The sequence below is a fragment of the Ambystoma mexicanum genome, chromosome 7q, assembly GCF_040938575.1.
Source record: "Ambystoma mexicanum isolate Mex_15411 chromosome 7q, UKY_AmexF1_1, whole genome shotgun sequence".
In the NCBI taxonomy this organism is placed as follows: Eukaryota; Metazoa; Chordata; class Amphibia; order Caudata; family Ambystomatidae; genus Ambystoma; species Ambystoma mexicanum.
The window spans coordinates 1149519584-1149660338 of NC_090941.1; the positions used below are offsets into that span (position 1 = coordinate 1149519584).

General features: G+C 49.7%; 1 protein-coding gene and 1 long non-coding RNA gene across 3 annotated transcripts in view; one reads left to right on the forward strand and one right to left on the reverse strand.

Moving 5' to 3' along the window:
- LOC138528234 (extracellular calcium-sensing receptor-like) overlaps positions 1 to 27431 on the forward strand; it is a 357838-nt gene extending 330407 nt beyond the window's left edge. Inside the window, exon 6 of the mRNA XM_069639690.1 lies at positions 26509 to 27431. Within this exon, the coding sequence (XP_069495791.1) occupies positions 26509 to 27431 (923 nt within the window). The remainder of the gene's footprint in view (positions 1 to 26508) is intronic.
- Positions 27432 to 45065: 17634 nt separating this feature from the next.
- LOC138528704 (uncharacterized) lies at positions 45066 to 98295 on the reverse strand. 2 transcript variants are annotated; one of them, XR_011284209.1, is made up of 6 exons: positions 96099 to 98295; positions 95026 to 95283; positions 94752 to 94829; positions 84627 to 84717; positions 46022 to 46251; positions 45066 to 45898 (listed from the first exon to the last, which is right to left on the reverse strand). It is a non-coding gene; the product is annotated as an uncharacterized lncRNA (long non-coding RNA). The 2 variants fall into 2 exon arrangements; XR_011284210.1 differs by lacking the exon at positions 46022 to 46251.
- Between the last annotated feature and the right edge of the window lie 42460 nt (positions 98296 to 140755).

Genomic DNA, 140755 nt, shown 5'->3' on the forward strand with positions numbered 1-140755 from the left:
TATAGAGGAAGACTGTCGATCTTTTGAGCAGTGTGTCCAACAATGTAATGTTGTGGGCAGTTGCAGAGTTGAAAACCACATAATGCTGAACAACTTTCCCGACACTTGTAGCATTAACAGCAGCCTGTAATTATCAGGAGGTTTCCTGTCCCCTTTCTTATAAACAGGAACCAGCACAGACTGCTGCCAAGAGGCTGGTATCTGGTGTGTAACACAGATTTTCTTAAACACAACCAAGAGAGTCGCGGCCGAGGTGTCAGGGGAATTCCTCAGAACCAAGAGAATCGCGGCCCATGTGTCAGGGGAATGAATTCCTCAGAACCAAGAGAATCGCGGCCCAAGTGTCAGGGGAATGAATTCCTCAGAACCAAGAGAATCGCGGCCCAAGTGTCAGGGGAATGAATTCCTCAGAACCAAGAGAGTCGCAGCCCAAGTGTCAGGGGAATTCCTCAGAACCAAGAGAATCGCGGCCCAAGTGTCAGGGGAATTAATTCCTCAGAACCAAGAGAGTCGCGGCCCAAGTGTCAGGAGAATGAATTCCTCATAACCAAGAGAATCACAGCCCAAGTGTCAGGGGAATGAATTCCTCAGAACCAAGAGAATCGTGGCCCAGGTGTCAGGGGAATTCCTCAGAACCAAGAGAATCGCAGCCCAAGCGTCAGGGGAATGAATTCCTCAGAAACAAGAGAATCACGGCCCAAGGGTCAGGGGAATGAATTCCTCAGAACCAAGAGAATCGCGGCCCAGGTATCAGGGGAAGTCCTCAGAACCAAGTTGGACAGTTTATTTGGACCAGGTGCTCTTGAGATTTTTAATTGTGTGATGGCTTCAACTAGTAATTCATAAATGGGTTTTACTGGCCTCTCGCACCTGGGATCGGGATCCACCAGGGCAGATAAATTAACAATGGCTTCACTTGTTTTTAGGTACTCCTCCCATACCTCTCCTCCTAAGGGGTTTATAATGTGTTTGGACCCTGCACCCGTTACTTATGAAAGTATTTGCCAAATACTATGCAAATTCCTAGACTTCAGGGCATCTAGCATTCGCTGCCATTGAGTATTCTAAATAGACAGACCCCAGTACTTAAGCCAACTCCTGTATCTATTTTTTTCCTGTCTTAGAGTGTTTAATGGCTCTGATGGACCTTCTTAACATACGCTTGGCATCACAAATTGCAATGTCAAAGGTCTTCACGTTTCTACTCTCTGGAATGGCCAGACGATTACCCCTGACCGCTCCCGTGCCCTCTGCCATCTCCTTTAGCCAATTTTCAAATTCATCAGGGGTCAAGTCTGCCAGAATATTCATATTATAATTGATGACATTAAGTGCAGCTTGTAACAGTCTGTGGAGATTCTACACAGACCAAAATACACGGTTTCCTGGTTGATTCCGAACCAATCCCCCTTTTGTTTTCGGACAACTTTCGAGCAATTGGATGTCTATGAGCAATGACAGGACTACATGGTCACTGTTTCCGCCTGGGATCACCCTTAGCTCCCAGATTAAATCCAGGGCCACATTATTTCCAAAATAATCATCGAGAGTGGCTCCAGGTGAATTGCCCTGGGACATTGCCCTTCGCTTTGCCGTTAATCAAAACCATCTCCCAAGCTTTCAAGAACCCGAGCCAACACCTTCCGTTTGCATTTCCCTGCATCTAGAACATGACACTTCGACTTAGTATGTTCTTATAAGCAGGGCCCCCAGAGTCATCAGAGCATCTGGCCTTTAGATCTCCCCCAAGTAGGATTGTACCCTGTTCCGTCCCACTATCCCAATCAGAAAGGATTTCTCATATAGCTTCATGGATGGACTCCACTGAGCCGGGCCCGGGGTGGGGGGCAGGGGGTACATAGGCATTGATGATGAGTGGTGTATCCTTAGGCTTCCCATTCCCTGTTCAAATTCCCACTGCCAACACATTACAAGATGGAGTGGAGGGAGGTATGATTTTGGATTTAAAGGCATTGGAAACAACAATAATGAGGCCTCCAAATGGTCTCCCCCCCCTCCACTCGGGCCTTTATTAGCTAACACTTTGTATACACGACACCCATCTCAGCCATGTCTCCTGGAGCAGAATGACGTTGTGTTGAGTTAACAGTTCGATAGACCCAGTTTGCCTCAACAGATGCGAATTCCCCCGGCTGTTCCGACAAGCAATACGATTATTTCCCTTAGGCTTGACACCCTGGGTACAAAGAAGGCCCTTCAGCCAGGCCGAGCCCTTTTCATTTTCAGGGTTAACGGCCAGACTCACGTGAAAGTTCACGCAAAATCCAGCTGAAGCCTATCGCTTGGTCTAGGGTGTAGCCCAAACCTTTAAACATAGTTTTCTGCGCTCGTATTAATTGGGTACTTTAAGGCAGTGAGCAGTGAACACATGATACCTTACCACAAGTGTTTTTTAGCTGTTCAACAATTCAAAATTAGACAAATTCAGCACTCTTAAGTGAGGTACTCAGCACTCTTACGTGAGGGATTCAGCACTCTTACTTGAGGGATTCAGCACTCTTACATGAGGGATTCAGCACTCTTAAGTGAGGGATTCAGCATTCTTAAGCGAGGGATTCAGCATTCTTAAGCGAGGGATTCAGCACTCTTACGTGAGGGATTCAGCACTCTTACGTGAGGGATTCAGCACTATTAAGTGAGGGATTCAGCACTCTTAAGTGAGGGATTCAGCACTCTCAATTGAGGGATTCAGCACTATTAAGTGAGGGATTCAGCACTCTCAAGTGAGGGATTCAGCACTATTAAGTGAGGGATTCAGCACTATTAAGTGAGGGATTCAGCACTGTTATGTGAGGGATTCAGCACTCTTAAGTGAGGGATTCAGCACTCTCAAGTGAGGGATTCAGCACTCTTACGTGAGGGATTCAGCACTTTTACGTGAGGGATTCAGCATTCTCAAGTGAGAGATTCAGCACTCTCAAGTGAGGGATTCAGCACTCTTACGTGAGGGATTCCGCACTCTTAAGTGAGGTACTCAGCACTCTTACGTGAGGGATTCAGCACTCTTAAGTGAGGGATTCTATGAAGAATGTGGATGATCTCACTGTGGTGTATCCACTTTTGGGATTTATTAGGCCGAGCCATCGCTATTATAATCTTTTGGGGATCAACAGAAGGTTGTACCCCAGGAACAGCAGTCAAAATGTCCTCAGGATTACTAGTAGTTTGAACCAAATATGGATTCTCACGTACCGTTGCCCGGCTACTACAGCACCAGTTGGCTTGCTCGTAGGGGCTGGCAAGGGTTCTCATGAAATTCCAGTGTCATTAAAGGAAATGTCATCAATATAAGTTGACTTTTTATCTTTTAATAACCACCTTGTCAATGTCTCAAAGCCCCTTTGCAACCTTCTCAAACGTCTTCATTCCTTCCTGCAAAATTTCCGTGTCTTGGGGCGGGTTTCAGAATTCATAGTGGAATTTAAGGGTTCATCCAATCGCAAGCTATTAACGGGTAGTAGGTCTGCAGGTTTGGGTTGATCTTCAGATTTCTTGTGTGATTGCAGTCTACGTTTAGCCATTCGCTGTTGCTTTCCAGTTTGAAGAATGGTCGCGACTTCAGCCGAGTCGTGCTCGTCCAGGGAATGCGCTTGTAATTGTTCTTTATCAAACCTGTTGGCTTGACTATGGTTCTCTCATGGCAGGCTACTCATTCAATCGTTGACTTAACCTGTTCCACCACAGAGTGAAGTTTAACCTCCCCAACAGAGTTTGCTTTTAGGTGCTCAGCTACCGGTTGAATGATAACACTCCACGGGCCTCATTACGAGGTGGGCGGTAAGGGATACTGGGCACCGGTAAGGAGAACTGTGCCGGTAATCCCTTACCGCCCAATTCCAAGGTCCCTTGGCGGGGACCGCAAGTAACGTGTGGTCTGACCACACGTCCCTTACGGGTCCTGCTAAGGGACCAGGGTGCTAATAACGGGCTTGCAAGTCGCGAGCCCGTTATTAGCACCCTCCCCATTCCCATTGAGCCCTATGGGGGCTGGAATGGGGAATGGTTTGTTCAATGGGGACTTACCGGTCCCGCCAGGGTCGGACTACACCGGTAAGTCCCCATTGAACAAGACCGGACTCGTCAGGGTATGGGAGGCAGCCATGGTGCTAAAAGCACCATGGCTACCGCCCATCTCGTAATGAGGTCCCATAAATCAGTTCTTGAAAAATGGTGCCACAAAGTTTTAATAGTATCTTGACTGCAAACTGCAATGGACCACTGCTATGAGCGCTTCCTGTGGTGTTTTGTACATTTGAATTAATGTTGGACATTCTAGTTACTTCATGAGAGTCATTACCCTCAGACGGGGGCATAGCTCCGGGGTAGTTGACATTCTTGGTGATAGAACAATAACTGGTCACTGATCAGTGATCACAGCAGGTGCAGTCTGAGGGGGCACAGAGACAGGCAGAGTAGACGAAGGCTGGGGTGGGAGTGCCTGAACTGGAAGGTTTACGATCTCTAGTGCAGGTGGCCCCTGCAGAGCACCGGGCTGTAGTGTTGCATGCAATGTATAGCATAAGTCAAGCAGCGAGTTGTTGTCGATGCTGCCATAGTCACTACGCATTTGATCTAAGTTGATGGGCACTGAGTGGTCCTCATGCACTGCCTCAGCCAGCACTGGCTCCTCTGTGCTTGGGCCAACTTCACAATGAAGAAATGCAAGTATGGGGACTGGATTTGTAGTGGAACCTGTCTCCCCTGCAGCTGATACAGCCCTCCTTTCTGTATCAAGGGGCTGTAGTGGGTTGGGCATGCCTGGACGCCATCTTGTTGCAGGCATTTTATTATACGGTTTAGGCTGGCGTTTCTTAGCAGCTTTACTTAGAGTTTTCCTGGGCATCCGTGCAGTACGATAATTGTAGCGAGTTGGTCAAGGGGAACAACAAAGGAAGAGGGAGGGAGGGGGGGCGAGGGTGACGCAATAGGACACGTGCTGTGAGGAGATTTAGTACAACGCCAGACTGCCACTCAAGAGAGGTGCATAAACATGTTCTAATAGACAGCTCTCACAGTATGTAACATGTGGGGATCGCAGTACTTACAGGATAATGTTCTGCTCCTGCCACTACCGCCAACAATAACAGCACTCTACATGCTCTGCCCACTCCGCTCCTGGGGACTGTGTTCGAGTGGTGAGCTCTTCCTCCTTGCAGAATAACACAAAGAACAGACTCCAACAGACTCCAACGCCGAAAAGGAAGCGCTCCTCGCAACACCAGCAACACCCCACACACAATGCAAGGATATTGCAGGTCACCTCAGGGTTCTGTGACCTTATGACGGAACTCGGAATTTGGCTTCATTTTGTGGTGTGGGACCGTCCCAAGTGTGTTGACCTTTTAAGGGGATGTGTCCCTCCCCTGTGTATTGCCCTTTTAAGATGGGCCATGACTGTGTCATGGCCCAAGCTAATAAAAGGAGCCTCTGCATAAACGTGCTCCAGAACGGCTGCAGACTCCAGAAGAGGAACTCCTGAATCCGTGTCTCATTTCATGTAGGCTTCAGGCCTACACGTGGAGGCACAGGCCTGCATGCCCTGATGCTGTAAGACCCTCGTGCCAGGACGGTGGCAGAGGTCTGCATGATCAGGGGCATGGCAGGCTGTGCCCCCACCCCCAATGGTGCTGGAGTCCTGTAGTACCATGGGGCCTGCTGGATGCTCTGGGCAGGCTACAACCCCCACAGGCACTGGGCCTGTTGAGTGCCGGTGTCCCTAGCACTCTGGGGTCCCGCTGGATGTCCATAGCAGGCCCCTCACAACATATATGGTCACGGCACTCCTTAGTGACCTTCAGGAGCCTTACAATGCACAGCAGGGGCAACTTTATCCCATATATTAAATTGTGAGCATTGCTACAGTGAAACCTTTCACCAACCACTGTGAGACACCACTGCATGCATTTTAACTTTCAGACAGGCATGTTTTTAATTGTTACAACTTTATTGTATTCAATATTTTTTCTTGTGATTCGTGTCAATTAAAGACAAACAGCAGACTGGTCCTTGTGTTCATACATAAGGTGCTGGCATACAATAATGCATACAATGGCTCCCATACTGAGCGTGCTTCCTCAAGGCATTCCACTTCTGAAAGATGATACATTTTGGGGGGACAGAGGCTCTCTGTGCACTCAGAATGTTACTCTAAAACCTTTTCAATGAGTGCACACTTGTTAGGGCCTGTGTATGACACCAGGAAGCGCAGACTCTTACTACCAGAGATGACCCTGACATGAATAAAATCAATTAAAATAGTTTTAAGTAAAGTGCAGAGAGGGGAGGAGTCAAAATCATGTGTCTGGGGGTAAAGTATCTAACAGACCCCTGTTTCAGGGATATGTAGAGAATGTATGTAGTGGCAGCACGGGGGCAGTAGAGAGTTGGTGTGAGCCGGTCGAGTCCCGGTGTGTGTTCCACATGGAAAATGCTCAGGACCTCACTGACTCGGATATCATGTTTAGCAAGGTGCTCCCAGTACCATAAGGACAGCAGTGGCCATGATGGAATGGGCCAGCGTGCACAGAATAGAGAATTGTAATGAAACATCTATGGAATGTATGGTTACTTTTTTCAAGTGGTTTAGGTATGACTGAGAAATGGCACTGATCCAATGCCCCCCCTCCCCCCACTGCAACGACCCCACGCCACAATCTGGGTCAAGCAAAGGGCTGTATTCATCAGAATAGTTTAATGTTATCTAAAATAATAAATGAGGGAAACGCGGGTAGGAAAATAGCAAAATAGTGGGGAAGTCACCTTTGAAACAGTAGAAATAACTTTGGACTCCAATGAGAATGAAAACACTGCAGACTGCCCATGTTTAACAGAAAATATGCAGTCTGCTTTGCATCTCCACAAAAACATCAATACACAGAAAAAGAAATATGAATGACTATTCTAGACAATGGGCCTCATCATGAGTTGGGCGGTAACGCCGGCGCTATTTGCGCTATTTGCGCCGGCGTTAATAGCCCTACCGCCAAACCCCCCGGCGTAAATAGCGCCGGATCACGGGTTTGGCGGAACGGGCATTGCCCATTCCCCACTGAGCCCATTTGGGAATTCCCCATTGGCCTCAATAGGCAATTTTCGCGCTCTTACCGCCGGCGGATTTCCCCCCAGCTCTCAGCTGGGGGGAAATCTGCCAAACCCGTGATTTGGCACACCCTTAAATGCGGCGGTAATAGCGCTACAGCCGCATTTAAGGGTTACCGCCAAACTCGTGATGAGGCCCAATGTGCCCAGATACTACTATATGTAGGTACACAACCTGACCTTTATGATCTCACAACATTAAATTAAACAGCCTGCAGTAGAGAATTACTTCTACCTTAAACCCACTTCCCCCTCAAATCAACCAGTAAAGCGGTTCCCAGAATACTGTTTAAAATAAAACAATGTACTTAATGTTGTCTGAAACTATTAACAAATATTGGCATCAGAGAAATCTGCTCACTCTACGACAGGGTTTTCCGATTCTTAATTCTAAAATCTGGGACACGATCTATTAACAACATTTGGTTCCTAGAATGGGCATAAATAATGCCTGAATGCCTTTTATATGATGTTGGATTGATTGTAAATTATTGTTAAGGCCTTCTCAGGATTTCTGTTACTTTTGGAAGGCTGGGACACCGAAGGGCTTGGTATTCCACATTTCAAAATCCCAAATTATAGGAGAAAAGTCCAATAATCATGAGGCTACTTAGGATTTTGATCTTAATTATAAATCACAAAGCACATGCACCTTGAATTATGTTCTCTTTTTCAGTGGTGTACGGGATTCCAAAATACTGTCTGGGATTCAATTAATTCTCAGGAAAAACATCTGCATTTTTTGTGGGGTAAAAAGTGTGCAACTTTTTTGTTTGTCTTTCAAAGGCCAGGGACAGGTTGGAACACAAGGTAGGCCCAGGCAGCTTGCCAGGTAAGTATTCCTTCAGTATGTGCCTCTGCTCCAAAACTACTCTCAGGTAATCTGGTCCTGCATTCAGGAACACTATCTGCATTTAGACAAGTTTGGATAAGGCCCTATTAAAGGTTTTCCTGATCAGATGCATCCAACCGCTATTCAATCTGCTTCAATCCTATCTGACCGGCTATTGGACCTCTCTGCGTGGCCAAACACTCTCCTTTCTTCCTTTGCATTTAGCTTAAACACCCAGAAGACACATCATTTGATGGACAGAACCTGTGATAGGTTCTTTTCACTTTCTCACACCCTCCTTGCGTCTATTGGCCCACTGAATTCCATCTGTGACACGAGGGAAGCTACAAACGACCCCCCTTCAGGAGTGAGGAATCAATATTGACCTGGAAAATTCCTTTTTGTAATAATTCTCTACACCATCATGTGATATTGGAGGAATGTCATATCCAGATTCATGAGAATATTCTGTATCTGGGATATTTATTTTTCTTTCCCTTCTCCTGAGATGGGGTCATTACATGTTATTTTACTGTTTTTATATGGCTATGATCCCTACTTTTCTGCTGAATCCAGATTTCTAGTCTGATTTTCAATGAGGCAAAGATTTTAAAAAAATACAACTGACAGTGTATTCCATATAGTCATCTATAATGTTGCACAATTTAAAGTTGATTTTACTATGTTAATGTTAATGGTCATTTGTACCGCGCACTATCACCATCTGAGTGGTCTCCTGGCGCTCTGGCGGCTCTGAAAGAGGGAGGGAGAGGTGGGTTAGTGGGTGAAGGCTGGAAAAGTGCAAGATTGCAGTGATGTGCTGTTGGCAGCCTCAGCCCGGTGGTTCCGTCGGCTGGGCCTGGGGTGTATGCGGCCGGTAGTCGTCGTGTGCTGATGTGCGAGTCTATGTGTGTTTTTGTTTTGTTATTGCAGTGTAGTGAAGTTCGTGCGGTTTGCTGCGCTAGAGGTTTGTGGTTGTGATTGGTTTGGAGTTTGAGAGGTGTATGCAGAGAAGGAAATTGTTAGTGGTATTGGTTAGTTTGTATCTCTATCCTGGACTGAACCGGTTGGGCTCGTGTAATCTTACACGACGGGATGCTTGTACACCCTGAGCCTCAGGAGGTACGTGCCCGTTTTTGCATTCGAGGCCGTTTGAGGATTTAGCTGTCCCCTCCGCCCGCTCCCTTAATAACCTTGCATGCTCCTCACCCCCTCCACATGACTAGCGCAGCTGCTAGTGTCCATACTTCCGATTGTTTGGCGATTGGTGGTATCTTGTCCGTTCCACAGCCCCGTGGTACCTAGTTGTGGCTGTACGGGCGGTGGGGGATGGTAAGGGTTGGCTGGAGTAGTTGCCTCCGTTTCTCTGGGTCTCGCGGGTAGACTTCTGTGTCCAGCGTCAGCCCTACTGGTGCTCAGGGTACTTCTGTCGGATTCTAGGGGTTTGTCAATGTCCTTTTTTAATGAGTCATTTGTCTTATTGTTGTTTCGGTTTTAGTCTCTGGTGTTGAAGAGGCAGGTTTTTAGTAATTTTCTGAATTGAAGGTGATCTTTGGTGTTCCTTATTACTTTTGGGATGTTGTTCCAGGTTTTCGCAGCTAAGTGGTAGAAAGCGGTGCCTCCGAGTTTCTTCTTGATGTAAGGTTTTTGTTCCAGTCGGATTTCGTTGGTTGACCTGAGCGGTCTCGTTGGCTTGTAGATTGTTATTTTTTTTTGTAGGAATTCTGCTCCTTGTCCGCTGATTGCCCTGTGCGTTATGCACATTGTTTTGAAGATGATACGCTGTTTTACTGGGAGCCAGTGTAGTATTTTTAGGGCCGGGGTGATGTGGTCTCTTCTGGATAGTTTGAGGAGTAGTCTGGCTGCAGTGTTTTGGATCCGTTGTAGCTTCTTCAGTAGGTATTCCGGTATACCCAGGTAGAGGCTGTTTGCATAGTCGATACTTGACATGATGAGGCCGACGATGGTGAGTGTTTTGTGTGTGAAGGAGAGGAAAGGTAGTATTTTTCTTGCCGTGTGGAGGAGGAAGAATCATTTCTTGACTGCTGCGTTTATTTGCGGTTCTAAGGTTAGGGTGTTGTCCATCAGGACTCCCAGATTTATTACTACCTTAGATGGTGATGGTGTAGGTCCCATTTCCGTTGGCCACGGGATGGCGGTTTCCTTCTCTTGGTCTTTGGATATGATCATGATTTCGGTTTTTCCTGGGTTGATTTTCAGGTTGTTGGCATTCATCCAGTTGAAGACTTATTTTAGACAGTCGGTTAAGTTTGAATGATCTGCTTGGGTTTCTTCGATCTTGTAGATGATTTGAGTGTCGTCTGCGTAGTTGTAGCATTTGATGTTGTGTTTCTTGAAGATTCTGATTACTGGGGTTTGGTAGATGTTGAAGTACAGTGGTGATAGTGAGGATCCTTGTGGTACTCCACAGTCGTTGACTCGTGGGGTGGATCTGAAGGGTTTGATCCAGACGGTTTCAGTTCTGTCTGCTAGGAATGATTTAGTCCAGCGTAGCGCTGTGTCTGTTATGCCTATGTCTTCTAGTCTTTTGGTTAGGGTGTCATGGCTAACTGTGTCGAAGGCTGCGGAGAGGTCGAGGAGGATAAGGGCAGATATTGTGTTGGAGTCTGCGTTTGTTTTTAGGTCATCCCAGATGGATAGTAGTGCTGATTCTCTACCTCTTGTGGGTCTGAAGCCGACTTGAGCTTGGTCTAGCAGGTGGTGTTCCTCAACGTATTCTTGGGTTAGTTTGTATACGTAGGTTTCGAGGAGTTTGGCCGGGTAGGGGATGTTGGAGATTGGTCTGTAGTTGGAGAGGTCATCTACGTCCCTGCTTGTGTTTTTCAGAAGTGGTTTGATATAAGCCGATTTGAAGATCCTTGGTACTGTTCCTGTTGCCAGTGATAGATTTAGAAAGTTTCTGAAGTATTCTGCTGGTGTTCCTTGTCCGAGGATTGATTTGTAGATGTCCGGGGGGCAGAGATCCATCGGTGAGCCCGCTTTCTTGCTGTGTTTTATCAGCATTGCGAATGTCTCTGCTGATATTTCAGGGTAGTTATTGAGTTTGTGCTGCGGTTCTGATTTAGGTTCGTTTGGTTGTAAGTCGCTGCTGGTTGGTCTCTGTTGGATGGTTTGTCGGATGTCATTGATTTTCTTTTTGAAGTGGTCTGCAAGGTTGTTGCATAGTTTCTCCGAGGGGGTTGGGGGTGTTGTCTATGCATTTAGTTTCATTGCATTTACATGTGACTTGACCATTATCAGCAGAAACCATTTGTTCTTTTAAACGAGGCTTTCTGTTGAACAAAGTATCATAATATTAGGCTATTTTCCATTAGCCAAATCTTAATGGAACATCTTTTTCACTCGTTGTTAAACATAATGCTCTCCCAGTTCAAGAGTCAATTAACCTCTCGAGGCATTTGCTACTTTGAAGTGTCACTTAACTGGTCAACCATATACCCATCAATCCACACAATAGTTATCTTTCACATTAGCTTAGAAATAACAGACATTGGTGTGGCCTGAATTTCTATGTTATTTTTGTAGTTGGGAGCCGGGCCTAATTTCATAGGTAACAGAGCTGCTCTGCTTGCCTTGCATCCATTAATCTAAATGGTATGTTAATGCAGGTGTGAATATTCTGATTTATTAAAATTGTTTATTCTGAAATACATTCTTAGTAACAATGTTTTCACAATTGCAATTACAAAACAGCGTTAAGAGCAATCATAACAATTCAGATTATTTACCAAGACTTAATAAAATCATAATTTCATAAGGTAAAATAGCAGACATACATAATCACAGTGGGGGTACAGTTACATAAACAGATCTTTCAAAAAACGTAAGGCTGCTAAACCCCAACGATTACTTTTAGACGTCATGATTTGTTGCCATACAAACCCACTGGATAAAGTTTTAAAATCATGAAAAATATGTTCAAATTGAAAAATACAGCGATCATTTGAAAACTCACATTCCAGTAACACGTAAACAATAGTTTAAATGGTACTTTCTGTCTTACAGAACCTACAAACTCTTAAATTGCATTCAACCCCCTCTCACGCCTCTGAGACTTCTATCGTCAGGTGCAGGTTGAGCCGCAAATGCGAGAATTGGGGTCTCCAAAAAGAACACAAAATGTAAGCATGTAGTTTGGAAGGGCAACCAAAGGTCTGACATCAAGAAGCACTCCGGAAAATAACTTGAAGTCACAGACTTGCTGAATAGGAAAAGTCCAGTCGCACTACCAGATTTTCTTCTTAATGAGGAGGGGGGTAGCCTGCAATATTGGCAAATCCACTTCCTATTTAGTCATAATATCATTACAGTTCATAATCCATATCTTAAATGAGGCACACACTTCCCCCTCCCAAACCTGTTTCAGTTCCCACCACAGCAAAGTCTTTTCACCAGACATGATTGTAAGTGATAAACATAGTTGTTTCCATGCAAGATGGGTAGCAACAGACAAAAGGCCCAACTCATAATGTAGCACCGCTGCTGGAACCCCTGGTGGCAATGTCAAAACTCTTCTCCAGAAGCAACCTTCTAGTTTGCCCCAATGATTCATGGGGTAAAAGAGTAAAGTTTCAGCCCCATATGTGATTGCTGGGAGAACATTTTTATTATAAAACTCCACAACCGGTACCACTGGTAGTAGTCACATTTCTTGATAATAAGAGAGGCCTTCACAGCCAGAGATGTTATCTTGACCTTTTGTTGAAGAAAGAATTCATTATGGCTGTGGCCCTCAAACAGGTAAAAACCTAAATAAACGGAATTAGGCAACTGGTCAATTATGGAGTATCCCAAAAACCATCTGTAGGTACTATATTATCTTTTCTTACCCACCCTAAATTGGAAGACATTGGGCTTTTTGACATTCATCGTCAATTTATTACACCTCGTACAATCTGCCAAACCTGTACGTTGTCTTTGGAGGCCGATCAGGGTGGAATCCAACAAGGCGAGGTCCTCAGCATACAGGAGATAATTTATCCTGCTATCTGCTAAGGAAGGCGGGAAGCAACGTATGTCCTTGAAGACACCTGAGATATAGGAAATGAAGAGATTAAATAGAAGGGGAGCTAAATGCAAATTTCTGTTTTTCCAGAGAGCTAAACTAATGATTGTTTTGTATGAACATATATTTGCAGGTGAACTAAAGTGCACAGCTTATAGGTTCACACAGAATGCAAATGCTACATAATAGGTTTATCCTGCCCGAGGCAAGAGAGAGAAAAGGCCTAATTTAAGTAATTCCTACTTATAATAGTAATCAAGCAGGAAGTTGTGGTATCCCGCTTTATCTTAATCTCTTCTATGATTTGCAATAAGAACATTTATATGATATTTCGCTTTCAAATGCTGACAGGATACAGTCAGTGGTATTAAGATCTAAAATCTACTACAGCATAGTAAATGCATAAACATTACATATGTGTCTATAAAGGAATGCTCCGATACATATTTCAGAGCTTCCAACTATGTAAGTATTGCGTTGTATCTTTCAGATAGAAGCATCCAATAATGTAATATATTATTTAGAGGATCACACAATGTCACACATTGTTTGAAAGAAGCTTGCTTAGACTAAATGACCAGATAAAATTGTAACACCTCATGGAAAATCTATGAGCATCTGGATTTCTTAGTGGACTCCGGTTGCCATTTGTAGGTGTGGAGTTAAAGAAATCATGAGAAGTCGCTTGTTATCTATGAGAAGCAGTATTTGGTAGCAGGATTGGGCCACCATTTTTTTCAGTGGCATATTAATAAAATCGTAACACATCATGGAATATGTACTGGCTGACTATGAGATAGACATTGGTGGTTGTGGCTGGGAGGTGAGAAGTGGCCAGAGGCTGTCACTGGTCAGGTTACAGGTGCAGCGTGAAATGATGGAATCGAGCGGTGTGTTCTTAGAGGTGTGTTTCTGGGAGTGTGGGATGGTGAATGTGATGATGTGGTGGTCTAACCAGGTTCAGGGGGTGTTGGAGAGCACAAGAGTGCTGCAGTTGTTGTCGAGTAGCTAATTCAGGGTGTCCCGGAGAGAATGTGTAGGGAGGAGAATTGGTTGGGAGCAGCCTAGGGACGGAACTGGAGCTGGCGAGAGATGCAGCGTCCTTATCGACTGGGTCATTGTAGCCAAGGTTGAAGCTGCCCCAAAGAGATAGTTTTAGAGTTAGGTTTCAGGTTGGTAATGAGCAGTTGAAAAAGGTCGTCCTTAAAGGATGTGGTAGTCCCTTTCTGAACATCCTGATGGAAGTTTCCTCTCTTAGGTTGATGGGAAGTCTATTCCAGGAGGCTGGTGCTACCGAAAAGAAGGCTCCATTGTTCGCCTATGTCAGTCTACAGGCAGGAATCTTTAATATAGAGCAGTTGTTAGATCTCAGATTATATTTACTGGTTTTTGGTATTTTGGTACCAGATCGTCCTTAAGATAGGAAGGGCCAGAATGTTTCAAGCAATTCAACGTAATCACCATTAGCCGAACACGAATTCTCTCCTTGATTGGAAGCCAATGTAGGTCCCTCCTTGCGTCCGAGATATGGTCCCTACTATTCCGGTCCACAGTGACTCTGGCTGCATTATTCTGCATCACTTGAAGTCTATTAATCTCGCAGTTAGGTAGCCCAATCAACAAGCTGCTACAATAATCTATTCTTGAACCAATTAATGTGCGCGCTAGGGTTTCCCGACATGTCCTAGAAAGGAAAGGTTGAGCATGAGACAGAAGCTTAATGTAGTAAGCTGTGGAGGCAACTAGACTGCTAACTTGTGCTTTCATGATGACAAGGATGTCGAGGTTATTTGTGGAGATGAGTTCAAGGATGTCTGCTGTAGGGTGATGATGGAACGTGCATTGACCAGGACAAATTGGAGGTTAGGCATGTGGGTGGAGATAGTGTTAGGAGAGTGTGGAAGGAGATGGTGGAGGAGTGGGTGAGATGATGATGGGTAGGGCAGGGTAACAAGGTGCCATGGTGAATATCCGGAAATGTCTATTGCAGATGGGTGTTGATGGTGGGTAGGAGGAGGACAGAGGGTGTGGGGGGTGTGGTGTGAGCAGAGAGCTGGAGGAGGTGATGAAGGCCAGTACAAGGGCGTGTGTTGGGGTCTGAAGGTGTAATGTGGGAGAAAGGGTATCCTATTGGGAGTTGTGCATGTGTCGGATGATATGTGTTGGAAGATGAGGTTGTGGCTGGCTGTGTGGGTTGGGGAGGAGATGAGACAGGACTGGTGGGAGAAGGACAGAGGGGTTTAGTTGTATGAGAAACCTGAAGGTGTCTCACTAGCTAGTCCCCAGAGATCTGTCATCCAGGTGGCCAGGACATGGTCATAACTATTGGACCCAGTTCTTGGGGGTGGTCCAGAGGGGAAGGATCACCTGGATAGGGCGTCTTTGTGGAGTGGAAGTGGGACACTGATGGGTGAGACGCGCTACCCCCTTCCTTATAACACCTTTTCCCCATCCTACCCTGTAGGATATTTAGAAGCTCTGCCACTCCTTTTTCTGACACAAAAACCTTTTTACACTGTGAAAGACAGCGGACTAAGACCAGAGCCGTTTACCTGACATGTCCCAATACAAGGGCCAGGCAGAGTCAGGCTATTGACAATAAGTACACACACCCGAAGGCCCTTTCCCTTTCACGCAGGGATAAAAGTCAGAGCACGAGAGCACACTTTGAAAAAGCAAAACGCACGAGGAAGCAGCTATTCCAGGACAGCCGTTAAAAAGGAGGAGAAAGGCAGCGAGACCTGAAAGAAAGACAAGAAGGGAAGTGCCCTTGCCCTTTTTGAGCCAGACCAGCGAAGCCTCCATGAAAGGAATCATAAAACCCTGAACTACAGCTGATGTGTGGTGTAACAGATTTCAGCGGTGCATGGGGCCCTTCCACACTGATAACCAAGGTGGGGAGATGGAATTGCTACCGTGGTACCGTCCTTGACTCCAGAGAGAAGAAACGCCAAGGAGTTCAGCACAGCCGGTGAGTCAGAGGGAGAACCGATGGTAAACCGAACTGTGTTGAGCAAAGGCTGTAAACGGCAACATGATATGAATACAAAGAACTTGTGTGTTACTGAAATTTTAAGAACGCCCAGGGAAACACCAGCTCCAGAGGGGTACTGCGCCAGATGGGCGCTCATCCGAAAGGCTCTGGCTGGTCCCTTTTTGGTGACACTACAGATACCAGGAGTCCCTAGGAGAGCCCAAAGAAAGAAGTGTAAGTGGTCATACAAGGGTCGAGTAAAACACCTTGTACAATCAAAAGTCTTAGACACGCAGTCAAGCAGAAAGCTAAGGTGAGTCCTGCATTTTTGATAAAGCAAAGTGAACTGTGTATCTGTCCGTAGTTAACCCGACAGAGGGAGGCTAACATTAAAGAAGGGTTGGAGCCCGGTTGAGGAGTATCCAGGGGTGAAGAGTCATCACCCAACATAAGTGATTAGGGAAAGGAACTTTTGTTTTGATATTTGACACATCAGGCCCTCAGAGGCAAGAGACTTTGTATGAAAGAGACTTGGCCACAGAAGGTCCTGCTATCTCTAAAAAGAAATGTAACCTTGTGCTGGAGAAGCCCAGTTGTGTGTTGTGCTCAGGAATGTGAACCCAACTGAGGGATGTCCACAATGGATAGTTGATACAAAGGATACAGAGATTGTCAGCAATACGTTTTTGAGTGAAAGGCCGTAGTGACCACGATGGAGGGAGGCTGACGTTGCAAGAAGGATCAAAGTCCAGCTTGGAGGGATACAAGGAGTGAAGAGCAGTCTTCCAAAGTGAAAAGATTGCCAATGGAACATATGTTTGTTTATTGTTTTGGAACAGCCGGCCTTCTAAGGCAAGAGACTTTTGCAGGAAAAGAGACTTGGCCATGGAAGTTTCTGGCATCGTCAAAAGGAACTGTTACCTCATGCCGGCAAGACCCAGGAGTCTGATGTGCTCAAAGGTCCCGCCTTGTCCCATGCTAAAAACATGGGGAAGGGAGACCGCAGCTATACCATCCTGACTTATCATTTTGTGAACACGTCTTTCTTTTCTGGTGAACATTATCCCACACTATTTTGTAATTTAGCGGTAAGGATTGGCAATAGTTTATTTAGTGTAGGCCCTTTTTATTTGACAAGACGCCACTAGGACTGCCTTATAATTATTTGATGGAGGGGGCGTGGCCTGACGCGCATGGAGTGAGGACGGCGCTTCCTTGAGCTCCGGTTGGGCCGCGCAGTCGGATCCTTTTTCGGGCATTACGAGCGCAGCTGTGCCGTCTACTCACCGGTACAGCTGCTCATAAGGCGATTGCCCGTGTGTGGCACCTCTTCCCGAAGAAAATCGGAGCCTGGGCACCCGTGGAATCGACTCAGCCCGGCTCCCCCCTACCTCCCGAGGGAAGTCTCCAAGATGGCGGCCGCATTACGTCGTTGACTCCGGGGCTCCGGAGCACCCGCGGAGATCGGGACGCCCGCCAGGCTGATCACTCGCTCCTTCTGATAACAGCTGCCATCCAGGGGCCCGAGCCACCCCTCGAACCGAGGCCCCACAGACCTCTACCAAGATCGGACGGCGACATCGCGGGGGCCCTCCGCTTCGCGCCCAGAACCGGCGCCCCCGCGGATCATACACCGCTGGCTCCGCGGTCTCTGAGCCCCGGCCTGTGGGGCGCCTGACACACTCGCCGCCAACCGGGGGCCCTGGCCGCTCACTCGGGCGGACTTCCACACCGGGGCCGCGTTTGGCGGCCTCCAACTGGGATTGGCACAAGGACGCCTCACCTGGGGCGTGTGCCGCACTTGCAGTGGGAGCCCCCCGCCCCATCTAAAGGCCGACCCCACCATCTTCCTGCGAGCCTCAGACCAGCAGTCCACCGGCCAGACGACGGGGGCCTTCTCACCTCCCCCAACTGGCACCCTCCTGCCCCGCAGCAACCAGCTTTGACCGGCTCCCGCCACCATTCCATCTGCATCACGTCGTTGACTCCGGGGTACCGGAGAGCCCGCGGAGATTGGGTCACCTGCCGGGCTGATCACTTGTTCCCTCTGCGGACCGCTGTCACCCAGGGGCCCGTGCCACACCTCGGAACGAGGCCCCACAGACTTCAACCAGGATCAAGGGACAGCATTGCGGGGGCCCTCCGCCTCCCGCCCAGAATCAGCGCCCCCGCGGATCAGACATTGCCGGCTCACTTGGGCGGACTTCCACACCGCGGCCGCACTCGGCGGCCTCCAACTGGGACCGACACAAGGACGCCGCACCTGGGGCGTATACCACACTCACTACGGGAGCCCCCGCCCCATCTAAAGGCCGACCCCAACATCTCTCGCGGGCCTCAGACCGGCAGTCCACCAGCCAGACGACGGGAGCCTTCCCACCTCCCCCAACCAGCACCCCCCTGCCCCGCAGCAACCAGCTTTGACCGGCTCCCGCCACCACTTCATCCTCGGGCTGCAACGACTTGCACGCCCCTACCACGGGGCAGCTGCACACCTGTCACAGGGAGTGCACTAGGATTGGCGACACGACGCACCTAACGGACACGCAGTGGTGTGCTGCCTGAAGTCGCATGCTTACCCACTCTGCGGGAAGACATTGAACCCCTTGCCTCACTCATCGAAGCCAAGAAACTCCACTATGGCGGCCGCAAGAAATAAGGCCAGAAATGCCACCATGGACCCTTTCGTTACATCTAAGTCTCAGCCAGCCTCCCAGACCACCCCGACAGGCCCAGCACCGCGAGCCAGCTCGGAGGACGACACCAGGCACAATCAGGTATTGGATGCGATCGCCGCCCTAAAATCATCCATAGAATCGAAGATAGGCGAAGTCAAAGCTGACATCCAACTGATAAGACAGGATGCCCGCAACCTGACGGAACGTGTCACCGCTATTGAATCTTCCCAGAAGGACAGGTCCGACGACACGGCGGTCCTAAAGTCGGAGGTTGCAACTCTCAAAAACAAGGTGTCCCTTCTGGAGGCGAGGTCCGAAGAGGCGGAGGACCGCGCCAGGCGCAACAACATCAGGATACTGGGGGTGCCGGAGGGGACAGAGGCTATGGACCCGACAGCCTTTGTGGAATCCTTAATCCAACAGGAGATCGGGGTGGCAAATCTCTCCCAGGGCTTCGCCATAGAGAGGGCTCACCGATCCCTCCAAAAGAAACCCCCCCCAGGCTCCTACCCTCGCCCCATCATTGCGAAGGTACTCAACTTCCGGGACCGGGAGGTAATCCTGAAATTCTCGCGAGAAGGCGGAGAAATACAACGGGGCAACTCTAAAATCACTATATATCCCGATTACACCCAGTCGGTTCAGAGGGCCAGGAACTCGTTCGTACCAATCAAGGCTAGACTGAGGAAACTGAATCTGAAATATATGCTGCTTTACCCCTCCATACTGAAAGTGCTTTTTAAGGGAAGGGCAGTGTTCCTGGAAACTCCAGCGGCAGCCACTATGTGGATGGAACATAACGGCCTGGCCGAGGTCCCTGCGGATGCTTCTCTCGGACAACATAATGAAGATAGCCAGGGATGACGCAGATGCCCCCCAACACACCAGAAATGGTAAAAGAGCCCCGACCCACCTGAAGCAAAACTACAAAAAGAGTTCGCTAAACGAGTGCGCGGCCCGCCGGACTCCCCATGCGCGTACATGGACCCCGTTCCCGCGAGAGACCAGTGCAGGCCAGTTGCCAGCACATACTTACTCGCGCTAGACACCCGGATGGGGACAGACAGTGCGAGAGCACCCGAGCACTGCACCGTTGTGACAGGAGCTGGGTGCACCAGTTACAGTTGTGTTTTTCAAGTTGTTGTTGTTCTAACTCTCCCGCCTCCGAGAACTCTTACCGGCTCCAGAACGAACTCAAAATTAAACATTGAAACGGATCGCCCCTCACGGTTTGGACAGGTCATGGCCCGAGACAACATACGATCAACCCTTGGAAAAGTGGGGGTATCTCTGCTGACATCTGAAGTCGACGCACAATGGCATCAAAACCTAAGGTGATCACTTGGAACGTCAGGGGAATGGGGTCCTACCTTCGTAGAAACCGGATACACTCCTATCTGAAGAGGAAGAAGATATCCTTCGCTCTACTACAGGAAACGCACCTCTCCACAGACTCCGCGGACAAACTATTGAAATACTGGGGTGGCCAGGGGCATGGCTCATCCTACTCGAGATATGCACGGGGAGTGTACACATGGGTAAGCCCAGGCACCCCTTTCCAACAACTGGGCGTAGAAAGAGACAACGAAGGAAGATACCTGATACTGTGGGGCATGCTGGAGAACACTCGGCTATGCATAGTGAACTCATATTTCCCCCAACACGGCATTCCCTCTCACCTCGGGAAGCTGTGCGCCAAAATCATGCTCCATAGGGACCATACTCTAATATGGGGAGGGGATTTCAACTGTGTCATGGACGCTGAAATGGACAGGTCTATCACACCACGCGCACCCAACAATCTTTCCTCCGAAGCCCTTCGCAGAGCAATGGAGGAGTTACACATGACCGACATTTGGCGGGACTTGCACCCAGTCGATAGATCCTACTCGTTCTATTCGGCCCCCCACAACCTCCACACCAGGATAGACTATCTCTTCATAAACCACGAGCTGACTTCACAAGCTGAATCTGCGTCCTACCTGGGCAGATCGATATCGGACCACTCTCCGCTAGTACTGCAACTCTGTCTGAGAGGCCCTAGACCCCCTATCCCGATGTGGCGCATGCCAACAGAGGCCTTGACCGATCCCGCATTCAAGGAAACCCTAGCTGAGAAGCTTGAGGAATATATAGACCTCAATAAGGGCTCAGTCGACAAATGGAGTACACTTTGGGAAGCAATGAAGGTGGTGACGAGGGGAGAGGTAATTGCCGAAGCAGGCGGGATTAGGAGGCAATTGAGACAAGTACTAGAGTCCGAGGAGGAAGAGATCAAGCACCTTGAGAGTACACTCCCCCCAACGATAGAGACGGAAGCCAGGCTGAAGGAGGCTAGAGAAGACTGCAAAACCGCATGGGAGAGACTCTCGAAGTTCGACTATTCCACTCGGTCTGCGAAGGCACACAGCGAAGCAGACAAACCAGGTAGGATACTGGCCTGGTTATGCAGTAAAGAACACCCAAGGTCGGCACTAAATTTGATTAAGGACAGCGGGGATACTCCCCACAGGACACAGCAAGCTATAAACGACACCTTCTCTGACTACTATGCCGAACTATACGCCCATACCAATCGCATACCCAAGGCTGACATCAAAGACACCTTGGAGGAAGTCGGTCTCCCCAGACTGAATCAGGAGCAGAGAGACATGCTGGGGGAGCCCATCATGCCCGAGGACATTTCCGAGGCGATCAGATCCCTTTCCACGAGCAAAACCCCCGGAACAGACAGCCTTACACCGGAGTTCTACAAGGCATACGAGGAGCTCCTATCCCCCATACTACAAGAAGTCTACGCGGAGGCATTCGAAACTGGAGGGTTACCTAGTAGCATGAGGGAGACACTTATAGTCCCACTGCTTAAGCCTGGCAAACCACCTGAAAACTGTGACTCATACCGCCCAATAGCGCTCCTGAACTACGACAGCAAAATACTAACAACTATTCTGGCAAAGAGGCTCTCGAAAGTAATAGGAACCCTGGTACACGAAGACCAAACTGGCTTCGTTCCGGGATGCAACACCACGGCCAACCTGCGTAGACTCCAACATGTGATAGCACACACGGCCGAATCCACCGAAGACCTGGCTGTGTTGTCGCTGGATGCCATCAAGGCTTTCGACTCGATCTTCTGGGAGTGGCTGATTGAGACCCTGAGGGAATTTGGGCTTGGCGATCAATTTGTTCGCTGGGTCGAGGTGCTTTACAACAATCCAGTTGCGAGAGTGAAGACTGGTAGCATGATATCGAAGGCGTGGCCCATCCAGAGGGGAACCAGGCAGGGATGTCCCCTCTCCCCAATGCTATACATTCTGGGCCTTGAACCGGTGGCGATCTATTTCAGGAATCAGCTTTTTGATGCCGGCATCAGCTTGGGCGGAACAGACAATATCATCTCCCTGTATGCCGATGATGTCCTCCTATACCTACGAGACCCCCAGATAAACGCCCCTATAGCCCTGGATATCCTAGACAACTTCGCGAAATACTCTGGGATAAAATTTAGCCGCCAGAAATCATGCTCCTTCCCCTTGGCTGGACTCAGAGGCAAGAGCGCTGACGAACTCCCTACGATTGGGATTCAATGGCAGGTGGAGGCGTTCCGCTACCTGGGCCTCACCATTAAGCACACGCCGGCCTCTACTCATGACTGCAACACGGAGGTGGCCATGTCCGGAGTACGCAGATCTATCAAATTCTGGTCGAAACTGCCGCTCTCAATGATGGGTAGAGTGGCAATATCCAAAATGATAATATTGCCCAGATTTCTTTACTACTTCACAAACATAACATACTACATCCCACCACCCTTCTTCAGGAAGCTAGAATCCCTATTAAGAGACTTTCTTTGGGGCCGAGCCAGACACAAGCTTGCACTGAACATCCTTACGCTCCCCTACGCTGAGGGCGGCGTTCAGCTTCCCGACTTTCAGAGGTATTATCTGGCGGCACAACTGACCCATATCGCAAAATGGCTATGTGACGACCCCTCGGCAGAGACGAATCTCCTGCACCAACTAACCTCCCCCATGCACCCCAAGGAGCTAATATGGAACAAGCAAGTGGGGCCTCATGACCCACCTATGATAGCACAGCTGGGGCGACAGGTGTGGACAAAAGTCACCGCTATGCTGGGGCTACGGCACCCGTACGCACCAGAGATTCCCATCCTGGCAGACGTGTGCAAAACCAACAGCGACTTATCGGCGATGAGGACATGGGAGCACCACGGCCTTTACTCATGGGGAGACATGTTCAGCGATGGGCTGTTTAGAGACTTTGGTTCACTGCAACAGACAGATGGACTCCCCCCAGGACAATTCCTATGGTACCAGAAGGTGAGACAGGTTGCCAAAGAGAAATGGACTGAATGGCCTGAGGAGCCGGACACACGCCCACTTGTGCGGGAATTGTATGGTGTCGGTGACGGCTGGAAACCGACGTCAAGATTGTACATCCAAATAAACGACAGGACCAACCCAAGAAGCGCACGCCTGAAAGAGAAATGGGAGTCTGACTTAGGGACCGAAATCACAGAAGGAGAATGGTCGAGGGCCCTATCATACCCGAAGAAGATATCCCGGAATGCGAGGTTCAGGTTGATTCAGCTCAATATCCTCTACAGGACCTACATGACTCCGCACAGGATAGCCACATTCTCCGACAAGGTGGCTCCGACCTGCCCATGGTGCACTGCCGACCACGCCGACATGATCCACATGTGCTGGACCTGCCCTAAAACACAGAAACTCTGGTCCGCCGCCGAACAGACCTGTAGGAGAGCTGGGTTGGAGACATACGAATGGACACCCAAGGAATGCCTCCTGGGTACCTACCCCAGGTTGAGTAAAATCAAACACCTGGTGAAGTTTATGGACATTGCATGCGCACTCACGAAGAGAACAATTGCCATGGCTTGGAAATCCCCGACTGGCCCCAGACACGAATCCTGGACTAAGGAGATGCTAAGATGGACGGCAGCCGAAACCAGGGCGTGGGAGGAAGGGATAAACCGAGGCGGAGAAGATCCAAGCACCGCGCTGGAGGCCTGGAAGTCCCTCCTGAGAGACTTGATTTCCTCAATGAGCCTCAAGCCCCCTTGAATCTACCCCCCCTGGACCATCGAGTAAGTTCGACCGAGATACTGGAACATCAAACCCACACTCCCCTCCACAATACGCTCTAGTATGATTGGCCAGCCCTCACCGACCTGAGACGAGGGTCCGACAACAAAGCGATGAGCCCAACATCCCGGAGGACATGCGAACAGTTAGTGTTACTTTTGTTATTTGTTAAGTTAAGTTGCCCACCCTTACCAAGCTCAAATTGCATATATGTTATACTTTAGGTGACTCACCCTCACCATGTTCTTGATGCTTCACTGTACATGCATACATAAATGCTAATAAAAACATTTAAAAATAAATAAATAATTATTTGATGGATGTATCTTGCCCCCATCTTAGATTTAAGTTTAGATTAGGCCTTTTCCTCACCCATTTACACAGTTTAATAAACACCCCTTGAACTGTGATCACTTGTCTGTCTTTACTGTTGCCACCATGAGTTCTTTACAGTTGGCAGAGTGGGTAGTGGGCGTTTGACTGTAGCATGTATGTGGGCAGCAGGAGGATGCATAGCTATAGAATTGGAAGGTGAGAGGCTAGGAGGGGCAGGAAGAGGGTCGAGGGGATTGGGACGTTGTCGGCACAGCAGAGGTGGAACACACGATGCAGACTCATGAGCGCCTACTCTTGCAAATGCTTACCTTGTGACTGGTGGCTGCGCTTGAAGCAGGGATCAGGGCAGTGGCTGAGGCGGGAGGTGATCAGCTCAGACCTTCCAAGCCAAGACAGGCACAGACAGGATTCTTTAGCAGCCTTATGTGGGGGCCTTGGGTACGGGCCAGCTTCGCCTGCTGACGGATGTCAGAGGGCGGGTCAAAAGTGACTTTGAGCTAATCCAAAATGGCTGCTGTGTGGGAGGTGGTCCGGGGCAGAGCCAGAGCACTGCACAAAACAGTGGCTGTGGTGGAGGATACAGCGGCCATCCTAATGTGAAGCGGAAGCATCCTGGATACTGTAGAGGCCAGGCCGGGTTTCCAAGCAATGGAGGTGCTGCACGAGGAGCAGCTGGTAACTCTGTTGCATGATGCAATAGAAGCTGATGTGACAGTGGATTCCAGGGTTCTGGATTTCACTGCTCCTCAGGAAGCCCCTTCACTCGACCCAGACACTCCCATCAACTACCGCCCTATCACCACAGTCCGATTCCTGCTAAAAATCATCAACCGGCCTACCTACATCCAAATTCAGCAACACCTCGAACTTAACCACATCCTCAGCACTCGTCATTTCGGCTTTTGCCCCAGGCACGGCATGGAATTGGCCGTTTTTAACCTTAAGAATCAACTCGATGAATCCAGAGACCCTGGTAACCTCGCCCTCCTCATGCCCCTCGACTTATCTGCTGCCTTCGATCTTGTTGACCATCCTACCCTCTTCCAAAACCTTGCCACCTCTGCCTTTTTCTCCACTGCCGCCGCCGCCAAGTGGATCACCTCCTTCCTTGCCAACCGCACATCACAATTCTTCTCTGGGAACTCTGCTGCACCCCCAACCATAACTTCCTGTGGTGTACCCCAAGGATCCTCTGTTTCACCCACCCTCTACAATGTTTAAACCAAACCACTCTTTGGCCATCTCGATGCACTCAGCATCATGTACACTAGCTATGCTGATGAGACTTAGATCCTTATCCCACTGACCAGCAACAACCAACTGGAAAGTTAACTCCATTTACAAAACCATCAAAGTCTGGATGGCCACCCATCGCCTCTCCCTTAACAACATCAAGACAGATATCCTTCTTGTTGGCCACCCATACCGCCTCGACAAACGACTCATCCTACCAATCCTTCATTGTTCATGGCAACACCATCCAAGTATCCCCTGCCATTAGATCCCTATGCTTCCATCTATATGTGACCCTGAACATGACATGGCATGTCAACTCTATCGTTTCCTCCTATACCACGAACGTATCAAGGCCAGCAAGCCCTATCGCTCCTCTGATAACTGTCTCAAAACTGCACGTGCCATCATGGGATCAAAGTTGAACTACTGCAACGTGCTCCTCTGTGGCCCCAGTGAAAAGAACCTAAATAACATGCAAACAATCCAGAACAATGCCCTTCACGCAGCCCTTGGCCTCAGCAAACACAACCACATCTCAGATGCTAGGAAAGAAGCTCATTGGCTCCCCATCCAAGAAAGAATCAATTTCAAAAATCCTAAATATCATACACTGCTGCCTTTCTAACACAACACCAAGTTACCTGTCCCAGAGATTGACCAACCCATTCTGCCTACTGCAACCGTGCCAAAGCTGGAAGTTCCAGCTTCTCCGTCACTGCGGCTAGACTCTGGAACTCACTTCCCCCAGCTCTCTGTGCAGAACCCTCCGACTATGCCTTCCGGAAGCAACTAAAGACCTTCCTCTTCAAATAACTCTATGCCTTGAACCGTGACCGGTCTTTAGGATGTAAATAATGTTTTACACCTACCTGTAACTAGCATCTTGACGCCTAAGGGCTTAGTGTGCTTCTTCAAATGAAAAATCAATAAATAAACATATATGAGCATCTGTATTTCATAGCGGGTTGCGGCCGCCATGTGCAAGTCGTGTACTACTGAAGTCACATGATATCTGAAGTGAGTCACCATCTTGAAGCTATTTTTGCGAAGTCTTCCACTGTGCCATTTGTATGATTCATAGGTGTGTTAAGATTCTCCCGGGTACTCACTGAGATATTTTCATGTGTTGTAAACTAAGCTGACAACTATCACTACTAACCAATTCTACATCGCCTTTTCAGGTGCAGTCAAGTGCATTCAATGTCCTGACAGGCAATGGGCCAATTTGAGACAAGATCAATGCATCGACAAGCTTACCGAGTTCCTCTCTTATGAGGATCCCCTTGGGCTAATGCTCGCCATCTCAGCCAGCCTCATGATTTTCCTGACTGCCTCCATCTTGTGTGTCTTCATCAAGTACCGAAACACTCCCATAGTTAAAGCCAACAATCGCAGACTTAGTTATCTTCTTCTCCTCTCCCTCATGCTCTGCTTCCTCTGTTCCTTCATATTTATCGGTCGCCCCAACAAGCTCACCTGCATGCTCCGGCAGACAGCATTTGGGCTCATTTTTTCCATCAGTGTCTCATTTGTTCTGGCCAAAACAATAATTGTTGGCATTGCCTTTAAGGCAAGGCACCCAAACAGCTCAGCCAGAAAATGGCTTGGATCGAAGACACCAAGCATTGTTGTTATCTCCTGTTCTGTGATACAAGGTGTGATCTGCTTTCTGTGGTTACTGAGGTCTCCTCCGTTTCCAGAACTGAACATGAAATCTTATCATGCAAAGATCATCTTCGAATGTAATGAAGGAGCCGCCATCTTCTTCTACTGCATGCTGGGATACATGGGCCTCCTCGCCACCGTCAGCTTCATCGTGGCCTTTCTCTCCAGGAATCTCCCTGGTAGCTTCAACGAGGCCAAGCTGATCACCTTCAGTATGCTGGTGTTTGTCAGTGTGTGGATCTCCTTCATCCCAGCGTACCTGAGCACGCGCGGGAAGTACATGGTGGCCGTGGAGGTGTTTGCCATCCTCTGCTCCAGCGCTGGACTGCTTGGCTGTATATTCTTCCCCAAGTGCTACATTATTATTGTGAGGCCTGATAGAAATTGTAAAGAGCATATTGTAGGAAAATCACATTTTGGCAGAACAAAAACTGAATAAGGAAACCTTATTATTCTTAGAATTATGAGGAACTCATGTAGGCAGGTTGAGGAAATGTGTAAATGGGATGACTACCAATAAAGACACAAGACTGGTCTTGCAGCCTTGTTTCTCTGCATACTTTATTCCACACACACACACACTTTACACCCACCCCTCCTGGGCCTCCTCCGTAACACAAAAATACACTAACAAAATGTTTTTGCAGCATTTAAGCAGAGGTGGTTCTCAGTTGTTCACTCTTAGAGTGTGACCAGGCACTTGGCAATGTTTTGTGATGAGTTGGTTGGGTTTTGCAACTGGAAGCCGAGCTGTGTGTCATAGGGGTAAAACTGGAAGGGTGGATTCAAGGTCTCTAGCATGTCAGCAAGGGGTTCATGCAGCAGTTAAAGAGGAGTGGAGCACGGACTGATCCTGGAGGAACGCTGTGGGTAGTTGCAAATGTTTTGGAGCAGGAGCCAAGTTTCACCTGAAAGGTTCTCTCTAGCAGGGAGGATGCTATCCATTGTAGCGCCAGCCCCTGGATGTCAAGAGAGTGCAGTAGTCTTCGAAGCAGCGTAGTGTGACTGACAGCTTCGAAAGCAGTAGGTAAGTGGAAAAAAAAAAAGGGGCACCGGGAACCTTTTGACCTCCATGATCTGGAGCGCCTCCTTCATATGCAACAGAGTTGATACTATGTGATGTGTTTTGTGGAACCTAGACTGGTAGTTATTTATGAAACATTCTTTTTCCCGGTGATCCATGAACTTTTAAGTAGCCATTTCTTCAGAATCATGACCATTAATGAATTGTGATTGGGTGATAGTTTGCCAAAACAGAATGTTCCACTGGTGATTTCTTTCAGGAGGGGCACGATAATGGCTTTCTTGAGACCAAGAAGCACTTCTGCTTGGGAGAAGGAACAGTTGAGGAGGGCGGTTGAGGTGGGAGCCGGGATACTACTGTTCCTTTTGATTGGGTGGCTCCATGTTAGGGGCCAAGGAGTCAACATTGTTTTAATTGTAGCTGCTGAGCAGAGGTGGAGCAGGTTCGATGAGGCCCTCATGTTTCTACAGCTCTGATGATCTCATCCGCAGTCACATAAGTGAGGAGAAAGTGGAATCAGGGAAGGATGCCGGGGGCTGGTCGTACCGGAGCACCAGCGATTAAGAATACTGGATTGGATCAACTTCACTCTCTCCTAGAAGAAGCCACATAAGGACACCCCTCATATGACATCATTGGAATAGCAGGTTAGCTAGAGGGGATCCAACCATTCCTTTACATTGTGTCATGTTTAGCACCTGTTCTGAGCAGCACTTGAGATGTACACATTACAGGATCATTGGAAACACATTGCTAGTTCTTTGAAAGGGAGAAAAACAACATTTCCCCAGGTTTGGGATACACATGTGTCTCTTTTTTGATCCCATTCATCACACAGGAAGATTGTCGCTCCAATGTTCAGGTTAGCGCTGTTCCACACTTGTGCTTCTTATAACATAAGGGTCACTTTGTAAGAGAGTACGAGCAGGCAGCACGGCTTAGGACTGGATCCTTGGACGTCACTGCTAATGCGTCATACATTGAGGATCTGTCTTTGCTTTATTGTGCACATGTTTTTCAAGGACGTGCCAAATAGATTTGAGAGTATATTTGGGAGAAGTCGCTGCAACGGGGGAAATATGAAAGGGATGACAGTGTAATTCAATGTTAGGTTCATTGATGCCAGGTTTTCGTGTCTTTGCATAAAGTTTGTTCACGCTTAATGTGGGTGACATTGATGCCCAAACAGATGTTTTGATATTTGTATCCACCATCAACAGCATGGAGCAGGGGTGTTGCTAGGTCTGGAAAAGATCCGGGACTAAGCTAATGTTGGGACTGTCAGGACTCGGGACTAGCTAGCCTTTTCTTTGTAGTCCCTGAGCTTCTATCTGGGGATGCAACTAAAAGACCCGGGTCTATAGCCCACTCAGTCCCAACTAGCAAACCTACTGGCGCGGAGGTAATAGAGCATACAAAAGATAGAATTAAAATTGGGAGAAATCGTCATTTCACCATCGAGGGTGTAATATAAAGGGGGGATGATTTAACATATTCTATCTGGTCATGCACAGCTGAAATAAGGTTTGTGTCAACACCCAGGAGGGAACAGTTGTGAACCTAAGGTCCAGGAAGAGTCTGCTTTGAAACCCAGGCCCAGAAGGGATTTACCAGGAATCCACAGGCCTAGTAGAAGCCCAGAAGCAACAGTGACAAGGCTGAGGAAAGCCTAAAAGAGAGAGGGACAGGGGGTGAAGGGGGGGGGGGGGGGGGGAGAAGCGTGAGAGCTCAAAATTATGGAGGGAAGTGTGAAGACACCATGACAGCAGAGTGGTAGGAGTGAGAAGGAGCCAGATAGTGAGTAACTGATGAAGGTCTTCCCAGGATACATCACACAGGCTGTTTATAGTTTAGGGACAGACTTCTCAAGAGTAGATTTAAGACTTGCTTTTGTACCAATTGATGGAATTGTGGTGCTATTGGAATAGAGGTAGCCAGGGGGCCTACAGGATTCGATTTTTTTTTTATCTTCAGCCTTGAAACTTTCTATTGTACACTGGGGTGCCACAAGGGAAACAAGGGCATATTTCATTACAGGAATAGCCGTTCAACGCCTAAAGAAAAGAACCCACATTTGTGTTGGGATCCCTTAGACGCTGTTTTGTTTAGGGTATTTGCAATCCCTCCCGCTGTTTACCCAACCCAACAAACCTAGTGCAAATGTAAGGGCTTTATGTGTGAAGTGTATCATGTCCTCAACCTCACCATATCCCATACCTGTTCTTCTTGGACTGGCTTGTAAGAGCAGTGGTCATCTTTCATGCTGTGTGTAGTCAAGCTCATGCCATCTATTATCCAGTCTCTTATTGGTGGATAATGCCTTCCATCAGCCTCCGGTGTCTGATAGCACTGTCGGTTCCATAGTTTCCGTGTCTAATTGCTGCAAGACATGCTGTTGCTCCGACGGCGTTGCAATGCAGTCTTTTGACCACTTTTGGTCATTATCCTGCATGCCCAGCCTAGCAGCCTGTACTCTAAGTCACATTGCTCAAGTTCTAAATGGAGACTGAGAGATGGTTTGTACATTTTGTTAATTTTAGAAAAATTCACCAAGATGAACATTATGTTCCCTCAAAACAGAAAGGGATTGTTCATGTTCCCATGATGCAGAATCGTTCGTGCCACTAGAGGTACATGATGCAAGACCTTCATAACATTTTATTTTGACAGGGTTGCACATTCTGATCCTGTGGGCCCTTTCAATCTTAGGTAAAAAGTCCAGTTGAGAAGTTCGGAGCCAGAATTCCATGGATCAGGCAGGATCTGGTCCAAAATGTCTGCGGTAATAATCTAAAGAGGCAAGTCACTGAACTGATTGTGATCTTCCAAATCAGTGTTGGATGCATTCAAGTATTTGATAGTACATTGCAACTGTTCTACCTCCCACTCTATCCCCTTCTGAGGAAGGAAACAGGCGAATCTGATCATTCAATTTGAGTTGACGTCATCAAGCGGTGCGTTGTCATGTCTGCGGGAAGGTGTCCTGGGTGGCGGTGAACAAGCGACGTTTCCATTCTGGCAGTAGAGTATCTGCTATTATATTATGAGCAGATATGACTAATATACATTATTATAATTAGTGCGAGAACTGCATGGCTTATACAGTGCGCCAATGTGTTCTTCCTGGTTTATCATCTCCCTCGTTTGAGCAGAATGAAATATTATTATAAATGTCAGATACGTCACAGCTTGGAAGGATCATAGCATCCCTATCCCACAGAAGTCTATGGTCTGTTGCAAACCTGACTGTTCCCCCCCTGACATCCTGATCGCCCCCCTGATTTCCCACACCCAGCCCTACCACTCGCAAACAAGTTTCATCCAGCAGGCCCCCCCCGCACACTCCCCTGCCTGTCCCTCCGTCAGCTACAAGCCTCTTCTCTCCTCTCCTCTCCTCTCCAACGCTTTGCTCTGCCTCCTCCAACCCCTCTCCTTGGGGGCCGCCAACAACACATGAAGGACTCATGGAGGTATTCCAGCACCTTGCACCTGTAACAAACCCGGACAGTGGGCCCTTGGTATTGCACTCAAACGGGCTGGGAGGGTGGACAATGCATCGCACTTAAATGCACCCTGGGAAAACCATGCTGATCATCCTGGGGGAGGGGGCAGGCAGTCAGGCTTCTCAGATCCCTCATTCGTGGCTGGCGTCCGGGGGGAGGGGGCGGGCAGTCAGGCTTCTCAGATCCCTCGTTCGTGGCTGGCGTCCGGGGGGAGAGGGCGGGCAGTCAGGCTTCTCAGATCCCTCGTTCGTGGCTGGCGTCCGGGGGGAGGGGGCGGGCAGTCAGGCTTCTCAGATCCCTCGTTCGTGGCTGGCGTCCGGGCGGAGGGGGCGGGCAGTCAGGCTTCTCAGATCCCTCGTTTGTGGCTGGCGTCCGGGGGGAGGGGGCGGGCAGTCAGGCTTCTCAGATCCCTCGTTTGTGGCTGGCGTCCGGGGGGAGGGGGCAGGCAGTCAGGCTTCTCAGATCCCTCGTTCGTGGCTGGCGTCCGGGGGGAGGGGGCGGGCAGTCAGGCTTCTCAGATCCCTCGTTCGTGGCTGGCGTCCGGGGGGAGGGGGCGGGCAGTCAGGCTTCTCAGATCCCTCGTTCGTGGCTGGCGTCCGGGGGAGGGGGCGGGCAGTCAGGCTTCTCAGATCCCTCGTTCGTGGCTGGCGTCCGGAGGGAGGGGCGGGCAGTCAGGCTTCTCAGATCCCTCGTTCGTGGCTGGCGTCCGGGGGGTGGGGGCGGGCAGTCAGGCTTCTCAGATCCCTCGTTCGTGGCTGGCATCCGGGGGAGGGGGCGGGCAGTCAGGCTTCTCAGATCCCTCGTTCGTGGCTGGCATCCGGAGGGAGGGGGCGGGCAGTCAGGCTTCTCAGATCCCTCGTTCGTGGCTGGCACTGCATGTAACTCTAAAGTACAGGAGGGTGGGCCATGTTGCTGCATGTCATCATGACGGCGGGCCCGTGTCTTGCACTAGAAGGCACTAGCGATGGCAATCTCCACTCTAGGATCCTCTTACAGGGGGAGTATTATGCATTCATCCAGCACTTAGATCGCCTCTGAAACGTAGCACGGCTCCTTCGAAATAGATGGAACCCAGGATAAAGACATGGTTTGTACAGCTAACTCATTTCTCCTGTCACACACTGCACCTTCGCAACTTAGTGGAAGGCACGGGCTCAGTCCACACACCCTGCACTCACATATAACAGAAACACTACTGCACAACACCTCGGCCATAAGAATGAAGCTACTTTTAACGACAACAATTCAAAGTGAAGCTTCCCACATAACTCTCCATCGCCTTAAACACAGTCCCCCCCTTTAGAGTACATAATTTACCTGTGCTGCACCTATATACACCCCATTTAGACATGGGTGACAAACAGGATCTTGGCCACCCTCACACAACTTTAATGGCTGAAAAGCACACATGCATATTAGCACCTCCTGATTCTACCAAATTTTGGACTCGGCCCCTCCGAGGGCATTCACCAACACCGCGTTGGGACCATAATTGGTGAATTGATGGTGAAAGACACTATAAGAAAAATGACAGGATGAATGAATAACTTACTCTTGCATCTCACCATGTTAAATACCACTCCATGCAAGCAGGCATGGCCACGTGCGGGGCCCACTTGACAGAATGAAAAACAGTCAACAATACAATCGTCAATTACCAAAGATCTATCAATTCCTCTGAAAGTGGATGATGAAATGTCCTAGGAGTACCGCTGCAGGAAATACCTGAAGTACTGTGATGTGGTTAATGGGTGCTAAAACTGGAGGCGTTTGCAAAATACCACTGTTTTCGGCATGACCAACGCAGATGTAATGGGTTCCTAAAGCAATATCCTTTAGAAGGTGGTCGCATCCAAGGACCGTAACTCCCAAATAATAAGGTAAGAACATTATAATGTATTTGGCCAGTGTTCTATATGAATCACCCATGTACACCATAGCCATAAAGGACATTTTCAGAAATAGAAAATGACCTCTTTTACAAGGTGAGTGGAGGAGGAATGCAGTGGGACCTCTCTGCCAGCCATGGGTAGGGGATATGCCACCGAAAGCATCACTTGGTGGTGTGGGCAAGTTCTTCTGCAAGGCTGACTCTGGCCAATGCGCTGCCATTGACCCTAAATGTGAAAATGTGGTGGTGGCTCTGCCTCCCGAGCTGCCGCCTGGAGGTGGAGCCGACACATGGCGGGAACTCTGCTTCCACTAGGATTTGTAAATAAGGGCTTCAGTGCACTGTGAAGCTGGGCGCTGCAACCAATTTTACCAGCGCAATATTCTTTAAAGTGTACCATTTGCCACACATTGTGCCCCAAAAGGTTGCCTCGTAGCACTTACTTTTTGTGTGAAATTCTGAATGCTTCTCAGAAGGTTAGAGTGCCCCGACATACAGCGAAAGTGACCCCCACAGAAAGAACGGATAAAGCAATGAAATCTTTGATCACACAGTGGACAGCCACACCATGGACACCTTCACCGGAAGCCACAATCACCCATCAAATGAGTAGCAGCTGTGCCACCCTCCCTCACAGGCACCCATGATACACACTGCATGGACAGCAGCGCTGACAAAGCCCCAAATGTACACGCTTTCCCGATATATACAGCACAGCAGTGCTATATGTCAGGAACACACATACAACATTAAGTAATCCACGGCCAAGGAGTAGAGTTCCTAAAAGAGAAAATAAACGTCTACAACCCAACAAGACCACTCAGATCAAGCAATGACATCCGCCTAGAACCAAAACCATACAACAAAAGAACATTAAGAGGATTATCCTTCTCACACCTGGCACCAATAACCTGGAATGAGCTACCACCAAAAAGCATACGCAACTCAACAGATCCTCTTCTATTCAGAAAACTACTCAAAACTTGGCTCTTTGCTCCAGAACCAGAAGGAAACAACTAGGAAGCATGCACGCAGCAGAAAACAAGAATCCCAGAGAGGGAACCCATCATCCCTAACTTAATCTTCCTTAACTGGAGGGCGGGGGGGGGGGAGACGCCATGTCCACATACCGCTAGTCCATAGAGGAAACATAGGTAGGTAAGGACCCCACAGGGGAATTGGCAGGGAGGGACCAGAATCCTCTAAACTAAACATAGCCAACCCCAGGATGGGGGAACATGCCTGCTCCAGCCAGGTTCACAAACCACTAAAGTAATACAGAAGAAAACTGACACATCTCATCAGACCTGCCAACTAGGCAGACAAACTACAATATCAAACACACAAGATAATCCTAGATGTGGAGCAAATAAAGGCAAAGACAAAGAGGTAAGAAAGCAAGAAAAAAGAAGACGCCTGCTTACCCAACTCCAAAACCTCAATTTCCCATACACTTCTCATACAGCAACCCACACAACCACGTCCCTGCACAGCAATCCACACAAACGTCAGCACACTGCAACAAGAGACATTCAACGCATAACCCGGATCAACAGCACATGGGAAGTCACACCGACCCGATAACCGCAATCAAGCTCAGCGGACAGTAAAAACCAAACTGAAGCTGCCAACAGATCATCAAAGCTCTCATCTCCAATTCCCACGACACCCTACTAACCCCACCCCCCACCCCTCCTTTTCACATCCACCAGAGCACCCAGGGACCACTCCAATGGTGACAGTGTATGGTACAAATAACTTTAACATAAACATGCAACTTCACATACATATGTGCTGCATTCACATACAATACATACATTGAGCACATGATTCCTTCACAAGTAGAACAGGCAAAAACACACAATAGGTAAGGACAGTGTGGGCGTTTCCCAAACAGGAGCAATATAGGCTGGGCTAGTGGAAATCTCCCTTAAATGCATGAGGTACAGCATGGACATGGCGAGTGGAATATTTTCTCACTAACAGGTGCAGCATGTGCAGGGTTGCTGCGAGATACCACAAGCACCAGGAACATGTGCAGCACAGGCAGGGGTGGAGCTCTCTTCTCTTACAAATGATTCAGTACATGCAAGTGAACGTTTTCTCCAAAGAAAGGTACAATGTGGACATGGTCAGTGCATGTTTCCCCCACAAGCAGGTGTAGGTACAGTGTGGACAAGGCTAATACAGGTTTCCCTTAACAATGGGTACAATGATAGCCTGGGTAGGGCCAGGTCAAGCCTCCATCACAAATGGGTACCACTACATCAAGTGCAGGACCAGTGCAAGCAAAAGAGATATAGCATGGATAGGGGCCAGTGCAAGCTTCCCTCGCAAATGGGTACCACTACATCAAGTGCCGGGCCAGTGCAAGCAAAAGAGATCTAGCATGGATAGGGGCCAGTGCAAGCTTCCCTCGCAAATGGGTACCACTACATCAAGTGCCGGGCCAGTGCAAGCAAAAGAGATCTAGCATGGATAGGGGCCAGTGCAAGCTTCCCTCGCAAATGGGTATCACTACATCAAGTGCAGGGCCAATGCAAGCAAAAGAGATCTAGCATGGATAGGGGCCAGTGCAAGCTTCCCTCGCAAATGGGTACCACTGCATCAAGTGCCGGGCCAGTGCAAGCAAAAGAGATCTAGCATGGATAGGGGCCAGTGCAAGCTTCCCTCGCAAATGGGTATCACTACATCAAGTGCAGGGCCAGTGCAAGCAAAAGAGATATAGCATGGATAGGGGCCAGTGCAAGCTTCCCTCGCAAATGGGTACCACTACATCAAGTGCCGGGCCAGTGCAAGCAAAAGAGATCTAGCATGGATAGGGGCCAGTGCAAGCTTCCCTCGCAAATGGGTACCACTACATCAAGTGCCGGGTCAGTGCAAGCAAAAGAGATCTAGCATGGATAGGGGCCAGTGCAAGCTTCCCTCGCAAATGGGTATCACTACATCAAGTGCAGGGCCAGTGCAAGCAAAAGAGATATAGCATGGGTAGGGGCCAGTGCAAGCTTCCCTCACAAATGGGTACCACTACATCAAGTGCAGGGCCAGTGCAAGCAAAAGAAATCTAGCATGGATAGGGACCAGTGCAAGCTTCCCTCGCAAATGGGTACCACTACATCAAGTGCAGGGCCAGTGCAACCCAAAGAGATCTAGCATGGGTAGGGGGCCAGTGCAACCTTCCCTCACAAATGGGTACCACTACAAGTGCAGGACCAGTTCAAGCAAAAGAGATCTAGCATGGATAGGGGGCCAGTGCAAGCTTCCCTCACAAATGGGTACCACTAAAGCAAGTACAGGGCCAGTGCAAGCAAAATAGATCTAGCATGGATAGGGGCCAGTGCAAGCTTCCCTCACAAATGGGTACCACTACATCAAGTGCAAGGCCAGTGCAAGCAAAAGAGATATAGCATGGGTAGGGGCCAGTGCAAGCTTCCCTCACAAATGGGTACCACTACATAAAGTGCAGGCCAGTGCAAGCAAAAGAGATATAGGGCCTCATTACGAGGTGGGCGGTAAGGGATTACCGGCACCGGTAAGGACACCGGTGCCGGTAATCCCTTACCACCCTATTCCGAGGTCCATTAGCGGGTCCCTCCATTAACCCCTGGTCTGACCAGGCGTTATGGACGGGACCCGTTAAGGGACTTCAGATCTAATAACGGTACCACAATTTGCGGTACCGTTATTAGCTACTTCCCCATTCCCATTGAGCCCTATGAATTTATGTTTTTGGAAGCATAAAACTTGTGTATGTAGCGCACTATGGGCCTCATCAAGACTTCGGCGGTAACGCAGCGGTTTTCCCGTTGGACGTAAATAGCGCTAACGCCAAGGCCCCCGGGGGATAATCCGCCAAATCACGAGTTATCGTTCACGCGCCCGGTCCATCGCGTTATCGCAAATAGCGCAAACCCTTAAATCCGACGGACAGTGCGCTACCGCCATATCGTGCTAATAGTGCGAGCTATGAGCGCGCGGGAAACGCGTCACCACCGGAACGGGAAACTAAGCGGTGGCCATCTTGGAAATCACATTCCATCGGATATCACAGCCCCTGGCAGCCATCCACTCCATCTGACACCAAAACATGTCACAGGAGCGCACTAGGGGCAAGACTACCCTGAACAGGGTGGGAAAGCCCCTATTCAGCGACCTGGACCAGCTACGTAGTGTTCGAGTGTGCATGAATACACCCCCAAAGCCCTGAGTGCAGTGCAGCCCAACCACGCATGCAATCTTGTCACTCCGACATTCCCATGCAGTGTACCTCCATACCACTCACAACAAGCACCACATGGCGACTGAACAGAATGCAAGTTGAATGCGTGATTGATACTGCCTACAATCCAACTTGTTGGCGTGAACTGCATCACACAAAAGTAGGTAGCATTGAAATCAAACCACACCCTATGTACCCCACAGGCACACGTCAAACCCAACAGGACGAGGATGATGGGGAGGAGGCCTGCGAGTCAGCGTCAGGAATAACTTTTGTAATTACTTAGCCTTCTGTTACACATGTGTTATAATACCGAGGTATAAACCGGAGGCAACTGCCTCGAAACTCCAATTTGTAGTTACTTTATCTTCTGGCGGCGTCAAAAACTGCAAGTCAGTGCACCAATAGGGCACTTTAAAAGATATAAAATAATCGACAAGAAGAGATGTGGGCTATAAACTCAAGTACTTTTTAATTGACGATACACTTACGAGATGGCAGAAGCAACCTATTTGGCATTTGCAGAGGATCTAATAGAGGGAATTCTTGCTAACCCCTCTATACTTAGTGCAGAACAACAGGCCGCCATAGCGACAAAAGGTGATGACTGGAACGAACTGGAGGTATTGCGAAAAAAGCTAATCAGAACTGAACTCCATGGGGCCATCATGACGGAATACTTACGGGCACATATAGCCCCCAACGGACTGATTATTAGAATTGAACCCAGAATCTTTGAGGAGCTCAAATTTAGGAAGGATTGGAGTTTTATCTCCAACAAATGCACAAGGGGCTGGATCATACTTATTAATACAGCAAAAACTGTGTCTGAGAGGTTGATGAATGAAATCATCACAAAGCAAGACGCTATAACAACAAAAATGATTGTGGGCGACTACCTCAAAAGTATGGCAGCCTTGGATGCAACAATAAAAGAGTTCAAAGATCTAAATCTCAATAAAAAAGTTATTAAACTCAAGAAGGACATTGCGTCATTCTCTCACGAAAAAAAGTATCCGTATACTACAGACGCATATTATGAAGAACAGGAGAGGAATGTAAGTATACCAAACACAGGATCAATGAGGGGCAGACAACAAAGGAACAGACCGAGACCCGGCAACTGGAACTTTTCCAGTGGCAGTTCCGATGAGGACTCAGGCAGAACAGGCGGAAATGTCAGATTCGACAATCAGCAGAATAGAGGTGGAAACGCTCGGGGTTTTCAGGCCCCAAGAGGACGCGGCAGAGCCAGAGGATGGTGGCTGGACCAATCACCCAGGGTCACCAGGAACAGAGGGAAAGGATGGTACCAACAGAACTCCATCCCACAGTACGATCCCCAATACCCGAAAAAGAATCTCTGGTGGTTAATCTATCAGCTTTTACCCCTTCAAGTACACAATTGAATGTACTACAAAAGGGTATTTCATTTGTACCGGCATCCTCACACAATCCATTTCAAACAAGAATTGAGATTACTCAATTGATGAGGAAAATACGGCTCAAACAATTCTTTGCTAAAAATACCCACACAGGACCAACAGATGTGACAGGATTACACAATAAATCCACGTATTATCCCCCACCACATACTATCAGTGTGGAATCCCAAACTTTTGAAAAATTGATCCTCAAAAAACTCGACAAGATCGAGGCAGAAGATACTCGTGGGGTGTTCCATAATATGACTAAAATGGAAAATATAGCCTTAAAATAACTAAAAACAAACGAAGATATAATCATAAAACCTGCAGATAAAGGGGGAGCCATCATCATTATGAACAAAACGGACTATGACGGGATGGTAAATACCTTGATAAATGACCAGACCACATACAGAAAACTCGGAGGCGACCCTACTGAACGACTCAGAAAACTGATCAATCCGATTATTGAAGAAGCAGAGGCGGAAGGACATATAAGCACGAAAGAAGCAGCTTTTTTGACTCCACAATACCCCAGGCGACCTGCCTTCTATGCATTGCCTAAAATACACAAGGGCGTCATGCCAACTCCGGTACGTCCGATTGTTTCCAGAATCGGTTCCATTTTAGAACCCCATTCGCAATTCACAGATTTCTTCCTTAGAGAAGAGGTGAGCAAAATGCGCTCTTACACAAAAGACACTACAGCCATTCTGGTACATCTGAATAATCTTGTCCTGGAAAGTGAAAACATCTATATAGTAACTATGGATATTGAGTCACTATATTCGAAGATCCCTCAGGGGGAAACCTTGAGGGTCATTGAAAGTGTATTACAGACCAAAACACTGGACATGCCTGTTGCACTGATCATGCAATTGGCAGAAATAGCTTTGACTAAAAACTATTTCCTAAATGGAGACAGCTATTACGAACAAAAAGCTGGTACAGCAATGGGCGCAACATTCGCACCTACTCTACCGAACCTATATGTTGCCAACTTTGAGTAAAACCGCATATACCCAGAGACTAACCCCTTTGCCACCAACATTGTGAGCTGGTGTCGATATATTGACGACGTTTTTTTATTGTTTGATGAAGATAGCACCACCCTGAATAACTTTATGCGTTTGATCAACGGACTAAATCCCTTCCTCAAATTCACCTACGAAGCAAGTAAAACAACAGCCACGTTTCTGGATTTGAAATCATGAGGACAGGCCAGACATTTGAAACTACGGTTTTTCAAAAACCAACCGATAGAAACTCCTTATTGGACTACAATAGTTTCCATCAAAGGTCATGAAAAGAGAATCTACCCTTTGGGCAGTTCCTCCGATTTAGGAGGAATTGCACCACGAGAACAGAGTATGATTCACAAGCAACAAGACTCTCCAACAACTTAAAAGAGAGAAACTATCCACATCGAATTGTTAATCAAGCGAAGAAGAGGGCGAGAAATATACCGAGAGAATTAACCCTCAACCAACATGGCAAAAGAAAAAAAGAGACGACAATATAATTACAGCTGTATTTAGCCGCTCTCCAATAATCAACCGCTTGAAAAAAGACATTCGGTAGGCTTGGCACATACTGAACATCGAAGAAACACAATTACCTGAACCGCAGTTTGCGATAAGGAGGAGGAAAAATCTTAGAGATTTGTTGGTACAGACCTATAAAGAAATACCAGCTTCCATCAATACGAACACACTCTGGAACCAACCCAGACCACAGGGTCACACACCATGTGGAAATTGCACTGTGTGTAAATTCACACAACGTACGACAGCAATAGATATAGGTTGGAAGTATCCATGGGAACAGAGAAGCCTGACCAATTGCAATACAACACATGTAGTGTATCTAATCCAGTGCCCTTGCAACAAGAAATATATTGGCATGACAACAAGGGCCATTAAGACACGTATAGGGGAGCATCGTTCTAACATCAGGACCCAAAAAAGAACTGCCCCACTGGTCGAACACTTCATAGAAAAACAGCATACTGAGAATGACTTGACATGGACCATCATAGAAAAAGTCAGATTAGCTAAAAGAGGTGGGAATATAACAGCCCTCCTGTTAAAAAGAGAGCAACAATGGATATACAAGAACCGCAGCCACCAGACAGGTCTAAATGAAGAGATCTGTTGGCAAACTCTGGCGGTCTTATAAATGATTTACAAGTTACAGCTAAGTGAATAGAAACACATTCATGAGAAACAGAAACGGCGCCGAACTACATTTCCCAGGTGGTTCGGAGCATTTTCTGAAGTTCACACGTGATCACGCACACGTGACGCTGAGATATAAACAAACATCATCCAAGATGGCGCGATAACGGTACACGCAACAAGAGGCGGTCACCACGATTGAATAGAGGTAAGCGTTCCCAAGTAGCGTTTTAAATACTCGCCTAGATTGTGATGACTAGACTCACAGGAGAGCCTGGAGTCCGTCCAGTGTTCGTTCGCTATGATTTACTAAAAAGAAAAAACCCTTTATAGAGCGGACACAAAAAACAAACGGCAATATTGGAAGCGCTTCACGCTCCCTCAGGTAGTTTAATTATCAGATGGTTTGGCTTAATCTAACAAAATGCAGTGAATAGGGGAAGCGCTACTGAGAGTGACCGCACTGCCAACAATAATGCATGGGAACTGTGATGAAAATAATGCACAGGTTATCTCTTGTACAACCAACAGAAGCTAGGTAACACTTTAACTCAGAACACATAGAAGGAGCACCAGGCTAACTTTATCAAGCCAGGGTGAAGCCGTTGAATATTGGTGGCATTAAACATGCTTAAAAGTAGACTGTAGAATTTTACACAAATGATCTGATACCGATGTTCTCATTCTAGTGAGAACAATCCGGGAGAGAAGAGAGGATTTAGCACCTTCCTCCCCGAACAGAAAGTCAAAGACAGAGATCGGGACTAATACATGATCTAGTACCTCGACAGATAGAGGTAAGGAAAACACCACCTAGCCTATAGTTTTAAAAGGTTTTAAAAGTACTTTGAGATTGACAACGGTCCCACTTGTTTTTTCTTGTCTTTGTCCTTATAGGACCAGGGATTTTTCCATTATACCCATTCTGGACAACGGAAGACACCCCTAAACTCTTCAAAACATTGAAGACATTTTGAGAATACTAAAATCAGAAAAGTATTCGTCCTGAAGAAGATTTTTGAACCACGGTTGATGTTGACAATCGATGAGGTGGCCGTGCTTTGCATGATATGGAATTGCCTGATGATGTATTCTGTTGGTTCCAGACAGTTCAGCCTTGAATGGACAGTACCTTTAATGGCTGACAAACAGGGAGCATAAGTTTGAAAAGGGAAAATCTATTTGAAAACACAGAGTTAAAAAGAAAGTTAAAAAAAACGATGATGCACCTTGTTTAGTGTGTGGACCAAAGGACAGACACGCAGGGGCATAGGAGACACACAACATCTGGGGGGAACAGGGGACACCTTGGGGATTTTGCATGGTAAGATGACACGATCCATTAGGCCAGGCCAGTCCAGCAGCCGGACAATCCATGTTGTGCACCCTGCCACCCAAGAATCCCGCTGAAACCGGTTGACTGTTGATTTAAGAGTACTGGTTGATAACCCAGACTCCAATACCCTTCTATATAGAGAAAGGGGTTGCAAAAAGAAATTGTTGAAGTTATCACTACATACTCTATCTCCACTATAGCATAGTGGTGAAGAAATAGAGTGTTTTTTAAATTCCTCTAGTGACTAACTGTCAGTGAGGACCTTTGTTGTTTTAACGATAAGACACACACTGTGGGGGCGGAAAGATTAAAAACGAAATACCGACCTCCATTTTGTGTGCACTTGTAGACACTAGGAAAGTGTTAGAGAGGATAGGGTCAGGATCTCAACATCATTTGTAGTCGGCTCAGCAGCACTCACTAGGGCCATCTAACAATCGATACGAGATTTTTTACATGTAGGGTCATTTAACTTTGTGCTAGGGACTCAGCGTCAGGAATAACTTTTGTAATTACTTAGCCTTCTGTTACACATGTGTTATAACACTGCCAGGGCTACCTGGTGGGGAGAAACTAACAGGCCAGCCAGAATGGTCTGGGGTGATGTCTCTGGCCTTGGGCGGCAGTCTCCCATGTGGGTCGTCCATCCCGAATATCCGCGGCAGTCCCAGGGAGCCCCCCAGGGGGTCTCAACCTTTCCCGAAGGAAATTCTGTAGCGCAGGCCAGACTGCGCTGCAGGATGGTCGGGGTGATGTCCCTGGCCTTGGGCAGCTGACGCCCATGTGGTTTGACCGTCCCCAAGCCCAGCAGCAGTTCCAGGGAGCCCCAGCAGTGGTCTGACCTTTCCCAGAGGGAGAAGCTGTAACGCAGGCGATAAGGGGTGATTTTACCGCGGTGGAAATGTTCGAGGGAGAAATTACCAAAGATTATTTGTTTGAAATAATCTTTGGTCATTTCTCCCTTAAACATTCCCGATGTGCTCAAAACGCCACCCACACCCCTACCCACACCCCACCCCCTTACTTACCTTGCCTTTTGTTCCCCTTCACTTCCGTGATCCGGTACCATAGGGTCCTTTTCTTTCTTTCTTTTGTTATTTTGTTGTGGGGTCAGCTGCAGGGGACACCGCCCGCAGCCTTTTTTTTTGTTCCGCGGGACAGCTGCGGGGGACACCCCAGCAACCACCGCTCACAGTATAGTAATCAGGGGTTAGGTGGACACCCCTGTAGCCTTTTTCCTTTTTTGCATACCTACACCACCAAATAGATGCTACAAAATGACCTATGATCATTTATTCAGAAGGACATTTAGTAGTATCTCTTTTCGGTAATTTGGTGGTGTAGGTCATTTGGATTTGGTCTTTTTGACCAAATCCACGCAATCTACCCAGAGCTCCAGGAAAGTCAGGGGTAATGTCCCTGGCCTTGGGCGGCTGTCTCCCATGTGGGTTGACCATCTCCAAGTGCAGCGGCAGTCCCAAGGAGCCCTGGCAGGGTCTCCAACCGTTCCCTGAGAGAGAAGCTGAAACGCAGGGCAACCAGAGCTCCAGGATAGCCAGGGTAATGTCCCTGGCCTTGGGCGGCTGTTCCTCATGTGGGTTGACCATCCACAACTTAAGCAGTGGCTCCAAGGAGCCTCAGCAGGGTCCCCGTCCTTTCCCAGAGGGAGAAGCTGTAACACAACCCAGCCAGAGCTCCAGGGCGGTAGGGGGTTATATCCCTGGCCTTGGGCGGCTGACTCCCATGAGGGTTGAACAACCCCAAGCCCAGCAGTGGTTCCAGGGAGGCCCAGTACATTCCCTGTCCTTTCCCAGAGGGAGAAGCTGTAACGCAGGCCAGCCAGAATACCAGTATGGTTGGGGGTCATGTCCCTAACATTGGGCACCCATCTCCCACATGAGTTGACCATCGCCAAGTGCAGTGACAGTCCCAGTCAGCCCCAGAGGGTCCCCTTCCCTTCGCAGCCCAGCCAGAGCTCCAGGAGGGTCGGGGGTGATATCCCTGTCCTTGGCACCCATCTCCCATTTTGGTCAACCATACCCAAGCCCTCCCTGGAACTCTGGCTGGGATGCGTTACAGCCTTTCCCACTGGGGAATAATGGGGACCCTGCCGGAACAGCCAGTGGACTTGGGGATGTCAACCCACATGGAAGACAGCCACCCAAGGCCAGGGACATCACCCCTGACAAAGCGCTGGCTCGGCTGTGTTACAGAATTTCCATCGGGGATATAACTGTTGTATATAAAGGTGAGAACCGTTTGTGGGATACTCCATCTACACCAGTCGTGGACTCTGAGATAGTAAACAGTCACTAAATTTAAGTGCTAGGATGTTCAGTTAAGAGGCAATGATGTGTCCAGAATCAATGTTTAAAGGTGAACTGAGCAATAGGGTATCTGACTGACATTTACCAATCAAAGAAAAAAGGCTATCTACACATGTGGGATAGCCCACGGACACCACCTGTAGATTTAGTTTCACTCAGAATTGCTGTATGATCACCACTGAAAATTCATATTTATTCTGTTCAATACAACTTCACTCATGATCTTTTTGAATACATCAGTTACATAGAAATCACAATAAATCATTGTCAAGATCTTTTCCAACAGTTCCACATTTTTACATATATATTCTCAAAATTGAAGTTTCTAAATTGCACATAAGATCGTGAGTGAGTTGGTGAAAATGTGTGCATATTTCTTCAAGCATTTAACTACTGGAGTTTTGCACCCTCTCCACCAAATGATTTTGTAGACACACCATAATCAAACCAGATATTGTCCTCTACATCAATGCTGTGCACACGATCACAAGCTGCAAAGTCCCAAATCTCTGCAGCGTGACTTGATTTGGTTTGATGGTTGGGTTAGTCTTTGAATGATTAATCAATCGTCCAAATGTTTCTAATGTTGGATGGCAAGCACAAGGTAAGGTCTTTACATCAACACACCATTTCTTGTCAGAGGAATACAGAAAGAAAAATAAGTACCCATTTAATCACTTTCCATGTATTTCATTATTCGTTTTCCCTGCTCAGCTGACATTACCATCCCATGGTAATCACACATAATTTCTCCTTTCTGGAATCTTCTGGTTGCAATCACCCTCTTTACTTTTATGGCATCACTGGCAACATGAAACCCATGCCAGGTTTGTTGTTCCACTAATAATACAATCTCTTCATCAGATATGTTCCATTTTCTTTCTGTCATTGGTGTCCAGCTCTTTATTATATCTTCAACATCTTGAATGTTTCTGTTCCAATCCATTTCTCCAAAATATTACGTGATGTTGTGCTTATTTGGTTGTCTTCTTGTGAAATGTTCTGCAATTGAAAGACAATATGATCAACTTTATACAACTCAATATTATTCATGTTAACAATTCAACAGTACATGCACAAACTGTTCATATATGTTTTTTTTAAAACTTGACCATTAACACTTACTCAGTACTTCTCCCTTTCTCATGTGTTTTTGTCTTCGTCTCCATTTCTGATAGCAATGCCCAGAATGCTCCCCATCAAGGGCCACCCGAACCTTTTGAGTTGGTGGTTTTCCACCAATTGTAACAGGAAACGCCATCAGGATAGTTTGAGACACTCTAGGATCATTCATGAGTTGACTACAGTAGGCTGCAGCTGCCATTCCTGATGTATGTTTCTTCCCACATATTTCTCTGCAAAAGAAATGAAGGCCAATATTCACCAACATTCCCAGCAAGAAATTGTTAACATGGGCTTTTTAAATATTTGATTCATCAATATACTGATGGATTCTTATTTGTGGACCATAATGAACATGCAGGGAGCGAAGTTACGATAACATGAGCAGGAGGTAAAAGCAGCTTGTGCTTATCCAGCTTTAACCAGTGAGTAGGAGCTACCACTGGGTAAAGAGGAGCTAGTACGCAGCGTGCCACAAATTGAACTTCAACATAAGATGAAAACGTATAATTTTGTCCATTATTTATGACACCTTATGCTAAAAATGTCATGCAGAATTGTCCTAATGTTTATTAATATATTGTCTCAAACACACAGAGTTAAATACACATAGGTGTGTTTGTTGGGCATTGAGTTGCCGGGGGAGCCCAAAGTAGCTCCTGGTAGCTGTTGGTGTTAAGCTAACCAGGTTCTTCTAGGTTACAAGCAGAACTTAATGGCTCCCCCTCAATTTTGAACCCTGAAAATGAGACAGACCTTAAAGTGCATTAAATCTTTGGATTTAAAACAAAGTGGCAGTAAAGTGGTTACTGCAGTCAGCAGTGGACCTTTTCTCAGAAGCTGCAATGTTCTGTACATTTCAAGGCCAAAAAGAAAAGTTCTGACTCCACCCAAGCTTGCTTCAAAATCACATGAGAGCCGCAAAGCTGCAGTAAAGTGGTTACTATTCTCTGTAGCTGCGCTGTGCTGTATGTTTTAAGGCAAAAAGCAAAGTTCTCTGACTGCACCCACTCTTGCTTCAAAACCCTGTGAGAGCCGCGAAGCAGCAGTTAAGTGGTTGCTGCAGTTGACAGTCCACTGTACGTGGGATCGAGTGGAGCTCCTGCATTGCATCAGCCACAGTAAACATCAAGCTGACAAAAACACCAGGTGGATGTAAGACTAAAGAGCACTGTGGTAAGGGAAAATTATCACTATGCAGGCCTTGCACCGACTCGTTCAACCACACCCCACCCTCTTTTTCCTCTTCCTTGGCTAACTACAGCTTAGCCAAACAATAGATTATCACCAAATGAAAGGCTCGAAGAAATGATATAATCTTCGGAGTGAGTGGACTCCTGCTCAGGCATCCGAAGCGCAAACGAGAAGGGTTCGACTGAGCAAAAAGTTACAAGCTCCAGATCAAACTAAAATCCCTGGCTTTTTTCACACACGCCTGACAAAATTCTTCAGTGAAATGATTCAGACTAACAGGCGGACATGTTATATGGAGGTGGAGCAGGTACCGACCCTCCCGGCTGAAATTACAGTCTGTGAGATCGCGTGTCTGGTGTTGGGCGAGAGAGAGCACAGATTGAGTATCTCTCCTCTTGGGGGGGGAGGCAGTAACTGCATCTAATGCACAGACAGGGATTGAGCTTCTCTCCACGCTTTTTCCAATCCCAAACACAAATGACAAGTGGAGAGGGTGGCTCTGATGATGAAAGAGACAGACGAGTTCTCACAGCCCCTTTCCGGTGACTCTACTGCAGACATGGAGCAAACTGATCCGAATTCTGGTCGTCTGGTGGCTCTGAACATCGTGCTACAATCCTTTATAAGACTGTATGATACAGCAATGTACAACGTCAATGCTAGCTCGACCTCACTGAAGGAGATTCAAACCTTGCTTTCAGACTGGAACAAAGCTAAACTTGGCGTGGCTGAGCTGAACGTACCTATGTATGGCTCAAATTCTGCAAGTGAACCAAACAAAGTAAAGCCCAAGACGTTGATCGTGGGCTCAGATGGCCATCTGTTAGGAAGTATTCTCAAGTATGGTTAATTTCCCTTGCCTAAAGAGTCCCTCAGCAGCTTTGCTGGATTTCTGGGATTTATTTTTTTCACCTGGTCAGAGTCTGAGACTTTTTTCCGCACTTTTAAATGTGTTTTGCTGTGTGTATTTAAAATGTTTGCGTTCATGGACGGGGGAGCCTCACCTACTCCACAGGCATCATCTTTTACTATGTGTTACACAGCACCCTCAGTGCAGTAACACAGGGTTATCTTTTAGACTGACCAACTCAGACTTCATTTTCTGGGGCTGACAACTGTCCCCCAGAACATGTAAAGTTGCCATTAACTTTACTAGTCTCTTTTAAATCCACAGACCCAGTACAAACCATCTTACATGGAGTACTAGAAAGGGTTACTACTTATCCCTTTTTGTCTGTCTCTCTTGGAGCATTGTTTAGTTCCCTTTCCATTAAGACTTGGCTGGTGGCAGTGGTAACTACCCTACTTTTTCTACCGCGGTTATCTTAAATAACCCTGGTATTGTTTTAGGCCATCTTGGTAGCCTCGAACTTAAACCCGCTTCACCATATTGTTTTTAATATTGTTCCGGCTGGGTTTAGTCCCCATTTCTTTTTGGAAAAGTCTTTCTCGTGTTCATCTCTATACGCCAAACAAGGTTTGGTTCCTTTGTTCACCATCCTTTCGTGGGCTTCTGCGCAGAAGCCCTCCTTTAGGCGCCTGAAAGTCTGGGTAGGCAGGGTGTTAGGGAGGGGTTTTAGGGCCCCTGCCACGGGTTCCCTTGGTAACCCAAGTCGAACTCCTGTTTGATTGGCTGGGTGACTGTCCCCGCCAGGACAGCCACCCTGCTGTGCGATTGACAGCCAGGCTGTTTGAATGGGGGAAAACTGCATAAAAAGCAGGTCTCTTGGTCTGGAACGAGAGAACCGAAGAGGAGCTGACAGAAGAGGACCCCTACAATGAGTGAGCTGCCCAGTGAAGCCCTGCTGCAAGTCCGAATCTTCAGACTCCAACAACAGAGAGGATCTTCTAAGAATCTTCTTCCCTTGAGCTGGTGGGACCACCAGTTCACCCAAACGTCAAGCCAGGACCCCCATCTTCTAGTCGAATTCGCTGTACAGAGCTACAGTGGGCCGGATAGCCAGGAAGGTCGGACCCTGCTTGGGTTTTAAGGAGCACACCTTTTATTAATTGCTTTGCTCTGCTGCTGGTTTCTTACTTGGGTAGTGCAGGACCCTCCAGGCTTCCTACTTCGTGCCAGTCCGACAGTCGCTTCAGGAACCATGAGCCTGCTTGAACAACCAGGAACGTCTGCCGCAGCTACAGCTTCTTCTCCATTTAAGGTACTGTTCAACATCCGGTTGTTCATTTTCGTCCAGCCGCTGTGGAAGGGTGTGAAACATTTTTGCCAATCCGAGGGCTTGTCCTTCTCTTCTCTTTAAACTAACTTTTCTGCCAACCAACTTCGTTCTGAACTCTTGCAAAGACTTAACCGCGAACTACCCTGAACTGTGTGATCTTGAGCAAAAGACTTTTGTCCTATTGAATTTGTCCTTAAGCCTGTTTGACTTCATTCCCTCACTGTAGTTCCTCTTTCTAGATTGCCCTGCTTACTTACCTGTTGGTACTGCTCCCTTTATGCCTAATTTTGTCTATCCCTCCCTTTTAAATTAACAGAGTGCCATTTTGCTCCCACTTCATTTTGTGAGCTTAACTTGTCTGGAAACTATTGAGAGTGGTGTGGTGTATTAATAGTGATTTTTGAACTGCTTCACCTTGGTGAAATGTTATACAACTGAAGAGTAAATAAATGTATATTCTTTTACTTGGAAACCTTGCGTCAGTGTTTGTTTGAATCATAGTAACTGCTGTCCTTTCTGTAACTATTTGATACTGCTCACTTGCTCTTGAGATAAGCCTGGCTGCTCAGCCATTGCTACCACTTTACGGTGTAGTACAGGCTTGTACCAGAGGTGAATTTGTGCTGCCACTTTTAGTCCCAATTGAGTGTAGTGTTCCCAAAGGGTACTGCATATAATTCTGCCTAACACTGGTGTACAGCGGTGAGGATCAAGTATAGTAATTACACTTAGAGAGCTGCTATTACCTTGGATCAACTAACCACAAGGCTAACATCACTAAAAAGCAATATTAATCATGTCTGATATGGAAAGCTACAGTCAGGAGACCCTCCTTAGTTACACTGTGGATTATTTACAAACATCTGTGCAGAGAAAGGAATCTCTCTGCCAAAGGCAAAAAGTCTGAATTAATTGAAAAGTTATTAAAGAACCAAAGTCTGGGGAGTGGGTCTGAAATACTTGAGTTTCCAGCGAATGTGGAAAATCATGAGGATGATAATGTGTCTATTACTGATGAGTTAGAGGAAGTAGATGTGTCTCCTAATGTAGGCCTCACTGCTCCGTCACCTGCTCAGCAACCTCAACCTTTGTCCACTGGGACCCCATCAGGTCCTTCACTTAGTCCTGAATTCATTGCTCTAGAAACGATGAGGCTTGTACTGGAATTCAAATGTTTAAATGCTCAAACTGAATCAAAGCATCAAGAACTTAAGCTCAGAGAAACGGAGTTGGATCATGAACTAGAAATGAAAAGGTATCTCTTGAAAATGCTTCTCTCCCAGAGTCCTCTAGGCCTAAAGAAATTATGGCTATGTCTGAGGTGAAGCTTGATGTTTTAGATTGGTTGGCAATGTTTGAGTATAACCATGATATTCAAGGTCTTATAGGGAATCAATTGCTTCCCTGGCTCTTCCCTAGGCTACCCACCGTTGCATCTGGTGTTGTGATGGAGTTGGGGAAGGTGGATAGGAAGGATTATGAGTGTGTGACGCTAGCTCTAATTGCTAGATTTGGGAAGACCCCTTCCCAGTAGCTTAAGAGGTTTAGGACCCTCAAAAAGCATGATGGTAACCCTTGGGCTACAAGGGTATGTGAATGTCTGAAAAACTTAGATGGTTGGGTTAAGGGTTACAGAGTGAACATTTATGAAGTTATGAGAAATCTCGTTATGCTGGAGTCAATTTATGATGCCTGCTCTCCTGAACTTAGACAGCACTTGGCTGATTCTAAGGAGATAGATCCAAATAAGTTAGCTAAGGCTGCTGACTTGCGGGTTGCCAACAGGGCTACTCACAAGGATTCTGGGGATACTCAGAAGAAAGAGGAGGGAAAGCAGCCAAAGAAAGATAACAAGGAGAAATCTAATACCTCCAATCCAAAAGGGGGCCACAAACAGCAACATAAGGGTAAACCACAAGGGAAATCAAATCAGGCTAGTACACTATCTGGACCCAAACCAGATGGAGGTCACAACAAACCCCCATTTATCAAGACATTTGGGAAATGTTATGCTTGTGGGTCAACTGACCATGTGAAAGGGGATCTCAGATGTAAGGGTAAACCTTCAGGGGTCCACACTGTCTCCTTAGCCTTCTCCCCAGAGGAAGAAGTACCTATGGCAAGTGGGAACTTTCACCTACTGGCTGATGAACCCATTAGAGTCTCAGCTAGTGTTTATTTAGTGTCCCTGGGCTTGTGGGAACAACAGAATTTAGATGTCTAATTCCATCCCAGATAATACTAAAGGGTATTATAAAGATGCTGTTCTTGTGAATGGCCAGGAGACCCCTTCCATCCGAGAAACTGGAGCCAGCATAACTGTGGTGGATGAATCATTTTTCAAGGTGGAAGATGTTGCTAAGGCACCCAAACACCTCACCAAGTTAGCTGGAGGCCCTGTGCAAATGCTTCCCCAGTTACCAGCTCTCATCCAGTGTAATGATATGACTGTCAAAATACCTGTTAGTGTGCAGAGTGAAGTGCCTGGGAGAGTCCTGTTGGGTAATGACCTGAAAACTCTTGGAGTTGTGTCAAGTACCCCCACGCCTCCCAGTAAAAGGAGAAAGGAGCTCACTAGGCCTGCAAGGGAGAGGACCTTAAGAGGCTCTCCAGCGGAGGTGATAGAGGAAACTATCACTCCCACTCCACAGGAGTTGCTCACTGATATTTCTAAGAAGAATGAGGCAAAGTTGAAACCCAAGACCTCAAGGAAAAAGTCAGACAGCACCCCTGTGCTACCAACAAGGACATCCCCAAGATTATCCAAAGTCACACCTGTGACTCCTACACCTGCTGAGGCAGAGTGTGAGGTGCAACCCTGTGTGGTTGAGCCAGTTTCTGAAGAATCAGAACTGGAAGAAGACACTGTCTTAGTTGGAGATCTTGACCCTGTTGATCATCCTGCGCTGCAGTCGTTACTGGCAGAAGGTGGACCCGACAGGGCAGACCTCAGCAGAGGACAGAGAGAGTGTCCTACTCTTGAAGGTCTTCGACAACAGGCTGCTAACCAACTTGATGGGCAAGAAGTTGGAAAGCACAGGTTAAGCTGGGAAGATGGCCTCTTCTACATTGAACCGACCGAGTCTATCCCTGGGGATTGCAAAAGAATTGTAGTACCCCTTGCCAACAGACTCCAGTTCCTACAGTTAGCCCATGAGATGCCTTTGGCTGGTCACCTGAGCTTCAAAAAGACCAAGGAAAGGCTCTCCCCCTACTTTTACTGGCCTAAGATGGGGGAAGGAGTTGACAAATTCTGTAGGAGCTGTCACACTTGCCAAACTTCTGACAAGAGTGGAGCCAAGAATGTGGCACCCCTGATGCCTCTCCCAGTGGTGGGAGTTCCTTTTGAGAGAGAGGGTGGGGGGGATCAACATTGCTGGCCCCCTTGACCCTCCCACAACTTCAGGGAAGAGGTTTATCCTGGTTGTAGTGGAACATGGGACAAGATACCCAGAAGCTATACCTATGAGAACTGTTACGGTTCAGGCTGTGGCTAAGGCTCTACTTGGTATTTTTACCAGAGTAGGGTTTCCTAAAGAAGTGATATCTGACAGGGGATCCCATTTTATGTCCCACTACATGCAAACCATGTGGAAAAACTGTGGTGTCCCCTACAAGTTCTCTACAGCCTACCAGCCACATACAAATGGACTGGTGGAGGGGTTTAATCGTACTATGAAGAGCATGATAGGTGCTCTAGAGGAACCCCTTAGAAGAAAGTGGGACCTTCTACTGCCATTCCTTCTCTTTGCATATAGAGAAGTCCCTCAGGAGGGAGTTGGTTACAGTCCCTTTGAGCTTCTCTATGGCCATCCAGTCATAGGTCCTTTGGCCTCGATTAAGGAGGGGTTGGAGAGGGGAATAGTTTCTTACCTGTAACTCCATTTCTCCAGCATTGGTATCTTTCATGGATTCACATGCTTAGAATATTCCCCGTCGACAGACTGGGAACCCTCGGTACGCTTATAAAGCAGTTTCCCATAGGAAAACTTTTGACACTTTTGTGTCCTATCTACGTCGTTTTGGGGCCGCGCACGCCTGCCCCACTAGGACGTAGCGGTATAAATGTCCCGCCCCCGCTGCTCCCTTCAGATTTTGACCCCTCCAAAGTAGAATGGGGTGAAACCTAGATATACAAGACGATTGCATTCCGGGGAGGCCGGCGGGAGCATGTGAATCCATTAAAGATACCAATGCTGGAGAAATGGAGTTACAGGTAAGAAACTATTCCCTTCTCCAGCATTGGATCTTTCATGGATTCACATGCTTAAAATAGAATGCACAGCAGTGATCCTGAAAAAGGAGGTGTGAATGCAGTCCGGCACCCTCCTAAGCATATGTATAGCGAACCACGCTTACGTAGGATGCCCATTTAAAATACGCAACAGTACATGCACAGATCAATACCTATATACACATAAATAAATATATATATACATCCTTATATACATCCATATATACATATGTCAAAATAAGCACAGACCCTTCTTGAAAAGGGGCTTACCTAATTGAAACAGATGGCGCAATACTGCTCTTCCCATTTGTATTTTGTCCGCATGCTGCCGTTCGAGGCAGTAATGGCGGGTAAATGTGTGAGGCACTGACCATGCTGCCGCCTGGCAAATGTCTGTCAGCGGGATTCTTGCCCAAAACGCCGTCGACGAAGTTGCCCTTGTGAAATGAGCTCCCGGACGCCCTTGTAGCGGTTTTCGCGCTTTGGAATGACAGAAGGCAATCGTCGACGAGACTCATCGGGCCAGTCCCTGCTTTGAAATTGCTTTTCCTTTTGCCGAAGGACCATATGCAACAAAGAGTTGTTGCGTAGATCTAAGTTGCTGAGTCCGATGAAAGTAACATTTTAGAGCTCTCTTTACGTCCAAGGTATGTAGGACTTTTTCCACAGCCGATGAGGGGGTCGCGAAAAAGGTGGGCAGGACAATGGATGAGTGCTTATGATAAGCCGTAGAAATTTTCGGAATGAAACGAGGATTCGTTGACAGAACCACTTTGTCCTTAAAAAACCTTAGGTACGGAGGGTCTATGACCAACGCTTGCAACTCCGAGATCCGCCTAGCTGATGTTATAGCTATTAGAAAGGCCACTTTCCATGACAAGAACTTCATCGACGATGTGGCCATTGGTTCAAAGGGTGGTTTCATTAACCCTGCTAGCTCCATATTAAGGCTCCACGTTGGTGGAAAACGTTTAACCGCAGGGAATGTCCGGAACAAACCCCTCATGAAGTGTTTCACCAACCTGTCACTAAACAAGGGAGACGACTTCCTTCTCCACGTGAATCTAGAGATGGCCGCAAGGTGTACCTTTATTGATGAAAAAGATAATCCGCTCTTCGCTAGGTGTAGCAGATATGGCAGAAGCTGTTCCGGAGTGACCCTTAGAGGTTGCACTCCCGTCTGTCCTTGACACCACGTACAGAACCTTCTCCACTTACACTTGTACAACTTGTTGGTGGCAGGGGCTTGCGCTGCTTGCAGGATCCTCCGACAGTCTGACGAAATGCTCAAGGCACCAAATTCTGAAAAGTCAGGAGCCAAGCTGTGAGATTGAGACTGTCTGGATTGTGATGCCACACTGTTCCCTTGTCCCGGGACAGGAGATTGGGAACCTTTGGGAACGTTATTGGTTGATCCACTGACAGGTGAAGCAGGTCGGAAACAACGGCTGCCTCGGCCAACACGGTGCCACTAGGATGACCCGGCACCTGTACCTGCGTATCCACTGCAGAGTTCTCCGTATTAGAGGGAACGGAGGAAGGCGTAGAGGAACTGGTCCGTCCACGCGAAGGAGAACGCTTCCCCCAGAGAGCCTTCCTGTGGCCACCTGCTGGCATACATTTCGCACTTCTTGTTCCTCTTCATAGCGAAGAGATCCAGCGGAGGCCGTCCCCATTTCTCGAAGACCTTCGACAACTGAACGCTGTCTATCTCCCATTCGTGAGTTTTCTCCATATTTCTGCTGAGTGAGTCTGCTTGCTCGTTCCGTACACCTGGAAGATGATGAGCTACGATGGATATATCGTGTTTCAGAGCCCAATGCCACACCTTCTGAGCCTCGGTAGAAAGGGTTCTGGATCGCGTGCCCCTTTGCTTCCTCAAGTAAAACATTGTCGTCGTGTTGTCTGTCAATATTCTCACTATGGACCATCTGATGTGCGGCAGAAACGACTTCAGGGCCCAGCCCACTGCTCTCAGTTCCATAACGTTGATGTGCAGGAGAGATTCCCTCCGGGACCAACGACCTTGCGTTTGTAGAGTGCCCATGTGTGCTCCCCAGCCTGTCAGGGACGCGTCCGTCACTATGGTTAGCTGAAACTCCGGCTCCTGTAGGGGTACTCCTCTGGATAGATTCTGGAAGCTCTGCCACCACTGAAGAGCTAGTATGAGCTCGTCGTCGTCGACGGTCAGTTTGTCCGACCAGAGCCCTTGGGCCTGCGTCCACCGGTCCGCCAGAAACTCTTGAACCGGCCTCATGAAAAGGTGGCAGTTGCCCACCAGAGGAATGCAGGACACCATAGCGCCCAGAATTGACATATTTTCTCACTGACAGTCTGGCAGGTCAGCTGAAAATCAATACCAATCGATTGAGTTTGGTGATTCTGTCGAGGGATGGCTTCACTAACCCAGACTAGGTCTCGAACTGTGCGCCCAGGAACACCAAGCTTCTCGACGGCGTTAACGAGGATTTCTCGAGGTTTACTGCAAACCCCAGCCATTGTAAGAGGGGCATGGTGGCCTGCAAACTTGTGTGAGTCGACATAGGGGAGGACCCCCTCACCAACCAGTCGTCGAGATACGGGTTACATGATGGCCTTGCTTTCTCAGCCAGGCCGCCACCGGGGCCAAACATTTCGTGAACGTTCTGGGAGAGGATTTCAGCCCAAAAGCAAGTACTGTGAACTGGTAGTGAGTCCGCCCTACCACAAACCTTAGGAACTTTTTGTGTCGCCGACACATCGGTATGTGGAAGTATGCGTCCTGCAGGTCCAGAGACGCCAGAAAGTCCCCTTCTTGAACTGACCGGATCACTTCTTGGAGCGTGAGCATCTTGAATTTTAGGCTTTTCAACGTTTTCTTTAGATCGCGCAGGTCTAGAATGGGATGCCAATTTCCGTTTGGTTTTTTCACCACAAAGTATCGGGAATAAACCCTTTGACCCCTCTGTGACGACAGAACCAATTCTATAGCACCTTTTTGTAGCATAAGTGCTACTTCCTGCTGCAACACACTCAGATGGGGTTGATCTACAAACGCAGGTGGAAGGTGCGGAGGGTTGCTTTTGAATTGCAGGGAATGTCCGTATCTTACAGTGTCCAACACCCATTGATCCGTTATTTGCTCCCATTCGTTGACGTAGCACGATACCCTGCCTCCGAGAACGTTCCGATGCCTGTCATTGCTGGTCCTTGGTCTGCTTATCCCTCGTCGACGACGAGTAACCTGTTCTCTTCTTGGGGGCCTGGTAGTCCCGGCGTCGTTTTGCCGCTTGAGAAGCTCGTCTGTATCCCTGGGAGGGGTATGCTGGCCTACTGAAGGATTTGTCTCTCGATGTCGAGAATCTGGAATTTCCCGATGCTCCCCTGAAGGGACGAAACGACCGGAAACTTTGAGCACTTTGGAGGGCTCCCAAGGAACACGCCGTGTCCGAGTCCTCTTTAATGCCCTTCAGGGCCTCGTCCACCGAACAGAAGGTCTCCTCAAAAGGCATATCCAGCACCTTGTATTGCACCTCTGGTCGGAAGTTGGTGCAGTTCAGCCATGCTTGCCTTCGAGAATCACACCGTTATTCACCTGCTTAAACCCCGATTCCGTGAGGTCCACCACGATGTTAATGGCATGAATGGAGGCCTCGTCACCTTCCCTGACCAGTAACATCGCCGCCTTACGATGTTCTTACGGACGATGCTCCAGGATAGGAGCCAGTTGGGGCCACATCTCCCTGTCTTATCTGGCTACTATGGCCAGATAATTGGCCGCTTTCACTGTGGTAGCATCTACCGACAGCACTTTTTTGCCGAAAGCATCCTGTCTTCTGGCATCACTTTCCGGGGGGGTCGTGCACTTGTGCTGGGCCCTCGCCTTTCTCGCCGCCGCTGCCGACACTACTGAGTCAGGAGTTGGTTGGGAGGAGAGACACTTGGGGGTAGCCTCTGGGGCCTTAAATCTTTCTCCAGACGACCTTTTATCGCCGGTTCCGAGAAAGGGTGGCGCATGGTCTGTAGCCCCTCCTGCCACACATGATCCAGGATGGGTACTGAAAACACCGACCTTCTCCTCTTTCCCATGTGGTCGAAAAGAAAACAGTCCTTGTTCTCCTCTTCCTGGGCCAGCCCGAATTCTGTACAAGCCTTGGCCATCATGGTGTGAAATGACCCAATGTCGTCTGGGGGAGACGGCTGAGCTGGGCTTCTCTGGGTTTCTAATTCCGCTTCAGACTCCCAGGTTGGATCCCTGGAGGGGGAAAGCTAGACATCCGATAAGGCTCTACTGTCCGAGTCCGAATCCATCAGCTCTCCTTCCTCGTGACGTGGAGCTGAGAGGTCTCCACCCACTGGCACTGCCGTGGGGGTTGACGGAGGTGGCCGACGAGAGGGCCTGGGTCGTCTATGGCCTACCTAGCCGGAGTTGCTTGCAGTAGTCTCTCATCCAGTGTCTTCAGCAACGTTTGCAACGTGGATAAGACCTCCAGCGACAAGAGTGACTGCGGATTGAGAAGAGGGGTAGACCCCGGAACGCTCCCGGAGAGAGGCCTGGTAATCCCTCGTAACCCGAGGTCTGCCGGGCCAGCAACTCTCACATCCTCATCTCCAGAGAACACCGACAAGGCCTCTTGCTGCAGTAGTGTCTCTGGCAAAACTGGGTTGTATACCTCTGGTCGCCAGGCCTCTTGCGGGATCTCCGTCGACAAAGCTAAAGCTGGCCCCATCGTCGACGTCATCGTCGTTACTGTCTGCGGTCCAAGAACTGTTGAGACCAATTGTGTCAGTGGCAGAGAAGTGGTCGACGACTGCCCTTCCGTCGATGACGGTGGTGGTCGTGCAGGTCCTTGAGGCGTTCCGGCCTTTTCCGAACTTGACCTACGCTTCTCTGCATCTCGACTCGAGGTCGATCTATGATGATCACCCAAGGAGGATTTTGATTTTTCTTTTCTGTCTTTCTTCGTCAAAGATGAGGATGACAAGGCTTTCTTCGACGAAGACTCCTTAGAATGGCTTCTCGATGATTCCTTCTCCGCCGGTTGTAATTTCTTCACCGGGGGTTCCGACGATGTCGAGCGGCGCGGGGACCCTGAAGATTTTGACACTGAGGCCACGCTGTGCGTGGAGCCCACCTCCGAAGGCAGGTATGCCCCCACTCCATCGTTTAACCATGCAACAAGTCTTCGACTTCAATCTTTACGAGTCTTCTGGGAGAAGCCCTTACATATGTCGCACTTGTCTGCCGAATGATGAGGGTGTAGACAATATATGCAATCCATATGTCCATCCCCCTCGTGCACCTTCTTCAACCCGCACGTAGCCCACGGGCGGAACATCGCTTTCCCTGACATCAGGAGAAACTCCAACAGCACAACCTAGACAAAATAGTAGACTACACGAGGTGCTCCCACTACTTTGGAGATGGTTGAAATCTGAAGGGAGCCGCGGGGGCGGGGCATTTATACCGCTACGTCCTAGTGGGGCAGGCATGCACAGCCCCAAAACGATGTAGATAGGAAAACTTTCGACATATTTGTGTCCTATGGGAAACGGCTTTATAAGCGTACCGAAGGTTCCCAGTCTGTCGACAGGGAATATTCTAAGCATATGAATCCATGAAAGATCCAATGCTGGAGAATGTTCCTTCCCCCAAGCCAGTCAGAGTGAATGACTATGTGATAGGTCTCCGGAGGAGAATGTCACACATGATGGCAGAAGCTAGTGATAACTTGAAAGCAGGTCAAGCTCTGGTCAAACATTGGCATGACCAGAAGGCCAGCATGGTTGATTTACTCAAGACCAGCTTGTATTTGTTATGGTGCCAACAAGGCAGAGGGCCTTGCAGGACAAATAGATAGGACCCTTCAAGGTTGTGGGCAAATTGGAGAGGTGAACTATTTGGCGGACTTAGGCAGACCTAAGGAGGCTCCCAGAGTCTTTCACACCAACCGTTTCAAGGCATATGTCTCGAGACCAGAAGTGGGAGCTTTTCTTCTAGCTTCAGCTCAAGAGGAAGAGGAGAGTGAATCTCTACCTGACCTCCTCAGAGGCCAACCTTTGAATGAGAAAATAGAAGAAGTTAATCTCTCTTCTCAGCTGACTTCTATCAGTTTGCCTCACTGTTTTCACTTTCACCATGCTTGACCCCTATAGTCTCACTGGTGACTGTTTACCTGTGAAAAGCAGAGGTTACAGAATGTCAGATCATGTAAAATTCCACATTAAAGGAGAGGTCAACAAGAAGCTTGATCTCAGGGTTATAGAGCCCTCTACAAGTCCATGGTCTAATCCAGCTGTTCTAGTACCAAAGGCAGGATCCAAGGAGTTTAGATTCTGTTTGGACTATAGAGCTCTATATTTAGTCACTAAGACTGATGCCCATCCATTACCAAGGACAGATGAGCTGGGGGATAGACTTGGTTCAGCCAAGTACCTCAGTATATTTGACCTAATATCAGGCTATTGGCAAATAGCTCTGACAGACCATGCCAAGGAGAAAACTGCATTCTCAACCCCAGCAGGCCTCTACCAGTTTAAGGTTATGCCTTTTGGACTAAAGAATGCACCTGCTAAATTCCAAAGGATGGTCAATCAAGTTCTGAATGGGTTGGAGGACTTCTGCATGGCATACTTGGATGACATTGCAGTGTTCAGACCTACATGGAAAGAACATATTGATCACTTAGGATTTGTTTTGCAGGCTCTTGAGCAGGCCCATCTGACTATAAAGGCAAGCAAATGTCAAATTGGTCAGAGCAAAGTGGTCTACCTTGGTCATGAGGTAGGAGGAGGTGAAATAAGGCCATTGCCCAGCAAAGTACAAGCTGTGCAAAACTGGGCCACCCCTACTACTCAAACCCAAGTGAGAGCCTTCCTAGGTCTCACTGGGTACTACAGGAATTTCATAGAGAACTATGGGACCATAGCTTCTCCCTTGAATGTAATCTCCTCTCCAAAATTCCCTAAAAAGGTTAAATGGAATGAGGAGTGCACTCAAGCACTTGAAAACCTGAAGAAAGCCCTTTGTCAAGCTCCAGTCCTAAGAGCTCCTGATTATCACCAACCCTTTATTGTGAAGAGAGATGCCTCAACTATAGGTATAGATGCAGTCCTTAGTCAACTGGGTGAAAAAGGTAGCGAGCACCCCATTTGCTTCATCAGGAAGAAACTGAAGGAACCAGAAACAAAGTGGGCAACCACAGAGCGTGAATGCTTTGCCATTGTGTGGTCTCTGAACAGGTTTAGACCATACTTGTATTGATCTACTTTTGTGATTCAGACAGACCACCAACCCTTGAGATGGTTAATGCAATTGAAAGGGGAAACCCCAAAACTTATGTGATGGTCAATCTGCCTGCAATTGAGCACAGAGCAGGATGTCAGCACCAAAATGCTAATAGTCTCTCTAGGATGTTTTTAACTGACTAGAGGTGGAGATTCATCCAGGAGTGGATTAAATCCTCCTGTCCCTTAGTCTGGGGGGCGAGTGTTAGGGAGAATTCTCAAGTAGGGCCAATTTCCCTTACCTAAAGAGTCCCTCAGCAGCTTTGCTGGATTTCTGGGATTTATTTTTTCACCTGGTCAGAGTGTGGGCCTTTTTTCCACACTTTTACATGTGTTTTGCTGTGTGTATTTAAAATGTTTGCGTTCATGGACGGGGGAGCCTCACCTACTCCACAGGCATCATCTTTTACTATGTGTTACACAGCACCCTCAGTGCAGTAACACAGGGTTATCTTTTAGACTGACCAACTCAGGACTTCATTTTCTGGGGCTGACAACTGTCCCCCAGAACATGTAAAGTTGCCATTAACTTCACTAGTCTCTTTTAAATCCACAGACCCAGTACAAACCATCTTACACGGAGTACTAGAAAGGGTTACTACTTATCCCTTTTTGTCTGTCTCTCTTGGAGCATTGTTTAGTTCCCTTTCCATTAAGACTTGGCTGGTGGCAGTGGTAACTACCCTACTTTTTCTACCGCGGTTATCTTAAATAACCCTGGTATTGTTTTAGGCCATCTTGGTAGCCTCGAACTTAAACCCGCTTCACCATATTGTTTTTAATATTGTTCCGGCTGGGTTTAGTCCCCATTTCTTTTTGGAAAAGTCTTTCTCGTGTTCATCTCTGCACGCCAAACAAGGTTTGGTTCCTTTGTTCACCATCTTTTCGCGGGCTTCTGCGCAGAAGCCCTCCTTTAGGCGCCTGAAAGTCTGGGTAGGCAGGATGTGAGGGAGGGGTTTTAGGGCCCCTGCCACGGGTTCCCTTGGTAACCCAAGTCGAACTCCTGTTTGATTGGCTGGGTGACTGTCCCCGCCAGGATAGCCACCCTGTTGTGTGATTGACAGCCAGGCTGTGTGAATGGGGGAAAACTGCATAAAACGCAAATCGCTGGGTCTGGAAGAGCAGAGTCGCCACTGGAACAAGAGAACCGAAGAGGAGCTGACAGAAGAGGACCCCTACAACGACTGAACCACCTGGTGAAGCCCTGCTGCAGGTCCGAATCTTCAGACTCCAACGACAGAGAGGATCTTCCAAGAATCTTCTTCCCTTGAGCTGGTGGGAACAACCAGTTCACCCAAACTCCAAGCCAGGACCCCCCTCTTCTGGTTGAATGCGCTGTACAGAACTACAGTGGGCCGGATAGCCAGGAAGGTCGGATCCTGCTCGGGTTTTAAGGAGCGCACCTTTTATTTGTTGCTTTGCTCTGCTGCTGGTTTCTTCCCTGGGTAGTGCACGACCCTCCAGTCTTCCTACTTCGTGTCAGTTCGACAGTTGCTTCAGGAACCGTGAGCCTCCTGGAACTACCAGGAATGTCCGCCGCAGCTACAGCTTCTTCTCCATTTAAGGTACTGTTCAACATCCGGTTGTTCGTTTCGTCCAGCCGCAGTGGAAGGGTGTGAAACCTTTCACCAATCCAAGGGCTTGTCCTTCTCTTCTCTTCAAACTAACTTTTCTGCCGACCAACTTCGTTCTGAACTCTTGGCAAAGACTTAACCGCAAACTACCCTGAACTGTGTGATCTTGAGCAAAAGACTTTTGTCCTATTGACTTTGGCCTTAAGCCTGTTTGACTTCATTCCCTCACTGTAGTTCCTCTTTCTAGAATGCCCTGCTTACTTACCTGTTGGTACTGCTCCCTTTCTGTTTAATTTTGTCTTTCCCTCCCTTTTAAATTAAAAGAGTGCCACTTTGCTCCCACTTCATTTTGTGAGCTTAACCTGTCTGGAAACTATTGGGAGTGGTGTGGTGTATTAAGAGTGTGATTTTTTAACTGCTTTACCTTGGTGAAATGTTATACAACTGAAGAGTAAATAAATGTATATTCTTTTACTCAGAAACCTTGAGTCAGTGTTTATTTGAATCATAGTAATTGCTGCCCTTTGTGTAACTTGTTCTACTGCTCACTTGCTCTTGAGATAATTCTGGCTGCTCAGCCATCGCTACCACTCTACTGTGTAGTACAGGCTTGTACCAAAGGTGAATTTGTGCTGCCACTTGTAGTCCTAATTGTGAGTAGTGTTCCCAAAGGGTAATGCATATAATTCTGCCTAACACCATCCAAGTCTTAGCAAGAGTGCGTCGTGGTAATCACAGCAAACATGATAGGGGAGAGGGTGGGGCAGAAGAAAAAAATCAAAAACAAACAAATACCCAAACAGCGAAGATACAAAAGATCTCGAAAATTCTTGAGAACCATGATCTCTGCTAGCAACAACCTGAAGTTGACGAAGATCAAAAGAAACAAGGCTGGACAGCTCACAGCAACTATCTCCAGCGGATCCGGAGAGACTAACAAACCGTGCAATTCCAGCAGTGATGTCGCAAAAATAAGGACAAAAAGGTCAAAAGGAGCTTGAATGGCATGTAGTGGAGAGGAAGAAATCCAAAAAAAGAGTAAAGCTTCCCAAATTGGATGTAAGAACACAAGGGAGTGCAACTACCGGGCCCCAAGGCATCATGGATCTTCAAGCACTTTGTTGGGTCAAGCTCATCCTTCATTGATCAGGCCCAGGCTTAGTGGGGAAATGCATGAGTCCCAATCTAAGCGGGCGGATCGGTCACAATCTATTGATAGGGGTCTGCCAGTCAACCTTATGTCTAACGCCCCTTAAGGGCCCATACAGGCTGACTTTAAACCCCTGCCTACCCCCCTGAAGTTGCTGATATTCAAATCAGTTGAATTGAGCAAGAATACATCTCTGCTGTCTTCAACCCTGCACCTCTCCTCAATTTCTACGCAAGACATAACCTTTGTGCACCTAAGTAACAGATAACGTTTAGGCAAGTGTGTTATTCACTTCAAAACGGATTGAAAATCTAGTCTACACACATCAAGAGAACACTCTACTTCAGGTGCTATTAGCCTAATAAGGGCTTGGAGCACCACACACTACCAGAGGAAAATTTAACTGTGACCTGCGACTAAGTTTGATCACCGTTGGCCCACTAACCGTCCTTACCCGGATGAAGGATGGAGATGGGTGGCACTCTTGCGCCAATCCCAACCACATGACCAGGCTTTTACACTTCAATCGTGTTGGAACATCCAAGGATTGAATTCCTTCCTGCACGAGGCTCAGGCAAAGAGACTGCTTTGCTATGACTTACTTGTTTTTCAAGAAACGTGGTTGGCCGACAGCCCTTTGATTGATGGGCGCATTATGAACCACAAACCGCTACTGGGCACCCAATGGGAGGCTTTCTGCCTGCAGTAAACAATTCTCTGAATGACTCCAAGGGACTGGGATTGCAAATCCACTGCATTACTAGCGACCGTAGGCTCTGATCCTTCAGATTCTGTGCTGCACATATTTACTTCAATTCTCTCTCTTCCCCTATTGAGAAAGTGCTGAGTCAGTTGGAAAATGTGTCCATTGAGTGGAATGTCACTGACCCCTGTTCTATTGTAATAGGGGGGACCTGAATTTTGAGAGCATAGTCTTCCAGGGGAAGAGGGGTTTGGGGATGACGAGGCTTGCATTTTGATTGATCACCCAATAAGGGGTGAATCACGGGGAAGAGGGGGGGCACATATCCCTCATGAGGGATATTGCACGTGTTCATGCCAGTAGAGGGGCTCCCAGAAAACCCCTTGTTTTGCATATTAAGTAACTTTGGGTCTCACCCTAAATTACCAGGGGAAACCAGACGTGGACCCCTTGCTCACTGTTCTTAGAGAGGCACAGCAATCTCACTGATTAGGCCCGACTAGGCCGAAACATGTGTCTGCGGTTGCTGTTGGTAATCTTGTTCAGAGAGGAATTGCCTAGCAATTCGGTGCCGACTACCCCTGGGAAGGACAAAGACCGATATGTTTGGGATATTTCTTCTCTGTGAAGGGGACAGTGAGCAAAAGACTTGGTTGAGACTCCACCAAAGAACAGGTCAATGGGCTCCGTTTTGTGTCGGTAGACGGACTACCAGAACCCCCCCTTGTTTTGCTTATAGAATCATAAGTGTTAGCATCTCATTGGCTGCCCCTTGTCTGTAGGACATGCACTGAGCTACATACGTCATATACTGATTATAGGATATGGCAGAGGACTGGTAAATGCAACATACAAGTCTGCGTGGTGAAATAACTATGGTTGGGAGAAGCGGGGGACTGACTGGGGATATGGGTCCAAATGATTCTGTAAGAGGCCCTGTTATTATCAGTTATACTGATGACCAAACATCTCCCCCCACCCCCGCCCCCGATGGCTCCAGTGTTTGGGACAGTGGAGAAGAAACAACAGCTAGTATGCCAAGACCAAGTCTCTAAGAATCCTGGTGGGATTGATGGTCTGTGTCCAGTACCTGGGCCTTATTACGCCTTAATCCTCGAGAAACTTCTCCTGGACCAGGAACATATTATTTTAAGCAGGGGCAATGCGTTGCAGCGTTTATAGATGGCACCAGCATTTTCTCATATCAACTCCAAAGACATCTCTCAGGTAGAATTTTGGAATGAGCACCACTTAGATAAACTCATTATTCACTTGTACTCCAGTTTAGTTCTCGATCAAGTAGTTGCGGTGTCTGACTACTTTAGGGCTTGTGGATTTGGTTTTGCAATTTGCCCAGAGCTCAAATCAATGGGAGCAAGGGTCTGTTTAGAGTCACCCTCGCCCCTTCAGATCAAGTGTTTTAAAGATAATGGTTTAAAAAGGCAGATAATGAAATCTGCCAAGGGTGCAAAGTCATATGACGATAAACACTGATTCGAGCTGGCTGGCGTCCACTTTGGGTACCCATTGGGTCAATAGCTGGTTCAGAGTGTCCAGGAAGCGAATCTAAAATACTCAAATTCATTTCTTGGAATTGCACAGGTTTGATACATTTGTTTCGTAAAGAGAGTGTGGACTTAACTGCTGTTGAAGTCTTTTGTCTGCAAGAAACCTGGCTTCAAGGAGGGCCTCCTGTAGACTGTTTCACTCTTCTGCTAAACCCTGCTGATGAAGGGGAGAAGGGTAGTCTTGCCTCTAGGTCTGCCATTTGGGATTCGTAATGACATTTCTGTTTTTCCATCACTTATGCTCAACCGAACGCTTTTGTACAGGCAGTGGCGCTTAATGGGGATGCTTCGGTTTACCCAGGACTTGACTATATATTAATATTAAACCTGTATTGGAACCCAGCGAAGGTATTGCAGAATGATTTCTTTGATGCAATTGAAAATTTGATTTATAATGGCAATTGTTGAGAAATTCTAACTCAATTCTCATCCGTGGTGACCTCAATGCCTTGTGTGTGTTGCAATTCTCGGGAGTGAGGCCCAGGGTGTGTGGGATAAAGTAGTGACTATGCATGGCAGTTCATGACTGAAGCGTGGCAGTTCATGACTGAAGCGTGGCAGTTCATGACTGAAGCTTATGGATGCATGGGGTTTTTGTATCGTAAATGGAAACACTTTGGGGGATGATCCCCCCCCTCACTACACTTGGGTTAGAGGACCTTAGACCAATGTGTTGGACTACTTCTTTGTTTCAGAGGAAATATTTTTGACTATCGTGTCCCCGTCTGTGATCCCGACTGCGGACAGTGACTACCTCCCACTCTACCTGGAATGGAGGGTGTCGACCCACTGATATACCCCATGGACCTGGATTTAAACCAGTGAGAAAACGTTTATCTTGGAACAGTTTTAACATAAGGACTTTTAATAATCTATTTTATTTATTTATTAGCATATAGGTTATAGCAGCTCACAGTACTTGTCATCACTGTTCTCCTAGGTACGCTTATAACAATAACACCCTCCCAGCCCATCCACCTCCTCTCCCCCTCCCCTTCCCTCTCTTCAGCCATAGATCAAGCAAGAATGTCTCTAGCCTTAATAGCGCTCACGAATAGTTACTCAGGGTACAATCAGGATTACACTCATTGACACACTGAAGCCTTGGGTTTTACTCTGGCCACCTTGCTGCATGTGTCTCATGTAATTCACCGTCTGATCAATCTACAATTCCTGGTGTGCAATTATAATCGAGATCTCTCACAGGTGTAGTCTCGCCACCTCAAGCTTTTCGAAAAAGAGGAGCCATAGTCCTTCAATATCCTACTTGGATTCATCAATGTGATGCGTTAAGAGCTCCATGTCGTAGATAGCACAGACTTTAGAAACCCATTCTTTTTCCGCTGGCATGTGTGCACTTTTCTACTTCTGGGCCAGGCAACACCTGCCAGCTACCAACATGATCTGCAACATGTGACCTTCTGTCTCTTCGTGGTCCCCACCCACATCAAGTCCAAAGAGGAGGAGCCATGGGACACGGGGTTCTCCCCACTCCGTCCACTCCCTTAATCAAGGACAAGACTTCTCCCCAGTATGTCTGCACCACTTGGCATTTCCACCACATATGTTTATAGTCTCCTTTCTCTCTACCCCTCGGCCATCCGGGCTATTCTTTGCGGGGGGTAGTGCCACCTATGTAGTACCTTCAGGGCCTGATGTCGGAATTGGAGCGAGGCCGTTGAGCGATAGGATATGGTCCAAAATCTGTAGACGAGCCTATCATCAATTTCTTTCCCCAAGTCTGTACCCCACTGTGTCTGTGCTGGCGGAGGATCCCTTGGGGCCAAAAGAAGGAGGAGTTTGTATAAGTGAGATATCACTCCCTTGGATCCCCATTTGGAAATGAGAAGTTTTTCAAAATCTGTGAGGTCCCTTCTAAGAGTGTCCCCCCAGGAAGGTTCTGAAAGCACCCCCTTAAGCTGGAGATAACAAAATGGGGAGAGGTTGTTCAAACCCAAGGCCTCTTCCAATTCCCTCAGGGGCATAAAGGAGCCCCCCACCCACAGCTAACCCGTCCTACTAAGACCAGCCTCGTACCATTGTTGAAATGCACCGGGGTCAACAATCTTATCCCAGATTGGGGGAGGGGGGTCCAGATAAAACTCAGCGGAGGAGGCCATGTTGTGAGCCACCTATAGTAACCACCGTCCTTCCACACCGACCATAAGACCACCAGTACAGGGTGATGTGGGACCCTTCTTGGAGTGCCCGCCCTAGGTGCCCATAGCCATTCATCCAGTGTAATCAGGGTTAGAACCTTGTGCCCATCACCACCCACTGTCTCTGTCCCCGGGGTGAAGTGGTCCACTAGTATCCTCAATTGGGTAGCTTTATAGTAGGTCTCTAAATCCAGGAACCCCACTCCTCCATCTTCTTTGGGCCTGGTCAGTACCTCGTATGAGATCCTATGTTTCTCGCCCGCCCAAAGCAATCGCAAGAGGGTTCGTTTTACATCCGTTAAGAATGTCTTGGGTACCTGCACCGGGAGCATTTCGAACAGAAATAGAAATTTGGGGAGAATTGCCATCCACAAGGGTCCCAAGTCCGCCCACCTCTCCACGTCTTTCAACTGCTGACCAGAGAGGGGGAAAATTGTTGGAAAAAAGGTCATCAGGGCTGCGCGTCACCTGAATGCCCAAATAACGAAACCCGTCCCTCTGGATTCGGAAGGGGAGCCCTCCCACGTATTCTACCTCTGTGTCCGGCAGATTACCCGCTATGAATGCCACCGATTTTCCAAAATTAACCTCGAACCCAGAAAGGTTTCCATATTGTGCCAGACCTTGCAGCACCCGAGGCACCGTCTGAGATGGTCTGGTGACGTAAAGTAATGCGTCATCGGCAAATAAGCCAACCTTGCAGTGCGAGTCCACTATATGTACTCCGCTGATCGCCTCCTCTTTACGGACTGAGATCACCCAGGGTTCCATGATCAACGTGTATATGAGGGGGGACAGAGGACAACCCTGCCTTGTGCCCCTTCCCAGGGAGAATGACCCCGATTCAATCCCGTTTACCACCACCTTGGCAGAAGGGGTAGCGTATAAAGCCGATATCCAGCCCAACCACCTCGGTCCCATGCCCAGAGATGAGAAAACCTCCCCCATAAAGGCCCAGCTGACCCTGTCAAAGACCTTCTCGGCATCTAAAGGCAGTAGAAGGGCCCCCCTCTTCCCGGACCACCCTCAAGTTAAGAACATGGAGGGTCTTGCGCATGTTGTCTGAAACTTGTCTGTCCAGCACAAATCCCACCTGATCTGGATGAATCAAATGAGGGAGGTATCTTTCCAAGAGGGTTGCCAGGATTCTAGCGAACATCTTGGCGTCTAGATTTAGGAGGGAGATGGGCCTGTATGAGGAACAATCCGCCGAGTCCTTCCCGGGCTTGGGTATCACTGCAATCAAAGCCTGAAGGAACGTAGGTGGGATTGTGTCCCGATCCCTAATTTGATAGAACAGCTTGGCCAGTGGTCTTGCCAGGATAGATTGGCACTGTTTATAAAAGTCAGCCGTGTACCTGTCACCCCCCGGAGCTTTTCCCGTTTTCAACCTCTTGATGGCCCCCTTCACCTCACCCTCCGATATGTCCCCCTCCAGGCACTCAAGCTCCAAAACAGCCAGTCTGGGGACAGGGTGCTAAACTAGGTATGCCCTAATGTCTTCCATCGATTCGTCCCCCTGTCTGGTGTATAGCTCTCTGTAGAAGTCTGCAAAGTATTCCACTATTTCCTCCCTTTTCTTGCACATGTTGCCCGCCTTATCCTTAACGAGTCTCACCTTCCTTTCCTTCCTACACCCCCTCGTTCTATGTGCCAGAAGGGTCCCCACCCTGTCCCCCCGTTCATAATACCTTTGTCGTGTGTATCTTATTCTCTTAATCACTTCCCCTATGAGGATTGTGTGTAGTGCGTGTCTATTCTCCTGCTTTTCTCCCAGAAGGGCTTCCCCATCTTCCCCCCTCACGTGTGAGCCGGGCACGTAGAGCCTTTAGTTCTTCACGGAGTCTGCTCTCAATAAGTCCCCTTTCTCGCTTGCGTCGGGAGCCCTTGGCAATAAGGAGACCCTGAAAAGTGGCCTTCGCCGCCTCCCAAACCATTACCATGTCGGTGTCTCCATTGTCATTTATTTCAAAGTAGGCTTCCATTTTCTCCCTCAGGAAGTCTCTAAAAACTCGGTCCCTTAATAGCATGTCATTACAGCGCCATCGGGAGGTCCTCGGGGTCATTGGCAGCGACCAATTTACCACCAGGAGCTCATGATCAACCAAGTAATAGCTTCCACTCTCGGTGTGTAAACCACCACTCCCCCTCTGAAATCAATAGGAGATCAATTCTTGTGTATGTGTGGTGCGGGGGGAAAAGAAGGTATATCCCCCGGACCTGGCCAAAATCTACACCACACATCCACCCAGTAGTGTTCCCGTAGGAGCATCTGCAGGGCTACATTGTTCCTGGTGGCCCCCCTAGTCCCCACACCCTTTGCCGACCACCAGTTTAGTTGAGGGTCCATAATGAGATTGAAATCCCCACCCAGTATCATGGCTCCCTCTGCCCAGTCGTCCATCAATCTGAAGATCTGGAAACAATATCTGCCTTACGTTGGGTGCATATAGGGTGGCCAGCGTAATCCGTTCACCCTTGCAGGTGCCTTTAACCCTGAGAAACTGCCCCCAAAACCCCTTTTGATTTCCACATCTGTGAGGTGAAGTGATTTACCCAAGAGTATGCCTACCCCTTCCTCCGTGGTACTCTTATGAGAAGCCCAGAAATTCCTCCCAATATCCTTCCCTCTTATCACCGATTCCCTCCCTTGTCTGTAGTGGGTTTCTTGTAAGAAGAGAACCTTTAACTGTCGCTTGCAAAACATGTTGCTGGTCAATGATCTCTTATTCTGAGAGTTCAGGCCCTTGACATTCAGTGTGCCTACCCTTCCTTCAACCATTATCATCCTTGTCCCTATCTGTCATAACCACTCCTCTACCTTCCCTATTCAGAGCCCATTGTGAAGCATAAAACCGTAATCCGATCAGGCTGATCCCCTTACAAACCTTCCTGCCCAACGTCCCCCCTCCTCTCCCCTTCTCCCATTCCCACCCCCACCCCATTGTCCCTCCCACCCCAACCCCTTTCCGAGACATCCGCCTCCATCTCCCAAAACTTTGTTGGGATCAGTAGGCGAACCACCAGGAGCTCGTCCCCAGCCCCGAGCCATCCAGCTGGAGGGGTTCCCGCCCCGAGCCTCATGGCTGTATGATTACAATCTGTGGATTCCAGTGAGCCTAAATCAGGTTTGCTCATTTACCGCCCCCTCCTTTCCTCCCCCTTCACCCATCTCAATACAGTTCCAACCGGGCCATGAGCTCATCAACACCCCAACAGCTAATAAAAACTGGTAAATAAAGTCCCCTTTTCAGGGGAGAACTCAACATCAACAACTTGGGAAGCAGGCCCGTACCACCAGGGCTTCCAGACCGATCAGTACCCTACAGATTCAACGCCCTCGCGGGGGCAACACAGCCAACTACGTGTGAACCATTTTAGAGAACAATTTCAGAGTCACTTTAAGTGACCCTCAGAGGTGGAAGAGGGGTGCCTGGTTTTTTGGAACTTCCAGGACCCTTTCTCCTTAGTCTTCCCTTTGAGCACTAGGACCTCGAGTTGGGTCCTGGTGCCCCCTGTCCGACCACCTGAGGGACCTGCTTGACCACTCACTAGCTCCTCTGTGACCCTTTGGGTGTCTTCCTCAGATACGAGATGACGTTTATCCCCTTTCCACTCAAATGCCAGGTAGAAGGGGTGACCCCAGCAGTATCTGACCCCCCTTCTCTGGTGAGATTTCCAAATGTTTTCCTCATTAATAGGGTGAGAGCCGTGAGGTCCTGAAAGATGGCAACCGTAGATTCCCCATATTGTATGCTCCGAAGGTTCTTGGCTTTGTCCAAAATCCTGGCCTTGCCCCTGTAGTCGTGTAGCCATGCCAGCACCGAGAATGGGCCCTTGCCACCTCCCCCGGCATGATTGACTCCATCCAGTGTGATCTCTTCTCCTGCATCCGCCCCTGGGACGATCCGAATTATGTCTTGCACCTTGCCTTCCAGACCAAAAGGGCTTTCACCTTCAGATTCCACCAAGCCAAAAAAGCGTAAGTGGTTCCTTCTTTCCCGGTTCTCCATGTCATCAACCTTAAAACGCAGTTCTTCCTCGTGGCGCTGCACCTCCATGAACCTTGCCTCCATCTGAGTCTCCAGGAGTTCTGTGGAGAGCTGGTTTTTTGATGCCCTGCATACGATCTTCCAGTGTGGATACTTTTGTCGTGAGATCCACCAGTTTGGCCCCCATGTCTGTTCGTATCCCCCAGATCTCTTCCAGAATCCTCTGGATGTTGCTTTGCATGGCTCCTAAGTCAGGGGTAGGAGCAGGAGGGGCCCCGGACGCCATCTCGCCGCCATCGGCCTGGAATTGATACTTAAACAGGGCTTCCTTCAAGCTCATGGGGGTCGAGCCTTGATGTTGTCAGGGTGGCAAAGTGTAACATCGGACCCCGGTCCTCCTCACGCTTGCGGGTGCGGCCCCTTTGAGATCACAGTTGTCTCCTCGATAATGTCCTGGCCCCCTCGGTAGGAGGTGTGCAGCGGTCCGAGGAGCGGCCCCGGGTGTGGGATTGTGTCTAGGGGTGGTATCAGCCTGTGTCCTGTCCGTCAGACCACAGGTCACTGCATTGGGCCTCAGGCCACCTGTGGATTCCGGCAAAGTATTCCCCTTACAGATGGGCAGGGTGATGGGAGGCCTAGTGAACTCACAAGCGGGTATGCGAGAGCCCGATGTCAGGCAAAGGGCCATATCGTTATGGAAGCGAGCCAGCCCCAGCCCCAGTGCCACTTCCTGGTGAATTTGCCCTCAGGAGCAGCCTTGTAGAGTGCCAATCTGCTTTTGCCTATTTTTCCCGGCCCCTACCCGGCCTCTATGGATGGGGCAGTGGCAATCAACATGACGGCTGGTACGACACTGGGGCAGGCGTCTCTTGGTGTAAGTTGTGAGGCGGGGGTTTCAGTCACAGTGCTTTAGTGAAGTGAGGTTTTCAGGAACCCTGCAGGTGTGCCTGGTCATTTGCTGGTGCAATTTGGGCGTCCCCATGGAAGGCCAGACACGTATTCCACTGAGAGATCCTCAGATCATGGCCAGCGTGTCCTTTGTCCCTTTCTGTTGTGCTTCTAACCACTGCTTCACCACTCCTGATGTGCAGGCCAGTGCTGTTGGGGTGTCTTGCCTCCACAAGATTGAGGGGAGCTCTCCTCTCAGCCCGCTCCTCTGCCCCCTTATGTTATCAGGGATGACTACCCCCTCGAGTGCAGGAGGGTTTCACAAGTGCCTCTCGCGGGTGCCGGTGTGCATTTCTCGGGAGCGCCAGTGTTTCACCGTCCACAGGCACCGTCCTCCCTCCTGGCAATTCCAAGCCCCCCGGGCGAGCCCAGGGGGCCACTCCAACATGAATGTCGGACCAGCCTTGCGTGTCTGCAGCAGTGGTTGGAGAGTGAGGGGGCCCCACTCACCAGGTCAACGTCGCGGCCGTTTTCCTCCGTCCCTTCAGGGGTCTGTACTACGAGGTCCTGTCCTCCTCTGCAGGCTCAAGGGGAGGAATCGGTCTCGTGTGGAGCCTCCAGGTAAGGCCCTGCATCTACGCAGGAGTGCACCAGGATCACGGGGCAGGGCTCCCCAGACCACCTCCAGCAGGCATGCCTCCGGGCTTGGCCGAGCCGCACGGTGCCGTTTTTCAGTTGGGTTTGCTGCTAAAATGGGTTGATTACGCCAGCTCTGCAGTCCCGCGGCTCCCTCCTTCAGTTCCGTGTACGAAGCGGGTGAGGGGGAGGGGCTGGCCCAGTCTTCGGATCGGATAGCTCGGCACAGGGGGCACCTCCGGAGTCTGGAGTTGATTCTTCAGTCAGGTATTGGATTCCGCTACTGGTTTCTGAGGCTTGTGTAGGGGTTAGACCCCCTTCTCCATATAAACTCCACTGACTTCTCGGGACCATGGACGGAGCTACAAACTCAGGCGGCCATCTTGCTTGCGCCTTGGCCTCCCCTTAATAATGTTTTGACTAAAAAGTACTCTGATGATTTGCATGCATTGCTGGCTTATGTTATGTATAATATTTTATTGAAAGGGGTCTATGATCAAATGCCGTATCCCAAGAAGAAGCCTTTGGTAGTTCATACGCATGCATATGACCCGGATGTGCAACAACAAATCCGGGTTCTACGCAAGGCTCCGCGAGGACTCTCGAGATGATGTAACACAATGTAGAAAAATAAAAAATGCTTACAAAAACCGGTCCTGTGCTCATAGGTATAACCAGTTGATAAAATATTTGCAGAAAATGGTAGAAATATTAACGATCAGGGATACCAGGGAATTTTGGGGACTCATTAATGAAGACTTAAAGCCTCAAAACAATACACAAGTTAACCCCAAACCAGAATCCAAATTGGTTGAGCACTTACAGGATATATATGATGTTAGGAATAGCGAACCTCCCCAGACTATTATGTGTATGGAAGATTGCACCTCTATCGAAATGTTTTTTTGAAGCGCACGGGAACAAGCACTAATGGTTTAATTCTTGGGCTGCTTAGGAGGGAAGCCACGGAGCAGTCTAAGCCGGTTTATATAGCTTTTATTGACTTCTCCATAGCTTTCAATAGCATTGATAAGAATATGCTTTGGTGAAAATTACTGCCATAAGGGTGCCCTGCTGGGCTATTACACCCAATTATTGCCCTACATCCTGGTACCGCTATAAGAGTGAGATTGAACAGACAGGGGGTACTTTAAACATCAATCAAAACAAGGCATTGTCTTAAACAAGGCTGCATCTTGGTACCACTCCTTTTTAGCCTATTTATGTCAGATACTGGTTGTGCATGGAGTTTGTTGTTTTCCACTGCATTTATTGAAAAATCCATGAATTGTTATACGCCAACGGCATGGTTTTATCGTACTACACGCCTATCGGCTTGCTGAGTCAACTAGCGGCGTTGGAAACATATACTAAGAGTACCAACTTTATTATCTATGTTAACAAGACAAAGGTTTTTCAATTTACACCAGGTGGGAAACAATGATACAAATAACTAAGTGGTTTCTGGGTAGGTTCGAACTTGAAGTGTTTCTAATTTTATATATTTGGATTTTTATCTATTTGAGACTTTTAATCATAATGGATTTGCTACCTATCAAAAGTAAAGCAATAACTGCTTTAGCTGCTCAAGCAGTTCTTTGAATAGGAAATATGGTAATTTGACTTTGTCCCTGGTGATTGAGTTCTATAATAAGGTGGTGTTCCCTGTGATTACGTATGGTGCGGAAACCTTGCTTCCTTGTGCATCAACTAAACGGTCCAGACTTGCTTCTGGAGGAAAGATTTGAAACTCCCTAGGGGGTTCCAGCAGCGGCCCTCAGGTATGAACTAGGCCAATCTTCCAGTGAAGTAAGAGTTTGTTGGAAAATCCTGGCCACGTTATCTAAACAGGCTAGCAGAAGAGAACACTATTTGGTGGTAATCGAAGGGGCTAATGGAAAAGAAAAATTGTTCCCCAATTAAAAGATGGGTGGCTCTTTGCTCCGAAAATATGGCAACATAACGTCAACATAGAGTTGATTCAGGTCTATCCACATAAAGCAAAACAGAAACTTTGAGAATTGGACTGGATTCATACTATCCAAGAAGTCCAAACCCAGTGTGTGTATGCGGCAGTCCTACTCGATATAAGACCATTAGGTGCTATTCCTGCATATCGGATTAGATTCCAGAGTGTATACTGGTGCTCTGACCTTCTGAGGTTAAGGTTAAACCTTCTCCCTAGTAGAGAAATCTTGTGGGCCAGGGAAAAGGTGCAGCGGGAACCGGACTTGTAGATTCTGTCAAATGGAGTGGCACATTGAGACATTGGGTCATTTAATATTAGAATGCCAGGTTTTCTTTTTTTAAAAACGTTATTTCTTATTTTCAACAAGATACAATAAACAGAATTTTAAACGTAAAAACTCCATGAGAGTTTGTTATCTCATGAGAACTCGGTACTGGTGCAATGCTGGTGCAATAAACCCCGAGTCTGTTTACCAATGCACTGCCAGAGAAGCGGATTTGTGCACAATGAACACCGTGGGAAATTACTTCATAACAATAACTCTGCATGCCTATTAGCTGGGAAACTCCAGGGGAGCTACAGCTAAATAAGCGCCCCCATTGTGATATATGTATGTGCGTGTCCCGGCTGAGTCCCAGTTTGCCCAGAGTCTCTGTGTGTGTAACACTGTGAGGAGCTGCAGCGACTTGTGAGTCCCTTTTCTGCTTCTACTAGTGGATTTGCATAAAGACTGCATTGCCGCGCGGAGCGGAGTCCCGGCTGAGTCCCAGTTTGCCCAGTTCGCCCGAGTGCGTCCGAGGGCTGGGACCAACTCTACCTTCAAGGGCCGATGGCTGCAATGCAGAAGGCCCCTGCGTCGGGGGGGCCTCAGACACGTCATAAGACTTTGCTACAGCGTCGGATGCTTAATCCATGGACTCCCCTGACAAACAATGCAGTGGTTGGCCAGAAGACACAAGGTAAGCCGGCTACTTGCTTGAAGGCGGCCCCCTCAGCGCTTGCGAATCCTGCGGCAGCGCCAACCCAATTGATACAAACAACTGCACAGGTTCATCACGACGTCGCCCCCTTGGTTGATAGCTGTGCGGTCAATGTCATTGATACAGCGGTGTCTGCAAGCACCAGTCTGGACCATAATACGCTTAGCGCGTCTACACATAAGCCCTTGGTAAAACCACTATCTATGCTTTCACTTGATGACCTTGTGCCGATGCCACTCCCGCTGCCGAAATCGCCATCAACAGAGCACGTGCTATTAAAAGTGGCCCCCAACCACGCACTCTCATCCTTTCAAAATGTTCTCGCCTTTTGATTTGACGGATGCGGAAATAATAAATGCGATTTCGGCCACACAGGAAAAGCTCAATGTTAATGAGAGCTCGCCGGTTCGAGTACATACTTCAACCATGCGACTAAAGACTACTGAACATGCTGCCCCTCCAATGCAGACGATCGTCAACTCCATGGGAGGTCGTTCCCTGACTGACTCCGTCCCTAGTGCCGCAAGCACTGGAGTCTTAAGTGTCCTCAGTGAACATCAGGAAAGTGGAACGGCCTCGCTGGAGCAATCTGGGGTGGCTCCAGAAAGTTCAGTGCCATGCTTAAAAAGCACAGAAGGTGTCGATCACTTTGAACTTAAGCTCAATGCACCTTTAATTTCACAAAAGTAAACTCTGACGACATGGGCCGATAGTGCCTTGAGCAAAGCCACTGAAAGGCTAAAAATGTCCGATGAAGACTCGAATCCAACGCCTTCCAGTAACTCCTGCACTACCTCAACACGGTCCCCTAATGACAAGCCTGCTGGCGTAACCGCCCAAAACAAGATAGCACACGACACTTCTCTGCTGCAGTTTTCGCTCAATGACCGTACGAAGTGCAGTGTCAGTCCATCCTGCCCGTCGCAGAAAAAGCAGGTGCTTTTGTCTTCCATGAGGTCAGCGCCGCTATTATCAAAATCACGACTGGAATGTTCTGGAGCGCAGGACCAAGGGTCAGTTCGCCATTCTTTAGGATCGGTGATCTTATCTGAAGACAACAGCACCACAAAAAGGCACAACGCAACTGATATCCTGCTAAAAATGAATGCTCCATCCACAGCGCCAGCTACTCCGGCAAAAAGCACACCTTCTGTGAATGAGTTACCACTAAATCAAACCCCGGGCAAAGACTTTTTGAAAACACCGACCTCGAAAATAAACCTGTCTGCAGGTGCAGCCTTTCAACTACACACTAATGTTCTCGCTGCATCATCTCAAGCGATGATTCCCTTCGTAAAGCTGTATGAGACCTTAAATGAGACTTTAAGAGATCAAGGCGCTCTCATTCTGAATCTCTCTACGAAATTGGATCAAATAGAGTCTTTTACCAAGCTTATCCAACTCGATGTTCAAGACGGGAAAGACACAAGTTCATTCTGGCAATCTCGTCTTAATGATCTAGTGACCCTGCAACAAGATCGACATGACTTACAGCTAAAATGTCTCTTAGAGGTACTGTCCGAACTAGTACCTCTGTTAAAGTCCGGCTATAGTCCTAACCGGCCCAAATCTGATGTACAATGTGCCGCCCCATTACAAAATTCTGAGCAAGGGTCTAGGCCTACGATGCAGACTATCGAACAATTGGTCACAACTACAGACCTAACGGTTGGTGCAACACATAAACCGATGTGCTGCCACAGCGACAAACCATCGTCTGCGGTCTGTGATGCTAACTCATCTGATTGCGTCCTTCTACATGTCTCTTCTGACATAGACATTCCAATAGGTGCCGCAATGGTACCCTCAGCTGATGTTACTCAGGCACATAAAGCAACAACACAAGCTCCTTCCCAGGATGGAGCGCCGTCCACATTTGGCATCTTTGTAGGTACGGCTAAATCTTTTGCCCCGAACTGCACGGCCAAGTTGAAGGAGAAAGTGAAGTCCACCAAAACGACGTCTACAACCAAGAAAACAAAATTAGCAACTCATGCTGCAACAAAGAGCTTTATAAGAAACATGTCGACTCCACCAAAGCCGGGGCTGTTCAAGCGCCCATCAAACGGAGCAAAGGTTCCCCCCCATCACAGCATACCGAACCTTCTATATCTTTGAACCACGGTGTCAAGCGTAGACGTCTAAATTCGAGTGATAGCACGTCGGCCAGTATGGCGGCAGCTGACGTTCATGACTTGTGCGACATTTCTATATATTCCCATCGTAGCGACGAGGAAACATCGCAACATTATATGGAAGAACAGCAACTAGATTTCAATCTCCCTATGAAATCTGACAATAGAAAACTAAGCTCCCCGACCTCAGAGTGGCAAGTAGTCCAAGGTCGCCGTGCCTCTACTATGAAAAAGGAAGTCATGCCTTCAAAGGGTATTTCTTCAAAACTGAATCCGAAATTCACATATAATCAACGTAGCAAACAGCGCTGCTCCCCACCGAGGTCACAAGAGCAGCTGCTGCACCGCACAAAGGACAACAGATGTAAGTTGAGATTGCAAAACATACTTAAGGATGACAATGACTTGAACCTCAACCGTGCAAACGTTTTGCGGTTATTTAAGCATATTCCACCCCTTCGACTGATTGAATCAGATGACATTAAAATAGTCGAGTATGTGACAGAAAGCGCCTCTGACGCGGTGCTCCTTCATATTGATGCCGTTGGGGTACGCAACACCATTCTCAAGGCAGCTGAAGACTTTCTGTTATTCGGCTTTGACATTTCAGTTGAACCAGACGTGGACAGGAGAAGTTCAAATCCGGTGCAAATAACTTCTGGTTCAAAATCGAAAAAACAAACAGCTGTGACATCAGTTCGTCACAGTATGTCTTCTGAAACACGTCAAGTAGACTCTCGTCGGTCCGAGAATCAGCTGGGGCGGCAGAGACAGTCGAAGCAGGATTAGCCATGATTGAACTTACAGGAACAAAGCTGCTCGATCCTATCATGGAACACTCGTGGCTCTCAACATTTGTTCCGGGAATTTGACATCCCATTGGATGATGTGTTTGTAATTTGTTTGCAGGAGACCTGGTTAGTCGATGCGCCAATCAGAGATGGCTTCAATACTTTTATCAATCCTGCAATACAAAATACTCAGGGCCGACCTTCGGCAGGACTCTTAACAATGGTTCGAATCTCACGAGTATGGTCTACTCCCATCTGTCGTAATCCCAATCCCTACATTCAAGGCTTAATTATGCAAGCATGTTCAGATACTCCAAACACAATCGCAACTCTGTTGATTATAAATTGTTACTGGAATCCCGCCAAAATAAATGTCACAGAGTTTACCACAGCAATCAGCTGTCTAATGGAAGAGGCAGCCAGGCAACATAATAACTTAAGCATCATATGCTGTGGTGACCTCAACGGCTCGTGGTTTAATTACGATCTTCCCAATCAAGTATACAGCCAGATTCCATATGTCGACTTAGGCGAAAAAGAACAACGTTGGTCAGATATTATGGAGACGTTTGACTGCGTATTGCTGAACGGCAATGCGCGTGGTGATATTCCAGCTCAGGCCACTTGGCATCGTGAATCCATGCACAGTATAATTGATTACTTCTGGGTGTCCAGTAACTTGGGGCCAAAGATTCTGACACTGCATTCACTGACAACGACCAAGAGCGATCATTCGCTGTTGAAAGTGAAATGTCTTTTGGCGGTGTCTGATACTTTGTCCCCATACCGAGGAGCAGTCGAAGTAAATATGGGTGGAAATCGATTGAGACTGAGCGCAAATGAGATCCGTGCGCTAACGGCTCATCTAAGTGATCTGAATGACGATGTGGAATACACTCCACTGCTACACTATCATATCACCTCGATCAAAGACAACGCTCAGCAACATAAGCCGCACACCCACCCTTTTAGTAAATTACTGGATGCTAATAAGAAAGCTCTAAGAAAAGATGTCGCAAAATAAAAATGCAAAAAAATGCATCACCCAAGACAATGCAGGAGAAAGTGAAGGCCAGACGAGCTACCTACAGAAACTGGTTGAAATCCCACAAAGCGATTGTAGAACAGGATTCCGCCGAGATCATGATGAAACTGATGGTTACTAAAAACACACGTGACATCTGGCGAATATTAAATAAAGGCCCCTTCAACGGCTCCAACTCCACGCAGAACACAATTTCAGGGGATACCTGGTGCAAACACTTTGGGTCAGTATTCAATAGCGTGCTGAAGGTTCCTAAATGGAAATCAGTGGATAGAATGGGTTCCTGGGATGTCCAGATGTCGCTGTCAGACATCATTGACGCTATTAAGGCCCTAAAAAACTCTCGTGCTGCTGGTCCGGATATGATAAGTAACGTCAGACTAAAAAAAAATCCAGAGATCTGGGCACCTTTCATTGAGTGTTTGTTCCACAAAATCGCAAAATCAAAGTGCTTGCCTAAATCATGGCTAACAGCAATTGTAATTCCAATTCATAAGAAAGGCTGTTGGAACGCACCCGAAAACTATCGTCCTATTGCCCTATTAGACACCATTGGAAAACTCTTTGGTTCCAATTTGAGATGTAAATTGGCGAGTTGGGCTAAAAAGGCGGGGATCATGGACATCCGGCAAACTGGATTTTCAAAGGGTACAGGTGTGGAAGTTAATCTTTCGATCCTGACAGCTTTGAAATATCATGCATTACAGAGTAAAACCAAACTGCATTTAGCCTTCATAGACATGAGGCAAGCTTTTGATGGAGTCAACCGGCAGATGCTATGGGCCAAACTAATGAAATGGAAATGTCCTATGGCCCTTCTCACCCCAATAATGGCACTCCATACGGAGACCTCTTTCAGGGTACGCCTCAACAAACAAGGCATATTATCCGACAGCATACCAACGACAAGGGGTGTTAAGCAAGGCTGCCCATTGGCCGCGGATCTATTCAAATTATTTTTGGCAGATCTCCCACTCTTCTTGGAGCAAGCACACTGTTTTCCTCCACGACTAAACGGAACTCCAGTTCGGTATATTGCGTATGCTGACGATCTCGTGCTGATTGACAGAACACAAATCGGCCTTCAACGTCTGCTAAACCGTCTGCATGAATACATAGTTGCAAATGAATTGGCCATTAACCCAGACAAAACCAAAATTGTGTCGATTGGTTCATTAATGAGTAGAAGAGATTGTGCATTTAAATGGACGGTAGGTGGTCAAAAACTAACGTCTGTTAATTCGATTCGCTATCTAGGCATCGAATTTAACAGCTCAATCAGGGAAGTTCAATGGCTAAATATGCTGAAACTGAAAGCAGTAAGACTGGCACTGCAAGCAGCCCTGATTAATAAAAACTTTGGTAAATTTTCATTATCGCCGGTGATAACGTTCTACTGCCAAAAGGTCGTTCCTATTCTAACGTTTGGGGCAGAGGCGGGATGGAACATCAGTGAACAAAATTGGAATACTGTAGAGGGTCTTTTTTGGAAACGGGTTTTTAATCTCCCAAATTGTATTCCAATTACTGCAATACGCCACGAACTTTCGTTAAACTCTCTTTTCTCAAACGTAGTTTGGAAATCCATCTCACTTTGGCGTAAGATGAGAGAAGTGGGTGGTGCGCCAGCATACAGAATACTCACCGCCCCCGACGATTCGCAAAGTAGTATCTTGTTGGCACAATGGAGCTCAAGAGTGCAAGAGTGGATCGTAGCAGCGGACATCAATTATTTCGACCTGTTCTCACGCCCAAGAGTGGCAAAAAGTAAATTTGAAGCCTGGGCATGGATTATAAATGTGGAAAGATACTCAAATCTTGATCTCTCCAATAAGATAGGTAACGTCCAGAAAAAATTAAATTGTCAACAACCCTACCTCCTACAGTGCTACAATCGCCAATATCGAGAGCAATTTCTTCGTTTCCGCTTAAATACGTTGAGTACGAAAGAAATTCTTTTACAAAGAAGGCAGCCTGCTATAAACAACAATCTATGCCGTTTTTGCGAGGAATCGGTTGAAACACTGAAACACCTGACTATAAGATGCTTAGCAATTGCTAACTTACGCTTTGTCCACCTAGGCGTATATGCCCCGCTAAACGATGATATGAACTCCTGGTGGTGCCTGATAACCTCAGGCCAAAACATTAAACATGTCTGTGCGGTTGTAAATTTTATGAACGCTCTCCTGAGACGTCCCCCGTAAGCAAGTGGGGCGTTAAGTTGATGCTCAAAGTGTGCAATTGATTAATTGACATGTCGACTGTTTATTTGACTTTGTCTGTCCGTTCGCTTGATCATTAAGTGCCTTATATGTCACAAGGTTGCGCAGAAGATCCTTGTGGAAAGCATAATAAGACATATTGATGATGTTGTAACAATAATATGTATTGGAAGTTGACACGATTTGAAACAAAAGTCTTCTTTTCTTTTCTTACTTCCACCTTGGTGTTGGAGGGAGAAAGGAGAAGAAACTGTAGTTTTTCAATAAAAAAAAAAAAAAAAAAAAAAATAAACAGAATTAACATCAGAGGTCATTGAAATTGCAAAATACATAACAGCGGAAGACAAATGTAACAGAATTCCAAACCATAACTCTGTATTCCACCACATTAAACATTAGAAGACCTAAAACAAAACCAGATGCACCAAACAAATGACAACAGACAAGCAGGACCACACAAAACAACCACACAAACACAAACCCCCTGCCCCATATTTATGTCCCTTGAAAGTAGACCATTTCACTCCACTCCAAAACCCAATCTAGCATCATTCATACAGATCAATAAAGCTCCCCCACATGTCTTCATAAAGGGCTTCCTTGTTTTGTTTACTATACATCGTTTTCTCAAATCTCAATAAAACTCTAACATCAAAAATCCATTCCTCCACTGTCAGTTTATTCCGTGTCTTCCACACCTTCAACACCTGTTAAGCCCCACCAACAAAACTTGGATTACCCCACACGATATAACCCAACTCACATCCCGTCCACCACTGTACAATAGGAAGATGACCACTAAGGGATTGCGTGGGTAAACAATGTTCCAAATTTGGTTGATCCCATCAATAACCTCCCTCCAAAAACTCACCACCCTTCCACAATACCACAACATATGTATCAAAGTACCTTGTTCTTTCCCACAACCCCAACACCGATCATCACCAATTAATCCCAATTTACACATACATACCGGGGTCCAATATATTCTGCCCAATATCCTTTGATGAATATAGCGTAATTGCAAATCCACGTTGGCAGACGTCGGCACTCTCCAAATCTTTTCCCATTCTCTTGGCATAAGCTCCCTGCCCAACTCCTCTGTCCATGATAACAGTAGATTTTCCCATGAATCCAACCATTGCCCATCAGGTTGCATAATCTGCATAAAAGTAGACACTCTTTGAAATCCAATTTCCAAAATATTAAAATTCTCTGGCTTCTTCATACATGGTGCACCCAGCATGTCTCTCCGTTCTGATAATAGAGTAACCAAAATACCATACCTCCTAAATCCCCTGTTCCTCATTCCAAATTTCTCAACCAAACTTGCAAAAGGTACTACCCCTGCATCACTCCACACATCACCAATAGTCAAAATACTCCTCTGAACCAAACTTTTCCAATTCAGTATTGCTCATTTAGAACCTGGCATTCTAATCCTGGTTTACTGAATTAGAATGCCAGGTTCTAAATGAGCAGCGTTTGTTCTATTTTAAACCTTGTTTAGAGAACTTCTGCATTCTATTGAGTGCTGTAGTCTGGCAATAGATCATGAATGCAATTAGCCCCAATCAATAGCTGGTGCTTTGCGACACTTCTGTTTTTGAAAGACATCTTGCCTTCAGGCCCTTAATGAATTTGTATAATGCACTAATTAAGTCTTTAATTAGTTTGCTATTTTTTATGTTTTATTCATTATGAAATTGTTTTCTTCTATGTGCAACTGGGATTTTAAATGTTCTACTCATATTGTACAAACCTTGTCTGCTTATTCAGATGTGTTTTCTCTACGTATTGGTTTTTATACATAAAAAAAATTGTATACAGGTTTGAAGCTGAATTTGTTAAAGGTTTTCTTTTTAACCAATAACAATAAATGACAAAATTAAAAAATGTACATCTTTAAATTTTCTCACCTCTGGTAGCTTGGCTTCTGTTGACACTGTTAGCCCTGATTCTATAGCAAGACTGGAGGCGAGCATTATGCTTCAACTTCTTTTATTCTCTCTTCAGCAGTTTCAAATATAAACATAAGAAAAAACAGATTGAAAAGTTAACTTTCCTTTCAGCACTTTTTTAGTTTTTTCTTGTTTAAAACTACAAGTTCCATGTTTTCTGTAGTCCCTCTAGCATTGTCTCTTGCTATGACCACATCATCTCCTTTAGCTTCTGCTCTTTTCTTGCTCTTCAAGCAGATAAGTACATTCTTACCTACTCCGGGTTATTGTGTGATAAATTATTCAGACCAGGGAGTAGGAATACATGGAAGTTAAGATTTATTTTATTAACAGGCATATTAGGTAAAGTGTCAGACACGTTGGAAAGTCGTGTTTATCTTTGCAAGTACGCCCTCGTCGGGTGTTGTATTTTTCCCTGGGAGGCTGGATAATGACGGTCTTCATCACAGTGCACATGCGCTAAGGTTAGTACACGGATTACACTCTGCGGGTTTGCCCCATTTACCATTAGCCTGCGGCGTTCGGCAGTCGGAGGGAGACGAGCCCTGAGTCGCATTCTCGACACGCACGGGGCTCGTTCCTCCCAGCCTGAACGCGCAGCCCCCCACCTTTCTGGGGGCAGAGCAGGGAACGGAGCGACACGCCAGCCCCCTCCTTTGGGAAGGCGTGGCAGCAGCCGATTTGCGCTTCCTGCTGACGCACTCTGAAGGAGCCCGGCACCGTTATCAATTCGTTTTCATATGTTTGCACGGCTGTGGAGCCGAGTGCTGCACATCACAGTCATCTCCTGACTAAAATAAGGCATTAGTTATCATGAGCTCTCGGCAGAGGGTGCTCAGACCGCACTAAAAACTGCTGCAGAGCAGGGACCCTGCAAGGCAGACAGCTGCCCACGTTGTGGGCAAGAAAGCCATTAGCACCAGCCAGAGTGCAAAGAGAGTCAGCAGAACACAGGTGCCAGCCACTAAGAAAAGAAATTACAAAAATAAAATTCAAAAGTTAAGTGAAAATATACCATAACCCTATTAACAGGAGAGTTTATCCTGGGGCAGTGAAAGTTAGCTCTTTATTGAGGCTAAATTGATACCTACCTTCGCCCTTACAAAGCCAACGCAACAGTACGCGTGTATTTGACACCGCAACGGTAAAAGGTCACACAGCACTACCATTATGTCTGAGCTTGAGTGGAGCGAAGAGGAGCAGTCCCTGGATCTCGCCGCCAGCTTTAAACAGGTGCTGGGGAGCTCATTGGCAGATGCAGTGGCGCAGGGGGTGCAACCCCTACATGAGAGGCTGGAGACTCTAGAGGCCATGCTGACCCAGCCCAAAGAGAGCACCTCGAAAAAGAGCAGCACGCCTATATAAAATAAGGGGAGTAAACAGACCCGTAAGAGGAAGGACTCTTATGACCCCCCCCCGGGTCAACCATACGGGGTACCTGATAAGGCCCAATAGGCTGCTGACGCATTGACCAAGCTTAAAGAAGCGTTCATACATTGATCGGCTGTGCCAAGCCTCGAGACCCCCGCCCCAGGGGAAGTCAATATGGGTACTGATGACCTGGGCTCGGAAGAAGAGCCAGCTGAGGACGAGCAATCCTCTCTAGATGAGGAGGAAGAAGAATGGGTGAACCCCAGCCGGAAAAGTGCCCGCAAGGAGAAGCACCTGGGCGAAGAGCCAGAAGAGGATTCCGACATGTTCGACCCCGACAATATTCTGAACACGAAAGCCTCCGATTGGCAACCATCGCCGAGGGTAACGAAATACATGACCGCCAGGCTAAGAAAAGCCCCAGACAAAGAGGTGAGACTGCGCCTTCGAGCGGAATGCCCGCGACCGGACTAGCTAGGCAAAGGTCCCTAGGAAAGGGATTGAAAGATCTTGGCGGACTTGCCAAGAGAAGGTCCTGGATATTGCAGGACCCCTGGCGAAGATGATGGACCTGGCCGAGAGCCAGAGACACTGGAGAGGAGATTGACCCAGAGGCAATCGCAGCAGTGTGCCTTTTGGGGAACGCAAATCGCGCCATATCGTCAGAGAAGACGAGGGCTCTTACTTAAGATCAACCCCAAATTGAGCGACCTAGCGAACTATGAAGCAGGTGAAGCAGCCCAGGGACTCCTATTCGGAGAAACCTTTGGGAAAGAAATGGGCAAATTCGTCACCACCTACACCTCGTTAGAGAAAATCCAAGCGTCCATTCACAGAATATTTCCTGGCAGAGTTTTTGCCGGGACCGGCCGCCATCGGAGTCGAGCAACCAGTCGTCACCAGGGAGGAAGAAGGCCCCATAACTCAAGAGCCCAGTATTGGGAATCCAAGCAGCAGGACACCTTCTTTCCGATGAGAGGTCGCTTCCCCAGAGGTCGCAGAGGAAGAGGAGCTGGCCGGGGCCAGAACTTTACACCAGGTGAGAGAAGGGCACTATCCTCCAGTGGGGGGGGGGGCTCTGCTCTGTTGGGAGAGCTGGCGCAAGCTATCCAGCGATGCATGGGTGCTGCAAACAGTAAGAGGGTTACACATAGATTTCATATAGGAGCCAGTGCAGGTATCCGCTCCCCCAGAGATCCATCTACAGCAAGCAGATCGGGTCAAGCTGCACCACGCACTCCACCAGCTCCAGCTAAAGGGAGCCATAGAAATGTGCAAAGTAGACCCGAGTTTTATTAGCTCTATGTTCCTGGTTCACAGGAAAGAGAAGGTGCAACCTATTATAAATTTAAAGGAACTAAACAGCTGGGTAGTATACCGCCATTCCAAGATGGAAGGCACACACCAGCTCGGGATACCCTCAGAGAGGGAGACTGGCTGACCGGGATAGACCTGAAGGACGCCTACCTCACCGTGCCAGTACAGGCAGAGTTCAGGGACTTCCTGGCATTCCGTTGGAAGGGGCAACTGTGGCGTTTCAGCACAATACCCTTCAGGCTAGCCTCAGCGCCTTGGGCTTTCACCAAGTTGATGATGCCAGTAGCAGCAGCGATCCGAGAGAAGGGAATCCGGATGATCATATACCTGGACGACCTATTACTCCTAGCAAAGGACCAACACACACTGGTGTACCAGACCTCCTGGGTGCAGGAACTTCTGCAATCACTGGGCTTTCTAGTGAACAGAGAAAAGTCCCATTCAAAGCCAGCGGAAAGACTGGACTTCCTTGGATTCGTTCTAGACACCAGAAAAGCAACGCTAGAACTACCGAGCAGAAAGATCAAACACATCAAGAAGGAAATCAGAGGCTTCCTGAAAGATCAGGAGATCTCAATCAGGAGACTAGCGAGGATAGTGGGGATGCTAGCCGCCTCAATCCAAGCCATCTTTCCAGGACCGCTACATTACTGGGCCCTGCAGAGGCTGAAGATCAGACACCAGCAGCAGGGTCTGAGATACAACCAGAGAGTGCCCCTGGACCAGGATTCTATCACGGAACTCGAGTGGTGGTTGAAGAATATGGACACCTGGAATGGGCGTGCCATTTTTGGAGACCGACTAGACCTAGTGATAGAGTTGGACGCAAGCCGACAAGGTTGGGGAGCGAGATGCGGGTCTCTAGAGACCGGATGGAAGTGGAGCGAAGAAGAACTCCAGCTTCACATAAACTGCCTGGAGCTTCTGGAAGGGTAATTTGCCATCAAGGCCTTCACCAGAGAGAGAGTGAGCTCCTGCGTACTCCTCAAAATGGACAACATATCAGCCATGAGCAAAGGACTTCTGGCATTCCTGCCTTCAGTCGAGAACGTCAGTCACAGGGAGAAGGCGGAGTTAATCCTCATAGCCCCGATGTGGAAACCCCAAGTGTGGTTCCCGACATTGATGGAGATGATCACAGACATACCACGGTTGCTCCCGGAAGGGCAGCACCTACTCACAGACACAGCTGGATCGTTTCACCCTCAGAGTGAGGAGGACGCTCCCTCTGATGGCGTGCTGAGTATTAGGAAACGCTTGGAGTTGCCAGGCATTTCGACACAAGCTGCAGAGCTTATCGCAGAATCTTGGGCCCCCTCTACTAGGAGGAGCAATGACGCGGCTCGGGCCAAGTGGACAAGCTGGTGCAGAGGGAGAAATTGTCATCCCGTTTCAGCGCCTATAGTAGCGATCCTACATTTTCTGGCACATCTTTTGCAGGATGGCAGGGCCTTCGGGACGATCGGAGTCTACAGGTCAGCCATCTCCGCAGGGCACTTGCCAGTAGAGGGCATGCCGGCGGGGGAACACCCGGCAGTAGCCAGGCTCATAAATGGAGCACGATACAAAGCGCCTCCCGAGCCAAGATATAAACAGCTGTGGGACGTGACAGTAGTGATCAGATTGATAGACAGTTGGCCGTCAGACAGAGTCTTATCATTGAAACAACTGTCAGGCAAACTAGCGATGCTTTTGTGTTTAGTATCCTGTAAAAGAGTAGCAGATGTCAGGGCTTTAGACATTCATAGAAAGGTTTTTGGACCCAAAGGAGTGACATTCTCAATAGCTAGGAGGACAAAGACAGTATCTACCTCAGTACATTACCCCTACTTTCCGGATAATTCCAAATGGTGCGTAGCAAGATGGATTAAAGAGTATGAGAGCAGAATAGCTGAGTACAGGACAGCCGGCACCACCCAATTGCTGATAGCACGCAGGAAACCATTCCAGGCGGTAGCTACCGCTCCCGTAGCTAGATGGGTGCGTGAAGTGATGCAACTAGCAGGCATGAATGTTAGAGAATATGGGGCACATTCTTCTGCATTGCCCTTGTTTTTGCCTACTTTTTTCCATTTTGGCCTGATGCTGCTTTTTGCAGCTTCCCCAGCTTCCCCTAGTGTGGCACGCCCAGCTTACTCACTTGCTGGTTTTCATTTTACTTACCATCATAGTGCTTGCTACAATATTGCTTCTCTCATTAGTCAGTCCTATTATAGTTACAACTGCTGCCATGATTTCCTCAATTCCGGCTTCCTTTACTTCTCATGGTCCCGCTCCTCAATGATCAAATCGTAACTACTCTAATCTCATTTAGCCTTCCTGTTCTTCTCATCTGTCCCCCATCAACTTGGCTCTTTGAAATGCTTGCTCACTTAGCAATAAATCCCATTCAATCTTGGATATTTTTCTTCATCTGAACTAGCACTTTCTATGTGCTACCGAAACTTGGATTCATCAGTTACTACATCTACCCCTGCTTCTGTTTCCACCACTTCTACTTCTTACTTGCACACCCCTCGTCGCGCTGCCGAGGGGGTGGAACTGGTATTCTTTTTCGCTCTTTGTTTATCTCAACTCCCATTTATTTGTCTCTTCCGACTTTTCTTTCTTTCGAATACTCTGATTACTTTTTCAAAACTTTATTAACTTACATTTTTACTTGTTTATCATCCCCCCTGGCCCTGTGGCCCCATTTTGTGAGCACATGGACGCTTTACTATTTGATATTTTGCCATGCCCTACCCCATTTATATTTTTGGGTGATTTCAATTTACATCTTTCTTCTATTCACTCTTCTCTTCCATTTCTTGCTGTTCTTGTCTCATCTTTCTGCTCTTCCTACCCCTCCCGCTCATGTATCAGGATCCTGTTTGGACCTTACCTTTGTATCACCACTACTTCTGTTGTTGCTTAACCTATTTACTCTTCTGGTCATTGTCTTATCTCTTCCTATTCTCCCTTCTCAAAACCATCAGGCTTTGATGTACCTACCTTCTCTCGCCTGGACCTTTGTGCTTCAATAGCCCTTCTTTTTGCCTCATCTTGTTTTGCCAGTCTCCCTTCCCACTCCCCGTTTGCTGCTCTATCTGCTGGTTATGCGGCCTCTTCGCTCTCCTTCTCTTGACTCTATTCCCAACTTCTTCCCTTTCCCCCTCTCGGAAAGCCTCCTAAATTGTGGCTCACAACTTATCTTCACTCTATGCAGCAAGCTCTTCACCACCTTGAAACACCCTAGCACAAAATGTTGGTCATCTCTGACCTCTCATCTTTTTCCTCCTATCACGCACTATACGACAAAGCTCTTCTGGCAGCTAAACACTTGTATTACTCTGATCTTTTGTACGCTCAACCTGCTCACCCTCAGCACTTGTTTCAATCACTGTCTCATCTTCTTCCTCCTCCCCACCTGACTGTTCTCCTAATTCTACTTTAACTGCCTGCAACTTCCTATTTTTTTCAAAAGTGGGCACTCTTCGCGTTGCCATCGGGCCATCCTCTTTCTTTTTCTTCTTCCTCCTCCACACCTTCTTCTATTTTCAACCATTTCGTCATTTTCATCTATCTCTACTTCTGATCATTTGTCTATTCAAGCATGTGCCCACCCCACAGCCTCTCCCTCTGACCCCATTCCTTCCTCTAGTTCTATCAAAGGTCTATCGCTCGCAGATTTCTTATCTCACTGCTCTTTTTAACATTTCTCTTACATCCACTTTGGCATCTTTTAGGCATGCCATAATTCTTCCTATTCTGAAAAAGCCTTTGCTAGATCCCGCTCTATTTGATACGATTGGTTATTTATAACACGCTTAATACCCAGAGGTTTCTAAGCGCGGACCCGTGGATCGAACCTGTGTTGCTCCGTGTCGTCTTGCTTCCAAGGCGAGCACGTTGTCACTGAGCTATCCTCCCGCGACCAATTGCCACATTTCATCCAATTTCACTTCTTCCCTTTTTTTTTTTTAAGGTGCTTGAACGTCTCGTCTATTCTCAGGTTTCTGTCTTTGTTACTGGGAATACTATCCTTTGCTCATTTCCCATCAGGTTTCCGTCCTCTTCACTCCACGGAAACTGCTCTTCTTTCGGGTCGCTACTCTAAACACTCTTCTCTGCTTATTTTACTGGACTTGTCTGCTGCTTTCGACACAGTGGATCATTCGTTGCTATTAACTTCTCTCCCTTATTTTGGCTTTTCTGGTTCTGTCTTATCTTGGTTCTGTCCTTATGTATCTAAACGCACTCGGTTACCTGGGATGGGTTATCTTCTAATACTTCACCTCTTCTTCATAGTGTTCTGCAGGTCTCTGTTGTTATAACTTTCCTCTTTTCTCTTTATACTTCCCCTTTAGCGGATATTATTTCATCCTTTGGTATCTCGGACCATTTTTATGCAGATGATAGCCAACTCTTTTTGTCTTTCTCCTCTTTCACGTCTTCTATTCACGTCGATCTTGCTTCTTGCCTTTCAACCATCAAAACTTGGAGGTCTGACAACTTTCTCGTTCTGAACACTACCAAAACTGAAGTTCTCTTTTTCTGTGCAAACACTCTTCCTCCTCCTTCTCCCCCTGCGTCTGTCTCTTTTCCACCTTCTTTTCTTCCTATTTCTGGCTCGGCTTGTAATCTTGGTCTCTATCTTGATACTGATTTCACTTTATCTAATCATATTTTTACTATATCCCGTTCCTGTGATCACCTTTTCAATATTTGGAAAGTCTGTCCTTTTCTTATGTTTAACACCACTAAACATCCGATTTCTGGCCTCATTTTCTCACATCTATTCTACTGCTTTGCCTTAACTCTTTGGTCTCCCTGTTAATCGTTTGGCTACATTAAAGTCAGTCTTTAATGTGTCTGTTATATTTACTTCCTCCTCGCGATTCTATTCCTCTGCCACTGTATACTCTTGGATAGCTATCTTTTCAGGCCTTCAATTTAATTTTCTTTGTATTGTATTTAAAGCTCTCTAGGTACTTACGCCTCTGTATCTTTCATCTCTTGTGTCCTTTTATGTCCCTCATCGTGTTTTACATTCTCAGACTCAATTCTTGTTATCAGTTCCTCGACCTCCTTGTGCTCAGTTGTGGCTTCCTTCTTTTTCTTTGCTTGCCCTTTATCACTGGAACTCTCTCCCAATTTCTCTTCGCTCCGTTACTTACTATTCCTTATTTTGCACTTCTATTAAAAACGACCTTCTCCTGTCTTTAGATGACATTTTGCATATTCTGTTATTTTACTTTGATTGTACTGCAAGTAAACCTTGTTCGGTGCTTTGGTTTAAAACACTTTATAAATTACAAATAAAATACAAATACCAGAAGGTATTTGACAATGCTAGGTTTCTTCAGGTGGTTTGGAAGCAAAATTGCTGAGACGGGATGTCCTTGCTTCTGCTCTTGTTTCCCATTACCCAGACAAAATCTTTCTGTGCTACCTTCAGAATCAGGACATCCATGGGGGCTCCTTTCTGCAGATCTGTATTTTGCAGCTACGGTATTAAACATCAATTATCAAATTAAATATATGCCAAATACACTGCTAATGTACTCAGAAAAAAGAAACTGCATGTTCAAACATACCAAGAAGGTAGTGCACAGCAAGATTTGACCAGGTCATATGATAAAATAATTGGCTGGCATAGTTATGTGTCATTTATAACGCGCCTGTACACAAGTGTTTCTAGGCACAACAAGACAAGGAGGGGGGAAACAGAAGGAGGCCAAAACAACGATAACTTACTAGGTCTTGTGTCATTCAGATCAAGCAAGTATGGAGAAGAGGGGGGGGGTGCCGGGGGTGGGAGAGAAGACAAGAAGTGCGGTCACTCTATAAGTGCTGCCAGAGGGTGGCTCATTAGTGCAGAGCAAACAGACTGCAGGTTTGCAGATACAGTCCCTTAAGTGCCAGGGGAGCCCAGAGGCAGTGCGAGGGCAACTGAGCATGCAGGAGCCTCGGCCCAAGTTCAAAGGGTGATCAGGTGACCAGTGTGTGGAGCATTCGAGACATCAGCAGGGGAGAGGAAGAGAGAAAGCAGAAGCGAAAAGGAAGGTCTTGTGCTGCTTCCGAAACCAGAGGTGGTTCTGCTTAAGTTTGAGAGAGACAGGGAGGCTGTTCCAGGGGGAGGCCTGAGCTGAAGAAAGATCTGCCCCCCACTCTCTGCTTGGAAAAGTGTCTGAGCCTCTGAAAGTTGGAGATGGATGAGCGTAGAGCTAGAGAAGGAAGATGTTTAGGAAGAGAACATTGGAGATAGTGCAGTCCCAGACCCCAGAAAGCCTTGTGGACTAGGCAACGGATCTTGAACTGGACCCTTGCAGCCACAGGGAGCCAGTGCAGAGATTTCAGAGCTGGAGAGATATGAACCCTGGGCTTGAGGCCAAGGAAAAGTCCTGCAGTCATGTTCTGGATAAGTTGTAAAGGTCGAAGAGTAGAGACAGGCAGATTTAGAAAGAGGCTGTTGCAGTAGTCCAGCCTAGAGAGGACCAGAGCTCTGGAGACAGTGAGCATCTGGGGCAAAGTGAGGAAAGGAAGAATACCTCTGAGGAGGTGCAGCTGAAAGTGTGACTTCTTGGAGTTGTCATAGATGTGAGGAGAGAAGGAGAGAGTGGAGTCGAAGATGACACTAAGTTTCTTAACCTCACAGGAAGGATAAGGAAGAGGACCCAGGGTGGGCAGCCAGAGAGAGAGAGGAAAGGAGATACCAGGTATCTCGGTCTTACTGGCATTAGGGCAGAGACAGTCTGGCATGAGAGAAGGGGCAGGGGAGGCTGAGGGGAGCCTGAAGGAGAGCTCAGTGTCATCTGCACAACACAAAGTTAGAGCAGAATGTAGCAATGCTGTGGTCAAGAGGTGCCTGGTAGTCATTGAAAACCCAGGGAGAAAGGTTAGACCCCTGGGGAATACCACAAGTAGAGAGAGAGAGTGGAGATGAAAGACCCCAGTTGGATCCGAGAGGATCGGTCAGTGAGAAAGGAGGTAATCCAGGCCAGGGCCTGACCAGTAATACCTAGATTGCCACAGAGGTGACTGAGCAGGACGGCGTGGTTGACTATCAAAAGCAGAGGATAGAACGAGGAAAATAAGGACAGAAGGAAGATTAGAGTCAAGATTAGAGAGCAAGTCTTCACAGGTGTTCAGGAGAGCAGGTTCTGTGTTTCTGGCAGCTCTGAAACCAGACTGGTGGTCGTGGAGACAACCACCAGATTCAGTGTGCAGATTCAGCTGGGAGATGGCCAGCTTTTCCAGGAGTTTGCCCAGGAAAGGCGTGATGGAGATCGGGCGATAGTTAACCGGAGAGGAAGGATCGGCAGAGGGCTTCTTAAGAAGAGGGTGCACAAGGGAGTGTTTAGGTTATACTTGCATATGTGACGATATTTATGTATTGTTCCTGTAATAACTTACGGTTCTTGCAGCTCATTAAAATGAACATTCCTTGCTTCTCCCACATTTTCCTTTTCTTCAACAGTTTGCCTGTCTTCTCTGAAATAAAGAAATGTATTCTAATTAAAGCAATTAAGGAACAACAATAATAATGTTGCCATTGACGAGCAAACATCCGTCTGATTCCAGGAACAGACCCCAGACACAATTGCTGGGCTCACATTGTAACATTTTGCAGAAATGTTTTGTAGGAATAGAAAAAGTAATGTGTCGCTGAAAGTTAAGTTTTGCTTACATTTGAAGTAGCTGTTCAGCTTCCCAAGAATAAAACCTCCAGCTGATTCCAGCAAATCTATAACTTTCATTATGTTCTCGTCATCAAGCAGCATTTTAAGGTTTTTATATTTGTAGACCCTCCCCTGCCGAAGATGGGACACCAACAATTCCATGGCATCTTTCACCACTTCTCGGATTTGCTCTTATCAAGAGTGCAGGCAGCGGGGAAGTACTCCTCACGCACAATTTGCAGATTAAAGGAATACGAATGTTGTTCCTGGGTAAGAAGGTGCAAAGATTCATTTTAGTATTTAGAAGTCATCTAAAAAGATGCATAGAAATGAAATGGCAATGTGATGCTAATAACGATGAACCAAAAAGGACGTTTCTAGCTCCTTTCAGCAAAATAATAAGATGCCAAATTAAGGTGGTCCCTTTTCCTTTTCCATTCCTGCAAGATTTTATGCCAGGGTTTCCAAGGCTGTGGTTTTCAAGGCTGTGCTGCCCCCGCCCCTCCCACGCATTACTCCTACTACAGGCACAAAACACACATAGAAAGTAAATAGCAATGGAATGCTAACAAAAATGGAACAAATATGAAGTTTCTAGCCCCTTCCACTCCAGAGATAAGGTGCCCAATACAGGTGTCCCCTTATCCATTCCTGCAAGCTTTTGTTTTAAGGCTTAGTTGAAGTAAATGCAAGCCTGACAAATACTCCCCTTAAGGGAGTTTTCACATGACTCCATTCCTAAGGTGTATCCATTGAATGACCCCCAAGGCACCAAACCATTACGTAGCTCCTCCCAAATCTGTCCCGCTCTTTTCTGAGCTTGCCCAAGACTTGCAAGAGTTTGAAAGCAATCCTGAGATGGGTTTCTGTTTTGGAATGAATGCAACAATTGCTCACCCAACATGGAAGCACTTACTAACTAAAGAACAATAGAAATAATTCCTGTTAGGTGAACACCTGATGCTCAAATGCAATCCAGCCCTAAATATTATAACATACACTTCCAGAGTTGTTGTTTATTTCAAAGAACTTCGACCTCAAAAGGGAAGAACTTACAAATATATAAAACGCAGGTGCCAACCTTGAAGCTGTATTTCTGCGAGGTGCCAAGACATCTGAAATTCAAAACTGCAATGTTCAGCCAGTGTGTCTGCATCACTGTTCTCATCCGAGGCCGCTCCTGCTATGGACACTGTGGAAGAAGTGCCCGCCTTTTTATCCTTTGAATGGTCTTCAAGGTACCAAACCATTAAGTAGCTCCTCCCATATTTTTCCCGCTCTTTTCTGAGCTTGCTTGGTGAAGATTTTGAAAGTGTAGAGAGATGGTTTTCTGTAGAGGAGATATTGCAACAATTGCTCACCTAACATGGAAGCATTTACTAAACAAAGATAAATAGAAAGAACTCCTGTTAGGTGAACACCTGATGCTCACATGCAATCCTTCCCACAGTAATAAATATTGTAACACAAACATCTGCAGTTGTATATTTCACAGAAGTTCAACCTCAAAAGAGAAGCACTTAAAAATATATAAAACGCAGGTGCCAAACCTGAAAGATAAGGTGCCTAATACAGGTGGCCTCTCATCCTTTCCTGCAAGCTTTTGGTTTAAGCCTTAGTTGAACTAAATGCAAGCCTGACAAATACTCCCCTTGGGGGGAAATTTCATATGTCCCCATTCTTAAAGTGTTTTTCAGGTGTGGGATGTTACTCCCAAAGTCTCCACATTGCAGATGAAGGCATGGATTGGAGGTCATTTCCCCATAAAAAAGGTGTGCAAACAACTCACTAAAAGGAATTGCGAGGGGAATCCAATGAGCATGAAAGGGAAACATATCTGTAGCTGCTACCTTGCACATTATAATAACATTGCATAATAATAAAGGCTCACTGTGCTACACATATACTTCAATAACAAGCCTGCATTTACTACCAATCAGACGATATTGCTATACTACTACACAAATACTGCATTTACTACCAATCAGACGATATTGCTTTTGCAAACTAATGTTGTTTAGTTGTTGTTGTTATTGGTAGTGTCAGCAGCTCAAAGAGCACACCATTCCTAGGGTATTTGTAGACTGATGTACACACAGAGCCTAAATAAAACAAAATTATATTCAACTATTGTACAATTGAATTTCCTGTAGTCAGTCCGTGCAGCCAGGTGCAAACTCCCCTGTGCACCTGGCGGCTAAAGGATGAGCTGGGGCAGTTTCGGCATACCTGGGATGAGGTGCTAGAATGTGCAGTTTTGGCTCAGCCCGGGGGTAGCAGATCATTATGCAGATTCTTAATCCCTGGCAGGTGAGTCATACCTGGGATGAGGTGCTAGAATGTGCAGCTTTGGCTTAGCAGATCATTATGCAGATTCTTAATCCCTGGCAGGTGAGTCCTACCTGGGATGAGGTATTAGAATGTGCAGTTTTGGCTTAGCCCAGGGGGTAGCAGATCATTATGCAGATTCTTAATCCCTGGCAGGTGAGTCATACCTGGGATGAGGTGCTAGAATGTGCAGCTTTGGCTCAGCCCAGGGGGTAGCAGATCATTATGCAGATTCTTAATCCCTGGCAGGGGAGTCATACCTGGGATGAGGTATTAGAATGTGCAGCTTTGGCTCAGCCCAGGGGGTAGCAGATTATGCAGATTCTGCATATTCTTAATCCCTGGCAAGTGAGTCCTGGGATGAGGTGCTAGAATGTGCAGTTTTGGCTCAGCCCAGGGGTAGCAGCCCATTATTCAGATTCTTAATACCCGGCACGTGAGTCATACCTGGGATGAGGTGCTAGAATGTGCAGTTTTGGCTCAGCCCAGGGGGTAGCAGATCATTATGCAGATTCTGCAGATTCTTAATCCCTGGCAGGTGAGTCATAACTGGAATGAGGTACTAGAATGTGCAGCTCTGGCTCAGCCCAGAGGGTAGTAGATTCTGCACTGCAGATTCTTAATCCCTGGCAAGTGAGTCATACCTGGAATGAGGTATTAGAATGTGCAGCTCTGGCTCAGCCCAGGGGGTAGCAGATTCTGCACTGCAGGTTCTTAATCCCTGGCAAGTGAGTCATACCTGGGATGAGGTATTAGAATGTGCAGCTTTGGCTCAGCCCAGGGGGTAGCAGATTATTATGTGGATTCTTGATACCTGGCAGCTGAGTCATACCTAGGATGAGGTGCTCGAATGTGCAGTTTTGGCTCAGCCCAGGGGGTAGCAGATTATGCAGATTCTTAATCCCTGGCACGTGAGTCCTGGGATGAGGTGCTAGAATGTGCAGTTTTGGGTCAGCCCAGGGGTAGCAGCCCATTATTCAGATTCTTAATCCCTGGCATGTGAGTCATACCTGGGAGGAGGTGTTAGAATGTGCAGCTCTGGCTCAGCTCAGGGGACATGGGAGGAGGTGTTAGAATGTGCAGCTTTGGCTCCGCCCAGGGGTAGCAGATCATCACGCAGATTCTTAATCCCCAGCAGGTGAGTCATGCCTGGGATGAGGTGTTAGAATGTGCAGCTTTGGCTCAGCCCAGAGGGGAAGGTGCTAACTGTGCAGGTGTAGTTTCCTTCCTCTGTAGAGATATGCTGGTCCCTTACTGGTGTCCTGTGGACTTTAACATTTGTAGATGTACATTCAATGCAGCTTGCTCTAAACCCTGAATACAGGCGTTTTTCTGCATTTAATGCATTTCTCACAACCATGTTGAGCATTTTCACACATTGCGTCACTGGTGACACAGAGACAAATGTGTGTTTTTCTCAGTGAAGGAAGCATTTAGAGTGCTGTAAATTCATCTGTGAACTCACTAGTACCATGCCATTGCAGCCATCCAATTTAAATTCAGGAAACATGTAATACAAGTTTGAGGCTCCAAGGGGGACAAACTCAAAATGTTACCCGACACAGAGTTCCATGGCATTGAACCGAATAAGCCCTTGGATAAAAAAAAGTTGATATAATGTTTATACTTGCACAAAGTTGTTTTACAATGCTAGGTTTCTTCAGAAATTGCTTCCAAATACAAAATCTGTAACTTGCTGAGCCGTTATGTCCTTGTTTCTGCTCATGTTTCCCAAAACCCGGACAAATCCTTGCTGTGCTACCTTCAGAATCATGACGCATCCATGGGGGCTCCTTTCTGCAGATCTGTCTTTTGCAGCTAACGTATTAAACATCAATTATCAAATTAAATATATGCCAAAGACACTGCTAATGTACTCAGAAATAACAAACCGCATGTTCACACATACCAAGAAGGTAGTGCACAGCAAGATTTGACCAGGTCATATATTAAAAGGATTGTCTGACATAGTTCAGGTTAGATTTGCATATGTGAAGATATAGATGTATTATTCTTCCTGTAATAATTTACGGTTCTTGCAGCTCATTATAATGATCATTCCTTTCTCCTCCCAGATTTTCCTTTTCTTCATTAGTTCACCTGTCCATTTTGAAATAAAGAAATGTATTCTAATTAAAGCAATTAAGGATCAACAATCATAATGTTGCCATTGACAAACAGCCGTCTGATTCCAGGAACAGACCCCAGACACAATTGTTGGGTACACATTGTAACATTTTGAAATTTTGTTTTGTAGAAATAGGAAAAAGTAATGTGTCACTGAAAGTAAAGTTTTGCTTACGTTTGAAGTAGCTCTTGAAGCTTCCCACGAATAAAACATCCAGCTGATTCCAGCAAATCTATAACTTTCATGCTGTTCTCGTCATCACACAGCATATTAAGGTTTTCATATTTGTAGACCCTCCCTTGCAGAAGATAGGACACCAACGATTCCTTGCCTTTCATCGAAGCACTCATCAAGTGTGTAGGCAGCCGGGAAGTACCTTTTAAGCACATGTTGCAGCCAAGAGGAATACAAACGTTGTTCCTGGAAAATAAGGTGCAAAGATTCATTTTAGTATTTAGAGGTCATCTAAAATGATGCATAGAAACACAACGGCAATGGGGATCTGAAACTGAATCACAAATGAAGTTACTAGCTCTTTCCAATCCAGAGATAAGGTGCCCAATGCAGGTGGCCCCTTATACATTCCTGCAAGCTTTTATGCAAGGCGTGCCAAGGCCGTGCTGGTCCCTTACTCCTACTACAGGCACACAATACACATAGAAATTGAATGGCAAAGTTGTGCTAAAACGAATGAACCAACAATTAAGTTTCGTGCTCCTTCCAATCCAGAGATAAGGTGCCCAACACAGGTGACCCCTTATCCATGCCAGCAATCTTTTGGTGTAAGGCTTAGTTGAACTAAATGCAAGCCTGAGAAATACTCCCCTGAAGGGAGTTTTCCAATGTCCCTTTCCTAAAGTATTTCGCAGTTGTGGAATGTTAACCCCAAAGCCCCCATACTGCAGATAAAGGCATGACTTGGAGGTCATTTCCCCATAAAGAGCGCCAAGAAACCATGCAGGTGGCAACAGTGCGCGCTACAAGAACCTTTAACATAACATAAAAAAGATTGGCAAAAAACGATTGCAAGGGGAATCTAATAAGAATGAAAGAGAAACAGGAGTGTAGCCGTTGTCTTTCACAAAATGGTTTGCGCTTTGTGGTTTGTGCACAAAATAAAAACATTGAATAATAATACTTGAAAGCGTTATACATAATGTTACAGTTAGGTTGTGAAATTAAAAAAATGCTTATTTTACAGCAGTGATTCAAGGACTTTACTGTAATGACAAGCCTGTATTTACTAGCATTCAGAACATATTGCTTGTGCAAAAAGCTGGTGTATGGCTATTGGTAGTGTAAAAATAACACTAACCTTAAACAGCTCATAGTGGACAACATTCCTGGGATTTTTTTTTTAATATTGTAAAAATATAACAATTATATTCAACCATTTTCAAATAATTGAAACTCTTCTAGTTAGTCCCTGCTACCAGGTGCAAACTCAGCTGTAATTATGCAGATCCTTGATCCTGGCAGGTGAGTCATACCTGGAAGGAGGTGTTAGAATGTGCAGCTCTGGCTCAGCCAGGGGACCCAGGAGGAGGTGTTCGGGGACCTGGGAGGAGCTGTTAGGGGACCTGGCAGGAGGTTTTAGAATGTGCAGTTCTGGCTCAGCCCAGGGAACCTGGGAGGAGGTGTTCGGGGACCTGGGAGGAGGTGTTCGGGGACCTGGGAGGAGGTGTTCGGGGACCTGGGAGGATGTATTAGGGGACCTGGGAGGAGGTGTTGGAATGTGCAGCTCTGGCTCAGCCCAGGGGACCTGGGAGGATGCATTAGGGGACATGGGAGGAGGTGTTGGAATGTGAAGCTCTGGGACAGCCCAGGGGACCAGGGAGGAGGTGTTAGGGACCTGGGAGGAGGTGTTAGAATGTGCAGCTCTGGCTCAGCATAGGTGACCTGGGAGGAGGTGTTAGGGGACCTGGGAGGAGGTATTAGAATGTGCAGCTCTGGCTCAGCCCAAGGGACCTGGGAGGAGGTATTAGAATGTGCCGCTTCGGCTCAGCCCAGGGGACCTGGGAAGAGGTGTTAGAATGTGCAGCTTTGGCTCAGCTCAGGGGTCCCGGGAGGAGGTGTTAGAATGTACAGCTCTGGCTCAGCCCAGGGGACCTGGGAGGAGGGGTTAGAATGTGCAGCGTTGGCTCAACCAGGACACCTGGGAGGAGGTGTCAGAACGTGCAGCTCTGGCTCAGCCGAGGGGACCTTGGAGGGGGTGTTAGAATGTGCAGCTCTGGCTTAGCTCCGGAGACCTGGGAGGAGGTGTGAGAATGTGCAGCTCTGGCTCAACCCAGGGCACCTGGGAGGAGGTGTTAGAATGTGCAGCTCTGGCTCAGCCCAGGGGGCCTGGGAGGAGGGGTTAGAATGTGCAGCTCTGGCTCAGCCGAGGGGACCTTGGAGGGGGTGTTAGAATGTGCAGCTCTGGCTCAACCCAGGGGGGCTGGGAGGAGGTCTTAGAATGTGCAGCTCTGGCTCAGCCCAGGGGGCCTGGGAGGAGGTGGTGGAATGTGCAGCTCTGGCTCAGCCCAGGGGACCTGGGAGGGGGTGTTAGAATGTGCAGCTCTGGCTCAGCCCAGGGGACCTGGGAGGATGTGTTAGAAGGTGCAGCTCTGGCTCAGCCCAGGGGACCTGGGAGGAGGGGTTAGAATTGGAGCTCTGGCTCAGCCAAGGGGACCTGGGAGGAGGTGTTAGAATGTGCAGCTCTGGCTCAGCCCAGGGGACCTGGAAGGAGGGGATAAAATGTGCAGCTCTGGCTCAGCCCGGGGACATGGGAGGAGGTGTCAGAATCTGGCTCAGCCCAGGGGACCTGGGAGGAGGTGTTAGAATGTGCAGCTCTGGCTCAGCCCAGGGGGCCTGGAAGGAGGTGTTAGAATGTTCAGCTCTGGCTCAGTCCTGGGGACCCGGGAGGAGATGTTAGAATGTGCAGCTCTGGCTCAGCTCAGGGTGCCCGGGAGGAGATTTTAGAATGTGCAGCTCTGGCTCAGCCCAGGGGACCCGGGAGGAGGTGTTAGGGGACCTGGGAGGAGGTGTTAGAATGTGCAGCTCTGACTCAGCCCAGGAGACCTGGGAGGAGGGGTTAGAATGTGGAGCTCTGGCTCAGCCCAGGGGACCTGGGAGGAGGTGTGAGAATTTGCAGCTCTGGCTCAGCCCAGGGGACCTGGGAGGAGGTGTTAGAATGTGCAGCTCTGGCTCAGCCCAGGGCACCGCAGAGGAGGTGTTAGGGGGCCTGGGAGGAGGTGTTAGAATGTGCAGCTCTGGCTCAGCCTAGGTGACCTGGTTGGAGGGGTTAGAATGTGCAGCTCTGGCTCAGCCCAAGGGACCTGGGAGGACGTGTTAGGGGACCTGGGAGGAGGTGTTAGAATTTGCAGCTCTGGCTCAGCCCAGGGGACCTGGGAGGAGGTGTTAGAATTTGCAGCTTTAGCTCAGCCCAGGGGACCTGGGAGGAGGTGTTAGAATGTGCAGCTCTGGCTCAACCAGGACACCTGGGAGGAGGTGTCAGAATGTGCAGCTTTGGCTCAGCCCAGGGGACCCGGGAGGAGGGGTTTGAATGTGCAGCTTTGGCTCAGCCGAGGGGACCTTGTAGGGGGTGTTAGAATGTGCAGCTCTGGCTTAGCTCCAGGGACCTGGGAGGAGGTGTTAGAATGTGCAGCGTTGGCACAGCCTAGGGGACCTGGGAGGAGGGTTAGAATTTGCAGCTCTGGCTCAGCCCCGGGGACCTGGGAGGAGGTGTTAGAATGTGCAGCTCTGGCTCAGCCTAGCTGACCCGGGAGGAGGTGGTGGAATGTGCAGCGCTGGCTCAGCCCAGGGGTCCTGGGAGGAGGTCTTAGAATGTGCAGCTCTGGCTCAGCCCAGGGGACTTGGGAGGAGGGGTTAGAATGTGGAGCTCTGGCTCAGCCCAGGGGACCTGGGAGGAGGGGTTAGAATGTGCAGCTCTGGCTCAGCCCAGGGGGGCTGGGAGGAGGTCTTAGAATGTGCAGCTCTGGCTCGGCCCAGGGGACCTTTCGATGGTGGGTTAGGATGTGGAGCTCTGGCTCAGCCCAGGTACTTGGCAGGAGTTGTTAGAATGTGAACCTCAGGCTCAGCCGAGGGGACTTGGGAGGAGGTGTTATAAAGTGCAGCTTTGGCTCAGCCGAGGGGACCTTGGAGGGGGTGTTAGAATGTGCAGCTCTGGCTCAGCCCAGGGGACCTGGGAGGAGGGGTTAGGATGTGGAGCTCAGGTTCAGCCCAGGTACCTTGCAGGAGGTGTTAGAATGTGCAGCTCTGGCTCAGCCCTGGGGACCTGGGAGGTGGTGTTAGAATGTGCAGCTCTGGCTCAGACCCGGGGACCTGGGAGGAGGTGTTAGAATGTGCAGCTCTGGCTCAGCCAAGTGGACCTGGGAGGAGGGGATAAAATGTGCAGCTCTGGCTCAGCCCAGGGGGCCTGGGAGGAGGTGTTACAATGTGCAGCTCTAGCTCAGCCGAGTGGACCTTGGAGGGGCTGTTAGAATGTGCAGCTCTGGCTCAGCCCCGGGACCTGGGAGGAGGTGTCAGAATGTGCAGCTCTGGCTCAGCCCAGGGGACCTGGGAGGAGGTGTCAGAATGTGCAGCTCTGGCTCAGCTGAGGGGACCTTGGAGGAGGGGTTAGAATGTGCAGCTCTGGCTCAGCCCCGGGGACCTGGGAGGTGTTAGGGGACCTGGGAGGAGGTGTCAGAATGTGCAGCTCCGGCTCAGCCCAGGGGACTTGGGAGGAGGTGTTAGAATGTGCAGCTCTGGCTCAGCCCAGGGGACCTTGTAGGGGGTGTTAGAATGTGCAGCTCTGGCTTAGCTCCGGGGACCTGGGAGGAGGTGTTAGAATGTGCAGCGTTGGCTCAGCCTAGGGGACCTCGGAGGAGGGTTAGAATGTGCAGCTCTGGCTCATCCCCGGGGACCTGGGAGGAGGTCTTAGAATGTGCAGCTCTGGCTCAGCCCAGGGGACCTGGGAGGAGGGGTTAGAATGTGGAGCTCTGGCTCAGCCCAGGGGACCAGGGAGGAGGGGTTAGAATGTGCAGCTCTGGCTCAGCCGAGGGGACCTTGGAGGGGGTGTTAGAATGTGCAGCTCTGGCTCAGCCCAGGGGGGCTAGGAGGAGGTCTTAGAATGGGCAGCTCTGGCTCGTCCCAGGGGACCTTTCGATGGGGGGTTAGGATGTGGAGCTCTGGCTCAGCCCAGGTACTTAGCAGGAGTTGTTAGAATGTGAACCTCAGGCTCAGCCGAGGGGACTTGGGAGGAGGTGTTATAAAGTGCAGCTTTGGCTCAGCCGAGGGGACCTTGGAGGGGGCGTTAGAATGTGCAGCTCTGGCTCAGCCCAGGGGACCTGGGAGGAGGGATTAGGATGTGGAGCTCTGGTTCAGCCCAGGTACCTTGCAGGAGGTGTTAGAATGTGCAGCTCTGGATCAGCCCTGGGGACCTGGAAGGTGGTGTTAGAATGTGCAGCTCTGGCTTAGACCCGGGGACCTGGGAGGAGGTGTTAGGGGACCCGGGAGAAGGTGTTGGAATGTGCAGCACTGGCTCAGTCCAGGGGACCCGGGAGGAGGTGCTGGAATGTGCAGCTCTGGCTCAGCCTAGGTGACCTGGTTGGAGGGGTTAGAATGTGCAGCTCTGGCTCAGCCTAGGTGACCTGGCAGGTGGTGTTAGAATGTGCAGCTCTGGCTCAGCCCTGGGGACCTGGGAGGAGGTGTTAGAATGTGCAGCTCTGTCTCAGCCCAGGGGACATGGGAGGAGGTGTTAGAATGTGCAGCTCTGGCTCAGCCCAGGGGGCCTGGGAGGAGGTGTTACAATGTGCAGCTCTGGCTCAGCCGAGTGGACCTGGGAGGAGGGGATAAAATGTGCAGCTCTGGCTTAGCCCAGGGGACCTGGGAGGGGGTGTTACAAAGTGCAGCTCTGGCTCAGCCCAGGGGACCTGGGAGGAGGTGTTAGAATGTGCAGCTCTGGCTCAGCCCAGGGGACCTGGGAGGAGGGGTTAGAATGTGCAGCTCTGGCTCAGCCCAGGGGACCTGGGAGGGGGTGTTACAATGTGCAGCTCTGGCTCAGCCCAGGGGACCTAGGAGGAGGTGTTAGAATGTGCAGCTTTGGCTCAGCCCGGGTACCTGGGAAGAGGTATTAGAACGTGAAGCTCTGGCTCAGCCCAGGGGACCTGGGAGGAGGTGTCAGAATGTGCAGCTCTGGCTCAGCCCAGGGGACCTTGGAGGGCTTGTTAGAATGTGCAGCTCTGGCTCAGCCCGGGGACCTGGGAGGAGGGGTTAGAATGTGCAGCTCTGGCTCAGCCCCGGGGACCTGGGAGGAGGTGTCAGAATGTGCAGCTCTGGCTCAGCCCAGGGGACCTGGGAGGAGGTGTCAGAATGTGCAGCTCCGGCTCAGCCCAGGGGACCTGGGAGGTGGTAGGGGACCTGCCAGGAGGTGTTAGAATGTGCAGCTCTGGCTCAGCCCAGGGGACCTGGGAGGAGGTGTTAGAATGTGCAGCTCTGGCTCAGCCCAGGGGACCTGGGAGGTGTTAGAGGACCTAGGATGAGGTGTTAGAATGTGCAGCCCTGGCTCAGCCCAGGGGACCTGGGAGGAGGTGTTAGAATGTGCAGCTCTGGCTCAGCCCCGGGGACCTGGGAGGAAGTGTCAGAATGTGCAGCACTGGCTCAGCCCCGGGGAGCTGGGAGGGTGTTTTAGAATGTGCCGCCTTGGCAGGGGGTGTTAGAATGTGCAGCTCTGGCTCAGCCCAAGGGACCCGGAAGGAGGTGTTAGAATGTGCAGCTCTGGCTCAGCCCAGAGGACCTGGGAGGAGGTGTGAGAATGTGCAGCTCTGCCTCAGCCCAGGGGACCTGGGAGGAGGCGTTAGGGGACCTGGGAGGAGGTGTTAGAATGGGCAGTTCTGGCTCAGCCCTGGGGACCTGGGAGGAGGGGATAAAATGTACAGCTCTTGCTCAGCCCAGGGGACCTGGGGGGAGGTGTTAGGGGACCTAGGTTTAGGTGTTCGAATATACAGCTCTGGCTCAGCCCAGGGGACCTGGGAAGTGCTAGGGGACCTGGGAGGATGTTTTAGAATGTGCAGCTCTGGCTCAGCCCAGGGGACCTGGGAAGTGTTAGGGGACCTGGGAGGAGGTGTTAGAATTTGCAGATCTGGCTCAGCGCAGGGGACATGGGAGGAGGTGTTAGAATGTGCAGCTCTGGCTCAGCCCCGTGGACCTAGGAGGAGGTGTGAGAATGTGCAACTCTGGCTCAGCCTAGGTGACCCGGGTGGAGGTGGTGTAATGTGCAGCGCTGGCTCAGCCCAGGGGTCCTGGGAGAAGGTCTTAGAATGTGCAGCTCTGGCTCAGCCCAGGGGACCTGGGAGGAGGGGTTAGAATGTGGAGCTCTGGCTCAGCCAGAGGACCTGGGAGGAAGGGTTAGAATGTGCAGCTCTGGCTCAGCCCAGGGCACCTCAGAGGAGGTGTTAGAATGTGCAGCTCTGGCTCAGCCCAGGGGACCTGGGAGGAGGGGTTAGAATGTGGAGCTCTGGCTCAGCCAGAGGACCTGGGAGGAGGGGTTAGAATGTGCAGCTCTGGCTCAGCCCAGTGGGCCTGGGAGGAGGTCTTAGAATGTGCAGCTCTGGCACAACCCTGGGGGCCTGGGAGGAGGTGGTGGAATGTGCTGTTCTGGCTCAGCCCAGGGGACCTTTCGAGGGGGGGTTAGGATGTGGAGCTCTGGCTCAGCCGAGGGGACCTGGGAGGAGGGGTTAGAATGTGCAGCTCTGGCTCAGTCAGAGGACCTGGGATGAGGTGTTAGAATGTGCAGCTCTGGCTCAGCCCAGGGGACCTGGGAGGTGTTAGGGTACCTGGGAGGAGGTGTTAGAATGTGCAGCTCTGGCTCAGCCCAGGGGACCTGGGAGGAGGTGTTAGAATGTGCAGCTCTGGCTCAGCCAGAGGACCTGGGATGAGGTGTTAGAATGTGCAGCTCTGGCTCAGCCCAGGGGGCCTGGGAGGAGGGGTTAGAATGTGCAGCTCTGGCTCAGCCCAGGGGACCTGGGAGGAGGTGTTAGAATGTGCAGCTCTGGCTCAGCCCAGGGGACCTGGGAGGTGTTAGGGGACCTGGGAGGGGGTGTTAGAATGTGCAGCCCTTGCTCAGCCGAGGGGACCTGGGAGGAGGTGTTAGAATGTGCAGCTCTGGCTCAGCCCCGGGGACCTGGGAGGGGTGTTAGAATGTGCAACTGTGGCTCAGTCCAGGGGACCCGGGAGGAGATCTTAGAATGTGCAGCTCTGACTCAGCCATGGGGACCTGGGAGGAGGGGCTAGAATGTGCAGTTCTGGATCAGCCCCGGGGACCTGGGAGGAGTTGTTAGAATGTGGAGCTCAGGCTCAGCCCCGGGGACCTGGGAGGGTGTGTTAGAATGTGCCGCCTTGGCAGGGGGTGTTAGAATGTGCAGCTCTGGCTCAGCCCAAGGGACCCGGAAGGAGGTGTTAGAATGTGCAGCTCTGGCTCAGCCCAAGGGACCCGGAAGGAGGTGTTAGAATGTGCAGCTCTGCCTCAGCCCAGGGGACCTGAGAGGAGGCGTTAGGGGACCTGGGAGGAGGGGATAAAATGTGCAACTCTGGCTCAGCCCGGGGACCTGGGAGGAGGAATTAGAATGTACAGCTCTTGCTCAGGCCAGGGGACCTGGGAGGAGGTGTTAGGGGACCTGGGTTTAGGGTTCAAATTTACAGCTCTGGCTCAGCCCAGGGGACATGGGAGGAGGTGCTAAGGGGCCTGGGAGGTGTCAGACTGTGCATCTCAGGCTCAGCCAGAGGACCTGGGAGGAGGTGTTAGAATTTGCAGATCTGGCTCAGCGTAGGGGACATGGGAGGAGGTGTTAGAATGTGCAGCTCTGGCTCAGCCAGAGGACCTGGGAGGAGGTGTTAGAATGTGCAGCTCTGGCTCAGCCCCGTAGACCTGGGAGGAGGTGTTAGAATGTGCAGCGTTGGCTCAGCCCAGGGGACCTGGGAGGAAGGGTTAGAATGTGCAGCTCTGGCTCAGCCCCGGGGACCTGGGAGGAGGTGTGAGAATGTGCAGCTCTGGCTCAGCCCCGGGGACCTGGGAGGAGGTGTGAGAATGTGCAGCTCTGGCTCAGCCTAGGTGACCCGGGAGGAGGTGGTGTAATGTGCAGCGCTGGCTCAGCCCAGGGGTCCTGGGAGGAGGGGTTAGAATGTGGAGCTCTGGCTCAGCCAGAGGACCTGGGAGGAGGGGTTAGAATGTGCAGCTCTGGCTCAGCCCAGGGGGCCTGGGAGGAAGGGTTAGAATGTGCAGCTCTGGCTCAGCCCCGGGGACCTGGGAGGAGGTGTGAGAATGTGCAGCTCTGGCTCAGCCTAGGTGACCCGGGAGGAGGTGGTGTAATGTGCAGCGCTGGCTCAGCCCAGGGGTCCTGGGAGGAGGGGTTAGAATGTGGAGCTCTGGCTCAGCCAGAGGACCTGGGAGGAGGGGTTAGAATGTGCAGCTCTGGCTCAGCCCAGGGGGCCTGGGAGGTGTTAGGGGACCTGGGAGGGGGTGTTAGAATGTGCAGCTCTGGCTCAGCCCCGGGGACCTGGGAGGGGTGTTAGAATGTGCAACTGTGGCTCAGTCCAGGGGACCCGGGAGGAGATCTTAGAATGTGCAGCTCTGACTCAGCCATGGGGACCTGGGAGGAGGGGCTAGAATGTGCAGTTCTGGCTCAGCCCCGGGGACCTGGGAGGAGTTGTTAGAATGTGGAGCTCAGGCTCAGCCCCGGGGACCTGGGAGGGTGTGTTAGAATGTGCCGCCTTGGCAGGGGGTGTTAGAATGTGCAGCTCTGGCTCAGCCCAAGGGACCCGGAAGGAGGTGTTAGAATGTGCAGCTCTGGCTCAGCCCAAGGGACCCGGAAGGAGGTGTTAGAATGTGCAGCTCTGCCTCAGCCCAGGGGACCTGAGAGGAGGCGTTAGGGGACCTGGGAGGAGGGGATAAAATGTGCAACTCTGGCTCAGCCCGGGGACCTGGGTGGAGGAATTAGAATGTACAGCTCTTGCTCAGCCCAGGGGACCTGGGAGGAGGTGTTAGGGGACCTGGGTTTAGGGTTCAAATATACAGCTCTTGCTCAGCCCAGGGGACCTGGGAGGAGGCGTTAGGGGACCTGGGTTTAGGGTTCAAATATACAGCTCTGGCTCAGCCAGAGGACCTGGGAGGAGGTGTTAGAATTTGCAGATCTGGCTCAGCGCAGGGGACATGGGAGGAGGTGTTAGAATGTGCAGCTCTGGCTCAGCCAGAGGACCTGGGAGGAGGTGTTAGAATGTGCAGCGTTGGCTCAGCCCAGGGGACCTGGGAGGAAGGGTTAGAATGTGCAGCACTGGCTCAGCCCCGGGGACCTGGGAGGAGGTGTGAGAATGTGCAGCTCTGGCTCAGCCTAGGTGACCCGGGAGGAGGTGGTGTAATGTGCAGCGCTGGCTCAGCCCAGGGGTCCTGGGAGGAGGGGTTAGAATGTGGAGCTCTGGCTCAGCCAGAGGACCTGGGAGGAGGGGTTAGAATGTGCAGCTCTGGCTCAGCCCAGGGGGCCTGGGAAGAGGTCTTAGAATGAGCAGCTCTGGCTCAGCCTTGGGGACCTGGGAGGAGGTGATGGAATGTGCAGTTCTGGCTCAGCCCAGGGGACCTTTCGAGGGGGGTTAGGATGTGGAGCTCTGGCTCAGCCAGGTACCTGGCAGGAGTTGTTAGAATGTGCACCTCTGGCTCAGCCACGGGGACCTGGGAGGAGGTGTTGGAATGTGCAACTCAGGCTCAGCCCAGGGGACCCGGGAGCAGGTGTTAGAATGTGTAGCTCCAGCTCAGCCAGAGGACCTGGGATGAGGTGTTAGAATGTGCAGCTCTGGCTCAGCCCAGGGGACCTGGGAGGAGGCGTTAGAATGTGCAGCTCTGGCTCAGCCCAGAGGACACCTGGGAGGAGGTGTTAGAATGAGCAGCTCTGGCTCAGCCCAGGAGACCTGGGAGGGGTGTTAGAATGTGCAGCTCTGGCTCAGCCCAGGGGACCTGAGAGGAGGTGTTATAATGTGCTGCTCTGGCTCATCCCAGGAGACCTGGGAGGGGTGTTAGAATGTGAAACTCTGGCTCCGCCGAGGGGACCTGGGAGGAGGCGTTAGAATGTGCAGCCGTGGCTCAGTCCAGGGGACGTGGGAGGAGGTGTAAGAATGTGCAGCTCTGGCTCAGCCAAGGGGACCTGGGAGGAGGTGTGAGAATGTGCAGCTCTGGCTCAGCCCGGGGGACCTGGGAGGAGGTTTTGGAATGTGGAGCTCTGGCTTAGACCAGGCTACCAGGGAGGAGGTGTTAGAATGTGCAGCGTTGCCTCAGCCAGGACTCCTGGCAGGAGGTGTTAGAATGTGCAGCTCTGGCTCAGCCCAGGGGGCCTGGGAGGAGGTGGTGGAATGTGCAGTTCTGGCTCAGCCCAGGGTACCTTTCGAGGGGGGGTTAGAATGTGCAGCTCTGGCTCAGCCGAGGGGACCTTGGAGGGGGTGTTAGAATGTGCAGCTCTGGCTCAGCCCAGGGGGCCTGGGAGGAGGTCTTACAATGTGCAGCTCTGGCTCAGCCCAGGGGGCCTGGGAGGAGGGGTTAGAATGTGCAGCTCTGGCTCAGCCCAGGGGACCTGAGAGGAGGTGTTAGGGGACCTGGGAGGAGGGGATAAAATGTGCAACTCTGGCTCAGCCTGGAGACCTGGGAGGAGGAATTAGAATGTACAGCTCTTGCTCAGCCCAGGGGACCTGGGAGGAGGTGTCAGGGGTCCTGGGTTTAGGTGTTCGAATATACAGCTCAGGCTCAGCCAGAGGACCTGGGAGGAGGTGTTAGAATTTGCAGATCTGGCTCAGCGCAGGGGACATGGGAGGAGGTGTTAGAATGTGCAGCTCTGGCTCAGCCAGAGGACCTGGGAGGAGGTGTTAGAATGTGCAGCTCTGGCTCAGCCCTGTAGACCTGGGAGGAGGTGTTAGAATGTGCAGCGTTGGCTCAGCCCAGGGGACCTGGGAGGAAGGGTTAGAATGTGCAGCTCTGGCTCAGCCCCGGGGACCTGGTGGGAGGTGTGAGAATGTGCAGCTCTGGCTCAGCCTAGGTGACCCGGGAGGAGGTGGTGTAATGTGCAGCGCTGGCTCAGCCCAGGTGTCCTGGGAGAAGGTCTTAGAATGTGCAGCTCTGGCTCAGCCCAGGGGACCAGGGAGGAGGTCTTAGAATGTGCAGCTCTGGCTCAGCCCTGGGGGCCTGGGAGGATGTGATGGAATGTGCAGTTCTGGCTCAGCCCAGGGGACCTTTCGAGGGGGGTTAGGATGTGGAGCTCTGGCTCAGCCCAGGTACCTGGCAGGAGTTGTTAGAATGTGCACCTCTGGCTCAGCCACGGGGACCTGGGAGGAGGTGTTGGAATGTGCAACTCCGGCTCAGCCGAGGGGACCTGGGAGGAGGGGTTAGAATGTGCAGTTCTGGCTCAGCCCCGGGGACCTGGGAGGAGGTGTTGGAATGTGGAGCTCAGGTTCAGCCGAGGGGACCTGGGAGGAGGTGTTGGAATGTGCAGCTCTGGCTCAGCCCAGGGGACCTGGGAGGAGGTGTTAGAATATGCAGCTTTGGCTCAGCCCAGGGGACCTGGGAGGTGTTAGGGGACCTGGGAGGAGGTGTTAGAATGTGCAGCTCTGGCTCAGCCCAGGGGACCTGGGAGGAGGTGTTAGAATGTGCAGCTCTGGCTCAGCCCAGAGGACACCTGGGAGGACGTGTTAGAATGTGCAGCTTTAGCTCAGCCCAGGGGACCTGGGAGGAGGGGTTAGAATGTGCAGCTTTAGCTCAGCCCAGGGGACCTGGGAGGAGGGGTTAGAATGTGCAGCTCTGGCTCAGCCCAGGAGACCTGGGAGGAAGTGTCAGAATGTGCAGCTCTGGCTCAGCCCAGGAGACCTGGGAGGGGTGTTAGAATGTGCAGCTCTGGCTCAGCCCAGGGGACCTGAGAGGATGTGTTAGAATGTGCAACTCTGGCTCCGCTGAGGGGACCTGGGAGGAGGTGTTAGAATGTGCAGCTGTGGCTCAGTTCAGGGGACCTGGGAGGAGGTGTAAGAATGTGCAGCTCTGGCTCAGCCGAGGGGACCTTGGAGGGGGTGTTAGAATGTGCAGCTGTGGCTCAGCCCAGGGGACCTGGGAGGAGGTGTGAGAATGTGCAGCTCTGGCTCAGCCCGGGGGACATGGGAGGTGGTTTTGGAATGTGGAGCTCTGGCTCAGACCAGGCTACCAGGGAGGAGGGGATAAAATGTGCAGCTCTGGCTCAGCCCAAGGGAACTGGGAGGAGGTGTTAGAATGTGCAGCTCTGGCTCAGCCCGGAGGACCTGGGAGGAGGTGTTAGAATGTGCAGCGTTGGCTCAGCCAGGACTCCTGGCAGGAGGTGTTAGAATGTGAAGCTCTGGCTCAGCCCCGGGGACCTGGGAGGAGGTCTGAGAATGTGCAGCTCTGGCTCAGCCCAGGGGGCCTGGGAGGAGGTGGTGGAATGTGCAGTTCTGGCTCAGCCCAGGGTACCTTTCGAGGGGGGGTTAGAATGTGCAGCTCTGGCTCAGCCGAGGGGACCTTGGAGGGGGTGTTAGAATGTGCAGCTCTGGCTCAGCCCAGGGGGCCTGGGAGGAGGTCTTAGAATGTGCAGCTATGGCTCAGCCCAGGGGGCCTGGGAGGAGGGGTTAGAATGTGCAGCTGTGGCTCAGCCGAGGGGACCTTGGAGGGAGTGTTAGAATGTGCAGTTCTGGCTCAGCCCCGGGGACCTAGGATGAGGTGTTGGAATGTGCAGCTCTGGCTCAGCCCAGGGGACCTGGGAGGAGGCGTTAGAATGTGCAGCTCTGGCTCAGCCCAGTGGACACCTGGGAGGAGACGTTAGAATGTACAGCTTTAGCTCAGCCCAGGGGACCTGGGAGGAATTGTCAGAATGTGCAGCTCTGGCTCAGCCCAGGGGACCTGAGAGGATGTGTTAGAATGTGCAACTCTGGCTCTGCCGAGGGGACCTGGGAGGAGGTGTTATAATGTGCTGCTCTGGCTCAGCCCAAGGGACCTGGGAGGAGGTGTTAGAATGTGCAGCTGTGGCTCAGTCCAGGGGACCTGGGAGGAGGTGTGAGAATGTGCAGCTCTGGCTCAGCCCAGGGGACCTGGGAGGAGGTGTTAGGGGACCTGGGAGGAGGTTTTGGAATGTGGAGCTCTGGCTCAGACCAGGCTACCAGGGAGGAGGGGATAAAATGTGCAGCTCTGGCTCAGCCCAGGGGACCGAGCCAGAGAGGGACTGGGAGGAGGTGTTAGAATGTGCAGCTCTGGCTCAGCCCGGGGAACCTGGGAGGAGGTGTTAGAATGTGCAGCTCTGGCTCAGCCCAGGGGACCTGGGTGGAGGTGTTAGAATATGCAGCTCTGGCTCAGCCCAGGGGACCTGGGAGGAGGTGTTAGGGGACCTGGGAGGAGGTGTTGGGGACCTGGGAGGAGGTGTTAGGGGACCTGGGAGGAGGTGTTAGAATGTGCAGCTCTGGCTCAGCCCTGGGGGCCTGGGAGGAGGTGTTCGAATGTGCAGCTCTGGCTCAGCCCGGGGGACCTGGCAGGAGGTGTTAGAATGTGCAGCTCTGGCTCAGCCCAGGGGACCTGGGAGGAGGTGTTCGAATGTGCAGCTCTGGCTCAGCCCGGGGGACCTGGGAGGAGGTGTTAAAATGTGCAGCTCTGGCTCTGCCAGAGGACCTGGGATGAGGTGTTCGAATGTGCAGCTCTGGCTCAGCCCAGGGGACCTTGGAGGAGGTGTTAGAATGTGCAGCTTTGGCTCAGCCCAGGGGACCCGGGAGGAGGTGTTAGAATGTGCAGCTCTGGCTCAGCCAGAGGACCTGGGATGAGGTGTTAGAATGTGCAGCTCTGGCTCAGCCCAGGGGACCTGGGAGGAGGTGTTAGAATGTGCAGCTCTGGCTCAGCCCAGAGGACACCTGGGAGGAGGTGTTAGAATGTGCAGCTTTAGCGCAGCCCAGGAGACCTGGGAGGGGTGTTAGAATGTGCAGCTCTGGCTCAGCCCAGGGGACCTGAGAGGAGGTGTTATAATGTGCTGCTGTGGCTCAGTCCAGGGGACGTGGGAGGAGGTGTAAGAATGTGCAGCTCTGGCTCAGCCAAGGGGACCTGGGAGGAGGTGTGAGAATGTGCAGCTCTGGCTCAGCCCGGGGGACCTGGGAGGAGTTTTTGGAATGTGGAGCGTTGGCTCAGCCAGGACTCCTGGCAGGAGGTGTTAGAATGTGCAGCTCTGGCTCAGCCTAGGGGGCCTGGGAGGAGGTGGTGGAATGTGCAGTTCTGGCTCAGCCCAGGGTACCTTTCGAGGGGGGGTTAGAATGTGCAGCTCTGGCTCAGCCGAGGGGACCTTGGAGGGGGTGTTAGAATGTGCAGCTCTGGCTCAGCCCAGGGGGCCTGGGAGGAGGTGGTGGAATGTGCAGTTCTGGCTCAGCCCAGGGTACCTTTCGAGGGGGGGGTTAGAATGTGCAGCTCTGGCTCAGCCGAGGGGACCTTGGAGGGGGTGTTAGAATGTGCAGCTCTGGCTCAGCCCAGGGGGCCTGGGAGGAGGTGTTAGAATGTGCAGCTCTGGCTCAGCCCAGGGGACCTGGGAGGTGTTAGGGGACCTGGGAGGAGGTCTTAGAATGTGCAGCTCTGGCTCAGCCCAGGGGGCCTGGGAGGAGGGGTTAGAATGTGCAGCTCTGGCTCAGCCCAGGGGACCTGGGAGGAGGTGTTATAATGTGCAGCTCTGGCTCAGCCCAGGGGACCTGGGAGGTGTTAGGGGACCTGGGAGGGGGTGTTAGAATGTGCAGCCCTTGCTCAGCCCAGGGGACCTGGGAGGAGGTGTTAGAATGTGCAGCTCTGGCTCAGCCCCGGGGACCTGGGAGGGGTGTTAGAATGTGCAACTGTGGCTCAGTCCAGGGGACCCGGGAGGAGATCTTAGAATGTGCAGCTCTGACTCAGCCATGGGGACCTGGGAGGAGGGGCTAAAATGTGCAGTTCTGGCTCAGTCCCGGGGACCTGGGAGGGTGTGTTAGAATGTGCCGCCTTGGCAGGAGGTGTTAGAATGTGCAGCTCTGGCTCAGCCCAAGGGACCCGGAAGGAGGTGTTAGAATGTGCAGCTCTGGCTCAGCCCAAGGGACCCGGAAGGAGGTGTTAGAATGTGCAGCTCTGCCTCAGCCCAGGGGACCTGAGAGGAGGTGTTAGGGGACCTGGGAGGAGGGGATAAAATGTGCAACTCTGGCTCAGCCCGGGGACCTGGGAGGAGGTGTTAGGGGACCTGGGTTTAGGGTTCAAATATACAGCTCTGGCTCAGCCCAGGGGACATGGGAGGAGGTGCTAAGGGACCTGGGAGGTGTCAGACTGTGCATCTCAGGCTCAGCCAGAGGACCTGGGAGGAGGTGTTAGAATTTGCAGATCTGGCTCAGCGCAGGGGACATGGGAGGAGGTGTTAGAATGTGCAGCTCTGGCTCAGCCAGAGGACCTGGGAGGAGGTGTTAGAATGTGCAGCTCTGGCTCAGCCCCGTAGACCTGGGAGGAGGTGTTAGAATGTGCAGCGTTGGCTCAGCCCAGGGGACCTGGGAGGAAGGGTTAGAATGTGCAGCTCTGGCTCAGCCCCGGGGACCTGGGAGGAGGTGTGAGAATGTGCAGCTCTGGCTCAGCCTAGGTGACCCGGGAGGAGGTGGTGTAATGTGCAGCGCTGGCTCAGCCCAGGGGTCCTGGGAGGAAGGGTTAGGATGTGGAGCTCTGGCTCAGCCCAGGTACCTGGCAGGAGTTGTTAGAATGTGCACCTCTGGCTCAGCCACGAGGGACCTGGGAGGAGGTGTTGGAATGTGCAACTCAGGCTCGGCCCAGGGGACCTGGGAGCAGGTGTTAGAATGTGTAGCTCCGGCTCAGCCAGAGGACCTGGGATGAGGTGTTAGAATGTGCAGCTCTGGCTCAGCCCAGGGGACCTGGGAGGTGTTAGGGGACCTGGGAGGAGGTGTTAGAATGTGCAGCTCTGGCTCAGCCCAGGGGACCTGGGAGGAGGTGTTAGAATGTGCAGCTCTGGCTCAGCCCAGAGGACACCTGGGAGGAGGTGTTAGAATGTGCAGCTTTAGCTCAGCCCAGGGGACCTGGGAGGAGGGGTTAGAATGTGCAGCTCTGGCTCAGCCCCGGGGACCTGGGAGGAAGTGTCAGAATGTGCAGCTCTGGCTCAGCCCAGGAGACCTGGGAGGGGTGTTAGAATGTGCAGCTCTGGCTCAGCCCAGGGGACCTGAGAGGATGTGTTAGAATGTGCAACTCTGGCTCTGCCGAGGGGACCTGGGAGGAGGTGTTATAATGTGCTGCTCTGGCTCAGCCCAGGAGACCTGGGAGGGGTGTTAGAATGTGCAGCTCTGGCTCAGCCCAGGGGACCTGAGAGGATGTGTTAGAATGTGCAGCTGTGGCTCAGTTCAGGGGACCTGGGAGGAGGTGTGAGAATGTGCAGCTCTGGCTCAGCCCGGGGGACATGGGAGGTGGTTTTGGAATGTGGAGCTCTGGCTCAGACCAGGGTACCAGGGAGGAGGGGATAAAATGTCCAGCTCTGGCTTAGCCCAGGGGACCTGGGAGGAGGTGTGAGAATATGCAGCTCTGGCTCAGCCCAGGGGACCTGGGAGGAGGTGTTAGGGGACCTGGGAGGAGGTTTTGGAATGTGGAGCTCTGGCTCAGACCAGGCTACCAGGGAGGAGGGGATAAAATGTGCAGCTCTGGCTCAGCCCAGGGGACTGAGCCAGAGGAGGGACTGGGAGGAGGTGTTAGAATGTGCAGCTCTGACTCAGCCCAGGGCACCTGGAAGGAGGTGTTAGAATGTGCAGCTCTGGCTCAGCCCAGGGGACCTGTGTGGGGGTGTTAGAATATGCAGCTCTGGCTCAGCCCAGGGGACCTGGGAAGTGTTAGGGAACCTGGGAGGAGGTGTTAGGGGACCTGGGAGGAGGTGTTAGGGGACCTGGGAGGAGGTGTTAGAATGTGCAGCTCTGGCTCAGCCCTGGGGGCCTGGGAGGAGGTGTTCGAATGTGCAGCTCTGGCTCAGCCCGGGGGACCTGGCAGGAGGTGTTCGAATGTGCAGCTCTGGCTCAGCCCGGGGGACCTGGCAGGAGGTGTTAGAATGTGCAGCTCTGGCTCAGCCCAGGGGACCTGGGAGGAGGTGTTACAATGTGCAGCTCTGGCTCAGCCCAGGGGACCTGGGAGGAGGTGTTAGGGGACCTGGGAGGAGGTGTTGGAATGTGCAGCTCTGGCTCGACCTGGGAGGAGGGGATAAAATGTGCAGCTCTGGCTCTGCCCAGGGGACCTGGGAGGAGGTGTTACAATGTGCAGCTCTGGCTCAGCCCAGGGGACCTGGGAGGAGGTGTTAGGGGACCTGGGAGGAGGTGTTGGAATGTGCAGCTTTGGCTCAGCCCAGGGGACCTGGGAGGAGGCGTTAGAATGTGCAGCTTTGGCTCAGCCCAGGGGACCTGGGAGAAGGTGTTAAAATGTGCAGCTCTGGCTCAGCCCAGGTGACCTGGGAGGAGGTGTTAGAATGTGCAGCTCTTGCTCAGCCCAGGGGACCCGGGAGGAAGTGTTAGAATGTGCAGCTCTGGCTCAGCCTGGGTGACCCGGCAGGAGGTGTTAGAATATGCAGCTTTGGCTCAGCCCAGGGGACCTGGGAGGAGGGATTAGGATGTGGAGCACTGGCTCAGCCCAGGGGACATGGGAGGAGGTGGCAGAATGTGCAGCTCTGGCTCAGCCCAGGGGGCCTGGGAGGAGGTGGTAGAATGTGCAGCTCTGGCTCAGCCGAGTGGACCTTGGAGGGGGTTTTAGAATGTGCAGCTCTGGCTTAGCCCCGGGGACCTGGGAGGAGGTGTCAGAATGTGCAGCTCTGGCTCAGCCCAGGGGACCTGGGAGGAGGGGTTAGAATGTGCAGCTCTGGCTCAGCCCCGGGGACCTGGGAGGAGGTGTTAGAATGTGCAGCTCTGCCTCAGCCCAGGCTACAAGGGAGGAGGGGATAAAATGTGCAGCTCTGGCTCAGCCCAGGGCACCTCGGAGGAGGTGTTAGAATGTGCAGCTCTGGCTCAGCCCAGGGGACCTGGGAGGAGGTGTTAGAATATGCAGGTTTGGCTCAGCCCAAGGGACCCGGAAGGAGGTGTTAGAATGTGCAGCTCTGCCTCAGCCCAGGGGACCTGGGAGGAGGTGTTAGAATATGCAGGTTTGGCTCAGCCCAAGGGACCCGGAAGGAGGTGGTGGAATGTGCAGCTCTGGCTCAGCCTAGGGGACCTTGGAGGGCTTGTTAGAATGTTCAGCTCTGGCTCAGCCCAGGGGACCTGTGAGGAGGGTTTAGAATGTGCAGCTCCGGCTCAGCCCAGGGGACCTGGGAGGTGTTAGGGGACCTGGGAGGAGGTGGTGGAATGTGCAGCTCTGGCTCAGCCTAGGGGACCTTGGAGGGCTTGTTAGAATGTGCAGCTTTAGCTCAGCCCAGGGGACCTGGGAGGAGGGGTCAGAATGTGCAGCTCTGGCTCAGCCCAGGGGACCTGGGAGGAGGGGTTAGAATGTGCAGCTCTGGGGGGGCGCTGTTGAGCAGCCATCAAGATGGCCGCTTAGCTTTGATGCTCCGTGGCCCGTGAGCAGCGTATCCGCCTCAATCAGCGGTTCTCTGAAGATACTGGAGCCGAGAGCCCTAGCATCCCACTGTCCATCGCCTCCACATCTCCCTGCCCTGTTTTGGGGCGAAATCGGACATCTGGGGCGCTACGCCGCCGGCTGAGGCCTCCGTGCCGCGCGGCTCCTTTGTAGCCCATCCCCACCACCGCCCTGCGGTTGATCGCCTTACGGCGGACACCGCTGCCTGCCTTCTATGGGTGCCGGCGTGGTGTGCGGCCACCTCAGACACGGAGGTTTCCCACTCGCCGCCCTCCCACCCTGGACTGCATAGCTGGCGCTGGTGTGAGGGCTGCTATCCGCGCCCCGCGCTCCCCTTGGCGTGCGCCTAAGCCCGTGGCCTGTCGGCGCGGCTCCTCTCGCCGGCCCGCTCCGGCTCGTGTGCGGCGGAGACGGCCCTGGCCCCCTGACGGGCGGCATCACTTCTGAATTCGGCAGGACCTGCTGGGGCGGCCCCTGCACCGACGACAGCCTCTCACTGCTCCTACGTGGCTCCGCTGCCGACTTCGCCGGTCCCGTGAGTCGGCTGGGACTGGCGGCCGTGCCGTAGCCTCCCTGCTGCGGGCTCCTGCAGTTGTTTTGGGCCCCGCCCGGATCCGCTGCTGCAGGTCAGAGGCCTGATCCTACCAGAACTGTCATCCACACGTTGTCCTGAGGTGCCTCAAGGTGAGGAGGTTGGGGGAGCTGGTCGCTGCGCACTGGGCCCATCTTGTCTACCTCATCCTTGGGCTGCGCCTGTTTCACTCCACGAAGGATAGCGACCCCCACGTACACCAGGCTCCCCCCCTTGACCACTCACCTGGTGCTGGTGCCACCCTGGGTGTCCACTATTCTTCTCTCCCCAGCTTACGCTCCTACTCGCTACGCCCCGGGTGCTCCATGCGCCATTGTCGGCCTCATCCTCGGGCTGCGCCTGTCTCACTCCACGAAGGATAGCGACCCCTGCGCACACCAGGCTCCCCTCTTGACCACTCGCCTGGTGCTGGTGCCACCCTGGGCGTCCACTATTCTCCTCTCTCCAGCTTACGCACCTACTCGCTTTGCCCCGGGTGCACCATGCGCCCCTGACTGCGCTGCCCTTCAATACCGGCCTCCTCTGCCTAGACACTCCTGGCTCAGAGGCGGGTGCCGCAGGATACTGTCCCTCCCAGATCATACTGCCCCCGGGCCTCCTCACTTGCCCCCCGGAGCGGGCTCACCGCCCTAGAACACCCCTGCTGGTGGTACTCATTCCTCCTGCCTCCCAGGCGGGTGCCGCCCATCGCTGGTGTGGGCCTAGTCCCTCCATAAACCCCCTGGCCCCATTTCTGTCCTGCTACAATACACTCTCTGATGTTCTCAGAGTGCCCCCAAAGATGTCCGGCAAAGCATGTGGGGCCAACAAGGCTGGGGCAATGGACAAATTTGCCAAATTGCTTGCCAAGCAGGACCAAGCTGGGTCAGCCCTCCTTCAAGACGACCCAGATGCATCCTCATGTTCTCCTCAGCCGGACCTTACGTCACTCATGGAGTCTATTGCCAAAAACTTTGCGTCATTTCATGAAAAATTAGATGACATAAATGCAAATGTTGCCTCACTACGCACCAAATTGGATCAGCATGGCACTAGGCTGGTGGAGGCTGAGACCAGAATTGGGGCCACTGAGGACGAGGTACACACGCTCCAGAATACGGTCTCTGAATTGGTGCGAGATATGAAGCAGGTCAAGGCGAAGTGCTATGATTTGGAGTCCAGATCCCGTAGGAATAATATCCGCATAGTGGGGGTCCCCGAGACAGTCCTCAAAGGCAAAATGGAACTGGCAGTCGAGACCCTTCTTAGAGACCTCCTGGGTGATCCTCAACTCTCCCCTTTCTTTACTATTGAGCGCGCCCATCGGTCACTGGCCCCACGCCCCAAGCCGGGCGACTTCCCCAGACCAATTATAGCTAAGGTTCTTAGCTTCAGAGATAGAGACCACATCCTACGGCTTGCCCGGGAGAAAGGGGAACTGAGACTTGAGTCCCAGACTATCCGCATTTTTCCCGACTTCTCTGTCAACGTCCAAATGGAGCACAGACAATTCAATGGCGTGAAAAAAATGCTCCGAGAGAGCAAGGTGGAATATGCCATGTTGTTCCCTGCAAGGCTGAAGCTCACCCATTGTAATAAACTGTACTTTTTCACTGTCCCTGAGGAAGCGGTGAAATTCATCGAGTCCCATATTCCTGTCCCAGGCCCTGAGGGTGACCCCGTAGATGAGGGTTGAGCCAGCCTGCCTTGCACCCGCTACTCGAATTATTGTGGTGCCAATACCACACCTGTCACTTGCATTTTCCCCGTAATCTTATGTATTCTTTCCCTTATGCTCTCTTTTATTGTCGTAGCTCATTGAAATTTCATGAATCGTAACATGGGTCACAGCTGTATGGTTGATGGTATATTGCACTTGTACTGGGATCCTCTATTTCACTGTGCCCTACTGTGTTGTCTCCTCTAAAGTTTAACTATGCCGCCGCTGTACGGTAGTTGGTGTATTTCACCGTTCTACAATTTTAATCGGGCTCACGGCAGCAGCTCCCCCGCTGCAGTTGCAATGCAGAGTTTGGCTTGTTTAGTTCATTGGTTGCTCCCATGTTTAGTTTGGGGGCTGGTCCAGCCCCGTTGGGCTCGGCACAACAGACACGAGACCTTGGGTGGGTTTTTGGGCACTGCTGTGTTGGGGGTGGCAGTGAGGGAGGGGGGTGGGGTTGTTGGGGGATGTTTTAACAATAAAAACGGTGAGACAGTGGTAGCTTTTGGTATGACATCTGGCAGCTGTACAAGTTGCCGGCACCAGCTCGACAAAATATGACATGCATTACTCGGATCCCCCCCTAAATCGCTACTGAATGGCTATTAGGCTGATGTCTTGGAATATCAGAGGGCTCAGCACTTCACGAAGGCACGCAGGATCAAGGCCTACGCCCAGAGGCATGGGGTCAAAATACTTCTCTACAGGAAACTCACGCCCTCGCACAATTATCGGCTTCTCTTGCCCCGTCATGGGGCCCCAGCAGATATTATACTGTGTTCTCTTCACAATCCAGGGGGTCCTCACCTTGATACACAAATCCTTGCAGTTCTCCCTTCGCAACAGCCATATAGATGTCCAGAGTAGATATGTGATCCTTCACTGTTTCCTCGCTAATACAGAATACCTCCTGGTCAACACATATGCCCCATGCATAGATGCACCCGAGTTTTTCGACCACATCCTGAATTCCTCCATTTCTGAATGTGGCGGCTATTGTGGCCAAGAAATGCATTCTGCAATGTTGGAAGCGCAGATCCCCCCCTCCCTAGAATTGTGGCTGAAGGCCCTCACCTGGACACAATCCTGTGAAGATGACTATTAACTTGTTGCCTAGCAATGCTCACCCTAAAAACATATGGACTGAGTTCTGTAGTTACTTGAACCGCAAGGTGGACCTCGAGCTCTTGTCATACCCTCCCTCTCCTGATCAGGGGGCGGACCGCTCTACATGTTGCATGCCTCTATTGTATTTAACTGTTGTTGGATTGCATGTGACCTTTTGTAGAACCTGCGTTTTGTCATTCACACTTCAACATGAATTGTGCGTCATTCGTGCAAATTGTGCTATACCAGTTGCTACTTCTTGCCAATAAAGAAAAGTTAAAAAAAAAATAAATAAAAGAATGCAACTCTGGCTCAGCCCCGGGGACCTGGGAGGAGGTGTTAGGGGACCTGGGTGGAGGCGTCAGAATGTGCATCTCTGGCTCAGCCAGAGGACCTAGGATGAGGTGTTAGAATGTGCAGCCCTGGCTCAGCCCAGGGGACCTGGGAAGTGTTAGGGGACCTGGGAGGAGGTGTTAGGGGACCTGGGTGGAGGCGTCAGAATGTGCATCTCTGGCTCAGCCAGAGGACCTAGGATGAGGTGTTAGAATGTGCAGCTCTGGCTCAGCCCAGGGGACCTGGGAGGAGGGGATAAAATGTGCAGCTCTGGCTCAGCCCCGGGGACCTGGGAGAAGGAATTAGAATGTGCAGCTCTGGCTCAGTCCAGGGGACCTGGGAGGAGGTGTTAGAATGTGCAGCCCTGGCTCAGCCCAGGGGACCTGGGAGGAGGTGTTAAGAATGTGCAGCTCTGGCTCAGCCCAGGGAACCTGGGAGGAGGGGATAAAATGTGCAGCTCTGGCTCAGCCCCGGGGACCTGGGAGGAGAAATTAGAATGTGCAGCTATGGCTAAGCCCAGGGGACATCGGAGGAGGTGTTAGAATGTGCAGTTCTGGCTCAGCCCAGGGGAGCTGGGAGGGCTTGTTAGAATGTGCAGCTCTGGCTCAGCCCAGGGGACCTGGGAGGAGGTGTTAGAATGTGCAGCTCTGGCTCAGGCCAGGGGACCCGAGAGGAGGTGTTAGAATGTGCAGTTCTGGCTCAGCCCAGGGGACCTGGGAGGAAGTGTTAGAATGTGCAGCTCTGGCTCAGCCAGAGGACCTGGGAGGAGGTGTTAGAATGTGCAGCTCTGGCGCAGCCCAGGGGACCTGGGAGGAGATGTTAGAATGTGCAGCTTTGGCGCAGCCAGGGGACCTGGGAGGAGGTGGTAGAATGTGCAGCTTTGGCTCAGCCCAGGGGACCTGGCAGGGGGTGTTAGAATGTGCAGCTCTGGCTCAACCCAGGGGACCTCGGAGGAGGTGTTAGAATGTGCAGCTCTGGCTCAGCCCAGGGGACCTCGGAGGAGATGTTAGAATGTGCAGCTCTGGCTCAGCCCAGGGGGCCTTGGAGGAGGTGTTAGAATGTGCAGCTCAGGCTCAGCCCAGGGGACCTGGGAGGAAGTGTGAGAATGTGCAGTTCTGGTGCAGCCAGGGAACCTGGGGGGAGGTGTTAGAATGTGCAGTGTTGGCTCAGCACAGGGGACCTGGGAGGAGGTGTTAGAATGTGCAGCTTTGGCTCAGCCCAGGGGACCTGGGAGGAGGTGTTAGGGGACCTGGGAGGAGGTGGTGGAATGTGCAGCTCTGGCTCAGCACAGGGGACCCAGGAGGAGGTCTTAAAATGTGCAACTTTGGTTGAGCCCCGGGGACCTGGGAGGAGGGGTGAGAATGTGCAGCTCTGGCGCAGCCCAGGGGACCTGGGAGGAGGCGTTAGAATGTCCAGCACTGGCTCAGCCCAGGGGACCTGGGAAGAGGTATTAGAATGTGCAGCTCTGGCTCAGCCCAGGGGACCTGGGAGGAGGTGTTAGGGGACCTGGGAGGAGGCATTAGATGGCTCAGGCCAGGGGACCTCGGAGGAGGTGTTAGAATGTGCAGCTCTGGCTCATCCCAGGGGACCCGGGAGGAGGTGTTGGGATGTGCAGCTCTGGCTCAGACCAGGGGACCTCGGAGGTGGTGTTGGGATGTGCAGCTCTCGCTCAGACCAGGGGATCTGGGAGGAGGTGTTGGAATGTGCAGCTCTGGCTCAGACCAGGGGACCTGGGAGGAGGTGTTGGAATGTGCAGCTCTGGCTCAGACCAGGGGACCTGGGAGGAGGTGTCAGAATGTGCAGCTCTGGCTCAGCCCAGGGGACCTGGGAGGAGGTGTTAGAATGTGCAGCCCTGGCTCAGCCGAGGGGACCTTGGAGGGCTTGTTAGAATGTGCAGCTCTGGCTCAGCCCAGGGGGCCTGGGAGGAGGTGTTAGAATGTGCAGCGTTGGCTCAGCCCAGGGGACCTGGGAGGAGGTGTTAGGGGACCTGGGAGGAGATGTTAGAATGTGCAGCTTTGGCTCAGCCCAGGGGACCTCGGAGGAGGTGTTAGAATGTGCAGCTCTGGCTCAGCCCAGGGAACCTCGGAGGAGGTGTTAGAATGTGCAGCTCTGGCTCAGACCAGGGGACCTGGGAGGAGGTGTTAGAATGTGCAGCTCTGGCTCAGCCCAGGGGACCTGGGATGAGGTTTTAGAATGTGCAGCTCTGGCTCAGCCCAGGGGACCTGGGAGGAGATGTTAGAATGTGCAGCTTTGGCTCAGCCCAGGGGACCTGGGAGAAGGGGATAAAATGTGCAGCTCTGCGTCAGCCCCGGGGACCTGGGAGGAGGAGTTAGAATGTGCAGCTCTGGCTCAGCCCAGGGGACCTGGGAGGAGGTGTTAGGGGACCTGGGAGGAGGTATTAGAATGTGCAGCTCTGGCTCAGCCCAGGGGGCCTTGGAGGAGGTGTTAGAATGTGCAGCTTTGGCTCAGCCCAGGGGACCTGGGAGGAAGTGTTAGAATGTGCAGTTCTGGCGCAGCCAGGGAACCTGGGGGGAGGTGTTAGAATGTGCAGTGTTGGCTCAGCACAGTGGACCTGGGAGAAGGGGATAAAATGTGCAGCTCAGGCTCAGCCCAGGGACCTGGGATGAGGTTTTAGAATGTGCTGCTCTGGCTCAGCCCAGGGGACCTGGGATGAGGTTTTAGAATGTGCAGCTTTGGCTCAGCCCAGGGGACCTGGGAGGAGGGGATAAAATGTGCAGCTCTGCCTCAGCCCCGGGGACCTGGGAGGAGGTGTTAGAATGTGTAGCTCTGGCTCAGCACAGGGGGCCTGGGAGGGGGTGTTAGAATATGCAGCTCTGGCTCAGACCAGGAGGACCTGGGAGGAGGTGTTAGGGGACCTGGGAGGAGATGTTCGAATGTGCAGCAATGGCTCAGCCCAGGGGACTTGGGAGGAGGTGTTAGAATGTGTAGCTCTGGCTCAGCACAGGGGGCCTGGGAGGGGGTGTTAGAATATGCAGCTCTGGCTCAGACCAGGAGGACCTGGGAGGAGGTGTTAGGGGACCTGGGAGGAGATGTTCGAATGTGCAGCAATGGCTCAGCCCAGGGGACTTGGGAGGAGGTGTTAGAACATACAGCTTTTGCTGAGCCCAGGGGACCTGGGAGGAGGTGTCAGAATGTCCAGCACTGGCTCAGCCCAGGGGACCTGAGAAGAGGTGTTAGGGGACCTGGGAGGAGTTAGAATGTGCAGTTCTGGCTCAGCCCAGGGGACCTGGGAGGAGGCGTTAGGGGACCTGGGAGGAGGCATTAGAATGTGCAGCTCTGGCTCAGCCCAGGGGACCCGGGAGGAGGTGTTACAATGTGCAGCTCTGGCTCAGCCCAGGGGACCTGGGAGAAGATGTTAGAATGTGCAGCTCTGGCTCAGTCCAGTGGACCCGGGAGGAGGAGTTAGAATGTGCAGCTCTGGCTCAGCCAAGGGGACCTGGGAGGAGGTTAATATTTTCCTTTATGATCACCAACTCTGCAGTTATGCTATTAGGATTTAGCATGGTTATTAGAAGTTTGTTCAGTTCATTTGTGTCGGATCTGTCATGTCTAGCCAGCCCAGATAATCTGTTTTGCCATCATATGCTTATTTCAGCTTCAGTGTCTATTTGCACCTGTAGTCTGTTCACCAAGGTTTCAATGTAGGTCTGCTTGGAGTGGATTAATGCTAAAAGTATAGCTTGATCTTTCATAGTCTCTACACTAGTTTCGTAGAACTTCCATAATGGTATCATTGCTTGTGATGTCATTGCTATCAACATGTTCTGCAGATCCATCATAGTTGTCGGAATTGATCCATTTGAACATCCCCTCGGCGGGGTACAGGTGCATTTATTATTAGACTTTTCAGCTGTTGGTTGGGAACCCATGGATTCATTCTTTAGAGATTTGATCTTTATTTTGCTCGAAGGTAGTCGATTATCATTGTTTGACGTTGATGGCGTCCGTTTCTGTTCTGGCAGCTTATCTTCCAGGATGGACGTCACCGGTGTGGATGTTGGTTGTTGTTTTCTCATGTCTGCCTTTTTATTTTTTTATTTCCAGCAAAGACATCCTGTCTTTTTTTATGGTTTCACATAAGTAACTCGATTTCGGTAATGTCAAGTGAGAGTCTTGCTATACGCGCACCAGGTGTATGATGCATGGAGAGGTTTATCCCTTCAGATTTCATTGAGTAATCCGGTCTTAGTTGCCATCTTTGTTTTGCTACTATCGCTCTGTTTTTGCGACATTTCCCACTTCACTGGTGGGAGAGTGCAGCTTGAGTCAAAGTCATGGCGGTTTACAGCCAACGTTATACGGCTCTCAGCTTTATTGAAAATGTTGGTTGTTTTGCATGTGGTGTTCATCAAGTTCTGACTCTTGGGTCTCACAATATTGGTCTTGGCAGTGGTTGGGGTCTTCAGTCGTAGTTTTGGGATATAGCAAGGCAGGTCCGATTTGGGTTTCTCCACTTCCAACTCGGAGCTTCTATATTCTGTACTAATTTTCTTGCCACTAGACTCTTACCTGACGCAACTTCCACTATGTTTGTCCCATCTATGTCATTCTGCTGTTGTAGTTGAGCAACTTCCATTGTTTGTGGGCATAGGTTTTGGGTCCTTTTGCACAGGTTATACATCTCGATCGTCTCCTCTTGGATGTCATTAGTGCCTTTTGCTTCAGAGAATGTCTCTTGCAGTGATGAATGCCATTCCTGCATGTTGCCTTCTCGTGCTAAATCTATCAATAGCGCTAGTACTACCTCATCTCCTACAGGTGTTAGTAGAACGTTGTGCACTTCCGGAGGGATGGCATTGAAGCCTGTTTCAGCGCTTTAAGTCGTCTCTCCTGTAAGTGAGTGGGGAGTGTCTATAGCAGTAAGTGTTTTAACTCGCTGTCGCGTGAGTGGGCCGGTAGCATAAGTCATATTTATGTTAGTGACAACTGTGAACAGTTTTTTAGTGAACTCGCCCAGCTCTATGTTTGATGGCGTTGGTACTTACCAGCACACTCAGACTGCAGGTCTCAGCACCCGATTCTGTGCACCGCTGCAATGGTTGGGTAGTGGTGCAAACCGCAGTAATCCACTGACAGTTCACCTCCGACTTCTGTGTTGGATCAGCGGTATCCTGGTGTCCTGCGTACTCCATTGGAGCAGATTATGAGGCCCTGGCTCCCTGTATCACCAGCAAAACAGCAGTTCCAAAGGTGCAGATGCCCTTTTCTCCGCCCGGGTTTATTCATTTTCTCACTTTCCCCCAGGAGCTCACGGTCTCCAGAGCCCTGGTCCTCTCTAGGCTGGAATATTGCAACAGCCTCTTTCTTAATCTGCCTGCCTCTACTCTTCACCCTTTATAACTAATCCAGAACAGGACTGGGAGACTTGTCCTTAGCCTCAAGCCCAGGGATCGTTTCTCTCCAGCCATGAAATCTCTCCAATGGGTCTCTGTGGCTGCAAGGATCAAGTCCTAGACCCTCTGCGTCGTCCACAAGACTTTCTGGGGCTGGGGACCACATAACATCCAAATTTCTCTTCCTAAGCATCTGCCTTTTCGAACCCTTCGCTAATCCAACTCTCGGGAGGGTCAGAAGCTTCTTCAGGCAGAGTGGGCGTAGATCTGTCCTCAGCTGGGGCCCCCTCTGGAACAGCCTCCCTGCCTCTTCCAAACTTGAGTAAGACCACCTATGGTTCCGGAAGCAACTCAAGACCTTCCTTTTCCGCTTCTGCTTTCTATCTCCCTCTCCCTTGTTGATTTCCATGTCTGCTGCGCATACTGGTCACCTGGCCAACTACTGAATTTACGGGACCAGGCTTCTGCACACCCAATTGCCCTTGCACTGCCTCCGGGCCTCCCAACCATTTTGGGACTGTATCTGCAACCCTACAGTCCCCTGACTCCTTGCACTTAATGAGCCATTTCTCTGGCAGCACTTATGAGTTCCTTCGAACTCCTCCCTCCCCACATACTTGCGCGATCTGAATGTCACAAGGCTAGTAATTGTTTTGTCCTCATTCGGTCTTCCCTTCCTTGTCTTGTCACGCCAAGAAACACTGGTGTACAGGCACGTTGTAAATGACATCATATCAACCCAATCCTGTCTTAATAGTCCAAACCTATCTAGTATGAGTCTCTCAAAGTTCAGATGGGTCACTGGGCCACCAATGGTTGAAGGTTGGCCAGGAGAATGTATTAATTAGCCTTTAGTCAGTTTAGTCAATTTGCTCTTACTGAAGTTCATTAGACCTTTTAACTTTCTATTCGTGTTGATCATGCTAGGTTAGTCGGAAACACATTTCCCATCGCTGCTGTAGTTCGCAGGCATTCATATTCTGCAACAAGGCGCGTGAGGGAGGCCGGTCTGTGCCGGTCCATACTTCTGCTTCCGCCGCTTGTTTATAGAGAGGCTACTGGCATCATTTTTGTGTCTGCTGCAAATGACCATGCTAGAAATAATAAAGGTAAGAGCTCTTTGCTCTAAAATTTACATTTAAAATTTACATTTGGAGCATATGACTAATCATCTCCACCATATTCCTGCACCTCTTGGGATGTGCTCCAAATTGGCGGATACCATTAACATTGCTGGTAACGTCAATATCAGAGACCTTTTTATTTCTAATATTTCTGTGCCTCCTATGCGTTCTGAAACTATAAGTATTACCACTATGAATGCTCTTCCTGCACTTAGTGATGGGGAGAATGATGTTCCTTCCTCTTGCCTGCACGTTGGTCTCCTGAATACTCATTCACTGGTAAAACATGCTGATGAGGTCTCTGATCTCATACTTACCCTAGGACTTGATGCATTGTGTTTTACAGAGACTTGGCTCTGACGCTACTAATCACTCTGCCGCTGATTCTACCCCGACTGCTTTACCAGTTCTTTCGTACAGATCGGGACTCTGGCCAGGGTCGAGGCACGGCGGCTGTTAGAAACACCTTGACTTCCTAAAGATGTACCCCTTTGGCTATTGATGAATGTCAACACACTGTGATTAAAAGCACCATTGATTTTAACACCACTATTTGTATCCTTACCATCCATCATCCTGCTGCGGCTATGCCGCTGTTTCGAAGAACAGCTTCTTATGTTTCTTGGTGACCTTATTAAGACTACTGGTTATGTTATAGTTCTGGGTGATTTACATTTTTGGGCCCATCACTCAGATGATCATGAAGCCTCTAATCTTGTTCAATCTTTAGAGGCCCTTCGCCTCCAACAACTTATAAAAGATCCCTAGGTGTAATGATGGATCTATCTCGGATTGGGTATTTTCCTTTCGTTTAGCCTTGACATTTTTACACATTTTGACTTGCCCCTGGTCGGACCATAGTTTTATCCCCTTTCTGGACTTTCCTGGTAAACTCGCTAGACTGAATACCAATCCATGAGTTGAAATGACGAAGGAATTTCCATAAGATCATGCCTGTTGCTTTTTGAAAACTAGCCCTACCTATGATAGCTAATCGATCACACTCCGATAGCACAGCTACCCTTACTGATCAATATAATGGGATCACCTCCTCCACGGTGAACACACCGTCCCCCCCTTCTGCTAAGCTTGCTAAAACTGAAACCCTGGGCCAATCTTGGTTCTCTTAAGGAAATTCTTGGTCTCAGAACATTGCAGAGACACACAGAACAGGCATAATTGAAAAATACCACAGCCAACAACCTTGCTCTTTACCACAAGGCTGCAGCTGACTCCAAGACTGCCATTGTGGCTGCTAAACATGACTTTTACGAAGATCGTATTACAACAGCTAATTCCTCCCGAAGAGAACTCTTTGCCATCCTTCGGGGGTTCGGAGGACAATCGTTACCCAGCCATTGTTAAGAGTGACCAATGGTGCTCTGATATTCAGCAGGGCCTTAGTGATCAACTTAATTCACATTGTGATAAGATTGCGACGTTGCGTTCCTCCCCCATGTCTGTTAGTACCAAAACTTGTGCTATCTCCTATACTCAGCCTTCTGCTTCCATTACTTCTGTTTTTAACTTTAAGGAGATAACAGAGGAAGATCTTTCCAATATTGTCTTACGTCTTAAGCCTTTTTGTCCCGATGATATTTGTCCTCCCTCCAAAATCAAACAAACAATAATTTGACTGCCTGGCTCCCTTTGTTACGCGATTGGTTAACTCCTCTTTTGCCACCTCCACTGTTCTGGCCTCGCTGAATGAATGTTTGGGTCTCCCCTGTGATCAAAAAGGCTACACTTGATCCAGCTTCCGTAGGCAACTATCGCCCGATTACTAATGTGACTTCTCCGTTAAAGATTCTGGACAGGGTTGCATACACCCAGATTCAACAACACATTGAAGACAATCACCTATTGGGTTCCCTTCAATCTGGCTCTCAGGCCCTTCATGGCACTGAGACGGCCTTGTTAGACTTGAATGCTAACCTACGCCATACTGTAGACTTTGGTCAGGTGTCTCTGCTGATGCTCCTGGACCTCTCTGGGGCATTGGATCTTGTGGACCACTTGTTGCTGCTAGAGAGGCTGGGGGGGTCATTACCAACTGCTCCAGTAGCACTCTGGACTAGCAGGCCTCCTTTGTGGGCCCTAGAACTGCCCTTGTTGCGTCTAGTGGTTTCAAATCCCCCCCCCCCTCTGAACTTCTTAAATGTGGTGTCCCACAGGGAGCTTGCCTCTCCCCTACCCTTTTCAATTTGTATACTCTTCCTTTTTACAAATTCTTTATAGTCTCCAGTAGATTACACAAATTACGGCGATGATATCCCAGTATTGATTAAATTAACCAGTGATTATGAGGTGGACCTTGAAAGAAAATCACATTTATCTATGCTAAAATAGAAGAACCGATGATGAATAACTCCCTGGCACTTAATGGGAACAGAACCGAGCTCCTGCTTGTAGGTACCACTAAGCACCTTATGAAGCCGAATCCCAGATATGCTGTGTTCGACATTGCTGGCTCATCCATCAAAACCAGTCCCTGGCCATTTATCTTAATTCCTCACTAAATATGAGGAAACATGCTAGCCAGAAAGGAATTTTGTGCCTATACTATGCTACTTGATCTAATACTGCTTCCCTTGCTGTCGCCCTGGTCAGCTCCAAAAACACCTGAGGTACCTTCCAACAGGCTGTTACTATAAAGTCCAACTTGGACATACTCGAAGTTGGCCAAAATAATGTGGTTCAAGCTATGTGTGGCCTCTCTGGAAGGAATCATGTTATAGAGGCACATATATTCCTTCATTGGCTTCCCATTTAACATATCACCTATAAGGTCCTGCTCCTCACCCACAAGTATCTTACTGATAAATCGCCAGTCTACCTCAAGGATAGGATCAAGCGTTCTTGTCCCGCTCACTTTGTTCTAGCAACTCAAACAGACTCAAGCTATCTAGATACCATCTGACTCGCTTTGGTGGTACCAGCTTTGACTCCACTGCTCCTCGCCTGTGGAACCTACTCCCCACATCTCTTCGACTGTGTTCTGAAATACTTTCCTTTAAGAGATCTCTTACAAGGTTTCTTTTTAATTCTAATGATTAGACGCCCTCCTCTTCCCACTGGGGTCCTCCTGGCTCGGACTCCCCTCCGCCTTGCTGCGCACTGAGGGCTTTTGGGCGAGTTGTGCCTTACAGAAGTTCTATAACAATAACCAAATGCAGGATGAAGCAAAACACTGTTCAGGGTACTAGGGTACAGGAGGGATCCCCTAGAGTTGCAGGTAAGTAAAGGAACAAGTTACTTACCTGTAACTGTTGTTTTCCAGCATGGGTCTGGCATGGATTCACATGCTCATGAATATTCCCTGTTGTCAAACTGGGAATCCTCGGTAAAGAAAAATATCAGTATCAGTTTCGTTTTTGATCTGTCTTTCTTAGTAATAACCAATCACTGATCTCTGGGTCATACTGCCCCCAGCCAATGACTGCCCTCTCCTTAAGCCCCGCCTCTGGTAGCCATCCTCAGATTTGGTAGCACGCCAAGTGACAGTATGACCAAGTGAAGAGCCGCAGAGGGGTAGGTGGGAGGGTTCGCATGTGAATCCATGCCAGACCCATGCTGGAGAACAAGTTACAGGTAAGTAACTTGTTCCTTCTCCAGCATGGGGTCTGGCATGGATTCACATGCTCGTGAATAAAAGAATACATAGCGGTACACACATGCACAACCACAGGAGGTGGCAACAGGCTCAACATTAAGCAATACAACAACTCAACATTAAGCCTCTCTTACCTCCTCACCAGGCTCACCTTAAGCGAACAGGTTGCGCAGCACTGCTTGGCCGACCCTGGACTCCTCCCTGGAGTCCCGATCGACGCAGTAGAATCTTGTGAAGGTGTGCGTCAACCTCCACGTAGCAGCCCTGCAGATGTCCAGCAGGGGCACATCAGACAGGAACGCCATGGTAGCAGCGATCGCTCTGGTCGAATGGGCTCTCTGACGGTTTGCCAACCGGTGACAATGCATGATGCAGCCGGAGAGCCATCTGGAAATGGAAGTCTTCGAGAGAGCCTTCCCTTGATTCACAGACCCAAAGTTCACAAACAGTTGTGACGTCTTCCGAAAACTCTTCGTGCGGTCCACGTAGAACTTCAGCGCTCTCGCTACATCTAGCGAGTGCAAAGTCCTCTTGGCCGGCGTCGAAGGCGACAGGAAGAAAACTGTTAACACCAAGGGCTTGTTGAGGTGGAAGTCCGACGGCACCTTGGGCATGAAGGAGGGGTGCGTCCTCAGCACTACCCTTGTGTCATGAAAAGTCAAGTATGGAGGCTTGCAAGATAGGGCCTGAATCTCTCCCACTCGTTGTGCAGAGGTGATGGCCACGATGAACGCTGTCTTCCATGACAGGCACTTCAAAGGCGCCGAATGCATAGGCTCGAATGGGGCTCCCATGAGCCTGGTCAGCACCACATTAAGCTCCCACGCCGGGGCAGGGGGCTTCACCGGCGGGAATGATCGGAATAGTCCCTTCATAAATTCCTTTACCAGGCGATGAGACCACAAGGACGCCCGTCCCGTAGTCCTGGTATATCGGGAGATGGCAGCCAGATGACAATGCATTACTTACCGTAAAAGCATTTCTGATGGTTGTATCTGCTTAGATTCACATGCTGTGCATAGGTCCGACATCCAGTGGTCACTGCGGAGTATTGCATTTTGTTTTTCGTAGTCGAAAAGGGGACGTCGACAAGGCGTGTCTGTAACACTATCCCTATAGTGACGTGCGTTGTACCCACAATCCCTCACGCGTCGAGGTCCCTCTGTTTGTATTTTTCTGCCCTGAGGGAGCCTTATAGACGTGAGTGAGTACAGAAAAGAGAGATATAAAGGAAGTCTATGTTCCTTCCATCCGAGCGGGGAGGAAGGGTGGGCGCATGTGAATCTAAGCAGATACAACCATCAGAAATGCTTTTACGGTAAGTAATGCATTGTCTTCTGATGTTTGTTAATCTGCTTAGAATCACATGCTGTGCATAGACTAGCGAGCAGTACCCGGAGTTGGCGGTGGGTTATGAGAAGGAACAGTAGAGAAAAGATGTCTTAATACTGCCTGTCCCACCTGGGAGTCAGATCTAGAGTGTGCATCTAGACAGTAGTGTTTTGTAAAGGTGTGCACAGAACTCCAGGTAGCCGCTTTGCAGATGGACTCAAGGGGAACATTTGCAATGAATGCTATGGAAGCCCCAGTGCCTCGAGTGGAATGTGCTCTTGGCTTGAAGGGTAGTTCTCTCTTAGCAAGAGTGTAACAGAGAGTGATGCATTGAACAATCCATCTAGATATAGTGGATTTTGAGACCGCATCTCCTTCTCTTCCTGCTGCCACCGAGACAAAGAACTGATTAGTCTTTCTCAGTGGTCTGGTTCTTTCCATATAGAACATGACAGCTCTGCGTACATCTAGTGTATGCAGACTTTTTTTTTCCCCGAGCTGGAAGGGTTTTGAAAGAACGTTGGTAGTTCTATAGTTTGGTTTACATGAAATTTCGAGATGAATTTAGGTGCAAACCTTGGGTGTGTGCGTAGAACCACTTTATTTTTGTGAACTGTTACAAAGGGGTCTAGTACAGAAAGAGCCTGTAGTTCACTTACTCTCCTAATGGAGGTGATAGCTATTAGGAAAGCAGTCTTAAGGGTGATATCTTTAAGAGTTGCCTTGTGCATGGGTTCGAAGGGAGGGCCCATGAGTCTGGAAAGTACCACATTTAAGTCCCATCCGGGAGCTGGGTTAGCTATCGGAGGGTGTATCCTTTTTACCCCCTCCATGAAGGCTTTGATAACTGGTATCTTCCACCACGACACTTTAAGTTGGGAAGTGGTGTATGCAGAAAGTGCCGCTAGGTGGACTTTAATGGAATTGAATACTAAACCTGAATCCAGTAAATGGGTCAAGTATAGAATAATGTCAGTAGGAGAGCAGTCAACTGGGTTGATGCTAGTACCTCTACACCAGATAACGAATCTTTTCCATTTGCTAGAATAGCAGTGTCGAGTATTAGGTTTTCTGGCTTCCCTGAGGATGTCCATACATCTCTGTGGGAGTTGTAAATGTCCAAATTCTATGATCTCAGGAGCCAGGCTGCTAAGTTCATGGTCTGAGGGCATGGATGCAGTGTTCTGCCCTTGTCTTGTGACAGCATGTTGTACGGGCAGGGAAGTTTCACTGGGGGAGATAGGGACATCTCCATCAAGTGAGCGAACCAAGGTTGCCGTGCCCACATTGGGGCCACTAGTATCATGGTAACCTGCTCCTGGTGCATCTTGTGCACCACTTTGTTGAGAAGGGGAGTCGGGGGAAAGGCGTAAACAAATTTCCCTGACCATTGAATCAACAGACCGTTCCCCTTGGACTGGTTCTGGGGGTACCTGGAGGCGTAACTTTGGCATTGTGAGTTCTCCAGGGTTGCGAACAGGTCTATTTCCGGGAATCCCCATTGCGTGAAGATGTCTAAGACGATGTCTTCGTGCAATTGCCATTCGTACTCTTCGGGCAGGGGGAAGTCTCTGCTGAGTTTGTCTGCTAGCAGATTGAGTTCCCCTGGTACATGTTGTGCTAGTAGGAACATGTTGTGTTTGAGAGCCCACTTCCATATATTCTGGGACAGCTTGGACAGTCCTGGAGAGTGAGTGCCCCCTTGCTTGTTGAGGTAGTACATGGCTGTGGTGCTGTCTGTGAGGACCATCACTGTCTTTCCTTGTAAGTGTTCCTGAAAGGCTTTCAGTGCTTTGAACACCGCTAGTAGTTCCAGCAGGTTTATATGCTTGGATGCTAAACTCGGAGTCCACACTCCGTGTGCCGTTTGATGGGATAGGTGAGCCCCCCATCCTGTAAGGGATGCGTCTGTGGTTAGAGTGGCTTCCACTGCGGGTGTGGCAAAAGTTTTCCCTAATAACAAGTTTTCTTTTGTCCACCACCGTAGCGAGAGAACCAAGGCCTGCGAGACCACCACTAGATCGTCCCATTGTCCGCTGGCCTGACACCACTGGCTGTAGAGCCACTCTTGCATTGGGCGCATGCGCAGGCGCGCGTGAGGTACCAAATAAATACATGACGCCATCATCCCTAGCAAGCGCATTGCTTTGCGTACCGTCACCTCTCGGCCTGCTACATAATGGGGAATTTGAAACAGCATGTTTTGGACCCTCTCGTTGGAGGGGAATACGAGGCCGTCCCTTGTTCGAATTAGAGCCCCTAGGAATTGTTTGGTTTGGCTGGGGTCTAAGCTGGACTTCTTTTCGTTGATGGAGAAGCCCAGTTGGGACAAAAGGTCTACGGTCTTTTGGGTATTGGAGAAGCATGTTTCGTAAGAATCCCCTGTTATGAGCCAGTCGTCGAGGTAAGGGTATATTTTCTGTGCGATGTCAACATTAAAATATGAAAGTATGCATCTTTCATGTCCAGTGTTGTCATGTAATCCCCTTGTGATAACAGTGGGATTACCTCCTGTAAGGTCACCATACGAAACTTTTGGGGTTTGACAAATATGTTCGCTGGGCGCAGATCTAATACAGGGCGCATGGTTAAGTCCTTTTTGGGTACAAGGAAGTACACTGAATAAATACCTTCTGTTACCTGTGATAGGGGGACGGGCTCTATAGCTTCTTTCTTCAGTAGTTCTTCCACCTCTTGAAGAAGAATGGAGAGGTGTTGCGGTGTCATGCGCCGGTTCCGTGGGGGTTTGTACTTCGGGGAACCGTTGAACTCGATGCAGTATCCGTGGGCTATGGTGGATAATACCCAACGGTCTGACGTGATTCCCTCCCATGCTGAAAGGAACGATGTTAGCCGGCCCCCGACCGGTGATGCATGGGAGGGGACCCGAATTTTCGGGTCATTTGCTGGTATTGGGCGTGGAACCTCTGGGGCTGGAGCCACGACCTCTTCCTTTGCCACGGCGTTGGCCTCTTTGACTGAACTGGGTGTTACCCTGGTTGGTGGGCCAGTTGGAGCCAGAGTAATATTGTTGTTGTTGGTTCTGCTGCTGTCTTTGGCCACGAAAGGAGCGTTTATTACCATAGCCTCGCCTGTTAGGGGGCCTAGAAATTTGATCAAGAGTTTTGATGGTATCAAACTCTTTTTTAGCATGTTCTAGGGCCTCATCTACTGCTTTCCCAAACAGATGCGTCTGTTCAATGGGTTTATTTATGAGGGAGGCTTGGGTTTCGGGCTTAAAACCTGAATTGCGTAGCCAAACGTGGCGCTTGAGAAGTATTCCCTGCACTAGGGAGCGGCCAGCCGTCTCAGCGGCATCTAGGGAGTTTTTAACGATGCCCTGGTTTACCAGTGTGCCCTCTGATATTATAGCTAGCAGGCGAGAACGCAGAGGTTCAGGTGCTTCCTCTGCTTCGCTGCGCAGCTTGTTCCACTGTGCATCTGCGTAGCTAGCTAAAAGTGAGTTGTTATTAGCAATTCTAGTGGAGAAGGCGGCGGAGGTCGTGATTCTCTTCCCCAGTGCGTAGAGTTTTTTGCCTTCTTTGTCTGGAGGTGCTTCACTAGTGGATAGTGGCACCCCTGCTCTTTTTCTTGTGTTGGTAACCACAAGGGAGTCCGGAATAGAGTGTCCTCTGATGTATAAAGGGTCAGAGGATGAAGGGCTGAAGAGCTTTTCTATTCTAGGGTTGACCCCTCTTACTAGAGCTGGGTTAGTAAGGGAAGGAGAAATTCTTCTTTTAATAGAAGCCAGGAGAGGAATAGATTGGCTAACAGGGGCTTTTTCTTTGATGACTTTTTCTACAAAGTCGATGTCTGGAAGAGTTTCCCCTGTATCAATCTCAAAATGCGCTGCTGCCTTGCGCAATAGTGCATTGAGGGAAGGTTGGTCATCTATGGGAGAGGAGTTCCCATGTGAATCCTTGAGAGGAGAAGGGAGAAAGGCATCAGGGTCTGAATGTACTGATGGGGATTGCCAAGGCTGCACTGACGGTGAATGCCAGGGCTGCGAGGTAGCTGTATCCTCTTCAAACCCTGTAGGAGTGGTGTAAGGATCTTCTTCGAACCCCTCTTGCTCAAGTTCTACCTCTTCTTCTCCACCCAAACACTCCTCATCTTCTTGGAGGTATTGCTCCTCCTCAGTGAGGTCAACTAGCCTAGGAATCTTGACTCTAGGGTCATCCTGTGGCCATTCTCTTTGTCTTTTGTGAGTGGGTGGGTCTTGGTTTCCTAGAAACCTTTCCATTTTCTCCATGCAAGAATGGAGTCTTTCAAGGGTCTCATGGGGTACCCCTGAATAGTCTAGAGGGGGAAAATTAGTGTTTTCGCCTTCGAATCGTTTCGAACGCTCCCACAGCGTCGACGAGAGGTTCCCGTCTCCTTCTGAAAAGCCTTCAGGTAGTTCGGAAGCGTCCTTTGGAGAAAGGGGCAGTTCCTGGCTACTTTTGTGTTTTTTCGACGCGGTATTCGACGTTTGTTTCGTCGTCCGCGTACGTTCGTCTTCGGCGACAATTCTCGCTAGGCTCTCGGCCACGATTTTGTCCGTCGAGGGCTTTGGTGTCGACGTTGTGTGCGTTGCGCGTTGTACCTCGACGGTCGCTCTATGGAGCGTTGCGTCGGATGTTTTTGGGGTAGCGCCCGTGTTAGACGGAAGCCCAATCGCTGGTCGCGGCTGCGTTTGCGGGTGGGGCTTGTGACCTTTACGGTCTGCGGTAGACGCCGGAGTGCCCTGCGTCCCCTTCGGCGCTGATGGATCCTTCGTTCTCGACGAAGAAGAGCCGTGGGTAGTGTGTTTAGCCTTATGGGGTCTGTGTGCGTCCTTGTCGCCGGGGTGTTCATCCCCATAAGCAGGGCGTGAGCCGAGCCCGTCGGGGCCGGGGACGGACGACGAGGAGCGTGAGCGCTCCTTCTGGGGGTTCATGACTTCCGTAACGGACGTCGAGTTATCGCACTCCTCGTCACTTTCAGTAACAGCGGCAGCGGGTGAGGAAACTGACTTCGACATCGCGTAGTCTGCCCACCTCTTAACCCTACGTTCTTTAAGAGTCCTGGGTTTTAAGAGCTTGCAGGCTGCGCAGCTGTTCTCTATGTGATCGAGGGGTAAGCAACGATTACAGAGCTTGTGCTTATCTTTCCAAGTATATTTGCCCCTGCAGCGTGGGCAAAACTTAAATGGTGTCCTCTCCATAGCTGAGGCAATAATAGCTGGCGATAACAACCCCAAGGGAAAGAAAAGGGAGAAAGAAAGACATTCTCAAAGAGAAGAGACAAAGTTCTAACCCCCACTCTCCCTACTGTAAGTTGGCCGTCGAGGCCAGGCCACGTGTTCGGCAGCGCCGAAGGATCTCCTCCGCTCTTCCTCTCCGTCGAAAATAGTTCGGCGGAGAAACAGCTTCACAGCTAACGTCGAGGGGGAGGGATCGTTACCAGTATATTAAGTTATGACAAAAGGACCGAGGTCCGTGGTAAGTATAGCAATGTCTCTCTAGGAGCTCCGCGAAAGGCGACCAGAAACTGGGCGGAAAAAAACAATCTGAGGGACCTCGACGCGTGAGGGATTGTGGGTACAACGCACGTCACTATAGGGATAGTGTTACAGACACGCCTTGTCGACGTCCCCTTTTCGACTACGAAAAACAAAATGCAATACTCCGCAGTGACCACTGGATGTCGGACCTATGCACAGCATGTGATTCTAAGCAGATTAACAAACATCAGAAGTATTTTTATGGAGGCGTGAGCCAGTCCAGCTTTGGCCAGCGACAGTAGGTATGGCAGCACTTGAGGGGCCGTAATCCGCAGAGGGTTAATCTTCTGTGCACGGCACCAGACAGAGAACCTCTTCCATTTATGACCGTAACACTTGAGAGTTGAGGTCGCCCTGGCCTTTGCAAGAACTGCTCTGCAATCAGCCCGGATATCGTACCCTCCAAACTCTAGTGCTGCAGGAGCCAGGCCTGCAAGTTCAGCGACTGTGGGTCATGATGGACAATGGCGCCTCCTTCTCTGGAGAGAAGATCCGCGTCCGCCTGCAGCTTGACTGGTGGGGACGTTGACAAGTCCAGAAGATCCGGGAACCAAATCTGCCTCGGCCACGCCGGTTCTACGAGGATCATCCTGCACCTGGACTTCTTGAGCTGGTTGACGAGGCGGAGCAGCAACGGCAACGGAGGGAACGCGTATAGAAACAGGCCGTCCCAAGGGAACGAGAAAGCATCGCACCTGCTCCTCGGCTGTGGGAACCTGCTGGCGAACCTCTGGCACTTGGAGTTTGTCGCCGTCGCGAACAGGTCGATATGGGGTTTGCCCCATCGTTGGAAGAGTCGATCCACTTGGTCCTGGCACAGTTCCCACTCGTGGCACGAGTGCAGCTCCCTGCTGAGCGAGTCCGCGATGGTGTTTTTTATTCCTGCCAGGTGGAAGGGAACCAGAAACATCCCCTGGGTGACGGCCCGGTGCCACAGATCCTGGGCCTCCTTGGATAGGGCTGGGGATCTGGTGCCGCCTTGCTTCCGTATATAGAACATCGTGGTGGCGTTGTCG